This window comes from Dioscorea cayenensis, chromosome 8 (assembly GCF_009730915.1).
Source record: "Dioscorea cayenensis subsp. rotundata cultivar TDr96_F1 chromosome 8, TDr96_F1_v2_PseudoChromosome.rev07_lg8_w22 25.fasta, whole genome shotgun sequence".
NCBI classification, from domain to species: Eukaryota; Viridiplantae; Streptophyta; class Magnoliopsida; order Dioscoreales; family Dioscoreaceae; genus Dioscorea; species Dioscorea cayenensis.
The window spans coordinates 4781164-4921392 of record NC_052478.1 but is presented as its reverse complement, the minus strand read 5'-3'; the positions used below and the strand labels follow the sequence as shown (position 1 = coordinate 4921392).

Sequence of the window (140229 nt, the reverse complement as noted above, 5' to 3'; positions counted from 1 at the left end):
CCCATACTTTTCAAAAATATCGCTAAACATGTTGCTAAAGAAACCCTAAAGATAGAGTATATTTTATATATATATATATACACTCACACAAATAAGATTTAATTATTTCTAAACTTATCAAAAGGAATATACTAAAATCCATTGATATTTGTTTGTGAATGTCCTTGTGGCTCTCCTTTAATTTGTTTCCCACTGTATTTGTAAAGTCTTATATTCTATTCACACAGATATTGATACATAAACATATAAGGACAAAATCTTGCAAAGCCAAAAGATAAGTCTTGAAAACTCAATTAAAGGGTTAAAGCACTGAATAGTGAATACAATGAAATGTCTCATCTTTAGTTATCCAAAGTGATCTAACTTTCAAACATCAATTGCCATTTGATGTTTATGAAACATCAATTACAATCTCATTAAAAAAAGAAAAAGAAATGGTCAGAGTTAGTAGTTATTAAAAGATAACCATAACTTGGACAGGTAACTTTCAATTCCATTATATCTTCAAACAAGAAGAAAATGTGTGTTTTCTTTAAATTTTGGAGGCCAATTTTGTCTTAAACGAAATGAAATGTGTGGACTGAATGGGCAAGTTGCCATGGAATTTATGTTCTAGAATGTTTATCCCTCTTCTAATTAAGGGCCCTTTTTTTTTAATCATTACACCCTGGTTGATTTTTTTTTAGTAAAATAAACAAAGCACATTTTATTCTATATGAGATTAGTTGAGCATAAAAAAAGTGATACCATACATAATTTCTCATAAACAAAAATGATAGAATAAAATTCGCATACAATATATATATATATATATATATATATATATATATATATATATATATATATATATATATATGTGTGTGTGTGTGTGTGTGTGAACAGCAAGATATTTGTGACATGCTTACAAGGACGGAACCAGGACTTATTCATAGGGGGGCTGAGGGTAAAATGTCAAAAAACTATTTCAGTTAACAAAACAATTGTATTCGATACAAAATAGTACGATATTGTGACATTTAATTAAATTAATTACAAAAAAACATAAAACGTTTATCTACGCACGCTTGAGCTAGAACTGTCATCTGTGCGACGCGTGCTACTTATAGAAGGTAACTGAATACGACGAGTTTGCATTTTTCGAAAACATTGTAGAATCGCCTCATTGTCAATAGTTGCAAAAACCTCTTTCTCAATATAGACAATCATGCATTTTGCTATATAGATTTAACATTAAACATTATTTAATTATGCATATATACATTATAAATTTATGATACATATCAATATTTGATATTTGATATTTTCAACATTTTAACTCATTAAGGCATTTAATCGAACACATTGTAGGCATATTTATAAAAATGAAGTTTATCATACATATTCTATTTAATTCACCCATAAATTCAATTAATAAAATTTTTATAATTTTTAAATTTATTTAAATGTTAATTTATATTTTAGTTTATAAAAATTAAGTGTCAAACTATAATTTTTAAAAAATTCTACTAATAATATAATTTTATATAGTGGAAATTGCCAAAAAAACCCTTTAAGTTTGTAAAATTGCCAAAAACACCCCGTTAGTTTTGCAATCCCCAAAAACCCCCTCCTTTTAAAGTCTATGTTTTTCAAACCCCCAAACCCTGTAACGGATGTGAACGGAGTGAGTTTCAAATTTTTTGGACGAAAATGCCCTTGCATGGGGAGTCGTGGGTCGCAGCCATCTCGGCGATTTGAGAGGAAGTGGGGGTTTTCCGTAGGGTAACCCCCAGAGAGCAATTTATTGGAGCCGTTTAATTGCTTTTTCTCAACTCACGTCTTCGACTTTTCCATTTCAGGGTCGTCTCCGAAGTTGTTCTACTGCTGAAGCCTCTCGTAATTGCCATTTCATCGCCTTTTCCCTTTCCACCCAGTATCTCGAAGGAGAAGTCCCCATGCAACTAGTTGGCATTTCATCGCTTTGCAATCTAAGGTATTGAGTATGGTTTTATGTTAACTGCTCATGCTATAAAGAAAGATTTTTTTCGGTTTTTGTTTTGTGCTCCCTGCTTTTTGTTGGAAGATATCAAGTCTGCAGGGGGATTTCTCACTGGGGTTTTTGTTAGTCTCGAGGAGATTTCTCGGCTAGGGTTTTTGTTTTGTTTTTGCATTTTCGTATGTATACACTATCGAAATAGTTTTTTTTCAATTGTTATGATTTGTGTAATATTTATAATGTACATTTCCGCTTTCGCTTTGATATGGTTGCAGCTTTTACAAATGAGGTTGACGTTTAAGAAAATGAGATGTTACAGCTTTTAACATTTGTTGTCTCTGCTTTAAGTATTCTCGCCTCTGCTTTAACAAAATGGGTCTCTGTTTAACATTTTATATCTCTGCTTTAATAACCGAGAGTTTACCGCTTTAAAAACCTTATATTTCCGCTTAAACTTTTGTCAATACTGCAGGCTTGTGATTATGGCGGTCAACCTAGTTAATGGGCGTTGCTATTTGACACCGGTTGTGGAGACCTTAGCTGAATTGAAAGTTAACATGACCCCTCGACACTCGGGAGATTATTCGAAGGACACCGCTTTGCAGCTGCTCATCGAGCTGGAAGCCATATACCAAGAGAGGGCCCTTCTTGATTCTCTTTTGCAAAGGTACGATGGTCGCACCAATAAATTCAGGATCGGGGAAAGCCTCGCTGAGTTTCGAGACCTCAAGATGTGGCCCTCGTTCTTGGTCTGCGTTGCGATGGCGACGCAGTGGTCTTTCGTAAGAAGAAAACCAGTCGCGTCAAGGGCTCGGTATCTCATCAAAGACCCACGAGAGACACAGAGACTCCATCAAGAGCACTCGGTGCAACTTGTTCGACGAGGGGAGAAGAAGATAATTTTGTCAAACTCCTGATGGTGTACCTCATGGGGACAGTCCCTCTTCCCAAATACATCATGCTCGGTTCCGAACTCGGATCGTTGATTACGTCGATGATCTACCAGCCATGGGGCGATACGCATGGGCGCAGGCGACGCACAAGTGGCTTATGGAGGATATTCCACAAGCGGCCGCCCGAGTGCAAGATAGATGCGCCGGGAAGAAGACCAACACAGTGGTACATTAAGGGTTGCTCGGTCGCGCTTAACGTCCCCTGGTTTTACGAGCTGACCGGAACGGGGAAGAAAGTCCGCTTTCGGGAAGATCCCAAGGATGTCGTGCTACGGTGAAAGTACTTACCGGAAGCAAGCGACGGTGAGAAACGAGCTTGTCATCGCTCGATGGAAAAAGAGGTAATAAATCATGGACAATGTTTAACATAAGTCTTTAATGTTTAAACATTTTATTTAGCGCTTTAACTTTAGTATTTACCGCTTTAACTCTTATTCATACTGGTTTAAATATTTTTGTTCTCCGCTTTAATTATATTCTATAACGTTTAAATATATAGTTTTTTTATAGTTTAAAATGAATGATCTCACTGAAATTGTTTGGTTTACATATGTTAGTTTCCGAAATGGTTCCGCTGAATCGTCAAGAAGAAATATTTGTTGGCGCCAACCGACTGGATGGATGCCATCGCTCCCGAACCACTTGCTCAAGGCGGGACGAGAGGGCGACCTCTATCGTGCGCTACTGGACGCCTGCTCTCCTACTTCCGACCCCACCACGCGCACGCATTCCTCGACGCCGAGAAGCCCTCCCCTACCCCGGCAGATCGCAACAACCCCTACCACGACAACGATCAGCCCCCCGACCATGGCAGTCCCCTCCGACCGTGGCAGCCCCACCCGGAATATCAGGGCGAAGATGTCACCGCAACTCTTATGCGCAGTACGCAGATATTGACGACCGAAGTTTCTCGGCTTGTCGCCGTGTGGAGGCGCTGGAAGGACGTTTCACAAATCGGGCCGCGCCATCCCTCGAAAGAACCGGGCACCCGGGACTGAACGAGGCGTCGGAATTTGACGACGACGACATCATCGGGAAGGTCATTCCAAGGCGGCCACATTCAAGAGACTTGCGAAAAAGAGGAGAACATATCGCTTCTGTCTCCACCGCCGATCGACGATGAACAATAAGCAACACCATCGGCGGCGATCGCTGTCATCGAGTCTGCCGCCGCTGATGACATGGCTACGACGGTGGAGGACATCGAGATGATGTGGTCGCTGCATGGTTGAGAAGGTCGCTGACTCTCTTCTCGATGAAATCGCCGACCCGGTGGAACCGGCCGCCGAGATCATGCGATCAAAGATGGACACAATCCCTCAAGGTCAAGAACAAGTTAAGGGTGTGTCTCCCAAACGATGCCGTTGTCTACGGCCACGGTTGAGAAGATCGTCGAATCCGCTGCCGCTGGCCGTGGCCGACAAGATCGCAGCCCAAGCAGACACAATCCCACCACAACAAGAACCATGTAAGGAAGTGCTCATGTTGATGCTGCCGCCGTCGTCCCTCAAGATCGGGAGCTGACACAATCCCACAACAAGAACAACAATGTGAGGATGTGTCTCAGCTGATGCTCGTCGCCATCGTCCCCCGCATCGAAGGGAAGATCGTCGATGAAGACCCCGACCGAGCAACGAGAGAGATGATCAAGGCCAATCAAAAAAATCGACCGCATTTGACTCGGAAAAGCTTTTTATTCAAGAAGAAGAAATGGGTTGGCTCGAGTCGTTCTTAACAAATACGAGCAGGAGTTGATGAGGATCTTCCTCAACCGCTTCTATGGACGGTAAGTGTAACGCTTTTTATGATATTGTTTAAAGAGTTTCTTATAGTGTTTAACTATTACCTAATAGTGTTTTAATACAATTATGTTATCATTTAAGTTTTCGCCTTACCGCTTTAATTATATATAATATCATGTAACAATTGATAATATCATTTAAATATTTACAATATGGTCTTCTAATATCTCATATCGCTTTAATCCCTCAAGACCGTCGTGTGGAAGAACGACGTCGCCGCACTACACGCGACAGAGTTATACACGCTGCTGAGGGGAAGGAGATGGTCATTGATGATGTGATGGACGCTTTCATATGCATAATACAAAAGTCACTGAGCAAAGAGCCATATCCTTACAAGAAGCGCGCTCCATCATCGGATCGCTTGCGCTGCTTTATGCCAAAGCGTGACGACGCATACGACACAATTATGGCTATGATCGGGGATGCTCGTCGCGAACCTCGCATGAAGTTCAAATTGTCATCCACCCGATAATCATGAATGGCCACTTCCATGTCGTCGTCCCGGACAATGATAAACAAGAATACTAGCATTATTCTTCATGTCCGGTACGATAAGGGACGCGTTGGACATGGTAAGTTCTTTTAATTATGTCCGATTAATATCCGCTTTGGTATTTAAATCGGGTATTCTAATCTCGACTTGCATATCTCGACAATGAATCTATTCGACCTTTAGTGTCGAGTATGGAGTTAAGCGAGTCGGCGACTGCAAAAGTACCCGCCAGCATCGCTACGTAAAACCCCACGCCAAAAACAAGGAAGCGCCGATTGCGCTGCCTCACGCCATGCGGTTTATCGAGCAATTACTCGTGGGGTGAGAAGTTACGGCCATCGCAGCATGCAGCGTTCCTTACCCTCGGGATTACGGTATGTTACCCGCGATACTTAAGGAGGGGAGGGCAGTAGGCGTCCATGACAAAGGGGGTCGTCACAAGCGGGTTAAATTTGCTTTTTGAATAACATGTCTTGTATATCCGATCGTCAATTTTGTTTTCAAATGTAAATCGGACAAATTCAATTCATTGTTTTCGTGTTCAAGAACATGACTTAGTATATCTTAATGTAAATTTTTGTTTGTTTTCGAATCAGTAAAAGCGGGTTAAATTCCATTCGGTTTTTATTTCATTGTTTAATTTACGTTGTGATTGTGTACATTTCACTTTCATTGTTTAAATATAGTATATATCGCTTTAAACATCGCTTTTAAATATTTCAAATTACGGTGTACCCGTTTAAAATAACACTTTCTCTGTTTAAACGACTATTAATCAATGTGTCATGGTAGGACTTAAACGACGATCCTGATAGTTAAACACGTAATCGTAATCAGCTTGTACATCGACGCCATTTTCTTAAACGTTAACGTAAAGTCTCAGTGGTAAATGTCAACCCCGTCTTAAAGGATGTTTTCACTGATCTCCCTCCTCTAGAGAATCCTCCGCAATCACGCAATACGTGAAAAACTTTCTTTTCATACCCAAGTCGAAATGCTCTCTTAATTGCTTTCCCGTCATCCACACTGGAGAATCCTCCGCATTCGATGCAATTATGAGAGGACTTCGACTAGGGCGTGAAAAAGATAGTTTAACTAGTTCGGTGATTACGGCTAATCGATTCTCAAGATAAGGAAGAAGGCTCACAAAAACATCCTTTTCGAGATAGAGTGGTTGTCCATGGGAAGAGGAGGAAGAGGAGGAGGAGGAGGAGGAGGATGATGAGGACGACGAGGAGTGGTTGTCCATGGGAGGGTTCTTCCCCGGTTATTTATGGTGTGAAGTCCACAAGCGGTGACTCTTCGTGATCCGAGAAAAAAAGTTAAACGCACAGGGCCGACATCGATCGATGAGAACGAACGGGTGTTCGGAAATTTATGTTACGCGCATAAGAATTAATGCCGCCATTAATTCTACGCACGGATACCATAACCTCGCCACCGCCACGTGCCACATGCCAACAATTCAGATCAAACGAAAAAGATCACCGCTTTTACGCAGAGACTTTTGAGAATTTACACGCTTTATGAATAGTTATACATGTAAAGATAATGTTAAACGGAGATGGGAAGTATTAAACGGATATGACAATTATTAAACATATTAGTAAAATATTTAAACGGATAATAGCAAATAGTTAAACATTATTTAAAAATATACAAATAGATAACCATAAACGAGAAGAACTTTTACAACGAAATGAACTCATCGTAATTACTGTTCTTCTCGTCGTAATACAACTTTACAACCATAAACGAGAAGACGACAATGGCACATGCTCGCCTCGACAATAAAAATCGACTACACTCATTTGAAGATGAAGTGCACTTGACCAATCCGATGGAAATCAATTTCATTTTTCTGCTCGAGAAACCGATTTATATATTTCGGGTATGATAATGAGGAGAATAACAAGATGTAATGTAACTCCTCGCATTGCTCTATCGAAACCAAGCGAAAAGTCCCTTCAAAAGGTCGAACACGATGTGATTTCGCCGCTTTCCTTTCCCACTATTTTTCGGGGCCAAAAATGGGATTTCACAACATGGACCCATTTGAAGTGAACTGTAGGGGTAAAAGGGAAGTTAAACACTAACTGGCATACAGTCCGCGGTGTGTAAAAAGTAGGAGGGTTTTTGGGAAGTTTTGAAAAATTACTGAGAGTGACAAGTAATTTTTCCCTTTTTATATATTATATAAATTAATTGGTTTTTTAAAGTAATTTATAACATATCCATGATTAAATAATAATTTTTGTAAATATTTTTAAAAATATTATTATATTTTAGACTATTGCTATTAATTTGTAAAAAAATGATTTGTTTTTAAATAAAAATAAAAACCTAAAAAAATATTTATAAAAATAAAAATAAAAATTCTATGAAGATATAGTGATAAAGAGAGATATTTAAAAAATAAAAAAAATCTTTGAAGAATTAAAGATAGAGGGGGAGAGAGAGAGAGAGAGAGAGAGAGCCCCCTCCCACACACACATGAGTCTGTTGTAAGCTGATTGAAAATGTGATAGTGGAGAATGGTTAGCAAAGGTCAAGGAGACAAAGGGAAAGTGTTGACTATTCAACCGTGATGCTTTGCACTGGCCAAAGCAAGAAGAGTACTCAATGCTTTGCCAGTGATTTATCTTTAGATGTTATGTTTTGATATGTTTTAATGTACTAGAATATATTTGTTTATGTTTAAGTTTATGGAGTAAAGTTAGTGTGTCTCCGGATTCCGCATGTGGATGGTAAAAATGTTTGAAAAGTTGGTGTCCTAGTATTAATGGTTTAGAATGCTTTTGAGAAAAGTAAGATGAATGAAAAACTAGTTGAGAAGCTGTTCATCTTCTTCCTCTTGTAACGTTTTTCTTTCTGAATTTTACAGATATTCTTGGATCTCAGCAACAGAGTCATCATGACTCATGACTGTCCGTTTGGTTGAGCTATTGGCCGAGGAGCGGAGCTGCGGAGGTCCGGAAGAGGGGCTGCTGACTGGGCCGGGGGGCTGATTTTGTGTTTTCCGGCCAAGCAAAGAAGAACACCGGTGCCGAGGGGGGGCTGAATCCCCTGCTAGCCCCCCCTTGGTTTCGTCCCTGCATGCTTATATGACTCTCACGTGTCTTTCATGAGTAATGTTCCATTAAAAAAAACAAAATTTTGAGTGTTTAAAGGGTGGAAATTTTATGTTTTAATAATTTTTCATCATACGAGTGATAAGTCCCATCAGAAAAGATGTCTTTTTTTTAAAAAAAGAAATGGATAAACCACATGCATTAAAATAAAAAAGTAGCCAGAAATACAAGGAACAAAAACCAATTCACTAGCTGTGGAGTAAAAAAAGTAAGAAAAGGAGGTACAACGGGTTTCCTCCGAAACCCAAAACAACCACAAGAGCTACTTCACACTACCGTCCTATGTCGCCTCATGTGTGGAGGCGTCATCCACTTCCTCGGATCGAGGTCCAAGGAACTCTAAATTGCGCCGAATAGAAGAGATAGAGTCCTCAAGCTTTATTCTCAAACCATCAGGAGCTGCAGAGAACCAAAATAAAATCAAATGATCAGTCTCCACTAAAATAGAACCCGGACTCACACATTCAACAGAGAAGATAAAATCATTCCGCACAAGCCAAATAAACTACACAAAAGCTTTAACCACCACATCCCCAATCACTCTGTCCGAGGGTCGCATAGCAGCCCTCCATACACCCCACAACTAGGACATCGATTGAGGAAGATTTGGTAATTGGAGAACCCTACTCAGATATGCCCACACTTCCAGAGGGAAACGACAATGAAGGAAAAGATGATTAAACAGCCGAATGACACAGCATACATGTGTCAGTCGGGAGCTTGTTTTAACGACGCTTAGCAATATTTTCCACGGTGAGAATCTTGTTCTTCAAGAGAATAAATAGAATCTTAGGAGAAAAAGCAAAACCTTTCTTTTTTTTTTTTCTATATTTCATATGCATAGAAAGCTAGCTATATATAAGTTATTACAAATATAATTATTACACAATTGATAAGGATGAGGAAAAAGTTGTTATGATCTCCTCTTATCCAGCAACAACTAGTCATTAAGAATATCAGTTGTATCGGTCACTTAGTTGGAGTTCCCATATCTATTGAAGTACCAATTATGTAGGAATTTGTTACTCATGGATGTCCTTGTCACCAGCCATATTTCCTTTGATATTTGTGTGAGTATTATCACCCTTATCACTCCAATGATTTATAGAACTCCTTATCACTCCATGAACTCACACATTTGATATCAAGATGAGATTGTTGTGTGTTAATATCCCACACAAACTGAGCCAGGGCTAAAGACACAGATTGGTACGAAAAAAGCAAGGGCAGTCTTGGGAACAAGTTTAGTAAATATATCATCAACCTGAGTACCAGAGGACACATGTTTAGTGACAAGCAAACCAAGAGCAACTCGTTCACGTATATAATGGTAATCCAGTTCGATATGTTTACTCCGTGCATGGAAGACAGGATTGATGGTCTTATACAAAACACAGAAATTATCAAAATATAAGATAGGTGTAGAAGAGAGCGATAGATGGAAATCATTGAGAATGTATGTGAGCCATGTAAGTTCAGCAATATGAGCCTATCAAACCAAGCACGGGGTGCATAAGCATCTTGCAGTGCTTCCCGAACTGCACAAGCTGTGTCTACACCAATGACAAGTCCAAGAGTTTCCTCAGAGAGAGTACCAATAATCCAACACGAAGGAGACGATCAGACTTTTGTCAAGTAATGAATTCTTTTGTCAGTTGTGGTGTGATATTTTCTGCGGTGTTTGGATCTAGAGTAATAAATTTTGGTGGAGGTGTGGTTTCTTAGGTGAGATGATCAATTAAATCTTAGCTTTCGGCTAATCCTAGAATTTGTTCTCTCCATAATGGGTAATTTGACTGGGTGAGCTTTAAGGTGACAAAATTGCCAACATTCAAAGAAAACGAAGTCATGTTGATGAAGACAAGAACGTTCTGCGCTCTGATACTAAGTGAAAAAATAGAATCGTAGAAGAAAAAGCAAAGCCTTTCTTTTTTTATATATATATTTCATATGCATAGAAAGCTAGCTATATCTAAGTTATTACAAATATGATTGTTACACAATTGATAAGGATGAGAAAAAAGTTGTTATGATCTCCTCTTATCCAGCAACAACCAGTGATAAGAATATCAGATGTATCTGTCACTTAGTTGGAGTTCCCATATCTATTGAAGTACCAATTATGTAGAAATTTGTTACTCATGGATATCCTTGTCACCAACCATATTTCCTTTGATATTTGTGTGAGTATTATCACCCTTATCACTCCATGATTTATGGAACTCCTTATCACTCCATGAACTCACACATTGATATCAAGATGAGATTGTTGTGTGTTAATACTTTCAAGATAGCCAGTTAAAAATGTTGACCTTTCTCGGACATGGGCCTTTCTAAAAGTAGTTAGCAACAACACATCGCAAACCCCCTCATTAAGGAAACAATAGAAGGATTTGATAGTGAACACACCATTCATCATCAAGCTCCACAACTTTAAATCCTTATCAATCTCGGCAGACAAACCCAGGCCCAAAAAGAGTTGCACAGTATCAGGAGCATCCATGAACGGCAGTCTTGAAAGTAAAAACGCCAGCTCATGAACCGATTCATTTGGCCTAGTTGACGCTTGAAATTCTTCAGGCCATAGGTGCATCGGTGCACTACTATTGAACCATCTATCTTTCCAAAATAATGATTCAAAGCCTGAGTGAACCTTAACCGTGACGCAACCTCTAAAAGCCGGGAGACATTTAGAGACACCCGACCAAAAGAAGGAGACTCTCCCTTTTGGTCGTCGAAACAAATCCCAGTTAGGCTCATTGTAATTAAATTGCAGCACCTTCGCACCACCCCAGTTCGAGTTAGAAAGGAATTTCCATCTCCATTTCCCCAGCAAGGATAAATTGAAGGATTTTAATTCAAAAATTAGGGAAACCCCTGGTTCATGTGTTGTGCGCATACAAACACATATGTAAATATATACCATATATGATATATCTTATACTTTGAACCTTACTTTAAACACTAAACCTTATAAAATAATCAAAGATTTCCATGTTTTTAAAATCAGACAAATTCAGTATCATCAAAAAGAAGACTACAAGGGAGATTTTTTTTAACTCATTATTATGACATTAATGTGAATGAGCAAAATTTTCTATGCGTCTTAAATATTGCCAATTAAAAAGGTCATGCAACAATATGATCCAAGCTAATTAAAAGGAGGTTCCCTCTGAATGAAGGCAGTCAAAAAAGCAGGAATTTGCTTTGGAAAACATTAAAAAAATATATCAATGCGTGGACTTAAAAAATAATTTATATAGCTTCAGAATGGAAACAAGTTAGATTTAACTCCCTTTTAAATCACAGAAAATTCATAATATTACATTACCAAGTAGAAAATCCTAATCTATATAAATTTTATGCATTAAAATTGTTAGATTTGTTAGAATATTATTGTATATATCTATACTATAATTGATTTGTTTGTTTGTTTTGGGTTCAATCCATGTTTGTTTCACATGGTTTTCTATTCAATGTCTTATTTCCACGTAGTATTAACATATTTCATTCATGATATATTATGAACAAAATTCATTAAAAAAACCTTAAAACATTAGTTTTGTGACACACTAATCATGCTTTCTATTTGGATTGCTTTGTAAAATTTCTCTCAAATATTTTGAGCAAATTCACAATTTCAATCTTTAAATAGATATACAAAATCACTTGTGTATATGTGTATATATATTTTCATTTGAGCATGAACCAAATATGAATATATTGTAATATACTGAAACTATATATTTTTTGGTTGAATTTTTAAATATTAATTTGAGTTGGAATGTGATTTTTAATTTGATTTTTTAGCATGGCTGAGTAAAATATTGGTGAATTTTTGTAAATATATACTCAAGTAGTTTCTCATAAAAATACACTATTCTTAATGGGCTGAAAACATGAGTTTTCCAACTGCCTTGTTACTGGGTTGGGCCAAAAAATTTGAAATTTTATAAATTTCAATAAATTTTGGTTGGGTATTATAACGAAATTGATTGCATAAATGGAATGGAACAAATTTTATCTAAATTAATAATAATCAAAATAAATATTTTTTGGACTTATGGTAGATATCTATTGATATAAATACCCATTTAAAATAATTTGCAAAATATACTAATTTAAATAATTATATTTTGTAAAAAAGATGTTAATGGTTTTACCAGCTTTCTTGTTGGAGTGGCATACTGTTTATATTATTTATTAATATAAGGGGTTGCTCACAAGAATGAACACACCATTTGTATTTGAGGATTATACATACATATTATTTATTATATGAAAATTTATTTTTTATTTATTTATTTTTTTTTTTGAAAAGGTGGATAAACCACATGCATTATATGAAAATTTAGTTTTGTTAATAACATTTTAATTAATTGACGCTGGGTCCTTTTGCGTTTTTGCTGCAATAATATTTATGATTTATCTATTTTCTCAAAAATAACATGGGTCATCTGCGTAAGGTATTTGTATTTTAATCAAAGAATCGGATTTAAGTTTTAACTCATAAAAATGAGTGCATAAATGTGTTAAAATACTAACTCCACATTAATACATATCACTAAGTTACTCATTTTATTAAAAAAAAAAATCAGTTTATCATATGCAAACACTTTCTTCTAATCTTCATTCTTGAATTGTCCTAATTAAACAAATGTCATAAACCACAAAACAATAAAATTTGAGACATTAAACTGAGATCAAATGATGTTCTCTCTCTCTCCACCGTTTAATTTCTCAATCAATTGACTAGTAAAATTTGCGTCTACTCATCTCAAGAAATTGCAGGCAAGTCTGATTTCAATTAATAGCCTCGTCATGTTCACATGTGGAGAATTCAGAGAAAGAAATTAAAAAATCATATTAATATTTATTTAACACACCGTAAAGGATCTAAGGGTGTGTTTGGATGACATCAATGATTACCCTTAGTAGGGTAATCATTGATTACACATTCCTTCCCCCTTGTTTGGATGTTCTTTTGTGCATGTAATCATTGAAGGCTAGGGGTATTCATTACCTTCCCCAAAGGCATAAGTCATTCCCCCCATATTGGGGGAATACCCATTAATGAGATTGGAAATTACACTTTTTGCCCATTTCAAAATAAAATATTATTTGTATATCCCAACTTAAAACCTAACCATCTTTAATTAACTTAAATAATTAACTCAATAAACTTAATTAATTTAGTTAATAAAATAATTGATTAACTTAATTAATAAATAATAAATTTTGTTAACTTCATTAATTAATTAATTAACTTAATTAATTCAATTAATAAAACAATTGATTAATTTAATTATTTAAATAATTAATTAAGTTAATTAACTTAATTAATTCAATTAATAAAATAATTGATTAACTTAATTAATAAAATTAATTAATTAAGTTAATCAATTCAGTTAATAAAATAATTGATTAACTTAATTAATAAAATAATTAATTGTATTAACTTAATTAACTTAATTAATTATGTTAATAAAATAATTAATTGTATTAATTTAATTAACTTAATTAATTCAGTTAATAAAATAATTGATTAACTTAATTAATAAAATCATTAATTAACATAATTAATTGAGTTAAAAAATAATTAATTATCTTAATTAATTATTGTAATTAATTAATAAATAAAACTAATTAAGTTAATAAAATAATTAATTATCTTAAATAAATAAATAAATAAATAACCTAATTAATTAAGTTAATAAAATAATTAATTATCTTAAATAAATAAATAATTAATCAATTAACCTAATTAATTAAGTTAATAATTCTTAATTGTCATTAAACATATATACATAATTGTTTTTTTAAGAAGGGTATAAAGGTAATTGTCTCATATATCCTTTACTTACTTTTTACATTCCCAATGCATAACCCTCCCTAACCAAACATAGTTTTCATTCATATCCCCTCCCCATTACCCCGATTCCCATTCCTCTCTTCATTACCCCCATTCCTATCTCTATTCCTATTCCGTCATCCAAACGCACCCTAAATCCTTATCAGAAAATCCAGAACATCAACAAATCTCTACTACTAAGATCCACAAAAATAAGAGTTCATTTCATTCAACATGATAATAGTCCACTCCAAAATAGCCTATAGAAACAGAAAATCACCGGTGCTAGTTCCACAACTCATAAGCAAATCACACAGAAGTCTCAGGTTCTACATATAAAAACAAGACAAAAAATATTACTATTAAAATAGAATACCAAGAACAATATCGCCGATCACCAAAACGACAAAAAACTAACTCCAAACCAAGCTCTAGCCCACTAAAATCTTCTCAAAAACCATCTCCCCTCTCATGCCATAACAAACTCCTTGATCTCCCCTCTCATGCCATAACTAGGGGTGTAAATGATACACCTCTACTCGTAAGCTACTCGGGCTCGATTCGGTGAAAACTCGAACTCGGCTCGGTCACAATCGAGCCGAGCTCGAGCTCGAGTAGCTCGAGTAGTCGAGCGAGCCGAGTTCGAGTATTGTGATACTTGGCTCGAGTGCTCGCGAGCCTAATTGAGCATGTATGTATATATATAATATTAGATTTATTTGATAAAAATCAAGGGAAAAACTTTCGAGCTCGAGTTCGAGCATAATGTTTATGGTTATTTTCAGCCTTTTCGAGCTTAATCGAGCGAACTCGAGTAGCTCGGTTTGTGTACCGAGTCGAGCTCGAGCTATAAAATAAATACTCGATCGAGCTCGAGCTGAGTATCGAGTACCGAATTTTCAGTCAAGCTCGAGCTCGAGCTCGATACTGCTCAGCTCGAACTCGATCGATTACACCCCTAGCCATAACAAACTCCTTGTATAGACAATTATCTCTCCTCGTTCTGTTACTCATGCGTCTCCCTAGATGCTCTTCTTAGTGCTGTAATTGGTCCTTGATATCCATGGCCGATTTGCCCACCCGCCGCACTATCTCTTGATCATCATGTCTTATCTTTAATTTACACTCCTTCACAATTTTATATGCGTCGTTTTATTTATGACCACAAAATATTTGTATTTTATAATACTGTAAGGTATAAAATATTTTTTTTAACACAAAAATCATTTAATTTTTCTCTGGTTGCACGTGTGACGATAATGACTTATTTTAAAACCGTTTCTAGTGAGTTTACTGATGTTTCATTTATGTGGCGCTAACATATTGCTCAAATCGCTTTAAAACATGTTATTATAGTCACATGTGTAATCAGAAAAAAAATAAAATAAAATAAAATAAAGTAATTTTTGTGTTAAAAAAAAATTCATTTGTGCCAAATGAACCCCAACTTCATGCCCACACATTGAACCTTGAAAGAGTCACCCCATAGTCATTTCTCCACGTCACCATGCATGGAAATGTTACACATACCAATGGCAGTTGTCGTTGGCCATCGTTGTTACCAACCACCTCTTTGATTTATACTACACTTTATACTTATTAAAATTTGGGAAGCAAAACCCAAATTGGCTAAGACTGAATTTTTTGATTGATAAAACTTGTCTCAAGATACCTTTTTGTTGATATGAAAACACAACAACTTTAATGTAGTTAATAAACATTAAATTTGATTGACTCTTTGGGCACCAAAGTCATTGAATATTAGTATTAAGATACATGATGCCATGTTGCCACGTCTTCAAAGGGATTGGCATGCAAAAGCTGACATCAAATGCAACAAGACATTTCAAATCCTTGCTTTATTTTATAGTAGACTAAATTTATTTAATACTTGAAGCCAATTTAAGCAATATGCCAAAGAATTGGGCGCCGTCCACTCCTTCATGATAAACATTAAATAATAATTATTTTTACCTACGTGCAAACTTCAAAGTGCAACTCATTTTTGATGAACACAATTTGTAAAGCATGCATTTCTCCTATGATCGATATATGAAGGGTATGATGAAAATACTAAGCTAAGGATAAAGAAAATTATAATTGATCTTTTTTTAAAAAAAATTATAATTGATAAAATTTATTAACATATATATATATATATATTATAATTAGTTAATTTTAAAATTTTTTATTTATTTAGTATATGCTAATAATTAAAAAAATAAGTCCCATAATTTATATCCAAAACAAATTCAAACTATAAAGCACCATTCATATAACTTAAGTTTTTATATCCAATAAATAGTATATTGGATCTCTGTTTATAAAACAGGAGATGCTGTGGCTTTAATGTTGTATTTTAATTTTTATTTGGATAAATTTAAAATATTAATTATAGAGATATTTAGAAAAGATAAAAATTAATGTATTTTTTCATAAGAAGAATTGATAAATCATATTGTTTGTTTAATTATAAAAAAATATATCATATAAAATTACCATCACATCCCCATTAAAGCTTCAATTCAATAGTCTCAATGGTTTGTCCAAATTTCAATAAAATAAAATAAAAATAAAAACCCATTTTCACAAATAAATAAAGGCAAATTTCACAAGTCATAATTTGACAACCACAATTTATAAATTAGAAAAGGATTTCATTTTGTTCACTATGCCCTTTCATGTTTTGGGTTATTGTTGAAAAAACTAGTTTAAATCTCAATTCATGTAAAATAAAAACACACTCTTGTGATAATATTTTCACCCATATTCACGGCAGTGCCATGTAAAAATCAACACCCATGTGGGTACTTCCAACAAATGAGTGATGATCTATAGTCATTCTGAAAGGAGGAAGACCACAAACAACCAAATTCCCCATCTTTAAGTTTCTCATGAAGTTAAAAGGGATTTATTTTGGATCAACTTGGGATATCATCTCTTAATTAAGACACAACTACATCATTCAAATTATTCAATAACTCCATGAAACAAACATTCCTTAGCATTCAATCCAAGCAATATTTATATATAAATCAAACAGTCAACTCTTTCCCTTCCTTGGCATCATCATCCACGTTCATTTCAGTTCCACCATCACCATCGTCCTTTGGACTCTCCAAAGCCCTCTTCTCCTCTTCCACCACTTCCTCACCACCATCCACCACCTTCCTCTCCTCCACTCTTCCCTTCACTACCTTCACCAACTCTTCCAACGCCACTCTCCTCCCTCGCCGCCGGTTCTTTATCAAAACCTCACTCACATCCGCCGGCGTTATCTCCACCTTCACAATCACCTCCTCCAACTCCATCCACACTCTCTCCTCCTCTTCCTCCTCCTCTTCTCTCTCTCCCAAGTAATTCTTTACCAGAATCTTCAACGCCGGAAACGAACAATAACCCATAAAGATATGCATGTCCATCCTCCCTGATCTCAACAACGCCGGGTCAAGCCTCTCTGCATGGTTCGTCGTGAACACGAAGATCCTCTCACTCCCACAACACGACCAAAGCCCATCAGTAAAGTTTAGCAACCCCGAAAGCGTCACCGACCTCACCTGAGCTTCCTCCCCGCTCTCCGCCGCCCCTGACGGCAACGGTTTCTGCGCCGGCGGCTTCTCCTTCTTCTCCCCAGAACTTCTGTTCGTGAGCTCAAGAGAACAATCAATGTCTTCAATAACAATGATGGATTTGGAGGTGGTCTTCATGAGGAGCTTACGGAGGTTGGAGTTGGTCTGTACTTCGGTGAGCTCAAGGTCGTAGATGTCGTATCCGAGATGGTTGGCCATGGCGGCGATCATGCTCGACTTGCCGGTGCCGGGCGGGCCGTGAAGCAAGTACCCACGCTTCCATGCGCGCCCAGTTCTCTCATAGAAGGCTTTACCCTCTGAGAACTCGCGCAAGTCGGCAATGATTTCATCCTTCAAAGCAGGGTCCATGGCGAGAGTCTCAAACGTGCTGGGGTGTTTGAACGGGACTGACTCCCAACCCCGGCCACCTGAATCAATCGAACCACCGCCGCGCGAGTTGGTGTAGAGAAGACGGTCTTTGTTTTTACGGCGGAGCTCGGCGGCGCTGTCCATGATGTAGTTGAAGTAAGCGGGTATAATAAAGGGCTTGTCTTTCTTGTTGATTTTGAGAGTGAAGCCGCGTTTCTCGTCGGAGACGGGGCGCCAGGAAAAGCTCTGGGACTGGCGTTGGGTGACATGGTGTTCCCAAGAGACAGCGGCGCCATTGAAGGTATCATGAAGGTAGTCGTTGTTGGAGAGGTTGAAAGTGAAGGTGGAGGAGTTGGGAGGACGGGTGAGGGAGACACGGGTGGCGGAGACAGAGGCGGTGTTGCTGAGATAAAGCTGGACGGCGTTGTAGAGCTCGTTGGGGCTGACGCCGTCGAGCTCGGTGATATCGTAGTAGCAGTAGGAGGAGAAGTAGCGGAAGAGGCGACGGGAGAGCTTGTCCGGGGACAAACGGAACTCGGGAGGGAGGAAGGAGTGGAGGATGCTCTGGGCTAAGGCGAAGATGCCCATTAGAAAGCCCATAGAAGTCCACAACTCCTTCATTTGGGAACTCTGAATCTTGTAGTAGTATAACTACTAGTACTAGTACTACTACTACTACTAGTAGCAAAGCAAACTGGTGTGTTATTGAAGATTTATGTTTGTTTGTTTGAGTGGAAGGGGAGAGACATTGGGATGTCCGTTTTATAAGGCTTGTGTTTTGTTTGCATATACTTTTCTGTTTTTTCAAAAAGAAAAGAAAAGGAAATGTATATATATATATATATATATTATATTATATATATAAAGGTTTTTGTCTTTTGGCGGAAGGCTGGAATGGGCTTTGAAACTAGCGTGTGAAATGCAGATGGGCGGTGGCTATGATTTAATTAATTTTGATAAAATAAAATTCCTTGATAAATATCTGTGATAATAATCTCTGGCATTAATTTGAGAAATAATTAATAAATAAAATAATACTCTCCCCACGATTAATCTCGTCAACAACAACAGAAATTGGGCTTTTCAGCGAGCATACCCTTTTAAATATATATATTACAGTATTAACTACTCATTGAGAATAAAACTTCCAGGAATTCAACAACTGCGTGCTGAAAAAATAGTGGTGAAAAAATCACCATAGGTACTACTAAGAAGTGTTAGTCCCTAAACATTCCATTCATTTGTTTGTTTAGAACTTGTATTATATCTTATCAATTAGAAAATCATTTTTAGTGTTATTTTACAATATTATTTTTTTAATTACTCTGATGTCAATTATGGGAGATTTTTTTTTCTTTTTACAAAGTGGATATACCACATAATCAAAGACTTGCACAGAGCCGAGAAGTGAATATCCAATCTTACACCCTCATCTGAGGACGCAGGGCTCAAAAAGCAAGTTCAAGCCCACACCAAAGACCTGTTATCACTACTATGTTACTGGGAGAATTTGAATTTGGGGCAAAAAAAATTCTCTATCTCGATCTTAAACAAAAGGAGGACGTGCCACTGAGGTATGAGTTATTTGGCATCATGGGTGAACTATGAGTTATTTGACATCATGGGAGATACTAAACCTTTTTGTTGCTATAATGTAATTTTTCACAATTAATTTTTTTATATAAATAAATAAAATATAGAATTTCAATAAAACTACAATATTTCAAAGTTAATTAATCAATATATTATAAAATAAAATAAATGAAATAATGTTCAATTTGACTCTACTGTTTTCCCATTCTCTTAGTGCAACCTTTAAATAGTCTCCATATAATACTTTATGCCATCCTTGTAAGTGCTTATCCAAGCAGTGACCACGATATGCCACGTCATTATTTCACATGTCAGCCTTTCCTTCTACTTCACTTCTGTGGTGGAAATTGACATGCAACATCCATAATCAAACTTAATAAGCTCATCGAATATATTTTTAAATTTCAAATATTAATTATTTTAAAAAATATTTAGGTATATATTATATTTGGACAACCATTGTGTATTTGTCTATCATTTCATAAATAAGTGAGAGACACTTGTAACCTATGGGAAAAAAATATATATAATGTTTGTTTGGCCAAAAGAACAGGTATCGAGCGTATATATTATATTGTAATGATATGGCTTAAATAATATTTATTTATTTATTTTAAAATTGTGGTATAGCTAACTCCATCAATTATTTTATTTTATTTTTCTCTCGACTCAACGACAAGCATATACAACTTCTAGATATCATTCCTCTTTAAATTTATCATGATGTTACTTATGAATTAAGAAATAGTTAGTATTTAAATAAAAAAAATATGGTCGTATCATCAATTTTGTAAACTTCTCATCTCTTGAAGGCAAATTAAGAGTTCTTGATTTATTCAGACTTGAGTCTAGGCCAAATTGCATTTTGCTTCCCAATCTATATGAAAGGATAGTTTAATAAATCAAATGTAGTTGCTGACTGTAAACAGATGTTAGCTGATTGGGATTGGAAACCAACTATTGGCTTTGGGGAAATGAAATATTCATAGGAAATTCAGATGGCTATGAGTCTATGACTATATATGGTCATGAATTAATATTATAATAATGAGAATGACAAGACGTGCAATTAATTCAAATCCTTTAAAATAATCCCAACCGTTTTTAGGATTGCTGAACTCAAGTTATTATGAAATCAATTAAATCGGGAAAGTAATACAATCACATGATCTTAAAATTAATTTCTCAATTGCCTTGTTCATAGTTAATAACATTATGTTCAATCAGGATAAAATAAAATAAAAAATGAGCAGTTAATTATATGGTGAATAAATCATAAATTTATTATAAAATAAAAGATCAAAAAACAACAAATAAAAAGATAAGTTATAACAAATGAAGTAGTAAATATAAATATTTTTCATTAAATTTTTTTTTTTGGAGATATTATTCAAAGTTCTATAGAGATGATTGATTTAAATTTTTTTTTATATAAATGAAAATTACCCTTGAATCCAACCCGTTAATGTAACGGCAATATTATTGTCATGAATAATTTAATATTAAATAAAAGAGTTTGAATAGTAAAAGAAGCTTTTGTTTTTCCCCTCTATTGACAACTAATAAGTGAATCCAAATCAATAAACAATATGCCACGCTGGTGTCGTTGTTTCCTTTGTTTTTGTTTGGAATAAATTGGAAACAAAACATTAGTTTGCCTTCCGACTTTTCTCAAAATACACAAACATTTAAAAGTATATAGTGGGACGGAAACAAACAATGAAGTCCTTTGAGAAATTTCCAGCCATTTGCTAATATCGTGGTTCAGAAGCGTTGCTTCGCCAGGAAGCAACTTGTCCAGCGATAAAGAAAAGGAAATGGAATCTTTGAAAATTAAGGCAATGATATTCGTTTAAAGAGAACCAAAATCAAATTTTATAAATCAAATAAAATGAAAGTAAAAATGGTTTGAAGTATTAATTGTACATCTACGCGCGTCACTATTTTTTGTTAAAATAAAAAATACACTAATAACTATTTGTTTAAAATAAAAAAAAAATTATAAAGATACTTTCTATTTTCACTAATTTCTTTCTGTCTCTTTTGCCATATGTTTATACAATCATAACTGAAAATGAAATTAAAGATAAAAAAAGGTGAAAACATAATGCTCCAGATTGTATTTATGAACTTTCATTCAATTTGTTATTATAAAAAGAGTGGAACAAAATAAATTAACTAGGATTATTATAAATCTAGAATCTTAAAAATATAATTAATTTTTGATGTACTTGACTTGGAACATTGACAAATATTCCTTGCGGAAGAGTTCACATGGAAAATAACAAAGTTATTCATCCTGTTTTGACTCCATGACCTGCTTTATATGAACTTGTTGACTTTTTTGTTTTTTTACCAAATTTAAATTAATGGAGTTTGCTATTTCCACGTATTCATGATGGTAATATTTGGAAGTTTGGAACAGGACGAAAAAGCTTTGTTGACTACTGTCTGCCAGCGCATCTAATTAATGCATTCAATATAAATTCCAAAGACGTTTGATGGAGATATAAAATTTAGAAAAATATAGATTTGGTGGGCTCAACATAAAACACCAATATTTATGTATGTTAGTTTTGCTTGTATTATAATAATAATAATAATTATTATTATTAATGTATATTAATCATTTTTATATTATTATTATTATTATTTTGACAAATATGGTTGCACCTGTCACATGATTTGTCATTGTTTAGTTAAATTTTTTGTTTTTGCTTTTATGATGGGTATAATTAATAAATTAATTTTTGTATTGGAATGTAACGGATGGAGATGACACTAGATTAGAGTCAGACATTTTTTTTATTATTCTACAATCAATTTATTTCAAGTCGTTATATTGAAATAATCAAAACTATTAATTCATTTAATGGATGGCTATAAATATCCTCGTATTCTTATAAATAATAAAGGAACAAAAAAAGAAATAAGGGGTCAATTAATTAAGATTCAAAGTACTTCTGTGGTGTTAATCTACAAGAAAAATCTTGGTATAAATATCCTTTATTTTCTGTATTTGGTTGATCTCATTATATATTATCTATGAAAATATATATATACAATCTATATATAGAGAATGAATTATCATTGAATTTTTCAATAAAAACAATATTTTCAATATTATTTTGGCCTTATAATGAGATAACAACATCCCTAAATTCAAACACTATCATCAATCAACGGGCTGAATTGCTTAAAGGTTTATCTAGATGAAATCTCAGCCGTTGGACGACTATCGGATCCCTCTAATGTACCCTGTGTGTATACCAACCAAGCTTGTAGGCTAAGTTGGTGGTAAATTTTTGACAGTGTATTAGATTATGGTATTTTTTATTTTAAGATCCAAAGTTCAATTTGAATCAAAATGATTACTTAACTTTAATTTTATTTCATGAGAATCATGCAATAGGTTCTGGTGTAGAAGATGAGATATATTTATTACTTAAATAGACAGCATATATGACAAAGAATTTTGAGCATATACATTATTAAAAATAAATCAACATATCTTTAGTGATCACTTAGTGAAACAAAAATAGAGTTGAATTATGATTTTGATTGAAATTGTAGTTTCAACCCAAAAAAAAAGCCATAGGTGGCTATACAAAAATTTTACCCGCCGAAAAACTATCAAATTACGACCTAGTTAGATGAAATCTCAGCCGTTTGATAGCAATCCAACACCTCCACGGAACCCTTTATAAATACAATAGAAACAGTTCTCACCGTCATTCATTTCAAAATTCAAACTACGCGCGCTCGCCACAACGAGGGTTTGTCCTCTCTCTCATCGTTCTTCTTGATTATGCCATCATTTTGTGGATCGAATTCCAACGGAATGGAGGAGGCTGAGGCGGCGGTGGGTAGAGAGGGTTTGGAACGATCCCGTTGGAGCTCCAATTCGACATGCTGATCGTCTTCCAGGTTTCCATTCCAAAGCCCTGCCCATTTTTCTTCTCTGATCCACTATTTTTTGTTTTTTTTGTGGTTTTTTTTTGTAGATCAAGATGGTTGAATGGGATTCCAGTGATGATCTACTGGCAGTGGCAATCGGCGACTCCAAAGGGTATCCTCCACTCAACTGGCAATAACTCTGGATGGTTTCTCCAGGTTGAGTCTACCTTCTGTTCTGTTTTTTTTTCTCATGGTTCTTTTCACTGATTGAAGCATTGCGATGTTGAATTTGATTGGGATTGATAATAGTTTTCAGTTGTCCTGCATTGAAATTGTTTACTGGTTTATCTAGTTACCAGTTGATGAATCTGCAATGTGATCGTTTATTTTCTTCATGCTTTTTATGTGTTAATTTTAAGAACATGATTTTTTTTTATAGGAGAGAATAGTTGAAACACTGAGATGTCAGACGGCGTCTTCCGCCTTCTAAGTTTCTTCTTTTTGTATGTCCTTTTTCCTCTATTGTCTTTTTCTGTGTCTCCTCACCTCTGGTGAGAGAAGTTTCTCTCTTTTTTTTTTTGAAAAGGTGGATAAACCATTTCAATTAAAAAGAAACAGAAACGAAGTACAAAAAACAGCACCCCACAGCGTCACACATACAACTGCAGGACAAAAGCGAAACCGAACAAACCACAAGAAGTGGCACAAGAAACCAACATAGGACAGTACCAAACGAGAAAACAGGACAACACAACGAAAAAACAGGCCGACACAACGCTCCTGGAGAGAGCAACCAACTAGCCCGTGGATTGCATCTGTGTCTCCTCAGAAGGAATATCTCCTCCATCCTCGTTAGGGGGAAGAACCCCGCTAGCTACCTCCGCCCGAGGGCCAGCAAAGTCCAGACTGCGACGGATGGCATCACAAGACTCCACCAACTTCGCTCTAGGTCCCTCCGCAACTGTAGAGAACCACGCCAACAGCATACGATCAATTTTAAGCATAAGAGCATGTGCAGACAAGCAAGTAGCATTAAAAATGCAATCATTTCTAGCAATCCAAATATTCCACACAACAGCCTTAACTACAAGATCCCCCATATCCCTGCATGCAGGTCTAACTGAATATCTCCAAGAACCCCAGACCTAACTCATGGAACTGGGGGGTTCCGGGAGTCGCAGAATCTCCACATAATGACTCCACACCTACTTTGTAAAATCACAATGCAGGAAGAGATGATCAACCGTTTCCACGCCAGCATGACATAAAAGGCAAGTAGCCATAGGGAGTTTGTTGCATCTACGCTTTTCTAAATTCTCAAGGATGAGAATTCGATCATTCCACGCTAGCCAATTGAAGACATTAATCTTTTGGGACAGAGATTACGCCAGAAGAATCTCGCGACAGGACACCGGACCCCCCCCCATCAATCAGGAAATAATAAATGGATTTCACAGTAAATGTTTCATTTCCTGTGAGTCTCCACCATTTTCTGTCCCCCACCCGACCAACGGACCCTCGAATACGTGCGCTAATTGCCTGAATATCAAGATCAGCCGAGAAGGGGGCAGTATCAAAGAAGCTCGAGAGCTCACTAATAGTACCATTGGGCGCCCGTGTCCTACTGAATTCATCCGGCCAGATGTACATAGGTGCCTTGCCATTAACCCACCGATCTTGCCAGAACAGGGTCTCCGTCCCAGAGTTAACTCCATGCAAAACACAACCTCTAAGAGCCGGAAGACAGCTCATCACCCCTTTCCAAATGAAGGACACACGACCCGACTGCCTAGGATAAATGTTCCAACATTGCATACCATAGTTGAATTGAATCACTTTCGCACCCCCCAAGACGAATCCGTCATGAATTTCCACCACCATTTACCAAGCAAAGCTTGATTGAAGCAGTGTAAGTCTAAAATACCCCATCCCCCTTGCTCGTGAGGGCGATAAATAATTTTCCACGCAACCAATCTGCATTTGGGATGGTCAATGTCCGGACCCGTCCACAAAAAATCCCTACGAATCATATCAATCCTTTTTATGACCCAACAGGGGATCCTAAACAAGGACAACCAATACGTCGGGATAGCAGAGAGAACCGAATTAACCAAGGTAAGCCGTCCCCCTAGCGACAAGTGTTTCACTTTCCACGAACCAAGCCTTTTTCTGACTTTAGAAATAAGATCTTCCCAATCTTGCTTCCGTGGCCTACTCCCCGAAATCGGGATGCCCAAGTATGTCACCGGAAGAACTCCCCTAGCGCAACACAAAGTTTCCGCCGCCGCCGTATCAAGAAGAACGTCCCGAGACGCAACTAAGATCGAGGCCTTAGACGAAGATAAAATGCTTTTAATCCAACCAATCCACCGAACCCCGAAACCCCTGGCTTCCAACAGCTCAAAAAGCAAATTCCAGTCTACCATATCAAAGGCTTTAGAAAAATCAACTTTCAGTATGTGACCCGGAATCCTGCGTTTATGCAAACTGAAGATCAGTTCATCCGCAGTAGCAATATTATCAAGGATGCAGCGTCCATGCAAGAAAGCTGCCTGTTCCGGTTCCACCAGCTCAAGATGCACCTTCCGAAGCCTAGAGGCCAACAGCTTTGACAAGATTTTCAGTGACGAATTAATCAAACTGATTGGCCTGTAGTCTCCTGGGGAATCAGGCGTCTCAACCATAGGGATTAGGGCAATACTGGACCAATTGATTTTTCAAGATTAGCATTACCAGAGTAGAAGTCGTTACAAAGCCGAAAGAGATCAGAGCTAACTGCGTGTCCCAGTTATGTTTAAAAAAATGAATGGGGAAACTATCCGGGCCCGGGGCCTTATCACCCCCCAGATCGAAAACAGCTCTTTAGATTTTCTCCAAAGTGAAAGGCCTTTCCAACTCCCCCAGATTCACCGACCTCTTATGCGCAAATAGTTTCTGTAGATCAATACAAAGCCTAACAGATTGCCTACAACCAAAATGCGATTTAAAATGATCCGCAATAACTCTACCAATTTCACGGGGAGCCTCGATCGAGATACCATCCTTCCACATTCGCGGTATGAAGTTATGGTTCTTGCGGCCATTTGCAACTGCATGAAAAAATTTTGTATTCTCATCACCTTCCTTAAGCCATTGCAGCCTAGATCTTTGCTTCCAGTAGATCTCTTCCTGCTTGCAAATATCATTCATATTCTCCAACGCCAGATTCACCATATCCTCCTCCTCTGGGGTAAGCCGCCTAGACTCCTTCACTATATCCCAAACCTCGATCTAATGCAACAAAGCTAGCTTTTTTAATTTAATCGAACCGAAGATAAACTTAGCCCAATACTGCAATTTCCCCCTAACTCCGGCAACCTTTTTTGCTAAAATGAACGCACCACAACCCACCGGAGTGATCTCACTCCTCCAAAGATGAATAAGATCCTGAAAACCCTCTACTGTATTCCAAGCCAATTCAAAACGAAATGGCCTTGGATTGGAAGCATGGGCTCCCACCTCCAACCTAATCGGGACATGATCAAACCCGAGTCTTGGGAGACAGTTCTGAATCACGTGCGGGAAGCAAGCTAACCAGTCATTATTAACTAGAAACCTATCCAATTTGACCCAGATCGGCTCAGCTTGACCATTAGTCCAAGTAAACCGTCTCCCCACTGAGGGAGGCTCCTGCAACCCCAAATCGTGCAACAAAGAATTAGCACAGCGAATATCCTCCAAATTGGGATTACCCGACGATTTGTCCCCCACGTCGAAATAGCGTTAAAGTCACCACAAAATCACCCACGGTCCCGAGGGGACACCTCCTCTATATCTTAGCTCTTCCCAAAACTCCTGTTTACGAGACCTCTCATTCGGCCCGTACACCACCGTACACTTCCAGTTAGGACTACCATTACTAGAAGTAAAATCCACAGAAAGACTAAACTTCCCCTGCCAAATCAGTTCCCCGCTAAAAATAGAGCTATTCCAACCAATCGCCAACCCACCCGCCGTCCCTCTGGCAGGCAAAAAAGAGAACTGATCTAGGTGACGCCCACCAATCTCCCTCCAGATAACTTGATTGATCTCTTCCAATTTCGTTTCTTGAAGACAACAAATATCGGCGTGGTGAATAGTCAAAAAGTCCTTAACTAGGTAACGCTTACATGCCCTACCTAGTCCCCTAACATTCCAGTTGATAATATTCATGGACAAACCGGTTACCACCCCCGACCCTCCGAAGAGGACGGCACAATTCCCAAGGGGCCACTAGCATGCAACTTCTCTAGATTACGTACATGATTAATACAGTCATTCACAGAATCAGAAAAAATAATCCCACATGCATCACAGTATTTAACAATCTGAGCATTAGACCAATCAGCAATGAATAAAGGTTTGGTGAGCGTACCTTTATCACTATCACCATCCACACCTTTTTTCTTTGCTGATTTAGGAACCTCCACTACGTAGCCAGCTTCTTCATTGAATCTTGAAGAGGGTTTTTTTTTTTCGTTCACTTTTCCTGGTACCCGCAGACTGCCCGGACTTGGACGGGTTACTTTTAACATGCAGGTCTGGCAAAAGTTTCTTTAAATTTCTCTCAAATTCTGAAACAGAATCGACAGAATCAGTGTCTAGATCTGGCGACACGGAATCTGAGGACAGAGCATCAGAAATGTCCCCAGCAATTTTCAACTCAGCACCACTACTACCCCCACCATCAACAGCTGCCGCCCCTGGCACCACGGCCCACATTCCTGCGAGAAATTGCCACATAAACCCCACTGGTGGTGTCATCAAAGGTACAATAGACTTGTCCCCTAAATTGACCCTTGACCACGTCGGCCCCCCATCAGTACCACTCCCCACCTTCCAAGACACAATATCTACAGCGCCCCCTTGAGCATCCTCCATTACTGCATCAGGCCCCCGAGAGTTATCTGGCCCACCATGGGCATTCTTCTTGACCAGTTCAGGCCCACCAACCTTACCTGGCCCATCACTGAATAAAGCCCCGCTAATCAGGTCCTTTTGTTGATCCACATCACAAAGTAAAACCGGGTCCATGATAACCAAACGACCCAAGTCCTCTTTGGGCCCAGCTACTAGCTCAAGAGGATCAACCACACTCAGCTCACGTGTCTGCTCCACCTTATCCGGATCCAGCGCCGCACCAAGAGAGCCTCCAGCATTGATACCTGGCCCACTAACCTGATCCACCAGCTTCTCCCTATCCTTGAGAACCTTAATGTGAGACACCCTTTCCTTAACCTGCACCAACACATACTCAGACCTATCGGCGAGCTTCTCTCCTTCCTTAATGTGTTCCCCAGCATCCTTAACGTGTTTCGCCAGAACATGCTTACTCCCATGCATCAGACGCCACAATTCGACACGTCTCCCCGTCGTACCCTGTGAGACCCCTCTCTCTGCAACAATGTTCAGACGGCGCTCAGGAGACCGAGCCAATAAGCTAACACCCGATTGACCAACCGTGTGACGAGCCTGCACCCGTTTACGGGAAGGACCCTCGTCAGAACCGCCGTGGGAGCAAGGCTCGACCACCAGCTGCGGCTTCTTCAACATTGGAACATCACTCTTAACCCGGTCCCGGTGGGAGCGAGGCTCCACCACCACCGTATTCACGGAACTCACAGATGCACCAGAGGACAGCTGCACCTCCATGCCCTTCAACTTACTATCCCTCCCCGATGACCCCTCCACCGGAGAAACATACCCATTACCGATGGTAAACCGGCCCAGCTCCCTACGATACACCGGGAACCTCATCTTTTCACCAGTGACAATCACGTTGTATCTCCGCATCCCCATGCTGAAATCCAATTCAAGCGGCAATGAGACACCCGAACGACGCCGCACCAAAACCGACACGAAATATTTGTGAGGATGCTCGGCCTGAGACACTGCGACCAAATCTCCCACCGGCCGGAGGACTTCAGCGATAATGCGCTCGCACCAGGCGTGAAGCGGCAGGTTCCAGATAAGAACCCATTGGCCTTCCCCCGAGACTTTCCCTATCGCTCCAAGCTCGGCCGACCACGGCGAGATCAAAACCTTGCATGGCCCATCCTTTGTCATCACCTGAAATTTCCCAACCTTACATAACTCTTTAACTTCCATCCGATTCTTCAGAGGGAGAAGGAAGTTGCAGTCGTTCACTGGCGTGATGGGACCGGCCAAATCCTTGTTGATGATCGACGACATTACAGCCAGCAAATTAGATTCATTAACGTAGCCATCTACCAGTGATAACACCGCCACCTTTGCCAACTCTTCACACAGCTCCGCCGACTCCGGCGAAAGAGGGATCGAGAGCGACGCACGACTAATCTGAGGGGACCGCTGGACATCACAAGCCGCTCCCGCGCCTCCATTCACTGGCACATCCTGCAGCGCCGCTTGCACCCCAACATGCTTAGACCTCACGTGCACCTTCTTCCTTGGCGGACTCCTCCTCGACATCACCGGGCACCGGGCACCGGGCAGCCATATGGCCCACACAAGCACAACGCAGGCAGACGATCTGATGGCGACACTCCGCCGTTTTATTGGTGGTCATGAAGCAACGTCTGCAAGATTTCTCCGCCGGAGACCTCGGTCTCTTAGCACCGGCGAGCGGTGGTTGATTGTGAGAGTGGGCCACGCCTTCCCTCCTATCGACACGCTTCGAAGAAGGACGCTTGCCAGACGAAGACGAACTGGTCACCCTGGCATACGACATCCCCGCGCTCTTCCATTGTGAATCACCCGACGAGGAAGGAACAGCTAGAGCCTTACTTCCACCTCCGTCACCGCCACCGCCGGCAGCACCCCAGAGGCTCTTGAGGAGACTCATCCTCTTCATCAAATTATTTGTTTTACTGCTGTTCTTTATTTTCAATAGATATGTGGTTTATTTTCCTTTTTTTTGTATAATGGAAGAAGATTAAAAAGAAACAAGAAATTATTCTTGTTCTTTATGCAAGCAAGCTCAAGAAACCTATTTCCCATCATGGTTTAGCTTCTTTCCATATATTTTTGCTCCATGAAAAAAAGATAATACCCTTAATTGAGATTTTTGACTTGTTCATAGCTGATGGCTTGATCTTACTTTATGATGTAGATTTGGGATAAAAGTCAATGATCATATCCTCTATTTTCCCTTGATTGTGACCTAATGGACAGCAATAGCTTCGAGTCTGGAAGGTGATGCCATTACTATATGCTTTTTTAAGTTGGTATATTTGCTGTTCTAGAGGAAATTTTTTTGCCTTCTTTCATGTTAAGTTGAAGTGTTGAACTCGAAAAAACTTAAATCGTATTCACATTCTTGATCTCACATGGACAGACTTACATGTATGTAATTGACAGTTTTCTGGAAAGTATAAATAATTTCAGTTCAGGGCATAACACATGTTTTATTAGTTATTAAAAAAGCATAAAACCTCAAATGAAAAGGAATCGTGTGTTGGATCTATCCACTCACACGGCAAAGGTTCTTTTGGAGAAACACTTTGCTATGCTGGAGCTAAAAATTTCAACTTTCGGTTCGTGTTAGTGATTAAGCATCTTCCACTTGTTATAATCTAAATTAACCCACAGAACATAACTTTTACATTAATTGGTGTTTATGGAAAACTTAGGCCATCTTAAATTTTATGGATGGGACCTGAAATTTCATTGATCATGAGCTATAAGCTTTGTTTAGAATTAATTTGCAAATCAGATGATTGGGGAAACTTTGTGTCAACTTTGATGTTGGGAGATGTCTTAGATTGGCTGTGAGATCTTTCTAGAGGAATAAAAACTTGGAGCAAATCAACTACATTATTAGGAAAAGAATTACTATAATGATATCCAGAGTTTCATGGGAATTTTGCAAGTTTAGTACGAAGCAAAATGTCATGGAAATATAATCTCATTTGCAACGGAAGAATGTGAATGTTATTTGTTTAGCTTTCTTACAGAAATCCATCCTACTCTTCAGTGTTTAACTATAAATCGCTGTTGTTCATGACTTATCGCATCGATTTTAATTTTATTTCATATCTTTATTTTTATTTTTATTATTTATTTATTTTTACTAATTATGTTTTAATAATTTTTTTTTATAAAAATGACAAGCGCTATATACAATGCCACGATCATATTGCTTTACTAAGAAGGTTATGCAACTAATATGGATTTTATTTCTCTTACCGGGAGTGCGATTATACTATTACTTTATAATTGTGTCTTTTTTGTATACAGTAGTTTCTTCCAATGAATTTTAAATGTTCATTCAGGAATTTTACTCAAAATCTCCTGATTATTTATCTGACTATTTTGCATTTAATATTGTTATGGGCAAATTCTATTACTCCAGTCAATCGTTTGACTTGTTTGTCGACGATGGAGTTAGTGAGTCGAATTTGATCATTTGAGCTAATCCAAGATCAACTGTAAATAACACTATTGCTCTGAGCAACACCTAAGGACTGCCTACACATTTCTTAGTGGGGTATGATCCATTCTCATTTAAAATGAACTGTTCCCTTCTTGCATTCACTTGATCCTGTTCTAGATTGAAACGTTGAAAGATTTTGAATGAGAAAATACGGACCAGACTTTTATTATCCTTTATTTTTTATTTTTTTCAATTATTCTTGGTATATGGGATACTTGGAGCTAAAGTGGGTATGGTCCATTCTCATTTAAAATGAACTGTTCCCTTTTATTCAAAAAAAAAAAAAAGTGGGTATGGTTGAAGATTAAGTATTTGAGGATTATGGAGGGTTTACAGTCTCTTGGTTCTTAGTTGTGCACCGTAGTTGGTCTTTTCTTATCAGTTCAGGCTTATGCTTAATGTAGACTTACTTATTAGCGCTGCCAGGCTAGTTCTAAATTGTTAGATGGCCTGGAGGGCTATTTTTTAAATAGATAAAATATATTTTGTTCTTGATTCACTTTGAATGTTGTATTTTTCAGCCTGTTTTTGTATTCAGGCTTCACAAATGTCTGAAGACTATAGTCAAGCAAACGTGTATCAGTGTGTCTATACAAAGGAACCAAGACATTGTGAGTAAAGTATTTTGGACATCGGGTTAGCATTAGCTTAGGGTCTCGTCATATTAAAAGCAACAGTATAGTTGCTAAGCTTTTTAGAATACAAAAGGAAGGGTTGTCCTTCTTTACACTTTACTGTCTTGTATTTCGCGCGAGTCAATTTATGGATTTCTTCATTGATTGGAATTTATAATCAATAAATGGTTTAATGTTAATGCAGGGGATTTGATGCAGCAAGGTTAACAAGTGCTTTGGGAACTTAGGACATCAAACTTTTAAAGAGGAACTTAGCTACGTTGGATCAGCTTCAACAACGGGTACCTTTTCTCGAACTCATGGCCATTAAATTGCTAATCACTTGTTTCATGGACACAAAACAATCTTATATGCCTTAGTGTGCTTACCTGTCTGATTTAACCCTACTTACACATTCATATAGCTCTATCAGAACTCTAATAATTCGGCAAACTTTGCAATCGTATATGCCTTAGTGAGCTCACCTGTCTGTAAAAAGATGCTAATGGCATATTGTTTGTATGCATTTAAGGTTTACATTGTATGTGATAAATGAGAATATGGCGTTAAATAATAGCTGGGAGCGAATGACTGAAAACTTTACCTGTTCACAAGGCAATGAAATGATAAAATTTCCTTTATATTGGCTTAAGTTGGTATTCGTTGACCCAGAATTTGCGCCATTTTGATTGCTAATTACTATATTGTTAATTCTAAGGTTGTTTCTTGCTTGGACATATTGAGTGTTATACTCAAATAAACATTATTCTTTGGCATCAAGCTATTTGTGAAGTTTATGCAGAAAATACTTGTCCATATAGCATGCAAATAACAAATACTATCATTGTAGAGATCAAGGAACATGCGTCAACCACAAACAGATACTGTAAAAATCACTAAAAATTTCAGCAAATATGAAAATTTAGTTATAATTAAAATAAAAGTTCATGCTGTTTTTTTGTTTGATTTAGCCCAAGAGTGGATAAACCTCGCGCAAGTCAAATGAAATTCAGTTGACTGAATGCGAAAGCAAATTTCATAATTCATTGTTTCCTGTTTGACATGAGTTGCTTTCAACGCCAACCTGGTAGAAATAGTCGATATGACTGGTGCTGAATTTTTGGTTATTCTTATTGGCTAAGTAATATGAATGGTGCTGAAAAAACCATCATCCAGATGGAACGAGGAAGCTGGCTTCATTCCACAACCTCCACGGTCAGTTAAAAAGAAGGGGAATACAAGCACGACACCAGAAGGTACCTCGAATACCCCCCTTCTTATTAATGCATGGAATGATTTACAATTGAATAACTATTGTAATGCTTGTGGCATCACTTTTGATTCATTGCATCATAAGCAAGACTGTTTTAGACATATTCGCATGCTTGAATCCACTAGAACTACTCTCTCGAGAGTAGAAGCAGGGACCCCTGGTGTAGGTTCCGCTTCAGGATCACTTTAGTTTGCCCATGAATATAATTACTTGGAATGTCCGGGGGCTGGGATTGCCGTCCAAGCGATTCCTAGTCAAAGATTTTTTTCATTTACACCATGCCGACATTTGTTGTATTCAGGAATCTAAACTAAACTCGGTTGATCCTACCATCTGGCGTTCGATTGGGGGATCCCGACTTGATCACTTTGCCTTCACCCCTGCCTTAGGGTCTGCTGGTGGCATGATCATTGGTTGGAACGCAAGTGTCTTGGAGGGTCACATGATTTTTTTCGAGGGCATTTTTTTGCCTTTCTATTGAATTCATCTCTAGATCTAATAATGCTCGTTGGAGTGCCTGCACTCGTCTATGGACCCTAACGCTAGACATCTAAAAATCGATTTTTTTGGAGCGAACTTAGATCTTGCCATCCGGAGGGAGGGGTGCCTGGACTATTTGTGGAGATTTTAACTCTATCTTCTCCCTCTCGGATAAATTAAGTGGTTCCCCTAACCTGGAAGATATTAGACTTGCCCAACAATTTGTTTCGATCTCCGATTAATTGAGCCTCCCTCTTTTTGGCAAACGTTTTACTTGGACTAATGGACAAGCGAATCCCATTTGGGTTAAGCTTGATCGTTTCCTCGTCAACTCTGAATGGTTATCTCTGTTTTCTAAGACCCTTCAGAATTGTCTTCCACGTTTTGGCTCTGATCATGTGCCCATTCGACTTGAAGCTGGCACTCACCCTATTATTCCTCGCCCTTTTCGCTTTGAACGGGCTTGGTGTGTGGTTGATCATTTCACTGATCTTATCAAGGTCTGGTGGAACCTTAACTCTTTCCAGGGTTGTGGGGCTTTCATTGTAGCTAAAAAGTTAGCTAGAATCCGCAAACAACTCAAGCATTGGGCTAAATTCGATTTTGGTTCCATTAAGCTCAAGGAACTCGCGTTGCTGCATGATATTGAAGCCCTAGATTCTACTAGGGAATCCCGTGCCCTCTCCGAGATTGAATTGACCTCTGAGGTCTCCTTACGAACTGAATTGTCCCATATCTTACATCAAGAGGAGATCTACTGGAAGCAAAGGGCTAGGGCGAATTGGCTCAAAGAAGGGGATGAAAACACTGGCTGCTTCCATTCCATTGCTAATGGACGAAAGAACAGAAATTTTATTCCCTGGATCCTCCAAGCAAACAATAAGGTAGATGACACCACTCAGATTGGAAATGCTTTCTCATCCTTTTACAATAATCTCTGTGGTTCTACCCAAGATTTTCGAATTAGGATTAACTGGCAGACTCTTCTTGAGTCCAAAGCACTTCATGATCTCACCTCCCTTGATGCCCCCTTCTCCCATGAGGAAATTCGCAAGCCGGTTTTTGACATGAAAGCAGACAAAGCCCCGGGACCGGATGGCATCCCAATCTTTTTCTTTCAAAAATATTGGGACATCATCAAATTGGATATCTTTAAACTCTGTGATGACTTTTACTGGGGAAGAGCCAATCTTGAAAGAATCAATTGGGCCAACATCACCCTTTTACCTAAAAGCCATGCACCTGAAGAGCCCTCTCATTATCGGCCAATCAGCTTGATTAACTCTTCACTCAAGATTATCTCCAAGATTTTAGCCAATAGACTTAGACTCAAGATCGATTCGTTGGTAGATTCAACTCAATCAGCTTTTATCAAAGACCGGTGTATCATTGATAACATTGTTTCTGCTCAAGAACTTATCTTCTACATGCAGAAGAATCGCCTTCCGGGGTTGATTCTCAAAGTTGATTTTGCCAAGGCCTTTGATACTGTTGATTGGAATTTCATATTTGAGCTCTTAAAAGCTAGAGGCTTTAGCGATAAGTGGATTGGCTGGTTAAATTCCATTTTCACCACTTCCAAGGCAAAATTTCTGATCAATGGTGTTCAATGTGGTTATGTCCGATATCGCAGAGGACTTCGGCAGGGGGATCCTTTATCCCCTCTTCTTTTTGTTCTTGCAATTGATGTTCTCAGCACCATGTTTAACAATGCACTAAACTCTGGCATACTGCATGGTGTGCCACTCAGGGATACTGGAATTAAAATGTGCCACTTACAGTATGCTGATGATCTTCTCATTCTTACATCTGGTGGGGGTGAGGACCTTCGTATCATCAAACTCATTCTTTACATTTTTGAAGGCTTATCGGGTCTTAAAGTTAACTCGGAGAAAACTTGCTTATTTACCACCCAAAGAAACCTCGAACCCCATACTGCTCTTACTAGAACAATTCACTGCAACTCTAGCTCCCTTCCAATTACTTATCTTGGGATACCTATTTCTGGGAGACGTCCACGTAGACAAGATTGGGACATACTTTTAAGCAAAATCCGTTCAAGACTTGCTTCTTGGAAATCTAGATTACTCTCCTTGGGTGGTCGTCTAACTCTGGTGAACTCTGTTCTAACTGCTATCCCTACTTACTGGATGTCAATTTTTAAACTTCTAGTTTGGGTGACCAAGCGCATCGACAAGATTAGAAGAGATTTTCTGTGGTCGGGACCAGACACCCAACACTGCAAAATCAGACTGGTTAGCTGGGCTAGACTATGCAGGTCGCCTGAGCAAGGTGGTTGGGGGATTTTGAATCTTAAAACGTTTAACAATGCCCTCCTGGGAAAATGGTGGTGGAAAATTAGCTCCGGTAGGCACTGGTGTGGGGAGAATATCATTCGTGAAAATTATTTTAAAAGAGTCCCCTCATGGAACTTATACCACAAGCAATGTAGACAAAATCCTTCTTCTGGAATGGTATCTTGCACTCGCTACCGGCGTTTAAAAAGAATTCTATCTCTATCGTCAAAAACGGGTCCTCCACTCTGTTTTGGCTTGACAACTGGGTGGAGGGATGTGCTCTTGCTGACATTTGTCCTCACCTCTTCCTTTTAGCTCAGTCTAAGGAAGAAACTATTGTAGATTTTTTGAAGAGGGGTCCTGATCCCACTGTTTATTACTTGTCTACGGTGAGTACCGTTCTCAACACTCTCCATTCTCAACCCTCTTCTGGGATTGATGAAAGGCGCTGGAAGCTATCTTCAAATGGAAAGTTCTCAGTCAAAACTTTTTATAACTTCTTGAACGATGGAGGTCTCCGTTGTGATAAGACCAAAGTCATCCTTAAAGGAGATTGCCCCAAAAAAGTTAATCTCTTCAACTGGCTTGCGTTGGACAATAAAATCCTGACACTGGACAACCTTGCCTTGCGTGGTTGCAATGTTTTGCCTACGACTACTTGCGTTATGTGCCATGCGGATGTTGAGACTGCTGAACACCTCTTGCTCCACTGCCCTTTGGCTACTCATATTTGGACCTTCTTCGCTCATTTATTAGGTGCCCGCCACATTCCTAGGTCTCTTGTTGACTTATGGGGAGATTGGCGACGCGCCGTTCCTAAATCCTTGCTCCCTTTCTGGGATTTGCTTGTGAGGGCTATCAATTGGAACATTTGGCTAGAAAGAAATGCACGCATTTTCACTGCTAATTGTCTTTCGACTGTTACTCTGATTCTTAAAATTGAGCGTATGGTTCTTTTGTGGTTTTCTGCAGCTCCAGAAGCTAAGAGGGTAAAGATTGAGGAGCCACTAGCAAAGGTCAAGCGTAGCCTTGAGTTTTTGTCTGCCAGCAATGCGGAGCAGGAGGCACCTTTGGAGCGCCCCCCCAGTTCAGGCGAGATTTAGTCTCTAGATGATGTTCCCCTCTGGGATCCTTTTCCTGTAGGGGTTATTCTCCTGTTTTTCTTCCTTGTTGTTCTCTATTGTTTTAGTCCTTGTTCACCACTCCTTGTGGTTCTTTTGTAGAGCCTCGGCTCCTTCTTTGTCCCCTTTTGTTCTGGTTCCTTTTTATTTTAATGAATGTGGTTTATCCACTTTTTCACAAAAAGTAAGTAATTTGATATTTTAAATTATGTTATTCTTATAAAATGATGCTTATCCTTTTCTAACACCGTTTGCAGCTACCTCCAAGAAAATAAATTGTGCAAGGAATGCCTACAATGTTTCCTATCCCATCTTCACCAACATTTTTCTTACAGGGCAACAATGATTTCAATTTCGCTTTGCGAGGTACATGATTCTCATTCTAGTTTTATTGTCAATAAATGCAAGTAAATTTGAGCCCTATTTCCCCTTAAAAAAGAGATTAAAAAAATATGTTTAAATATATTGAAAACATACAGACGAACAATTAAATACAAACATGTACAAAATATTTTGGTTTGGTTGACGAGAGAGTTGAGACAACCATAGATGGCGACAATACAGGAGATGCTACTAGAAAAACAAAGTATAATTACTAAAACAGTCCCTCTACAACTCTAGATCATATACATTAAGTAATTGTATTTTTAAAATTGAACAAATCAAGTTTAAATCGTTATTATCGTCAATTCTGTCATTTATTTTAGATGATGTGGCTTTTTCTAGAACAAAATATTAGTAAACAAATAAATTAATAATAATAATAATAATAATAATAATAATAATCGTAGTTAAGTTTCACAATGACTGAACTGGCCGCTATCAATTTTGCTCTCCATCTCTGCAAAGACCATGACTGGAAGTCGGATTGTGCCTTCTGTGATTGTCCAAGCATCCCCAATTTGCTGAAGAATCACAATGCTTGTGTTGCCTGGCATATTCACTCTGAATTCACCTCCTTGAAGCATTTGCTGAGCCATTTCCACCATTTGCACTTCAACCTCATTGCTCGAGAGGACAACGTAGTTGTTGATTCGCTCGCAAATTTTGGAAGAAGCAATGTTCAACTTTCTCTCTTTTTCCAAGACCTTGATCGACCTTGTTGGCTGGATGATATTTGCAGAAGCAGAAACCTCTTCTTTTAAAATTAGTTTTTTTTTGTTTTTTTTTCTAGCTTTGCTCTGTTTACAAAACTTTGAGTTCTTGAAGTGATTCCAAACCCTAGTGAGGGTGTTATTGTGTATATTATATAAAAAGCAAATCTGATAACCTAATGATTTGGATTTGATTTACCTATATTAAAAGTGCAAGAGTTAAATGTAATGTAGTGACGAAAAAACCAATATAAACAATATAAACAAATAAGAACTGTCTCAGTGATTAAATTGAAAAACAAATACAAACATATTGTTTGTAGTGTTGTAACTGTAGCAGGTTTGTATCCAACACACAAAAACATTAAGCTACCATCGATGATTAAATTATTAAAATAAATACGGTAACAAATCGTTTTACAAAATATAAATATCTTACGTAGAAAATGGTTTCCAACTTCAAAAGTTGGTTACTAAGTATGATATAATGACCTCTTTCAAAAAGAGTTATATTAATAAAAGAATACCATGATGACTATTTGTTTTAAACGATATTATTAAGGAATATTTTTTTTATAAAGAATCGTTATTAATCTTAAAAGAGAAAAACAGTTACAACAAATTATGTATAATAGTTTTATATATAAAATCATGACTATTTTTGTAGTAAGAAATGCTCTCTTGGATATGTGTGTGTGTGTGTGTGTGTGTGTGTGTGTGAGAGAGAGAGAGAGAGAGAGAGAGAGAGAATTGTGGTTCGATAGGAATAGATTACAAATAAACATATATATATATATATAGAACTCATCATCTAGGGACGTCCCTAGATTTCAAATCTAGGGATGTCCATAGTAGCCATCGGATGAAAATCTGACGGCTCTTATCATTATAAACAGTAAAAACCGCGTTCTATAGTGTTGTACAGTGATCATGAACAGTAAAAATGTGTACAGTGTTTATATAATCAACCAACCATCGGATGATGATCCAACGGCTTAGATTTAAAAACATCCATAGATTTGAAATCTAGGGACGTCCTAGATGATGTTTTCCCATATATATATATATAAGACGCTGATATGATGGACACATGACAACAACAGAATTCCCAGCCCAATACTGATTTAGTATATCTAATAGATTTTGAAAACCAAAAACCTACTGAGGCTCATTAAGTTCTAAATAAAATATATTTGTATCTTTCCAAAACTTAATAACAAATTTACAAGAACTAGATAGTTAAAGGAAAAAAAAATTGAAGGATAAGTTAATGCACTATTTTAATACAAGCTAATAATGAAAGGAAATTTGAAACATCAAACATTCTAATTAGACATACTCATACATGCAAATAATCTAAATTGAACCTACTTGTTTTGGATGAACCATAGATCCATTAATTAATTAAAATGGCTGTCCTAGGTTACGTGCATTTATGATTTGTATGTTCATTTCCGTACTCGTTAGAAATTTATGTAGGCGTCAATGGGCATATGCGCATTATGTTCATGCGTTTTCATGAACATGATCTAATTTGTGCCATAATTTCAGGTGGGTTTGCGTGTCTGTATGAGTGTGTGTGTGTGTGTGGGCGTGCTTCTTTTATACACATGTTCATGTGTTGTAAGGGCACAAAGTAGATGTCATGCTAGTGTACATGTATGTTGTTGAAGTCTTCTGCGCGAAGCGTGGTGTTCTGTGGGAATTTAAAAGTATAAATTGTTTTTGCAACTTCAGGAGATGTTACCTTGTTCTCCACCTTGAGAAAGCATTCCTCGGTTGACCTTCTTGAGGAGGATGACAGCTTCAAGAAGTGTAATGTGCATCGTCACCTCGGGAAAGCATGCCCTGGTCTATTTTCTTGTGGATGAGAGGAGAGTTCTGATATGGAATAATCTCTGTATGCCACTTGTTCTGGTGTTTCACAGCTAACAGGGCTTGTTATTGCTTATGTAAAATCATATACAAAACCAGACAATACCAGCTTTTCCCACTGCCATGTATGCATCTTGCTTTGCCTCTTGAATGTTAGATCAAATGCTTTTCACCACGCCATTTTTGTGTGCTGCATCAAGCTAGAAGTTGATCAAGAAACAAAATTCCACAAACACAAAAGTGATGCAAAATAAGTGTCACATGCTATTCTAACCTATTATGACAATATCTTCACATCTGTTACCCGGAAAAAAAAATCAACAAATATGAGACAAGTGAAGAGATAGGTGTCAATTGCCACGTTATCATTGTTTTGGCAAGTCCTGGTTTCTAAAGCATGTAGTTAGGCTATGAGGTATTCCCTGGAGCAATAACTACCAAGATAACCACACACACACACACACAAGGATATCACATAATCAACCAACCAAACAATGTATGAGGCAAGCGTGGAATGCAGGTGTTGTAAACGAACCTCAAAGTGTTCATTTTTAGTATTTATACAGGCAAAATTAAATTTACATTACAGATAGTACCTGATTTTCCGACAAGTATAACGATCAAGCTCTTCAACAAGAGGAAAAACTGCATCACAATTGCAATGGTCCTTTTATGCTCCTCTCCTGCATATGAGAAGAAAGCATGGTTCGTTCATATTACTGAAACAGTATAGCTAAATGTGCTTTATTTAAAAAAAAAACAAAAAAACCACTCAAGGAAGTTTCCGTTAAACAAGCCTTTCCATGTACTTCCTTGCTTGAGACCTTCATTCTGAAACCAACTGACTTGCATCATCAGCTTCATACCATATGGTTTATGCACCTAGGGTGAATCATTGGCCAAGTAGTAAACCTGCACGGATATATGCATTATAGATAAGCACTTGAAAACAATCAATGTTTCAATAGACATTCCAAAAAAAGGAGGCAAAAAATACATGATTGACTGGCAAAAATATGGGGAAAGGAGGATGGCCTACACCAATTTCCTCATTCATGAACCACAAAGCAATTTGTAACTAACTGACTGGCAAATGAAAATCTCAATATGGGTTTGAGATGGATGGATGGATGGATGATACTATCATCTGGGAACTTGAGTGTGACTTTCTATAACACTTTGTCAATGTGACTCTCTCAGAAATGGTCTGCGGAAAGGATATTGGGGATGTTATTGCAAGTTCTCAAAAAAGGGCAGAGGTGAGTCAGTAGCAGGACACCTCATTTATTATGATCCATGTTTAATGAGTTCTCAATAGTAATGATGGCAAGAACCTAAAATCGCACTAAATTGCCCGGGAGTTTATCTTACATGTGCCTACTACTTATGCATGTTAATGTCAAGTGAAACAAATGCAGGGTTGAACAATTCACATCTCCTTTTGGTGGTTGACAATGATACTGGCTATATATTACCAAAATCACAAAGCTTTCAATTACAAAATGGATTGGTTGGATTTCAAAGATCAGCATGTTTGGCCCAACACATGAATTGCTTAAGTCATCAATCCAAAGGAGATTTGTTATGTACCAAAATGCAAATACAATGTACAAAGCAACTTAAACAAGAACAGAAACGAAGCAAAACCAACCTTAGTGGAGATCTTCATCACTAGATCATTGCATGATCATATCAAAATTAAATATGAACAAAATGAACAAATCTAAGATAAAGTTTTTCTGAAATCTAAATTAGCAACCATACCAACCAAAAAGCAGGTCAAAATGTGAAACTTGGCGCAATTAAAAGAGGCCAAGCTAGTGAGGTTTTTTATATGTTTCAATTTCAAGCACAATTAAAGGAGGTCAAGCCAGTAGCCTTCAATATGTTTCAAGTTCAAGCCCATCCGAAATCATATTTTTAAATAAAAAACATAACCAAAGCCAAGTTCCAAATTATGAATAAAATGAGGCAAATCAAAGAAAAAGCTTTTCCAAAATTCCAAGCATGCTGAAATGTGAAACCTGGCAAAATTTGGTCAGGATAGTGGTTTTTGATATGTTTCAAGTTCAAGCACATCCAAAATCAAATTTCATTGCTAAAGTAGAAGTTAGCCAGAGATGAAATCAGGAACACGGTTTAAAGGTCCAAATTCCAATTAAGCATCAAGTGAAGTGGGGATAGAAGCTTATTATACCAAAGGGTCTTCTATAGATGTTCTTGAGCATATATATATATATATATATATATATATATATATATATATATATTCAATTGGAATGGAAAATGCTAGTTTTCTCCTAAACATAAAAGGCACTAATAAAAAAATCCATCAAATAACACAATGGCAAGCTCCTCTCTCTAAAGATCTTAATGTTCATACAACCATTGAAAAGAAAATAAAAAGTTTTAAGTTATTTTCAATATATGATAACAAATAGGAACCTCCAAATAAAATAAAATAAAATAAAATAATTCCACTGACTTTTTTTTTTGAATTAAAGTTTCTAACTACTCAATAGCTCTGTCCCTTTACTTCTAGTTGTCATTAAACACGGACTAGATTCACCATACAAATATAAGCAACTGGAGAGATCACAATCTGCTGCATACAAACAAAAGAATGAAATCACAAATAGAAATACATAGTTGGAGGGAGCATATGCGCCAACAACTTTTCCACCCCTTTGTTTCTTAAAAGCAATCATCTTGGCAGAAAACCTTGATCATTACTTGACTCATAATTTTCACAGTTAAAGAATGCTGGCGTATCATACAGTAATGGTGTATCAGTGGCACATGTGTTTCATCAAAAAAACAAAAACGCTCATCTAGTCACAAGTGTTTGACTCACATTGCACAGAGCTCAACAACAACAACAACAACATACATGGGTATAATGAATATTATTTGTATCATTTTCTATCAATAATCAAGATCGGATAAGGTCAAAAAACTAATTTTACCAAAATATCATAATAAAGTGAAATATTAGAATAAATATCGCAGATGAGAAGAACACTTATTATATAAAATTCCATTCCATTAACTTCACTAGTAAAAGAAGCCAAAAACCTTAGAAAATACAAAAAACCATTGGGGTACCTATAAAAAAAATTATGTTGGATATGTTGGATATTATTGATCTATTGACTCCAAAACAGTAAGAGTGATTCAGCATTTCATAACTCTATTTCCATGGTCTGAATTTTCCCAAAATGGATTTGAGAAACAGCTAGAATCTAAAATAAAACCCATCAAGAGATCAAAGGTGTTTTGAACAAGTCTTTCCAAAAAGCATCTTCTAAAACAAACCTAAGAGATCAGACAAACTAAAGTCTATGAAACTCAAAATAAAAAAATGAAAATGCAACAAGATCAATCTAGACCAGAGTGATGCCTTGATTAAGGCTGACAGTCAAGTATCGATCAATAAATTAGAGAGAAATAAGAATAAAACACAGCAGAAAAGATCCAATAAATCCAGACAAGGGCAATGCCTTAAAACAAATCTAAAGAGTTAAAAAGAACTATGAAGTTGAAATTGTGAAAAGCTTTCATATGTTTGGTTGAAAAAAAAATCATGTAAAATAATAGTCAAATTATAATTACTTTCTCTTTGACCAATGAAAAGGATTCACAGGGGGAGGGGGTGTGAAATGGATTACATCATGGGTGGGAAAGTAGGAGATATGTAAAATTCCAATTTCACCTTTTCTAACATAAAAATTCTTCTCTTTTGTCCTGTTTTCTTTTTAAAACCGTAGCGCAAGCCAATCTCGGTAAGTGATATAATTTTTTGTAATTTTTTTAAGAATATTTTCTTATTGCCTTTGATATTGTTTTATTGATAATTGATTATTATTGAAAACTCATTAAAAAAAACATACACAATACTTTTTTTTAAGGTGGGATTTATCCACAAAAAGATTGTCAAATTTCACATAGGAAGCATGCCTCTTGGATAAAGTTCGGGTAATCATATTTCTCATAATAGAAAAGCAAGAATTAAATATCTACTTTTGCCGGGTATATAAGCAATTTTCTTAATTTATTTATATATAAACCATTGATTAATGTGAAAATTAAAACATAGTTAAAATTAAAATAATTGATATTCATTGAAGGGTAAAATTGAGAATAAACATAACTTTGCATGGAAAGGTTATTCATAACAAACAAAGGAATTCATTTTGCATGTATTTCAATTATAATTTTCAAGGTTCATACCAAACTTGTTACTTTACAGGAAAAGTAAATGCAGGAAAAATGAATGCAAGGAAATACTTTGCAGGGAAAATGTTTTCATGCAAAATACCAAATGGGCCCTAAGATTCATGAGGAATTCACAAGAAAAACATAAAAGTACAACCACATTAATCCAGACAAAAGTGATCCCCTCGTTAACGCAAAAAATCAAACAAGTATCACGAAATTAGAGAAAAAAAGAATGAAACACAGCAGATCCAATCAATCCAAAAGAGCGTTGACCTACAAGTAAAATTTGTTATAATATATTTATTATGTTACTAAAGAAAAGAGACAACTGGCGCCCGTGGCCTAATGGATAAGGCGTCTGACTTCTAATCAGGCGATTGTGGGTTCGAGTCCCACCGGGCGTGCTATCGAGCCGTCAAATGCGCCTTAGTTTTTGATAGATCTAGTTATTAATTAAGAAAAATCAATAATATTTCTATTTAAGAAATGTGTGACAATTCATTTACTTATATATAAATTTAAAAATTTAGATACAAGATTGTTTTAAGATACCATTAAAAATAATGATTTCACTTTTGTGGAGAGAATCTATGTGGATCTTCTGTGTGGAGAAATTCTGTCGTTTATTAGTAAAATAATATATATAATAGATGTTTTTTAAGTTATTTTAGCAATATTTTTTATAAATCATAAGTGTGCCAAAGTTTTACGCTTGATAACTTTAATCTAATTCGCATTTAATTATTTTTTTTTTTTCAAGTTATCTATCTAGATATTCATGATAATCAATTATGTGACATAGGAAAAACCTTAATTAATAAAGAATGCATAACATCATTTTAAAAAGATTGAGATATTCTAAATTTGGCAGTTAGATATATAAGGCCATAAAAATCACAAGAATCTCTAAGATAAGGAAACCCATAGTTATAGCACCTAGTACCTAGTAATCAAATAGGAAATATTTGATAAAACAGAAATTAAATAAAGTATTTAATAGTTACTTTACCAGCTGGAATCTCTTTATTTGACCTCTTTTCTCTATTCATGGATCAATCTAAGTTATGCAGGGACTAATGGCTTGTTTTAAATCAACATTAATTATAAGTGAGATTATATTTATTTTATATATCACTCTAGTATAACTCCTACTGCACTACATTAGATCTTTACTATCTATAATTGTATTTCAAGAGAGAAAAAAAAAAGCATCTTCTATTCTTAATTAAGTGCTTTGAACAATGGTCTTTAGTTAAATACAAATCATAATTAATAAATTCGGTCTTTGACAGAAAGAGAAAAGTTTTCAGAAAAAAACTTTAATTATTAAATTAAAGAAAATAAAAATTTTAAATCAATTTTATTGTATATATTAGCATATTAGCAGTCTTCTGTCTAGCTAGAATCATTCTTGAAATTTTAAATAATAAATTAACTGAAAAAAAGGGGCTCTTTTAAACCAATTTTATTGCACAGTCTTCTATCTAGAATCATTCTTGAAATTTTAAATAATAAATTAACTGAAAAAAGGTTCTCTTTTAAACCAATTTTATTGTATATAATAGCAGCCTTCTACAAACACTCTTCCATACATACTCAATAAAGAATGAAAACTAAAATGACAACAAAATCTTAAAAACTAACAAGAATTAGAACATGTCATGCATGTTCTTCCAAACCCTAACCCTAAAAACTAACCATATATAGATTTCCCATTCCTTTCAAGCACCAGTAGACTCAATGGCCAACCAAAACTGGCTCATCTTCTCCTCACCATCTTCTCCATCCTCAGCATCAACCTCAACCCTAAAAGACCAAAGATGAACAGAATGCACACAAGACTTCAAGCCCAAACACTCACAGAGTTCCACCCAGCCAGAGAAAAACCGATGAACACCGGAATCATACTTCTTGTATCCCATGGAATGCACTCTTCCATGCATGTCAATAACCATCACTTCCAACTTGTCTTCATTCACAAGCCTCATCTCATTGCCATTCAACTGTGCAGCCATTCTAGCCACAGCCTGATGGTTTAAGAGGAGTCTAGCCTGTCTTTTATCAACGTCACTTTTGGTGAGGACTTTGCTGAAAAGAAAGACTGGTTGAGAGGCTCTCTTGAAGTGGATGAAGTGAAGAAGCCAGTGAGGTGGTGACTGGTGTTGCACCGGTGTGGATTCCTTCATCTTCTTGGTTTCTTGGTAATACATCAAAGATCTCGGAAACTCTTGTTGTCTTTGTCTTTTCAGTTGTAGAACTTCTTCTTGTCTTTGTCTCTCTGATATTTCTTGTTGGAGTTCTTCTTCTTGTCTTTGTTTCTCCCATAGTTTACAGGCAACAGTACTAAGAATTTCCAAGTTGTAAAAGTTTCCATCAGGGTTCATTTCTTCCATGTTTCTAGAGGGAGAGGAGAAAGAGAGAGAGAGGTTTAAGATATATAAGAGAGAAAGAGAAGGGAGAGAAGGAGAAGAAGAAGAAGAGGAGGTTTAATGAGAATGGAGAGTTGTGTGAGAGGTCTATGTATATATAGGGAATGTTGTTCAGAGGAATAGAAGGATTTAGACGTTGGATCAATATTATTTATGGGACTTTAGCTATGTTTGGAATGGTGCTATATGTAATGCTATTTATGGGTTTTTAATATAAATGATTAAGTTAAGTAGTTGGTTAGCAAGGGGATGTGTATCTTTTATGGAATTTTAGCTTTATTTTTGGTAAGATATTATATAGTTATTGGTTTTGTGTTCCCTTTTTTATTTTTTTTTTGTTTGGTGTATGTTTATGTAATGATTATGTAGTGTATATTCAAGATCTTTCGGTGATTGTTTCTTTGTCTTGTTTTTTATTTGTTATAGTCTTTTAAATGATTATGTTTTTTTATTCAAGCTGTTTTTTTAAAATTATTTGTATGGATTCATATAATATTTACATTAAATATTTTTGTGTTTTGCTTGCAAGAAATGGTTGAGGTTGGGGAATTAGACACCTTATGAAAAAGATTATATATGTTCATGTAAAATCTTGGATATACCTTTTTCGAGTTCTTTCTTATATATAGGTGTGTATATATACCTTTTGACTTAATTATTATAAGCTTGTCTATGTGTGTGAAAAAATAATTTTGCAAAAGTAATTTTTAATTTTAATATTTTTAAAAGGATATATGTAAAATTAAGAGATAAAAAAAAATAGAAATAGTTTAGCCCATGTTTGATTCTTTTTTTGTTTGATTAAAATAGAAATTAAAAAAATAAAAAAAAATCTTTGAAAAGTATTTTTAAAACATATTTAAAAGAATAAAAAACTCATTTGGAAAAGTTTTGGAAAACATAATTTAAAACAAGAAATATAAAAACTTGTTTGATTCAATTATTTTATGTAATTGATATTATTATATGTTTTTTACAATAATTTAATAATCATATGTATAATAATATATTTTGTAAAAAATAAACATAAAAATGAATATAAATAGAATTGAAGATTACATTACAATGCATATGTTTAATGTTAAATAAATTTTACATTTTAATATACTATAATAAATAGAACTCAATATATTTTACATTATAATACTTTTTCACCCATCTATATTCTCACTTGATTGTATAAATTGAAATTTGAACTTCTCTCCTCCTTAGTAAGAACACAAACACTCTAAGTAAAAAATCAAATTCCAACAAACTAAGAGGCCATTGGTAGTTAAATTTTTCTATTTCTAAAAGTCTCATGTCGCCAACATCGATCATTTTTTAAATAACTTTTTTTTTATTCTGAAATACAACAAACACATGTATAGTTAGGGTCATATGCATTGGGGCAATACCGCGGCCCAATAAATTTTTTTGATAATACATTTATATATATAAACTAAAAAAAAAAAAAGCTCTTCTAAGAACCATAATAATGGATCCCCATGGTAATATAAGAGCCAGATGGTTGGTACGGATTGTTTTTGAATCAACATTAACTAACTTAGATTATTACTTTACACGTCACTCCCATGTAAAGCTTTAGTTCACTCATTACATCTTTATTTTTTAAAAATATATTTCAATGAAAAAGAATCAATCTCCTACTATAACATTAATAGATGTTAATGAAGTTCATTAAATACTATTAGTTTTTCCTTCAGTTAAAAATCTATTTTAAACAAATTTTATTGTAAATATTAGTACCCTCTGATCACCAATTAATTAACACTCTTGTATGCTCAACCTTAAAAAATAATAAAATAATAATAAAAGTAATTAAAATAATAAAAAAATTATGCGGTAGAAAGATTTGTTTACTTAAACCGTAACCCTAATCCTAAAAATCATGCGGTAGAAAGATTTGTTTACTTATTGCAAGTATAAATGCAGCTTCTCCCAATATATATATATATACTTGCAATAGTTATAAGGAATAACCAACCACTAATTAAACCCTAACCCTAAAAACTTAACTATAGATTTCTCAATCCGTTTTTGTACTAGTAGACTCAATGGCCAACCAAAACTGGCTCCTCCTCCTCCTTCTCATCTCCCCATCTTCCTCTCCATCCTGATCAGCATCAACCTGATCAACCCTAAAAGACCACATATGCACACAATGCTGGCAAGACTTCAAGCCCAATCTCTCACAGAGTTCCACCCAACCGGAGATAAACCGATGAGCACCGGAAGCATACTTCTTGTATGCCATGGAATGCACTCTTCTCTGCCTATCAATAACCATCACTTCCAACTTGTTTTGATTCACAAGACTCATCTCATTCTCATCCAACTGTGCAGCCATGTTATTCACTGCTTGATGGTTTAAGAGCAACCTGGACTGTTCTTTATCAACGTCACTTCTGGTGAGACATTTGCTGAATATGAAGACTGGTTGAGAGCCTCCGTTGCTTTGGATGAAGTGAAGAAGCCACTCAGGGGGTGGCCGGAGTTGTGCCGGAGAGGAGGGTACTTGTTGTCTTTGTCTATTAATTAATTGTTCGATAATTACTTGTGTTCTTTGTCTCTTTGATCGTTGGGGCGCCAATTGTTGCCTTTGTGTCTTCATTTGTTGGTGATATTCTTGTTGCCTTCTTGTCTCCATTTGTTGGATCTTTTCTTGTCTTTCTCTTTCTAATAGTTCACATGCAACTTCACTTAGAATTTCCAAATTGTAAAAATCAGGCTCCATTTCTTTCATGTATACCTCCAGAGAAATATTTAGGAATAAGGTTCAAAACAGAGAAAGAAATATTTAGACTTTAGGGTTTAACGTTCAAAAGAGAGAGAGAGAGAGAGAGAAATATTTAGGGTTTAGGGTTTAGGGTTTAACGAGAGACAGAGAGAGAGAGAGAGAGAGAGAGAGAGAGAAATATTTAGGGTTTAGGGTTTAACGTGAGAGAGAGAGAGAGAGGGGTGGGTTTCTTGATAGTGGAGAGCTATGAGAGATATATAGAAAGAAAGAGAGAATAAAGTTGAGAACCAATGGAAGGCGAGAGATAGGACTACATGGATTGAGGTGACAACCGTACGATGGAGAAGGAGGGAGAGGATCGTAGAGGCGAGATAATCCTGGATGATTATGGAATTTTTAGCTTTATTTGGAAGACTGTTATTTATAGGGTTTTTTTATTTTTTAAATTTATTTTTGCATGATTATCTCATCATGTAGATTTTTTCGAAGATTTCTGTGGGTTTGGGACAAAAAAAATATAAGTCTGATTTTCAATTTTTAGCTAATGATTATCTGTTGTATGAATTTTGGGTTTAAATTTTATGAAGGCGTAATCCTAAATTTTGAAATTTAATTTTTCTTGTAATTATCATGCAAACCATAGTTTGGATTTTAAACTATGGATTTTAAGATTTTATATGGGCATGATATTAATCTCATCCGTTGTTTTTTAAAAGTTTTGTTGTAAATTGTTAGGGTATTTGAACATCTTTTATCTTGTGAGAATACATACACGAGCTAAATAGAATATTAAATTTGTGACTATACATGCTCCGTATTTATCTGATATTACCCAAAGTTGCAAATAGGATAGAGTAGGCAACAAATTGAGCTCTTTACGTTTTATTTTTTATTTTTAATTGAAGTTGGGAAAGCAGCAACTTTGGTGGGAATAAAGAATTGGTGAAATCAAAATATATTAGAGAGAAAAATTGAAGTTAATAGTAACATTAATTCCCTTAAAAAAAACAATTTTTGAAAATAAATGAAAACCATGATATGAAGTCAGACCAATGAAATCATACCAATATATCATGCTAATTCTTTCATATGAAAAGAATATCACAACTTGATAGTAATGCTTTAAAGACAGTGGGCATCCAATGCACATATTTCATAGCACTTGAGACAAGCAGAACAAAATAAGATGAGAAAAAGTAGTGTTTGAAGTTCTAATTTGTTTAGTAAAGATGCAGGGTGCATCATCAGATGCTGTACCGTTCTCATGAAATTTCATTGGTCAAAACATTGAAATCCATAGAATGAAAATATAGTTCAGCAAATGCAAGGCATGAGAGGATGTTTATCTTTTCACATGTATAGTCCTTCGGGTACACCTTCCTTCTTCTTAAACATGACCTTCTCCTTTGCCTTCTTGAAATCAGCATGCGTTACCTGAAACCAACACCAGTTGAATCAGCAAAAATTAAAAATCAAGGAAATGGCAAGACAACAACTTGTGCATTTACTTCTTTCCTCTAGAACAACAAGGAAATGAGGAAGGAAAAGAATTTCAAAAACCAATGGGTATTTCGCCACTGTGATGTTGCAGCCAAGGGTATGCAAGTATAGAAAGCCTGCTTTCATTGTGAACTATTCGGAAAAGGAATTTATACGTGGCAAGTATCAGTGTAGAGAATGAAATGAAGTCATCAAAATGGACCAGATCTAACTACTAACATAAGATAATGAGTTTCTTATTCTAAAGAGGTGGATATAGCCATTTAACCAATTCAAAAATCATTACAAGAAAGTAGGGTATCATAACAGAACCATTTTTCAGTTTTGATGAAGAGGAAATGCACAAGAAATTTTGTTATATCTGATCCACTATATGAATAGTTAGAGCTTCCGCGCTCTTACTTTAATTAAGACCCTAGCTAGTTAGTCATAGGTCTCTTATTCACATATTTAATTTTTGCTATTTTCACCATTTCAAAATTTTAAATCAATTTTGCGACTAGTAGTCAAAGAGAAGTTCACATTATATGTGTTAGAGCCTTACTTTCATCCTTCGCTCTCTCAAAGCAAGCAAGCCAGCTTCAGTGCAGATCGCTTTAATGTCAGCACCAGAAAATTCATCCTTAGTCATAACAAATTCTTCCAAGTTGACATCTTCAGCCAATGTCATTCTTGAAGTATGTATCTGGAATGACAAAATACAGATTTGCAATCATCTACTGGTCTAAAGGGGAAAAAAAAACACAAATATGCACAAATATAAAAATCTGATGCTTAACACATTAATCATTAGTGTGTGGAAGGCATCAGGGAGAACACCCATACCTGGAAAATACGCCTTCTTGTCTTTATATCCGGAAGAGGAAATTCAATCTTCCTATCAATTCGGCCTGGTCGAAGCAATGCAGGGTCAAGGCTTTCAATTTTGTTTGTTGCAAGAATGACCTTGACATCTCCTCTTGAGTCAAAACCATCTAACTGGTTCAATAATTCAAGCATTGTTCTCTGTATTTCACGCTCACCTCCTGAATGAGCATCATACCTACAATGGAGTAGCAGACAAATGAAGGTGGCACTCAACAGGAACAATGAAAATTAGACTAAACATTTTAGGTCAACAGCTTTTATTCTCACCTTTTTGTACCTACAGCATCAATTTCATCAATGAAGACTATCGATGGTGACAGATCATCAGCAACTCTAAAGAGTTCCCTAACAAGTTTGGGCCCATCACCCAGATACTTTTGGATCAATTCACTTCCAACAACTCGCAAGAAAGTAGCTGATGTTGAGTTGGCTACCGCCTGGAGGTATTTGACATTAACAAAAGTAACATACAGGTTAACAGGTAGTCATATGGAAGGGCACATGAGCCAAAAATATATCAATATACATATATATATTTATTTATATATATCTATTATAAACACCTATTGATTCAGAAAAAATAAATTTGCAAGCAGAAGCAGTCATAAAATCTTTGTGATCCTGATTGAACATTTATGGCAGCTTACTATAAATTCTTACCACTCAACCTCTTCTCTTAAGTTGACTTTCAAACAAAAATGCATCCTCCAATCATAATTCAACTCTACAAACCAAATTTCTACATCAATTATATCTACTACTCAAGTATAATATTCAAAGGTAATGCAAAATATATATATATATATATATATATGAATCTTGGACAAGATAGATGAGATGTAAAAAAAATATTTGATTAAAAACAGTAAATTCCCATGGTTCACAAAACAAGTGACAGCTACCACATTGCATAAGTGAGCAACAAGAACTTTTGTGCACATCTATGCTGACAAAGCACAAATACCACATGTTAAGTGGCAATAACTTAAGCTTGTTTTAAAGACCACAAATGTACTTTCAAACTCAAACAACTTATATACACAAACAATGTAGTTCAAAGATAGTTAGAATCTGATACAGTCATACAGATAAGAAATATATATATATATATATATATATATGGTAAAGGGAAAACAAAAAAGAAAACTACAGAAGAACTTACCTTTGCAAGCAAAGTTTTCCCAGTACCAGGCTCCCCATAAAGGATCACTCCCTTAGGAGGCTTAATACCGATATCTTCATACAACTCAGGATGAGTTAAAGGAAGTTCAACTGCTTCTTTGATTTCTTGAATCTGGGCATCCAACCCACCAATGTCAGCATAAGACTCTAAAGGAGCTTTTTCGACCTTCATTACAGAGACCATGGGATCTACTTCATCTTGCAAAAGGCCAACAACAGAAAGGACCTGGAAAAAGTTAATAAACTCTGTAAGTTCACTATCAAGAAAAATTCATACCATTCCCATAATATTTAGAAAGTTACAAACTTCAAAGATGGATTGCAGCATGATAAGTTGTGCCCACTGAAAGCTTTAGCAAGAATCCACCAAAAACTTCATCATTTTTTTTAATTAAGCACTAAATTGAGACCTCGAATAAGAATGCCACATGCTTTTTTTCACATACAGCTAAACCACTACAGATTATCCCTTTTGTTAAAAGCAGAACTTGCAAAGCTTAACAACGTTATAATTTTTGTTGCACATTTAAGGCAGCAGAAGGAGATATAAATGCAAATTATGCTTCATAGACCAACATCTATCCAAACACCAGAAACAATAGCACCAATATCTACACAATTATTCAGCCTCTTTATTTTTCCTGATAACTAAAAAAAGATACTCTGTATGCAAAATTTCTCTATCATGTAAATTTGAGAAATTTAAAATCACCTTCTAGAGCCATCTAAGTCTACCTACAACAAGTCACCACATTCTCCTACTCTGCAAGACACACAGGAAAGCTTTGTTCGTGCCCTTATGTGTCAGACATCATTTCTCCAGTCTACCAGCTAAAATTCAGGGTCCATTGCTTGTGATGTGCATCTAAGAACTCATTAGTTGCCAGCCAGACAGAATCATTTTCAATTTTCACCACAAGTAATTCATAAACAATCAGCAAACCAGAGACATGTAACCAATCTTCTTCCTAGATCTCAAATATGGAACATCTGTAATCCAATTCACAGAGAATAAAACATGAATCTTATTTCAAGCTCCACACTAATTTACAACAAATCCTTCTTTAAATTATCTTCTGAAACCTGGATCCATTTCCCCTAGACCCCAATAATCTAGCTACAAATAACAAGTAACTGTGTGGATTCATCATAAATTAAACACAACAACAAAACTCTATATCAACATAATCAATCAAAACACTAAGATTTGCATCAAATTCAACGAATGCATACATATGGCAACAAAAAACCATAGAATATGCAAAAAAAAAAAAATCACCTTGTTGTGCATCAATATCGCGCATCCGGGCTCAAGCTGGTCTTTATCAACAAACGAAAGAATACTGACGTAGTACTCAGGCCCAACAGAACTAGAGACAATCGCATGATTCTCGTCAATAAGCTCCTCAAGGTTTCCAACACTCATAGGCGATCCCCGGAGATCATCGACCTTAGATCGATCCTCCTCGTTCTTGTCCTCATGGGGCTTGAGCCGCTCCTGGCTGGCCACGAACTCCTCCTCCATGATAAGATAGTCCTTGATCCTCTCAAGCTTCAGCAACCGAAGCTTGCATTTAGTCAGCGGCGTCACCGTCGGGAGCCGCGCAGCCGCCTCAGGGCCCTTCTGCTTACGCTGCCGCCGTCCAACGCGGCTCGGCGGGGCCGCCGGCTCGAACTTCTTCTCCTTCTTGTCTCCATCCTGCTTTCGTTCGCCTGGCAGCCCTTGCCGCCCCATTCCTCCGGGTGTTCCTTGCCCCATGACTTCGGGATCGGAGCTAGGGTTTCCACTGAGAATTCAAGAATGGATTGCGGATGAAGATCAAGGGTTAGGGCTTGGAGCAAATCGGGAACGATTCATCGGAGAAGAGAAGCCTTGAACCCAAAGCAACGTAGTTGGGCTGGGCCAAGACTGGGCCCCAAAGTACAAAGATCGGCCCATTGGGAGTACCTAGCTGGGCTCATAGAACTTGGGAAATGGATCCGACCCGAAACATTGTCGGATTCATGATTCATGCCCGATAAGGATTATCATTTAATAGTTGGAGTCTTGGTGTAAGTTGAACTAGATATAATAATATAGTGTGATCCAATTGGATATGAACTTTTAATTATAAAAATTTAGTGCTAATTGTTTAATCTTTAAATACTAAAGTTCAAGTTTACACGTTTCAATAATCGGCAACTTTCTATAAAGGAATTCATGGACATGTTTTTTATATATACATGTATGAAATTTGATAAACTATAATTTTATTGATTAAAAAGCATATATATATATATATATATACTTAACCTTAATTCTATCCCCAAAAACACTATTTCTGAAGCTTTTTCTGAGAAGGACATTTGGTCAGTTGTGATTGGTTCAGCATTCTTTATAATCAACGGTTTGGATCACACTTTGATGGACAAGCAGTGGCTTGGATCTCTGATCTTCACTCCTTTGTAATTTATTTTCCAACCCTAGCCACCAACAACAATTTCTAACCCTAGCCAGCAACAACGGCGAGCGGCGAGATGGAGAGATGGAAGATCTTCTTCCAAAACCCAACCCAAAGATTCCACCCCTCCCTCCGGGCCCCGTGACAAACACCGTCTATTCTCTGATCTCCACCGCCACCGCCACAGCCCTCATTCCTTCCGGCTCCTTCCCCACCTCTCTCCACCCTCTCCCATACTCCCTCACCCCTCTCCCATCCACATACCTCACCCTCTCCCCCGCCGGCGTGTAGATCCCACCCCCGGGCCCATCTCTTTGGGAGAAGCTTGGTGTTGTTGTGAGGCTGAGCTATGGGATCGGTGAAATCGATCATCCATTCAATCTCTCTATCTCTTTGAGGTGTTGATATCTTGGGATTTTGTTTGAATTCTTAGTTTGGTGTTAATGGGGTTGTTAGGTGTGTATGGCGATGGCGCTCGCCGGGAAGTTCATTTGCGAGATGACGGGGATCGATTCCACCGGAGGGTTTCATCCATCGCTGAAAGCCATCATCGATGGCCTTGGCTACGCTACGCCACCGATCATGACTCTGCTTTTCATCTTAGACGTATGTGCATCTCATCTTCTTAAAATTTCAAGTAATTTGCAAAAAAAAATTTAAAATTCTAGCAACCCATTGATTCTAATTTCTTGAGAAATTCCCATTGTTTTTTAGAAATTTTAATTTAGATCAAAATGCATTCAATGACATGCTTTCATGAGAATGATTGATTTTTTTTTTTTTTGGGTGAAAAATTGTATAAATCAGGATGAGGTGGTTAAGCATTCACCGCATGCTCGTGCCATTAGAGATGTGGAAGATGAGGAGCTTAGAAGCTTCTTCTATGGCATGTCTCCTTGGCAGGTATAGCTGAAAATGATGCTTTTCATGTTATTTTTTTTCCCCTTTTAAATTTCTTTATGATGGGATGCATGGCGGCTCCGATGGTCCACTTCCCCATCGTCCTCGTGATCCGGCTACTCGGCGTCGCCGCCGCTGCCATGGTGCTCACCTGGGCTCTTCATTTCCGCGGGGGCATGTCCCTCTCCTCCGAGAACAAGGATCACATCTTCAATGTAAAACCTCTCTCTCTCTCTCTCTCTCTCTATATATATATATATATATATATATATATATATATATATATATATATATATATATATCATATTTCGTATAGGATGCAATACTGATTTGATCCTGTTCGTATGTTTTTTTTAGTTAAATTTCTGATTTGATCCTTTTGTGCGAAATAATTTACAGCATGAGATTATTAGTGTAGATGAATCCTTTATTGCTAATTGTGAGTGTTTTAGTGATTGCTGGATCTTTTAGTGTCTTAATTTCCAATTTTGGAGCTTCATCAATCTAAATCTAATTTTTGCTTGATAATAGTGCATATGGTGAAGGTCAACATTTGTGGTTTTCACTGTTGGATAATTATCTAAAAGATTAACATGTTACAAGTTTTGTAATTGTTCATTAGATAACATGTTTTAGTGAACTAATCATGCATATGAGCTTTCAATCATTCATAGAGTTCTCTCTAGACTTTTCATATTACTTTACCAATAACCAGTTTCACAATAAACTATAAGCATCCATAGAGTTCTCTGTGTCTGATTTTTAGGTAGTTGAAAGTTTGATTCATCTAACCATCTTTCTATATCTTTTCTGTTGTTCTGTTTGAGTTGGCTAATGTTAATTAGAAATGTGTCTTTTATAATGTTTATCTTTAGTTTCTTGTGTTAAAAGGAAAAAAATCATCCTTAATCCATAGCATTGGCTGATGTCAAGTAGTAATGTCCCGTATGTGATGCTTGCTTATTGCATATTGCATGATAGGGAAAATATATCCTTAATAAATAAAGATAGGACAAGATTTTAGGATAAGTTGGTTTACCAAGTCTGAAATAAATGAATATTTTTTGAAGGAATGGAAATTTTAGGATGTTGCTTTCAGTTTTAACATTTTTTATTCATTTTGTTGGGATATGTTTCCTACCTTTATTATGACTGACTGGCATAGTAGTATGCTGCATGTATGGTATATGCTTCTTCATGTTTGCCTTTGTAATGGGGTGAAATTTATCACCATCGATTGATTGACATAGATACCCTCCTACCAAGGAAGCCATGGATGAGCAAATGTCAGCCTTTCCTCTCTACTTCCAAGGACCGAAGCCGTTCCAATGCACTGATTCACACACTTGAGCATTTTCTCTCTACTAACATGCTTGCACTATTTACTAACATGTTTGACCTAAATTGTTGACATTTTGGTTACAAATGTCAGAGATTTTTTGTGATGCAACCATATTTACTAACATGCTTGAACCTAAATTGTTGACATTTTGGTTACAAATGTCAGTGATTTTTTTCTTTTTTTGACTTTTGCCACACTGCTACAATTTTTTTTTTATAAAAAAATAACCTTTCATCACTTATAAAATGGTGTGAGTGCATTATAACTCATTGCATTCCGAATTGAGTCTATCCTTCATTCAGAAAACCAGGTAAATTTCATATTAGTAAGTTAATAATGTTAAGAAATTCATATGCTATGTTCTTCATTCATGAGCAACTTTAGTAAATATTTAGCACTGAAATGCAATGGGCAATAATTAAGTTTGGTGTTAATTGCATCCCATATTAGAACATGATGTTCTTCATGATTGAAAGTTAACTTGAAAGTTAACTTACCAACTTGAAAGGACTTTTGAAATTATAAATAGTTAATTATTATTTTCGTGTATATATGTATTGCTTATGCTTTTGATGTCCATTGCATTAATTTATTTAATTTTTTTTTAATCTATATGATATTTTTAAAGTTTGATGTAAGATGTGAAGACCGAAGACTTAAGGCAAATGTTTCTTGCTATGACAGAAGAGGTCACTTAACTATTTTATTTGCCTTCCGGATCTGATTTATTTGATGTTGTCAAAGTTACTAACATAATTGAGCCCCAATTGCTGACATTGTAAACTGATATAGTATATAATTGTTACAATTTAGGTATTGCTATCAGAGATATTTTTTTCCTTTTGACTTTTTGCTCTATTTATCATGTTCTCCAAGCATTGCACTTTGACAAGGGAGGAGATATTTTCATTTATATATATATATATATATATTAGTAGTTATTGATGATTATATTTATGATAAATGGAAACGAGGTGTGGGGAAGAAAGTATATCCCAAGGATTAGGCGTGCATAATTATAGATATATAGCTCTCATATGTGTATATGAGAGCCTATGGATTTTATTATATCCATATTTTGTTTCTTTAAAATTTAAAATATATTTTTTATTAATTATATACTGAGATGTCTTTTTTTATTTTTTGGTGTAATATATTTACATACAAAACATTACCAATGCATTATTTGTATTTATTTCCTTCACTTATAAAACTACTGAAAATATATAAAAGACTAATCTTAACAAAATCTTCCATATGTAAAGACAATTAACAAATTAAATCCTCCATTTTAAAAAAAAATAATATAAAAATATACAAAAATTTACAAATACTTATTATATCATGAAAATTTAAAAAATAATATATCATATATAATAATAATAATAATATTATGAATATTATTATTAAGAACGATATGAAAACAAATAACAAAAAAAATGTCTTTAAAAAAAACAAATATTAACATTTGATCAAACTATGTACATTATATTAACATTTGAAAGAAATATGCACCTAAGATTCTGGGTAAAGACATCCGAAAAGCATTAATTCAAGTGCATATCTGCACAAATCCAAGCAATAACAATATGAATAATTTTGTTAATAATTCTAAAACAAAAACATGCCCTTAAAAAAAGAGAGAAGAGATGCAGAAAAGATTACATCATAGCACTTGAACCATAAGTATACCAAATTTATCTTTAAATATATATATGTATGAACTATATACTAAAGTTTAATAGAAATATCTAGAGAATGAAACCTTTTACAAAAAGAAGGAGATAGAGTGTTAGAGAGAAAGAGAGACAGAAGGAAAGATATATGATAATGATGACAGATAGAGTAGAGAGCACAATTAAGACAACATGGAATAATTATTTCACCATTGTTGATTAACAATGCTCTCTCTCTTCTGTCATCTCCATCTTCATCATCTCTTCATCATACCATCACAGTTTATATACATGCATTTTTCAAATCAAAAGCATAACTATTCCTTAAGAGTTTGTCTTTGTTGAACATTTGATCGTCCCTTATTGGTTGAGTGTTTTGCATATGCAATTTGTCCATCTGCCATTTATCTTCATGGTTCCTATAATTATTAAAAAAAAAAACTACATACTGTGGCCCATGTTAAAGCATTTTTTGATTTCTCCTTTCTTAGTCAAAGGACCGATGAGAAACCCATCTTAAAGGCCTCTTTAATATCATCTCAACGACAACATTGCTCTTAAATTAATATTTATGTGATGATGAGTTGTAACAAATTCTCTTGAATGATGAAGTGTCTATATATATATATATATATATATATTAGATGGGTATCTTATTTCAATTTTTACAACAAAGAAGAAAAAAACCAAGTAGAATGCTTAATATTTAAAATTATTTTTCCTTTCAAAACATTGAAATGAAATTATTTTCATTATTCAATAAATAATATAATATATTCCAGAAATATATTTCTCAACATTTCACATCTTGCAAATACACTTCTAATACTGAAAACGATTTACAAAAAAAAATGACATTAACAATTTTTTTCAAAATTTATATTATTTTTGCAATCTTTCTTTTAGATATAGTTAACCTGCAGCGTTAGCGCGGGTACATAAATCTAGTATATTATTATTATAGCACGCATCTTGTAATTTCAAGCTTTAATTTAGAGATAATAATTGTTAGTTCATTGTAGGTGATGGAAAGTGAACCAAAACTCTAGAAAAAGAGAACAATTTATATCCTTAGGCATGCGTTAGCTATGGAATGTGACAATTAATAGCTTCCGAACAAGATTTGGCCTAACTAGACAGTACAACCTATGATCCTCACACCCGGAATTTTAGCTACTTAGTTTGGAAGTTAAAAAAATATATTTTCATTATTAATATTAGTTAAAACTACTATATTACGGGACATAATAAGAAGAAAAGTACCAATTCATTTCTACTAGAAGTTGAGAGTTTAAAATTCATATCTCTAATGATAATAACAGTCAGAAGTTGTGACTCATTCATATTTATATAAAAAATATATATAAAAATATTAATAATATGATTTGTAATTTTTTTAATTAAATATAAATAAATCACAGATTTATTGAAATAAAAAGCAGAAGTACAAAGGTAGAGTCATCTCTCAACAGAGGTGAAGAAGAACAAAGAAACACTAGAAAGAAAAGCAAACAAGGAAAATAAACTAAGTAGACAGAAAATGCAATTTGGTATCTCAAGCCTGCTAAAACAGACATCATGAGCACCTACTCCTATGTAGCATAATTTTTTTCACGCTGCACAATTTTTTTCACAACATTAAAGTTAGATGATATATTTTCATGAGTAGCACATAATTTCAAAAGTAATATTTGATGCGCAAAATAAATGACATTAATTGTATCAAAATACCATTATTTTCTTATTTACATATATTAATAAAAAATTCCAAACAAAAATTGGAGTGTTGGAATATGTGGTTTTGCCCATTAAAAAAATGAAGTTAATATGCATTCTCCGCGGATTCCCTTAATATGATTTCAAAAATAATAAGTGAATAAATAAAATCATTAAATAAAAAAATAAATATCATAAATACCACTTAGTTAAGTAACATGGCTAATGCGTTATTATGTATAGTTAGCTGATAAGGGATATCCCATATTGATTCTCTTATTCTCTGGTTCTTCTCCACATGAAAACTTGGTGCAATCTCAACGCACAACGCACAACGCACAACGACCAACCCTTTTCCGGTGGTTTATATCCAAAATACCAAAAAAGACACTCTTGGGACCAAAATTGGCACCTTGTTCTCCACAAACTTCATGACACCTATCATCTCACTTTATTTAAAGTAAATAAATAAGTTAATCACATATTTATCATTTTTTATTAGCAAAATAATCCTTTAATATACATATATATATATATTAAAGGATTATATATATATATATATTATCATCGATTTATTGGTTTATTAGTTTGAGTTTCTTAAGTGTTTGTAGATTCAAAACGCAACACACACAATATAGGAGTACAAATATGTGTTGAGGGATTAATTTTACAATTATTTTTTTATTAAAATATAAAAATAAAATTTGTTAAAATAACAAATTAAATTTACCACTTTTATAATATAAAAATAATAATTTATTCATGTCTATTGTTTGGTTTGTTCATATTTATCATATATCTATTTATAGACAGATCAAATCTCACCTTTTATATATGAATAAATTTAATTTATTAGTTAAGAAAAAAATTAACAATTTAGTTTCTATACAGATGCAAACAAAATCGTACATCAACGAAAAACGATATATGTTATGATTAATAGAAACTAAATTAATGGTCAACCAATTTTTTTTATCTCTACAACCATGAGATAAGAGGAAATGATGTATTTCGTTTGTGAAAATAATAAATTCCAGTACATATAAAAAAAAAAGCATGACATTAAATGATAAAAAAATCACAAAAAATTAGAATCAATAGCTTTCAATCTACAAAAATCAGGCAGCCATGATGCTCCAAACTTTGGCATCGTATGGAAAACCATAACGGGCCACAGTAATTTCTGTGTGAAAACAAACAGCAAAGTGACTATCAACCAATCTCAACCGTAAATAACATCTCGTGATTACATGTAAAAACCATCTACGGCTATAATCGCTGCAAAAGCGCCACGCTGTTCGTAGCCATACAGCAAAGACAAACTATCTCCGCTCTATCATTGATATGAAAGCTATACTAATAATTTACGTATATACAGAAGAGCTACACTAAGAGACAACGGGGATGATCAGCTGTGCCAACCAAGACAGCAATCAACCATAAACCAATGTCAACCTTAGATATTTGCCTCGTGATTCACAAAAATCAGAATAATCAACCCATGCTGTGAGGAGCCAAACAGCAATCATAGATTCCACTTGTTATAATATAAAACTATATTTTACATCATCGTACATCAGCTTGAACAGCGAAAAAACCATAAATTTATATCGACCGTTAAAAATAGGCTCGAGATCGAGAACGATGGGTATCCAACGGAGGAGATTGAAAATAGAGGCGTGATGCTGTTTGGAGCGAGACACCGAAGGAGGTCACAGCGGGGCCTGAATGAGAGAGAGAGAGAGATAAAATAGGGAGAAGTGGTATAATGGCGCCACGTATCGCGTGAGCTGGCGCCCGGGCAGCCTGCGCCGGGTGCAACAGCGCGCTCGCTCTCTCGGGGAGCGATGGTTGATGCCCAGCATAATTCCCAAATCCCCTCCTTTTTCTCTCCCAAATCCTCTGAGGAAATCGAACCCTAGAGAGTCATCAGTTTGGCTTCAGAATCATTTTGAGGTGGTGTGATTCTTCTCTCTTTGTTTTGGGTTTTTTGAAGGTTTTTTGAATGTTTTGTTTGGTTGGGATTTGCGGTTTTTTTTTTTTTGGTGACTTCGTCTTTTGTTGAGTTTATGGATGTTTATCAGTTGTAAAGTTGTCTTTTTTGATGGGGTTTCTCTTTGATTTTTTTGATCTGGATTTGATGGAGTTCTTTGATTTTTTGTTCGTTCTGGTTCGGGTTGTGTTGGGATAGGTTAAATTAGTCGGGAAAATTTTCAAATTTTGAATTTTTTTCGTTGATTTCTGATTGTTCTGTGATTAGGTCTTGGTATTGGTCCTAATTGTTTATGATTTCGTGATTTTGTAGTGTAAGGTAGAGATCCGAATTCATTCTATTGTTGGAGCTGTGATTTTTGTAGAAATTCTTGGTGATTTTTATTGAATTTTGGCAGTGGATTCGTAGCGTGATTCCCATCGGAAATGCGCCAGCGATCCGTTCTCTGATCAGCCGCCGATGTGCAATCAGGGTTTCTCTGGCGAGATGGAATCATCCGTGGCCTCCGCTCCGGCCTCCTCTTCCGACGAGCCTCCGCGCGTCAAGTTCCTTTGCAGCTTCGGCGGGGGAGTCCTACCCCGCCCGCTCGACGGCCGGCTCAGATACGTCGGCGGCGAGACACGCATTGTTAGCGTCCCTCGTGATGTCTCCTACGACGAGCTTATGGCCCGGATGCGCGAGCTATTTGAGGGCGTCTCGGTGATCAAGTACCAGCAGCCGGATGAGGACCTCGACGCACTCGTCTCCGTTGTCAACGATGACGATGTGATGAATATGATGGAGGAGTACGACAAGCTCGGCGCCGCCGGAGATGGCTTCACCCGGCTGAGGATCTTCTTGTTCTCTCACCAGCACTCGGATCTCGATGTAGCTGGAGTGGTCGGCTCCCCATTTGATTCCAACGAGCGAGAGTCTGAGAGGAGGTATGTTGACGCTCTCAATAGCCTGAATGACACTATGCCACAGCCTGGGAACGATGTCTCGGAGCAGCTCTTCATTGATTCTGGTCTCCATGATCACTTGCACCATCTGAAAATCCCTCATCCATCGCATGGGCAGAGGTATGGTGATATTGAAGGCTCTTGGAGCCCTGCATACTACTCTCCTGGGCCGCATACTCCGTCATCGCCCTCATCAGCACGATACCACATCACTCCTGGTGAGCTAAGTGACAGAATTGCAGAAGAGTATGCTAGGCATTCACCTGGTTTTCAACAACCACCTTTGGATCACCAATCTCCTCATTTTCTTGAGAATGTTGTCTGGCTTCCGCCTGGTGCTATAGTCCAGGAGAAGGCTGGATTTCCTTCTAATTTGGGTAATTCTCACAATGCCATGGAAGGAAACAGTATCTGTAATAATTGCAGGATGGTGTTCCAGAGGGGGCAGTCTCCTGTATCGGATCCCCGATATCTTGACCCTCGTTGGAAGCATGGGCAGCCGCAAGTGGAGCAGCCGGGCAATGCCAATGAGTATGTGTCTCAGTTTCCTAATTCGTGTGGAGAGTGTTACCCAAACAAGGAGGCCTATATGTTGGGCCAAGATTTGATTTTGGACCATGGTGTTTATGTGAAAGAGCAGGGTGAGCAGCGAGCATTCTATAACGAATCTCACAATCATGATAGAAGCCGGGTTGTACACCACCATCAAATGAATCAAAGGCTTGAGGATCCAAGGTCACATCTTTCTGGAACTGGTAGGGTGAATGAGTTTGTGGTTGATGGTAATGGTTTGAATCCTCATCCTATTCTTCATGGTGGTTTTTATGATGGCCATCCATTACCACCCTCTAACTGCATCAACCATGATGATACTCGTCTCCCTCGACCTGGCATTGACTTGTCAAATGAAGTTTTCCTTGATCAGCATTCTGTGGGCAGTGCCCCTCATGCACATATTCTCAGCCCTGAAGATCCCGGAGCCCGATTTGGAAATCATCCTGCATATGGCACAGAAAATCTTTACCAAGGGCAGCAAAATTTGGCTCCTATCCAGCCTTTACGGAGACAAATGCAGGTCCCAGTTCGTCCAGGTTATGAATCACCTATTTTCGTGATGCCAAATGGTGTGAGTCCTAGATTCTCTCATGTAGGGGTGGATGATTCATTTCAGAACCCGTGGACCATTCAAAATGGTGGCACATCACAGAGGATATTTGGCTTTGATGGACCCCCACCACCAGAATATATGTATGATCAAGTTCCTAAGATGAATGCAAACATCAGTACTGTTCATGACAGCCGGCTTTCATTCAGTCCTGATTCCGCACATTGTCTGCCTGGTATTATGCCTGTTGAAGTCCCAACCGAGACACTGCCTTTGACACCCCCACAATCATGTTTGGCTGATGAAAAACTAGTTGATGCTAGTTCTCAGCTCAATCATCTCAAAATTGAAGATGATGCAAAACCATCTATTAGAGCTGCGGAGGATAAGATTTTGCCTTGTGTAGCATCTGGACAAAAACATTTGGATGTTGGAAAGGAAGCAGATGTATGCTTGAATGCTGGTCCCAAGAAAGTGGATGATACAGATTCTGGTTCACATGAACAGAAGCCAATTGGTGAGGAAGGCTATATTGCCAAACATTCTGAATCTGATGGTACTGTTGCTCATGGGCAGGCTGAGGTATCAGAGGAATGCTTGAGTTTCTTACCTGATTTAATGGCTTCTGTAAAGAAGGCAATGCTGGAAGAAGCAGAGGAGGTAAAGGCAAGAGCTCAAGAAGATTCAGATCACAATGTCTCATCTCTTCCTGACCAGAAGGAGTCATCTTTGCTTGAGTTGGAGCCTGGGGTGTGTTAGGCTTCAAACCATCTGTACAATGATTTTAGCTATTCCATGACTTAGGCTCATTGTTGTATTTTTTGGTTTGCAGAAGGGCAATGAAGACTTGGACATTGATTCAGAGGATGATGATCCCAAAGTTTCCAAGATTGAGCCTACAACTGCAGAGGCTGAAGCTTTGGCTAAAGGATTGCAGGTCTCCTTCTGGTCACTATATGTTTCTTTATCCTTAGTTGTACTTTGAATTCTGAATTACAACAAATACTTTGAATGCAGACAATAAAAAATGACGACCTTGAAGAAATTCGGGAGCTTGGTTCAGGTACATATGGTTCTGTTTATCATGGTAAGTGGAAAGGTTCCGATGTCGCAATAAAGCGTATTAAAGCTAGCTGCTTTGCTGGGAAGCCATCTGAGAGAGAACGCCTGGTAATGTCTCAATTTTTCTCCCCTGGAAATGCTTCACTTTTTTCGTCTTTTAGTCTTTTGTTGAGTATTAGACTTCTTTTTTTAAAAAAATTAATGGCATGGATATTCCACTTGTACTATATTTTCTGTTATATGTTTGAGATTTTTCAATCATAGTTTATCTATAATACACAATGTTAAAACATTTTATTTCTATATGGAAAATCAGAGCGGGTCTCATCCTAAATATCAGCCTTATAGTTATTTGTTTGTATATATGTTTCTACATGGTCTTGTGATAGCCTCCAGTACTTCAATAGTGTCCTAGCCTGCCCCAATCTCACTCATTATTTGAATTTGCAGGTATGTGCATAGGTGTTTCTTTTAGGTACCCTTTAACTGCACCTGTTAGTTGTTTCCATACCCAATCCACCTTATGATAAAATCTTTTCCACTGAAACAATATGGTCAATGACTGAGGTGATTGGCATAAGGCTGATTATTTTTTGTTGATATTTCTTTTTTACTATCTTACAGCATTCAGGCTTATCTAGTTTTTGAGATTTTTTTTTTATTATTTATTTATTTATTTATTTATTTTAATTTCCCTTCTCTAAATATGCTTCCTACCACTTGTCTGCAATACCTTATGCCTAGCTTTGGATTCCATCTGCAGATTGCTGATTTTTGGAGAGAAGCTTTAATCTTGAGCTCATTGCATCATCCCAACGTTGTTTCTTTCTATGGTGTGGTTCGCGATGGCCCTGATGGAAGTGTAGCAACTGTCACAGAGTTCATGGTCAATGGGTCACTCAAACAGTTTCTGAAGAAAAAAGACAGGTATCCTTTTGCTGTAATCCCTCATCTGATTATTCAAATGAAATGTTATTTTTTTTAAAAATTTGTGCGATATTAAGATTGCAGATGAAAGGAACATTCTAATTTTTATGCATTTTCTTTTCTGAATAGAACAATTGATCGCCGCAAAAGACTCATTATAGCTATGGATTCGGCATTTGGGATGGAATACTTGCATGGAAAGAATATAGTTCATTTTGACCTGAAGTGTGAGAATTTATTAGTTAACATGCGAGATCCTCAGCGACCTATCTGCAAGGTATGATATGCTTGTATTCTTTACTGTAGAAGCTAAAAAGGCCTATTGATATTATTGACCAAAGTTGTGACTTGTGAAGAAAATTTAGTTTGATTAGTTCATCAATCCTTTGTTGATGTTATTGACCAAAGTTCTGATTTGTGAAGGAAATTTGCTTTGAGGATTATGATTTCGTCGATCCTTTGTCTATGATTAACTATACAATATTTTTTCTGCCACAAATAGATTGATTACTTGCTGTTCTTTCAGATTGGTGACCTGGGTCTATCAAAGGTAAAGCAGCATACCCTAGTATCAGGAGGTGTTCGTGGAACTTTACCTTGGATGGCACCTGAACTTTTAAGCGGGAAAAGTAATATGGTATCTGAAAAGGTAAGACTGTTTTCACTTCATTAATCTGTAATTTATCTTCAGTTTCTAGACCTTCTTGAAGCTCTCATTTATGGAAAGTCTTCTATCAGAAAGAGCATGGTTTGACTTTTCTTATATTTTTATGTAGATTGACGTATATTCATTTGGCATAGTCATGTGGGAGCTGCTTACTGGGGAGGAGCCCTATGCTGATATGCATTGTGCTTCCATAATCGGTAAGAGTTAGATACCTGAATGTTTTGTCAAAGCAATAAGTTTATGGGTTGCATGATGAAATTAACTTCAAATTCTGAAAGCATGAAGAGACCTGATATAAGATAATTTTCTTTTGTTCCCAATTACAGTATTGAATGGCATCAAATTCCTTTATTGGGTAAGAGCAGAATATGTTCTGCTTTCACAAATAAAATGTCAATGATGTTCAGAGTGTTGATTTTATGCATAATTTGTCTTTATTCTTAGATGACCAGCTTTGGTATATGCTCGCATGTGGTCGATGTCTCTGTCATTTGTGGTTGGATTAATCACTTGATTCATACATGTCTATAAACTTCACTTCTTAAATCTACAAGTATTCTTGCTTAATAGCATAACTTATGTGTTAAGCATTTCCTTGTCACTTGATAATGTGTAGAGAATTGGCCTCTGCTAGCCCCAATTGGATTGGAACCAGAGGATTCAATGATTCTATGCCTCACATGTTATATGAAGATAGCATTTAGTATTTTGGCTTTAAAGTTAAACTACAAAAATCATTTGGTAGTTTTGTATTTGAATGGATGTATCTTCTTCGGGGGAATTATTGCAATTGTTATAACCTATGAGTGAACTTATTGGAACAATTTTGTATTTTCATGTTCAATTTCAGGAACCATTATGCATGTTTTAAACATGGTTTCTTACCCAAAAAAAAACCAAAACAAAAGGTCATGTCTATTAAATTTTTTTCTTTGCTTTTAACTGAAGCAAAATTTCATTGTCATCTTCGCCTAGGAGGTATTGTTAACAACACATTACGCCCTCAAATTCCAACTTGGTGTGATCCTGAATGGAGATCATTAATGGAAAGTTGTTGGTCAGCTGATCCTGCGGAAAGGCCTTCATTCACTGAAATTTCTCAGAGGTTGAGGAAAATGTCTGCAGCAATAAATCTCAAGTAGAGTGGTTGTTCTACACCCGCATACTACTACCTTCTCAAGGAAACTTACTTGAGATAATGCAATATAGAAGCGTAGATGGTGCAGATTTGGTGGTGCTGTTTCATTTTAAAAAACAACAGTTTTCTGCTCAAGCTTGCCATCTTTATTCCTATCTATAGACCTTTTAAATGCTGCTATACATGATATATTAATCATGTGCTACAAGTATTCATCATGTTAGATTGTACAGTGGTACATTTTGCTGCATCATCGACGGGCATCAAATGTAAGCCTCTCCGTCGAACTCCCTCTAATTTCACACAATAATTATACAATGTGTTCTTTTCATCTGACATAGTGAAATTAAATTTATTTACTTGCAGGAGCACACCCTAGATGGAGATCCTGGATTGATGTTAATCCTCAAAAGAGACCAGGGATTTGTTATGGCCTGTATTTACAGGGTGTATGCCATGATGTAAATAAGTGTCAGTGGTACTCTTATAAATTTTCCTTATTATAATGAGGATGAAACCTTTGGACACAATTTTGTTATAATTTTGCCATGAAAATTGTATTCTTGAAGACACGAATTTTTTTTTTTTTTTTCCTTTTATAGATGTTTAACAGCTGAAATGAAATAAACCCTATGCTTTTATTGTTCGTGTTTGAAAAATCATTTCATCTTTTAAAGAGATTTGCACTTTTACCCCTTAAAAACTTCATAATTATATATATATATATATATATATATATATATATATATATATATTTGTTTTGCACTTTTAAAGAGATTTGCCTACATTGAAGGAAATTTGGTGTTTGAATTAAAGAGAGTTGGATTGGTTGCAAAGGAGACTATGGGAACCTGAGCTTTGTTGCAAAAATTGGTGATAAACACTGCTTGTGAACTTGTTCTTTCTCTACTAGATGATCAATAACTGCATGCATTTATAATTTTATATATATATTTTTTAACAGTAGCTTGAACTGGGATTGAAATTTGTATAGCTAGTTGAATTAATTTCTAAATTGCAGATTGATTTGTTCAATGTTTTACTGTCTAAGAATCAATATGAGTTCCTGAACTTGACTTCCACCAAATCACACAACTAGTGACTTTTCAAATGGCCAAACAAACTGCATGAAAAACTGAGATTAGATGCATACCATGTTCTTTCTAAAATTTGAATAAACCATGTTCATTAAAAATAAGCTTTGGAAAAGTGAATAAACCACATTTATTAAAAATAAACTTTGAAAAAGTGGATAAACTATATTCATTACAAATAAACAGTCTAAAAAAAAAAACAAAAACAAAATAGGCCTCAATGGGAAACAGAAGGCTATCTCCTATAGTGGCGTACTTTTTTCTACGATCATTGGATAATCAAAATTCAGAAAAAAAACATAAACTGAACATCAATTACAAAATTTGAGCTGCTGGGAGAATTCAAAGATTAACTTCTAATGCAGCTTGCACAAAATCATTATTAGGATCTCTAGTAAGAAGAACTAGTTGTGTAATATTGATGAAATGCATAGACTTCATCTGACACAGACATGAAAAAGAGTTGCGCACTTTTACTTGCCTCATCATTTGAACTGCTGTCGGTAACAAACAGTGAAGAGAATGAGCTGAAACATACATGGATTCCTTCAAACTTGTTTTTCTAAATCAAAGCAGCAGAAACTGGGCTTTTATAGTGTCACTGTTTTTCTGAATCAAGTTTGAATATGTCTGCTCTAGTTCTGTATCTGTCTTTATACTGCATGACTCTCTTAACAAAAAAAAAACACTAGCAAAATTGAAGATTCTCACAATTTCAGCTTCTTTCTTATTCACTAAATTAAGGTGGAGTCTTAATTTTAATTTACAAAGAATCTGAATTTGATTTCCAATCAACACTTGGTGATTTCTTTATGAGGAAGGTACATGTGAACTTCTCAATTGACAGAACCATGAGATTGAACGTTAACAGATGACAGTACATAGATGTGACCAAGTCAAGTGAAATGTCACATTACAAAATCAATCCTGGATTAAGAAATTGTAGCAATCTTTCAGAGATAGTTAATGAAAAGCAAGGTGCAAGATATAAAATAATTAATGATAAAAAATAAAACTCTTGGTTGCAAGATAATAGCATGGGATCTCAGCTCAATCATCCTTATCAGTTTCAATGATGTATTCTTCAATAGAAGATGGTGAACCGGGACTCTGTGAAAAAGAAGTAATTATAACTGAAGAATTGGCATCCATGCTTGTGGGACTTCCTGGACAAACTGGGGCTGTTCTTCTCTTGAAAATAAGAGCTTTGGTCTCTATCTTCTTGAAGTATTTGGAAACCATGGCTTTAACCAGAACTGGAATATTAAATTTCTCAAGACCAAGCCAAAGTAAGTATATAAGAGCAGAAATAATGGAAGTGAGACCAGTGATAAGAAACAATCCTTCAAAGCTTCTGAAATTCAGACGGTGAGAACTCAAAAGACTGTCTTGTTCTTGGCATTTGTCCTCATATCCAATCCATTTCTTCTCAATTCCCACCATTTTACTACCTTGTGTTATGTTTAGGATTGCTCGCGATACGTCAGGAACCAATGGCGATCCCTTCGGGAAAACCTGTTGATCAAGAAGAACAGTCATTGCAAGATGAATTTCTTATTGTTTGAAAGTTGTGATTAATTGGTTTACTTACAAATCCAAATCCTGCAGTCTTGTATGTTGGTCCAACCATCATGAAATTCTTGCAATGTTTAGCAAGGAAGAGTTTCAAATATGGGATTTCATGAAACACAGCAGAGACACCATTGTTACTGCTTCCTTTAGATAGAGCTTCAGCATAATCATCAGGCCTTCCTAAAGGCACAAGCTTGGATTTATCAAAGTGAAGTTCATTTATTAGCTTCTCCTTCACAAATGATCCTTTGTGATACCCTACGAAATCACCCTTTCTAATGAGTTGTTCGACTTCAGTGACCGTCGGTTCTAGCTGCTGCACTGTCAGCATTGATGTCAAGCTCGCCGTGTAGCTTTGTGTCAATATCAACACTACAAACAACCATATGATCATCAGAAACCTTGTCAAGTTGCTCTGCACCTTCTCCCCTGAAGCAATCAAACAAAATTGAGTAATTGAGTTCTTGTTAGTATGTATACAAACTATAAACAGAGGAGTTATTAGTGTTTCAGTAACTTTGAGAAAAGACAAGAGTGGAGAAAGTGTTGAGTGGAGAGAGAATATATGAAACTTAATTTTATTAATTAACTTTTACAAGACACTCTCTTTCTTTCACTCTAATTTTTCTCACTCTCACTTTAAGCACTTTGCTTTTGCTTACTTGCTTCTTCATTGTATCATTAGCAATGGAGAACATGTATTTATAGGGTGTTAAGTCGGTTAAAGGAAAGTTTCATGATGCTTCTAATATGGCGGTGCAATTGATTGAGTTGGTGTGAGAAGCTTCAAGAAAGGCTGAAGTCGGTGATGGAGGTCTCAAGCTTCTTCTAGAAGCTTCACACTTTATCAGAAAGCGAAGTATAAGACAATGCCGACTTGTTCGCAAGGAGAACCCTTGAACTTCTCATTGTCTCGATGCTCGATAAGCCAAACGACTAAGGCCGTAAGGAAGAAGAAGCCCAAACTTCCTAACCAGAGATCTAAACTCAATGGTTTCAAGAAGATCCACGCATTCATTCTCTCATCTTCTTCAATAGGAACAATCATCACAACTCCTGATTCAGTATAAGGTAACGTAAAGTCCACAAACTGTGATCGGTTAGCAATGATCGTCACATCTCCGGCAATGGCATCGAATTTCTGAAGATAAACTTGGTAAGTTAGCTCATTGTACGTGCCTGCACTGTCACCTTTGCTATCTTCAAAGGGAATGTACTCATAAGAGACGGCATAAGGCAAGCTCTGCATCACAGTATCAAAAACATCAATGCAAAAACCAGTGACAATGCTTCCATTGGTGACAGGATTGTGCTCAACCTTCACAAACTCAAAGAATCCATCCTTCACTGGAACTCCAATTCTCAACTTCTTGCCACTCACCGGAATCTCCCAACCTTTTGGAACTTCAGTAGATTCACCAGGCCATATCACAGGATTCAGGCCACCATTATTATTGGAGCTTGAGCTAGTACTTGTAATGAGCCCATTCTCTGGTTTCCAAAACCCAACACCTCTCCCTCCTCTTCCAACTATGTTCACCACTTGGAGAGTGGATAACTTCAACTGGCGGTCAACAAAATGGAACTCTCCACTCATTCCATTGAACTTCTCCTCTTGAATATATTTTAGGACATCTCCATTTGATCCACTTGCTTTCTCTACTGCCATTGCTAGTGCAAACACTGTATCATATGCCCATAAACCAAAGACACTAAGCTCAGCTTGCTCTTCATTTGGGTACTCCTTCTGATACCTTCTCTTCCATCTAAAACTGAACTCGTTGAGCTCCTTTGTTCTTGGAACATGGAGCTTCACTCCAAGAGCACCTTGCATTGAATCTATGACTTGAGGATCAAACGAGTCCACAATGTTTGTTATTCCATCAGTCATAATCCATGCATAGCCTTTGCTCATCATTCCCACTTGTTTTACATTCATGAACAAACGTGCAGCCATTGGAGCTGACATGTGAACCAAGAACACTCTGGTTTGCATTGTCATTAGTTTGTAGAGCTCCTTCTTGATCTGATCATCAGTTGCCGATAAGGCAATAACACTCCGGTAAGGGATTTTCGCGTCGATCTTTTCCAATTCGTCGACTAGATATGGCACAATATCTCTTCCATAATCAGAGTCTTCATATACAGGGACAACTTGTCTCCAACCGAAGAGTTTGGTGATGGACGAGACTGCGGCAAGCTGAGCCGAGTCATTGATCGTTGATCGGAGGAAGTAAGGAGTGGTGATGGAGGAGAGTACTGGACTTGATGCAGAGAATGAGATGATGGGAACCTTAGCTTTGTCTCCAAGGTTGGAGATGAACACTGCTTGTGATGATTTCTGTGGTCCTATGATCGCTTTTACTTGTTTTTTGTTCAACAGATCAATAACTGCATGCATTGATACGTACATATTCAGAAATTAAAACTGACAGTTACTGTAATTTATCAGGGAGGAAAAAAAATTAATATATTTTGCTGATATAATATAATTTGTTATATAAATATGTCGAAGTATATTCTTTTAATTAAATTAATGCAATAGCCAATTGAGTGCCACCCAAGATTATCTAGCCGTATTCCACGAGTACTTTGAAAGGACACAATATTAAAGTGATACAATCAAACGAAAAAGCCTTATCATTGTGTGAAAGACATAAATAGCCAATTTTTGAAGTTGACTTTGGAACCAGTTTGGAATAAGTAACATTAATTAGCCAGCTACTACTCCATATTGTTCAACTTCAAAAGTCAACATAAAAATTTTTGAGTTTCATTCTGAAGTGGAAAGGCTTCTCTTAATCAGAATCATCAGGCATCTCATGCAAAAGAGAAAAGCCTAGTAAAAGTTGATTCAAAAGAATAATTATTAGTTATTCTATCAAAATAATTCAATGAAAATAAATAAATAATGAAAACATACCTTGAGATGCAGCTTCTACAACATCATTCTTGGAGTCTCTGGTATAAATGACAAGCTTTGTGCTGTAGTTCTGATGAGTTTTATAGAACTCATCCACTGCCATTGAAATGCTGGTTTTGCCCATTTTTCCAACGAGTGTTGCTGTGTCAAGAACAACACCGACAGGGAACGGCGTTGTCTCCGCTTCGCCATTTCCAAATAATTTCCATAAGAAGATAGTAATGAAGAAGATGAATTGAAACATTTGGTTCATTTTTCAGAGTGTTCGAGTTTATTCTGATAAGTAAGGTTGGTCTTTTATAGTGACGCAAAATGTTTGTTTCTCCTTTTTTTTAATAAAACATAAAATTAAAAAAAATTAAAGAAAATATATTTCTTAAATTTTTCTTTTTTTGGGAAAAGTCTAATTTTCTCTCAAACTGAAGAGACCAAGACATGGGATGCATGTTTTTGAGCAAGTATGACATTCAATTGCAACTTGGAGGATTAAAATTCCACTCATGCTCCATTACATTGTCATTTACAAGTTGACTTGAGTTGTTTAATGACTTTTTTTTTTTGGCAAACGTATATTATATTTTTCAAATTATCTATATTCTCTAAATTATTGTTTGGAAAATCGTGCATTTAAAGCATACACTGACAGATATAATATATATATATATATACACACACGTATGTATGTACATATACACACACCTTCACCAAAAACGCAAATAATTCTCTATACATTCTTATGATCAATAATCTGAAATAATGCACATAAACTGATATTAGTATTTAGTGTCGAAAATAAAGATAAATACAATTATTAAAATAAAGGCGGCCCCCATACAATTTTACAGAAACGAATATGCAAATCTCTATGGTCATGAACTTTTGATCCACTCCCTCTGACGATAAACTATAATACTTGGACATCAACTGTTTTTTTTTTTAATCTCATAACGCACAGCACTACTCATCTCAACGAATTTTCATAACCATCAATGATTTGAAAATAGATTTATACTAAAATCGTTCTATTTACATATATTTCACAAGCAAACACAAACTTATAAAATTGCATACACACAAGGCATATATACCTGCAAAATGAGTAAAAAGTCAATGAAATACAGGTTCTTGGCTTGTAAAAAGTTGTGATAAGGCCACAAGATGGGTTGTCTGAGCGTTGACATTATGTAATCTAATTTCTAATGCATCCAACGCAGCAGTCTTTGCAGCTTTCACATATCTGAAATCTTGGATTGTGGGAAATTATAAGGAAAAAAGAAAAGCCCCAAAAAGTGATAAGTTTCTGGAGAATCAAACATTGACCTTTCAGAATATGGTTTCAGGAACATCTAGCTGACAAAGAGTTCAGAAAATATATAGATAAAATGCTTCAATTTCTCAAGAAATCTAGGCACAGATATTGATTGAAATTCGTAATCTTTTAGCCCAAGATCACCCTTAGATTTTATTTCAATGCAGAAGAATAGAATTTTTCAATGTATAAAAGACTACCAAAAAAAAAAAAAATAGCAGTCTTTAACCTTTCAACAAGAATATAGTTAGCTTGGTGGACACCAACATGTTAACCTTTTCATAGGCAATGGCCACACAACATCAAAGTTATTAATCACCGAGAATGTTACACTTGAAGACAGTCAAGGCAAAATATGGTGAGGCCAACGAATTTGGGGAGGAGAAATAAACTCAGTTCACAGTTATAAATCACACAGTAAACTTTATGTCCTCAAGTCTGTTATAAATAAATAAATAACCACAACCCAAAATTCTAACGAGAGGCAAGCAAGTGGTCAGACAATCCAATGGGTTATGAAATTCAAGAAACAGGGGCTGTACAAGTTCACTGCCTTCTAGTGATAATTTATGCCTTGATGCCTCAAATTTTGAATAAAAAACAAAAGATCTCGTTCATAGAGTATTCAAGGCTGATCTTACCTGTTAAATAAACAATGGCCCCAACAAACAGATACCCTTGAGTATTTATTGTATGGTAAGACATGGTAAAGTTGATTATATTTGATTCTAACACCAGTCAAGCAAGCACACAACAAATAGAAAAATCAAAGCCATATACATACATACCCTTTGGCATCATAGAAGGGTGCCCCACATGAAACAGCACAACTTTCCCAGAGAATCAAACAAACAGCAGCAAAACTCTTTTTACCACATATACTACCTCTGAGCAGCACCTCTCATCTGTGATATAGAACCTGCAAAGAAACAACAGCAGCCAATTTTCCAATTTTGGACCTATGCTTCTCCTGGAGTTAAAACATAGGGATCAGTTTCGTGCTACATTTATATATGTATGGATGGATGTATGGATGGATGGATGGATGAGTTGGTGAATTTGAAACGAAGGCAATGCTCAATGTCTCCAGCTATTATATGCAGCATGAAAAAAACTTTTGCAGACACGTTTCACAATGTAATGCGTTAATGGGCCAAAATACATGTCTCAAAAATACTAGATCTTAAGGTCAATGCAAGCATGGGCAACTTTCAGTATACGGTTCATATAATTATCCCACCCCCTCCCTCAACTAGAAATACATGTCACTAATTAACCAAATTAATGGTGCCAATGCACATATAATAACAGATATATAAAATGGCCCAAGTAACTCTCATGATGGAAGATGGTGATGGCACTCATTATCAGGTGCATTCACACATGCAAGGATGCTGGTGATGACTTATGATGTGGAATGCAACAGCATGATTTCCATCATTGGATCCATTGCTACTCAAAAAGCTTCATGAGGGAGATGCGTAAAGGGCAAAATACATCCCTTGAAACTATTGCTGATAGGTTGTTGGAGTTCCATTGCCGTCGGGTGCAGCACCATTCACTGAGTCCTTCCTTCGCCCAAAGGGATTCTTTGAAAATGTTCAACTAAGTTAAAGAAACAAGCAGTGAAAACCAAAAATCAAAATTAACTAGCCACTGTTTTCCAAAAATTCAGTAATCAGGGAAAAATAGCAGATCTGGAAGATTTTTAGTTAGATAATTTTTGAAGAAAATATTCTGGAACAAACATTTTAGTGCACAAGATTTGGGAAAATCTCCATTAATTGGATGATAGCTTTGTGAATATTCATATATTATAGAAGGATATTGTATTCGCATGCCACCACGCCCAGAACTAGTGAGAACAGCACCCTGCAAATTCTGGTGGACAACGGTAGCACTACTCACATCCTGCATGAAAAACAAGCATAAAGAAAACTCCAAATGAAGGAAGGATTGGCGAAGAAAATTGATAAAGGGAAATGTGCAGTAGTTCACTTACTTCAAATTCAATGAAGCACACAGTGTTTCTTTCTTGACGTAAAACCTTCATTTGTTTGTAGCCAGGTTGCCTGTCAGAGATTCAGAGTAGGCAATTAATTCAAAAATAAGATGCTCGGTAATAGACAGTGTTATGCACAGCAAAGTCATCAACCAAGGTATGTACTCCTGGACATTTAGCAACATATGCAGTGTAATGCATTAGTCTCACAACTATTGAGATCCATAACCTACCTGCCACAATATATATTACTAACCTTCCTTTCCTGTTGTTTATTTCTAACTGACATTGATATTATTTATTAATCTTTTAGAACGTAAAAATTGGAAATCAAGCATGAACAAAAACCCAGCTATATAAATTTCTTAAGCATTTCAAATATGAACAGATTTTTTTCTCTCATTATCTCATCCCTCTCTCCTGAAAAAAAATAACTAGACAGGAACCATTGATCTTTATAGGTAAGGGGCTTGGTTATAATAACTTGAGACAGGTTCGATAATTTTTTAATTTTCTGGTCTATTTAGAAGCTTGGGTTTTCAAAGAAAAATTCATAAAAGATGAGAATGAGCAGCGACAAGATTCATACACAATGAAAAGACCCCTGAGTTCTTCCTCATTAACATTCTCTCCAAGATTGCCAATGAACAGAGTATTGCAAGGGGCATTGTCTTTGTTATTCTGCATAAAGAAAACAAGGCTACAGCTTATGAAGACAAGCAATTTGGATACCTATAGTGCAGTAATTAATGATATATATTATAATAGTACCTCGAAAAGGCAGGCAGAATATAAGGTGGAACAAGCACAACAAGAAAATAAGATAAATGGGGCATAACTCTGAAATGCTCAAAACACTTGCACCAATGCTTATAATCACTATGATCATCAACTGGAAAATTCACTTATATGCTAGCCATGCAAGATATTTATGATAAGCAAAAGGTACAGCAGTTTCACATCATTGCTTTACATGAATTTTGAGGCATACCTTTTTTAAGAAATTTAATAGTTTTTATAGTAGTGCAGATACGTACCCAAGGTTAACAAATCAGAAACAGGAGCATGAGTGATTTTTAGGCACAGAAAAAACAAAAATATATCAGTCAAATTGAACTGCTCTAAGAAGAAGCGTTAGGAAGAATTTCACAGGGAATGACATGCTTCAAGTTTATACTACATGAAAATATTAAAATGCCATTCTTCCATAATGGTAAGAGGACCAAGAGACAGATCACATAAGTAATATGCTTCATATAATTTCTAAAATGTGTATGCCCAAAGCAGTTTACATAGAAAGGGGAGTTGAACACCTAAATCTTAGTGAAGACACAAGAGTTTCAACATTTAACAACATAAATAATGAAAAATGAGGAGATAGTAAGTTGAACATGATAACAACCTGGATAGGAGCATAACCACTAGGTGCTGGCACAGGTGTAGGAGGCGGCATCGGTACTTGTGCCACTGGGTAGCCTGCATATGGGTCATATGGAGCAGGTGGGGCAATATACCTAATCCAAACACACATCAAAACTTACTCGCATTAATATGTATATATACATACATACACACATATGTATATATAACCAGCATTACCAATAAGCAACAAGTTTACAAAACTGAACTTCTGCAGTTCTATGTCTAAAAGGCAAAGGAAAATTGTGGAGAGAACAACAAAGATCAAATTATTCCCACTGAAAAATTCACATATCTAATAGTAAAGAGAACTCCTACCCATGGCCACCCCATACAGGTGCTGGTGGTGGGTGAAATGGAGAAGGGCTTGGGTAGCCTGCATGAGTATAGTCCCCACCAGTTCTCATGCGCTTGCTTTGGTCAAAGGAGCTTGAATCATTAACAACACCTACAGATTGAGAAGTTAGAAACTCCACACATCAGCATCAGCCTTATATATGTATATACATACATATAAGTAACAACACTTGGGCACCAGATCTTCCCAAAATACATCAGAGAGGGTAATCTGATATAAAAGCATATATTAGCCTTGAATATTGTGCAACAACATAGACAAAAGCATAATGGTAATTGTTTCCAGCCCAAGTAATGAATTCACCTGTTAACTTGGTACACAAGGCTCCTTGTACTATGGGAACATAGAGAGTATTCAATATACATAGCATGGTAGTGTCTGTAGGCCAAGCATGTTAAACCTTTCCTTTTGGCCTATAACTATAAACTATAACATTAGATTCAACAACCTTCTGCGAAACCAACATCACTAAAACTTTGAACTGGTGCAACCCATGGACAAGAACAATACTTTCAAACTTCTATAGGTGATTAAGCATAGTTATGTGTCCCTGCCACCACCAACATCACACTGCTCGAGAAGACTCTTTAAATATACTTCCAAAGAAATATGGATGAAATCAAAAGGCGCAGAGTTAGATAATATATCCAGAGATACATATGCATATCAATGGGACCTCTAGGTCAAGTCTCAGTACTACAATTTTGATCACATTAACATAGCAATGCAAACATCATAGTTCTCAAGAATTGCTGGCAAAAGAAAATTCATTACATAACATGACCCAAGAATCAGAATTCTCATATCAAAGTGAAAGGAGGGAGACAACAAGTATGCAAAGAAGATCTCACCTCTCTTGACAAACAGATTCTTCTTTGCCATTTCAGTGTGCAGTACCGACTTTGTTTCCGCATCAAAAACCAAGTCCTGCGCACCAGCAATTTCTCCATATTCACCCCAAGCAAAACCAAGCAGAATCACAAACAAACAAACGCACCTGAAGAGCGTTCTTCGCCGCCATAGCGTGCTGTGCCATGGTAAACAGCGCGAACCCCATCGGTTGCTCACCCTTGTAGTTGATCTGCGACGCCTCGAAGCCCGGGAGCCACCGAAGCAGATTGTGCAGTTCCCTCTCCTTCACATCTTCCGGCAATCCAGAGATAAAGATCGTCCGGACCTACAAATCAATCAAGAACCACCAAATCAGTGAGAAATTAGGACGCATCGCGCAAAATCAAGGGAGAAGTTTGTCACCTCGTCGGAGGACGGGCGGTTAGGATTCTCGACGGCGATGGCAGCCGCCGGCGGAGGAGGGGGCGGCGCCGCCCATGGCTGATGGTATGGATGTAGGCCAGCTCCGGCCATGGTGATAGAGAAAACCCTAACCCTAGCTCTCTTTCGCGGTATACCCGAGAAAGCTCTCGCTTTGGATACCTCTTGTTAAATTTCTATTTTATTTCCTTATTTAATTTTTTTTAAAAAAAATATTATTAATAACTCCATTTTCATTTGTAAAACTATTTCCCAACAATATCCAACATCTCCAATTTATTTAATAAAAAATCTCCAAAATTTTTTTAAAAATAAATGAAAAGAGGATCTTTTATTGTGAATTTTTTTTTATAAAAGACGATAAACATCTGGCTCTATGAGCGTATCAGTGTAGGTTGCCATTCTCCAATAAAATTTTGAATTATCACCACTATGCAGTATACGTGTGGCTTTTTTTTTAATATTATAAAAAAAAAAATTACTAAATTACGCATGTTTGGGATTATTTACCAAAATACGCAAGTTGGTGGAAAAGCAGTAAAGCCTTTCCCGTTTTCGCTTTTATTTTTTTAATTTAAAATATAAAAAAAGCGGGAGAGGTTCTCCGTTTTTTTATTTTTTTAATTAAAGAAATTATGAAAAACGGGAGAAACTCTCCCGTTTTCAAATTGTTTTTAAATTTTTAATAAAAATAAAAAGCGGAGAGTAACTCCTGCGTTTTTGTTTTAAAAGCCTTGGATTACATCCCGGTAATGTTGTTAGCTTTTAAATTTTTTTGTTTTAAAGCCTTGGATTACATCCTGGTAATGTTGTTAGCTTTTTAAATTTTTTTTGTTTTTAAGCCTTGGATTCCTTGTCCTGGTAATGTTGGTTAGGTTTTAAATTTGTTAAAGATTCTCATTAAATGTTGGTTAGCTTTTAAATTTGTTAAAGATTCTCATTACTTAGCTTTTTGACAAATGAACACAACTCATATTAACCTTTACTTAGCGGATATAAATATGTCCAGTTGAATTATTAATATTATTTTTTTATATAATACTCCACTTACACTTCCTTGACCCCCTACACTTCCACGCTTTCCACTTCCCACTTCCCACTTCCGTATTGTCCGCTCGATGGTGGGACAAAGCGGAGACGAGTCGAGACTGCGCGGTCGGCCACGCAATGCGGCCGGTCGAGCACGCACGTTCGGTGATTAGAGACCAGCGGGGACGGTCGAGCACTGCCGAGTCGGCCGACAATGCGTCGGTCGAACCTGCGCCCTTTCGGTGATTGGAGACCAGCGGGAGACGAGTCGAACCTACGCCCGTCGGCCTGAAATCTGCTGAGTCGAACTGCGCCACTCGGTGATTGGGACAAGACTATGACGATCGAACTGCGCCCGGTCGGTGATTGGGACAAGCGGAGACGGTCAGCTGCGCGGTCGGCCACGAAATCTGGCCGGTCGAACTGCGCAGCTCGGTGATTGGAGACAAAGCGGGGCGATCGAGCACTGCGCGATCGGCCTGAAAGTCTGGCTGAGTCGAACCCTGCGCCCTTTCGAGTGATTGGGACAAACTATGACGATCGAACTGCGCGCTCGAGTGATTGGGACAAAGCGGGGCGATCGAACTGCTGGCCGGTCGGACCTGAAAATGCTGCCCGGTCGAACTGCGCCCAGCTCGGTGTTTGGCCTCGCGGGGGACGGTCGAACTGCGCGGTCGGCACTAGAAATGCGTCGGTCGAACCTACGCCCGCTCGGTGTTTGGGACAAAGCGGGAGACGATCAGCGCACGGTCGGCAGCAATCTGCCGGTCGAGCTGCGCCGGTCGGTGATTGGAACGAAAGCGGGGACGGTCAGCTGCACCGGTCGGGGACGAAATGCGCGGTCGAAAACTGCGCGCTCGATTGATTGGGACAAAGCGGGAGACGGTCGAACACTGCGCGGTCGGCCGCAATCGTCGGTCGAAACTGCGCCCTTAGTGATTGGAGACGAGCGGGGACGATCGAACTGCGATGTTCGTAAATGAAATTTTTCAAAATTCGAGCTCTTTATATAAACCAACATTAGTAGCCCATTTTCACTCTTGCGCACTGTTTACTTACTCACTCACTCGCCCATACTTCTTTTTCTTATCTTGATGATGGCGGAGACTTGGCCTTGTATTGGTTTACTCTGATGGTTCGATCATTGCTAGTGAAGATACTGATTATATTTTAGATCGGGAGGATCGATCGTATTTGTATGTCGAAGGCGACATCTCTACAATTTAAAGAGATCCATTGAAAGAAAAGCATTGATCTGCGACAACCTAAGAGTTTCATATATCAAATCTGAGGCTCCCATTTCTTGAGGATCCGGTAAGATTTTGCTATCGGTCGTTCAAATTAGCGTAATGGCCGAGATGTTCGGATGATTCAGTGCGCCACAAAAGAAATCCGGATATTGGCATTATTGAATTGTATGTGGAGTTGGTGACTGCGACTTTCGAGGGTGCTCCTTCGACAACGACAAACCGCCCCGAAATGGCGAGTTCGACTCAATTTGAGGACGGGAGAGGATTTCATCACCATGCCAAGTTAATGAACACGAGCGGCTGCATGCGGGAGTGGAGGGCGCATGATGATCCACCATCCAATAATTATTTTTACTAATTCACAACATCTACAAAGGCGGAACAAGTTCTTTTTCATGATACTCATGAAAGCCGAATTTGGTCGATGCGGCCGATCCGATGGAGCGATGAGGGGCGGCGATGGTGGCGACCGGGGAAGACAGCGAAGCAAGTGTTGATGACATTCGATTAGAAGAATGCAATCTTGAAGGCGTTCGATGACCGCCATAATTTCATGATGGCACCCGATGGAGCCTCCGGCACATATCACGAACCCTTGATTTGGAAGCAATGTCGGCTGAGAATTTCCGAGTACCCTTTATTGTACTGAGACACATTAAGCGGAGCAGCGACAAATGGAGATCTTCATGTAGGCATGAGGGTTTTCGAAGCAAAGATGATCTTGTGGCAGTAATTAAGCATTCTCGCTTACTTAAATCAGTCGAATACAAAGTTATTGAGTGCGATCCGGGCTCGATACTACGGTAAATGTAAGTCGTATGGCGATGGGTGCAATTGGAGGGTTCGCGCGTCCTATAGCAAGCGAAGGCGGCTTTGGGAAATTACAAAAGTCTGCTGGGCCTCACTGCGTGTTCATTAGCAATGATCTCGCGAGGATCATTCAAAAGTCTGGATTCAAACATGATTTGTCGTCAAATACAAGCACTAGTCAGCAGCTGACCAAGCATCGATGTATCGGTTTTAATAGCGGAGATCAAAAAAATCGATCACGGATACACACCGACATATAGGAAAGTATGGACGACTAAGCAGCGGTTGAGCGGCATTTGGCGATTGGGAGGAGTCCTACAATGAATTACCAAGATGGCTATCGGCGTTACAGCGAGTTTGTTCTCGGGGACGATAGTTGATCTTGAGACCCGACCGACGCTCTGATGGACCTTACAGTGCGTGATGCTCGAATCTTTCATAGAGTTTTCGGAGCTTCCCACGCTGCGTGGAGGCTTTCAAATATTACAAACCGGTCGTCCGGATAGATGGCACCCATATTTATGGCAAATACAAAGGCACTTTGTTGTTGGCAATCGCACAAGACGGTAATAAAAATATCTTGCCGATTGGTTTTGCCATCGTGGAAGGAGAAAGCGTTGGGTGGATGGACTTTCTTCTTCGCATGACTTCGTTCTAGTGTAACACCACAACAAGGAATATGCTTTTATATCGATCGCCATGAATCTATCAAATCGACTTTTTAGATCGCTTGGCGGGTGAGATGAGTGCTCCTCATGCGTACCATGTTTATTGCATTAGACATATCTCGGCCAATTTCATGCGTCGTTTGAAACAAAGAAATGCAGACGAATAGTTGTCGATATTGGCAAGTTATAAGATTAACTTTTTAAATCTAACTCTTACATTGTTGTTAATTATTGAAGTTATCTTAACTTTTTAAGTTCATCTGTTAGGGTTATTCGATAACCATTCAAGATTTTAACTATCTGGGTATGGTTTACTACGAGACAACGATGAAGAGGCGGCGAGATGGTTGGATAACATACCGCGGGAGAAGTGGGCTCAAGCGTTCGATAAAGAAGGGAGGCGATATGGTCACATGACAACCAACCTCGCGAGAATGTGTTAATTCGATGCTTAAGGGAACAAGAAACCTTCCTATATGACTATGGTTAAGTCGACGTACTTCGAGCTTGCGGAGTTATTTGTGAGGAAAGGTGTGCAGGCAGAAGCTCGAGATCGCATCGGGCCTTATCTTCTCAGAATCACTAATGAAGGCAATCCAAGAAAATCAACAAGCAGCGTCCAGCATTTACGTTCGTCAATTTGACCGTGAAGAGAAGTCATTCATGGTAGATGAGATGTCACCCCCGCAATGTGGGAGACAAGCTAGCACTTTTCGTATCAACCTAAGATCACATTGGTGCGACTGTGGTGCTTTTCAGACGCTGCATTTTCCATGTCGACATGTCCTTGCAGCATGCTCGCATATTCGTCTACATTGGGAGGAGTATGTTGACAACGTGTATAGGCTTCAAACAGTTTTTAATGTATATCGTAAAGAGTTTGAGCCAGTATCAAATGAGGGATATTGGAACCCTTATAATGGTCCACGTCTACGTCCTAATATTACGATGAGAAGACCGACGAAAGGAAGACCAAAATCTACAAGGATTCGTAACGAGATGGATATTAGGGAAGGTGTTCAGCGAAAACGTTGTGGTTTATGTCGCAACGAAGGACATAGTCGCCGAAATTGTCCCAACATCGCCGGTCCAAGTACTCGGTCGTAATATAGTCTAAATGTCTTTTTCGTTGTAATGTTTTAATGATGTAAGCCTTTCATATAATTATAACATGCAATGAGTTATCATTAAAGCCTTTTCTTAAAGCATATGAAGACAAGACAAATGCAAAGAAAAAGTAAATTTAAAAATACACAACATAGAACACCAAGCAAAATCAACCTAAGATAGTTTGCGTGAGACAATAAAGAAAAAAACAACAACTAATACAAGAGTCTACTCTATCGTCTACTGCCGCCACCTCTCGAGTAAAACATTGAGGTGGGTGAATATCTCTGTCCGGGCGGGTCCCGTGGCCCTAGGTCTTCGTGCACGCTTTCATTTGGCGGGTCATCATCAGATGATTCATCCGAATCGCGTATTGCTGAGGCTGGAGTGTTCAGGTTCGCAGCAAAGTACGAAGGGTTTGGAGGTGATTCGCAGTCTTGTTGCCGAAATGAAGTTGAATGACTAGATTGTCCGCGTTCCATAGGTGGATGATGAGGTTGATATTCAAATAAATTCCGCACAAAGTCCATCCCGAAATCAACCGAGTATCTGCTGGGCTCAACTGGAGGAAATCCATGGAGATGAGATGATCGAGTAACGTTGATATCATCCGATGAGTGAAATGATCTGGTACCCTCGTGATGTGAGTGTCGAGGAATATGTGCCTCGTCGTGTTCGACCCGAGAACTATCTTGAAACCCGGCGTACGTCGTCTGCAGAGAGGACTCGGGTGGTGGCACATCTACAACCATCGTTGGAAAGCGCTCTAAGGGGGCTTTGGAAGAGTGTTCCCTCTCGTACGAGGATCCAACAGGTCCTGATCTGTCGATAAAAATAGTATGGTATTAGTAGTATACCAGTCATAATATTCCACCGACATTGCGTTATTCCGGCGAGAACATGGAGGTCGAGGGCAGCGTGCGCTCTATCTCTCCGATGATCCAATCCATCTTCGTGCATCAATGCCCTGATGCGTGTCGATTCTACCACGAAGATCATGATCATGAGTTGGTCAATGCAAATCGGATCGAGAGGAACACCTTGGGCGAGCCAAAGTGTCTTGTCACTCGATCCGTTTGGTGCCCACTCAACAACTTCGAAAGCAAATCAATGATGTAGCGCAGTCCAGTAAAAGGTCTGCATGCTGAAAATGTCATGTGGCACTTGTGCGATTATCTCGTTCGAATCATAAGGCCGCCATATAAAAGCTGTTCAAAAATTATTTACGAAATAATCAATGATTATTAATACCTAAAAATATGTGTATGAATTATCGGTTTTTAACAACATTACCTTGCGATCTCCAACCGATCTAGTAGGCTGCCTATATATCTTCACATTGTGCTTGTTGCTACTGGCTATCATCATCCACTTCAATGTGCGCCCACCGAAAAATGAGAATGAATTATAATTTCAATGTATTATAATTAAGTGTAAAATGAATTATCAATTTAATTTGCTCTCACCTACGAGCCAGAGGAAAGGATCACGATACCACGGGTTTGAGGGGATATACTTGAAATCCTATACCATGCCCATGATTGAAGTAATATCATAGATCCACTAATATTTTCATATCCTTGTTGGATGCACGGCATAAAGACACTGCATGGGGTTGCTAGACATCTTTCGAACCCCAACCCGTATCTTCCCCTGTACATGAAAATCCCTCGAAGTGGTAACCACTTCAAATGAACCCTAATCCCGAGACATATCGGCATGAGGACATGCAACCGATAAGCCTTAGGATATAGCACGCGTCATAACATTCTATCTGCCGTTGACCCTGCATCGTATGAATGACATGCCAAATGTTTCCTCGAGCCACGTTAGAGTTATACTCGACCTTTCCTTTGCTTCGCGGTGGGACCACTCCGAAAGCAACTCGCAGACGAGCGAGCACTTCCCTAAGCCGAAGTCGGACCGATGACTTCAGTGTCCGTTAATCGGTAAGCCAAGTAATAGTGCCGCATCTTCCAGCGTGATTGTTGTCTCACCGCATGTAAGGTGGAATGTGTGTGTTTCGATCCGCCATCTCTCCACTAATGCGCTCACAAGGCGGCATCAGTCGAAATTAAGAATTTGAGCCGCATGATGGGAACCCGACTTCTCTTAAAAAGGCCTATGATTTGTGGAGGAGGCTGCAGATAGACACATGTCTACACCCTAAGAACCCGATCAGTCGTAGAAAGTTATATATTAATCAATTTCATATTAAATGGAAAAAAATAAAAATAGGTTGACTTGAAAAAAATATAAGACACGAAAAAAATCATAAATCCGAACATATGCCATCGAAAAAAATTAAATATGATTGAAGAGTAAACCATAAACATTGGTGTGCTAATAATATACTAGTTTATCTAAATAAACATGCTTTCGACCATAATATAACAATTATTAATATAATAAAAAAATTAACCTAATAATATACTAAGTTATCTAAAAATAATGACTTAATACAATTATTGATAAAAAAAAGCCTAATAATATATTAGGTTATCTAAATAAACATGCTTCAAGGTTAATATAACAATTATTAATACAATAATTAATTATCACATAATAAAATTATTCATAAAACCTAATGACATAATACAATTATTAATAATAAACAAAATTACCTAAAAATATAGTGGGTTATCTAATTAAACATGATTGGGGTGCTAATAAGATAATTATTAATACGATTAATAATTATGATATAATACAATTATTAATATAAAATAATGACTTAATACAATTATTAATAAAAAAATAACCAAATAATATACTCGGTGGTGGCAAATAAACATTCTTCGAGGTTAATATAAAAATCATTAATACAATAATTAATTATGGCATAATAAAATTATTCATAAAACCTAATGACATAATACGATTATTAATAATAAAAAAATTACCCTATAAATATAGTGGGTTATCTAATTAAACATAATTGAGGTGCTAATAAGATAATTATTAATACGATTAATAATTATGACATAAAAAATTATTATGTGAAACTAATGTCTTAATATAATTATTAATAAATAATTAATTTCAAAGTTATCTAATAATACAAAATATTACCTTTTCCGACAAAATGGATGAAATGTGATCACTCTGTAATCTTAAGAATGCCATCGAAAAATTATCAGCGAAATCCCAGTATCAGTGTAAGTAAAAAACACGCATGATTAGAACTTGAAGAGAAAATGAGAATAGAGGGGGAGACAATATGAAGTGGGAAGTGGGAAGTGGGAAGTGGGAAGTGGGTATTATATAAAAAAAATAATATTAAAATAATTCAACGGATATATTTATATCCGTTAGTAAAGGTTAATATAGTTGTGTTCATTTTGTCAAAAGTTAAGTAATGAGAATCTTTAACAAATTTAAAAAGCTAACCAACATTTAATGAGAATCTTTAACAAATTTAAAAGCTAACCAACATTACTAGGGACAAGGAATCCAAGGCTTTAAACAAAAAAATTTAAAAAGCTAACCAACATTACCGGGACAAGGAATCCAAGGCTTAAAAATTTAAAAAGCTAACAACATTACTAGGACGAGAATCCAAGGCTTTAAAAACAAAAAAACAAAAACGGGAGTTACTCTCCCGCTTTTTTTATTTTTATCAAAAAAATTTAAAAACAATTTGAAAACGGGAGAGTTTCTCCCGTTTTCATAATTTCTTTAATTAAAAATAAAACGGGAGAACCTCTCCGTTTTCTATATTTTAAATTAAAAATAAAAAAACGCGAAAAGCGGGAAAAGGTTCTACGCTTTTCCACCAACTGCATGTATTTTTGGTAAATAATCCCAAATATGCGTAATTTAGTAATTTTTTTTTTTTGTAATATTTAAAAAAAAAGCCGTATACGTGTATTTAACCTATCCCAAAATTATTAATAAATAAATAATACATATATATATAAACTAATTATTAATGTACTTATTTGGGCTGGGCTTTGTTTTTAAATTGTTTAATGGGCCGTGAATATCACTACTGTTATTAATAAATGAATATGCTTCTCTTGTGTCTATAATTATCCTAATTGTCAATTGATAATCTATTCTTAGTACAAATATTATTCGGCAATAATAAATACTAATATAAATAATATCATGAGAATTCTCCATTCTCTGTACTTTATTGTTTTTTTTTAATATTCTTTGTTACTTGATGTGATTCTTTCTCACAATTTAAATTATCCGAGAATCATTAGATTCTCGCATCATGCATGTACAATGTACATTTATGCAAAAACAAGCAAGCATGATTCTATTTGTGATTCTTAATCTTTCACGAGTTTACTTTATCTCAAAAAAAATATTTATTATTTATTAATTAATAAGAAAAACAGTTTACATGTCTCATAGACTACCTCAATAAGAACAAGACATTAATTATATATATATATATATATATATATATATATATAATAAATCATAATTTTCTTAAAATAAAATAAGAGTATAAGGTGCACATCGGAGGAGAGAATATGAGTACAATGAGCGAGAGAGAAGACAATAAATTGAGATAATCATAGGAAAAGTTCACTAGAAACGGAATAGACTAAAAAAAAGAATATAATTAGTGAATCCCATAACAGACCAAAACAATTCAAATTAAATCAAAACAAAAATAAGATTAGATTAAACTCTGTGTTGAATCACTATAGTTAGCAAGATAACAAATTATGAAAGTCAACTTTCATTGTAATTATATGGAAAGAGAGTATTAATTTATTTGAATAAGTTTTGTGATATGATCCAAGTAATTGCAATTTTTTTTTTCTCTTTCCCTTCTTAATAACTTTGATTCTTTGTGTTTCTTTTGGAGAGCCCTTGAGAGGAAAAAGGGTGGACTTTAAGACAAGCATGGCCGACAAAGGTTTGCATTAAAGGGTTTACTCTCCCAATCAATTGATTCTTTAATTCAGTAGTTCATGTTACTATAAACCAAATGCAATTAGATGCTTTACACCACTTGGAAAACAAAGCATCAAGTGTGAGGTATAAAGATCTACTTGAGCTTTCAAAATGATTTCGATGCCGAAGATTCTGTTTTTGTTTGAAGTATTTGTCAAAAATGTTATTAGACATAAATCACCAAAAAGAATATCGAAAACTTACAACTCAAGTTAGATTTAATAAACTTTCCACATATTCGGGAATCAAATTGTTGTACATATGGATGAAGTTAATCGAGGGAGAATCAAAGTTGGTGGCTTATGTATTATTCACAAATAAATAACTAAAATTTATAAGTCAAATGTTTAAACATATTTTTATTTTTAAATATGTTGGTTGAGTTTTTGCAAGTTTTGAAACATATGAACGAAGCTCACTTGATTGTCATTATCTATAAGTAAATTATATTATTTTTTGGTTTTTTTATTATCTCTCTAAAAAAAAATTAAATTAGTTATTATTCATAAGGCAATGTTATGTTGATTCATTGGATAAAGTAAAATATATATATATATATATATATATATTTAAATTTAAAAAGTAAAAAATAAAAATAAAAATGGCCACATAGTAAGTGAGTTTTAGGTTGTAATACATAGGTATATATAGCATTGATTAACTATGGATGAAAACCTATAAACATAACTTTTTTCGTCTCCTTCCATTTTTCCTTATTAATTTCTATCTTTATAAAGTATTTTTAATTGACAAAAGAATTACAAAATATTCTAATTATATATCTTTTGTTGTTTCTTCATCGCTTTAAGTTAATAAATTTTAATTCACTTTACCTTCATTGCATGCGTTAATTCATGTGTATTTATTGAGATTAAACCAATTATTTTTGTTAATACTTTGTTTCACGTTGTCATCCATGTGTTAGGAGTTTTTTTTTTTACAATTATATTTTAATGAGCCAAACTTCTATTATCATAACAAACCAAAAGTTCACAATGATTAACTTGATAATACTGAAATAAATTTAACTCATCAAATTATCATAAAAATTTAATTACTCCAACTCTGTCTTTGCTTAGGTGAGCATGTAATTTCATACAATTACTATATTAAATTTCACATTAATTTCGTCCCCTATCACATGAACTACATCTATTTTTTAAAAACACTTATAATTAAAATAAAAATCTAATTAATATATACATTTGCCTCCAACTAAAAAATCAACACAAAATATCATATTGACATAAGATAATTTTTACATGATAGTTCAAAATTGGTGTAAGTTTTCTTTTAAAAATAAATGATATAAATATAAATTACCATGTTACTAATATTATATGCTTAGTTACAGAAAATTTATTCTATTTACATTAGATCTTTTGTATAAAATATTCATCATGTTGAGAAGATGGATTCGAAATCCATTTCACACACGGAGAATATAAGTATTATACAACTTAGTTCCTGACTTCTGTATGTCCAACCTAAAATGTATGTTATTTATATTTACCACTAGATATATATGCCTGCTCATTTTTCCACCAAATTCGGAACAAGCCCCCCCAAGTTGTGCTCCCCACCACCATTGCTTGAGAAGCTAGATTCCGACAAGAATGTTTTAATAATAATAATAATTTTTTTTTCCATTTATCATATGTATTTTTTAAAAGAAGAAGAAGTGGAATGGAGGCTGAATGGATTCCCACTTGCCATTGATGAATCTCAAAAGAAGTCCTAATTGTGAAAAATTATTCTCTCCGATCCATTAGCGATTAAATTAAAGATTATGGTTGTCACTAATCAGTGATTAACTCAAGCATGATTTTTTGCTTTTGAGGTGATGGCCACCACAACGGAGTTTGGTATGGTTTTAATTAGTTTAATCTATAATTTTATTTTATATAATGTTTATAAAAAAGGTTTTCTCAACACTTGAAGAGTTATTATAACTTTTTTTTAGTTTGTAGTACAGTTTAGATCATTTAAATGAAATAATGAACATGAATTAAAATGCTTTAACTAAGCTTGAGCTAAGTGTTTTAATCACTAAATTATTATATGTGATCATGAAAATTTCTTGAAATTAACCTTAAAATCAAATTGTGCTAATGGAAAGGATAAAGAGAAGCTGCAATTAGTGTGATGTGATATGCAAATCTAGTTATATTTTATTCCATGCGTAATAAGAATAAAAACAAAAGATGAAATTCCTTCTTTTGTGATCAGTTCTTTACTTTATATCATTAATTTTATAGCTAGCAATTATTGCTTATGTCATAAAACTCAAACCATAAACTTATTAAAGCAAATAAGATACAAAATTAAATGGTATGACATCAAAGTGCAAAAGGGAGGTCATGGGTTCAAATCTCTCTCCCAATAGTATTGTTTCACATACTGTTCATACACTGTTCACTCGGGATTCTTATACTATTTTCATACTGTACATCCGGGTTTCAGTACTGTTTAGTACTGTTTATATTCATAAAAAAGGGGCTTGTCGTCTATTATTCAAAAATTAAATTTTAATACAACAAATATGTGATTAAATAAGTACAAATGAATGACCACTAACATTTTAATCTTAATGCAGAATGACATATATATAGTGGCTAGCATCATTTATTCATTTTTTCATTAAAAAAATAATAATTTGTTCTTTTTTATAATGTGGACATCCGGCCATAACCACAATAGCAGTTAATAATAATCCACAAAAAAAAAAAAAGAAGGGAATTTACACATATATCTTAATCTTAATTATGTCAATTTGAGAGCAGCAATAAGAGGCATTGAGGCAATTCATGTCCCACATTCCATTCCAAAGATGACACCAAATACAAAACACCTCTAGGCTATATATACACACAACATCAAGCATCTTCACCTCATCCTCCAAACACAACCAGTACCACTCCTCTCCTTTGCTTCTTCAATCTTCTCCTCCTTCTCCAACTCAGCCAAAAAAAAAAAAAAGGTTTAGAATTCACTCAATAACAAACATCACATATATCTCTAGTGCTAGCTAGCACAATTAATTAAATATGAGATCAGAATCAAGCTTTGATGCATGGACAAAGCCAACAACATCACCATCATCACAACCAGAGGTGCACCACCACCAGAAGGCACACTCGACCGGGTGGCACTCTCCGGTGCCGTATCTCTTCGGAGGCCTGGCAGCCATGCTTGGCCTCATCGCCTTTGCGCTTCTCATTCTTGCTTGCTCCTACTGGAAGCTCTCTGGCTACCTTGATGGCACTGAAAACACAACTCATGATGACGACCGCGAGATGACCAACATGAAGCAAGAGATGATCAAAACTGTCACACAACAATGCTCAGAGGTGAGGTTGGTGGTGATCATGGCCGGAGAAGAGAAGCCTACCTTCTTGGCCACTCCCATTAATTCAAGCCGTGCTGCATCATCATCATCTTCTTCTTCTTCTTCTGGTGGAGGAAAGCTGTCTAAGAATGAGATGGAGGTCAAAGAGGAGAAGATGGAGAGTAGTGATCATAGTGGTCCGAGAGTGGAGCCATAGCTGATGCATCATCAAGTTAATTTTATGATCTTTCTCACTGAGGTTCTTTTCTAATTATAAGTCTTTGTGAGTTGTTTTCAAGCTTTGTTTTGCACCAGAGTTTTGCTTTGATTTCTGGTGTTGAGCACTTTCTCTTTTTTCTTTTCCTTTTTCTCTCTGTCTTTCTTTTTTGTACATGTATATTTGTGCATTGATTCCAATGAATAAATGGAAGAGTAGATTGTGTGTTATATGTCCACCTGATGCATTGCATGGCAACTATTGGATGATCAATGTTTGAGATTTAGCTTTATTGTTGCTTCTATGCAAGCAAAAGATGTATATATATTTAATTTTATCCTCATGTGCATGTGTTCTCCTATTTCGGTGATATAACATTATAACATATAAGAAATTATGTATTTTATTAGATTAATCAAATATGTAATTCTTTTCAAGTGATCATTAAGCATTAAGATTAGTATGATATTCTTGCTTCATTTTTGGATTTGTTTTTATGATTTTGTGATAAATACGGATTAACAATGTACACTAGACAATATAGAGTTGGGAGGGATTCAATGGGTAGAGCTAGATCTTGAACTTGGAGAGAGAATGACGTACCATTTTTTGTTGGTGGTTTTGGATTGGTTTGTCAACACGGATGTGTTAGTGAATTTTTTTTTTTTTTTAAATGGATAAACCACTTCATATTAAAACTAAAGAGGATATAAAAAATATCAACCACTAGATGTAGTACAGTACAACAACAAAAACAACAAAACGGGCGGCAACCCCCAAGCGCACGAACACTCAGAACCTAGCCATCATCAGGTATAATCTCCTTCACAGAGGTCCTCGCCTGGAGATGAAAAGCAGTACTTGGGTGTTAGTGGAAACGGTTGCTATGACTTTTTAATTTTGCTTTTTCTTTTTAATTTTTAATTTTTCTTTCCTTTTTTGCTTTTGTTAAAGAGAAGACGTAATATTCTTGTCTAACTCGTGTTTTATCACATTCTATTCTCTAGCATCCTATTAATATATGTACAGTGTAGGGATATATATATATACATATAAAGAACTTGAAATAAATTTTACCAATTTCATTCGATCAATGTCTAAAGCGTCAAAATGAGCCTTGATTTTTTTATTATGTTAAATTATACGATCATTTATTAACACTAAAATACGTGATCTCTTAATATAATGGGCAAAAGAGATTGTTTTTAATTAAAATAGATAAACTGTACTTTTATTAAATAAAATTTGGGGGGAGCACCCTTGCCCATGAAAATGAATATATATATAGTTTTAAATTCTACCTACAGTATTTAAAATAAATTAAATGATAACAATAAAATTAATGAGTGATAATAACAACTAAATTTTGTGGTTTATCCATTTTTTCAATATATATATATATATATAATAACAACTAATATGGCTAACCAATCTTGGGTTTTCAAATATTTTTGCTTTTAAATTTTATATTTAAATATGTTTTTATTGAACGTATCAATATATAATTATTAATTTTTAGAATATTAAAGTAAAAAATAGAAATAATAAATAAAAATAAAAATAAAACCTTACAAAAATATAATTGCTTCCTCAAAATCTTTATAAAAAATCATTACAGGTTGTGTTGATTAGTAAGTTTTTTCTCTTTGTGCAATCTTTTTTGAGTTTATGTTTTATTTTTCATCAAGATTTATCATATTTGCTTTATATCAAACTTAATTTGTTTATTTTTTGTGTGATTATTTGTCAAATATTTATTTAATTATTTGTTATAAAAATCGTTGTGAAAAACTATTAGATATTTATTATGATTAATTGTTAAATTTTTTTTTTATTCATTAAATTATTTATTAAACAATTATTGTATTTAATAATTGAATTAGATTGCGAATTTATGTTAAATTATTTTTAATTTTATTATTTGTTAATTTAGTGCTTAACTATTAGTTGAGTTAATTATTAATTATGTAGATATGATAGGTTTTTATATGTAAATAAAATTTTTTGGATCGATGTATATTTTATATGATTGAAATATTGATTTCAAGTTTGAATTAATAAAATTGTTTAATATTTATAAATTTTTTAAATTTAAATTCAGCACCCTCACAATTTTGATTTTATAGTTCTACTATTGCTAAGGTCCCAGATCGGATAGCAAATATGTAGCATGGAACTGATGACTTCACCCGCCTATGATAGTTGTACTATGGACCCTGTCATACTTTTTTTACTCGTGGTTTAATTTTTTATTCTTGTGCTTTACTTTGTTGTATTCTTGTCCTAGTTTTTTTCCCTTAATAAATTTACGATTTACTCGTTTTATAAAAGAAAAAAATTAACTTCTTAAACATTAATTTATTTTCACGTGGCAAATTACATTCCATTAAAAAAACAAATTAACATAAGTTGAATGATTTAAATATGAATTATCTCATATATATAGTTAATTAAAATAATTAAAAGGAATGATAAAAGTGAGATCTTTAATTTAAAATTTAATTATAATAATTAATAATATTAATCATATTAATATATTAGAAAAATAAAATAAATATTTATTGAATATTACTCACTATATTTTATATGTAAATAACATTTATTTGCATCAATTTTACAATATTGTATTAGGATAATTTTGTGGCATCCCCTCCTATCTTTTCATTTCTTCCTATTTTTTCAATTATACTTAAATATTCTTTCAACCAAAACAATTCTTATTTTCATCTTTATTCTCACTCCCTTTTCATTCCCATTATGTGAACAACAAATATGCTTGCACAATTTGTGTTTTTCTTTCCATTCTCATTTCTTTTTGTTCTCATTTCATCATCCAAACGCATCCATATACACTCATAAATCGTTTTTGAGTTGCACATTAAAATTTTGATTTACTTTTTATTTGCACCACATACATTAAATTAAACAATTAAATAAATATTAATAACAAAATAATGGTCGTAATTATTGTAGTCTAATAATACACTCGGTGTAAAACTTTAGATAATTATTTCCACATATAAGTTTTTTCTGTATTATTATAAGTAATTAACGATGATGCCATAATTTTTTATTGTTTTATACAAGGCAATCATTTTAGAATGACTAGGCATATTAACTAAAAGTAAATATAGTTATCTCAAAAGATAATTTCAATAAAATAATTTTATTTATATCTCTCCAGAAAAAGCTATGTACCACTATTTGTTCAATTATGCTTAATTTTTTATTTATTTTATTAAAAAAAAATAATTTTGGAATTATATAAATATATTCACTTTATAAAATGCATCAGTCCAGTAGCCACAATGACATTATCTAAAATGCTTTTACCAGGTAGAAAGGCACTTTAGTTATCAGATATAATTTTATGAATGATAGGCTTTAGTCAGCTAACCAACAACTTCATGGTCGATAATATCTTAGTAATGATGGTAGAAAGTTGACTTAAGAACATTGATGCCGGAGCCTTAATTATCTGGATGGATGTTAAAAAAAAAGCAACTTTAACATCATGTGGAGTGAAATCCTTCAAAATATATTGCCGATCATCATCAGAAAGACATTTGTCCATCATGTGATCAGTCCCAGAGAGACTAGTTTTGGTTAATAGATAGAGTAGAAATAAACACCAAAGTCAACAAAAAAAAAATCTGAGTTTTTGTCAACCACATCCTCTAACAACACCTGAATGTTTAAAAAAAAATTGAAAAGCCTTATTTCGGATACAAATTACTTAATGAAAATTTTGATTTGCCTATAAAGAGCTTGCAGAAAGTAAATACCTAGCAGTATACATTGGGAGGCATCAATAAAGTGTGAGAGTCCAAGTATAGGCATCATTCTTGCTATATATTTTATAACTTTTGTTTCCTCAATGAAAATTTTACCCCAATTATTATGTGCTAATAGATGGATGAATCCTACTATCAAACCCTAAAAATTGCTAATGTTATGGCAATATATATTGCTAAGCGAGCATTTTGTTGATTTCTAGCACCCAATGCATTAGAAACACATGTGCTGTCATTAAATATAAAATTTTGTTAAAGCACTAAAAAAATTCAATAAGTTTAAGAAAATCTGTAAAAGACTGACCTTAGAGAAGCACTAATACCAACAGGGATCATGTAAGTGAGAATAGAAGTGTTTTGGCTGTGGAAATGAAATAGTATCTTTATATAATATTCATAATAAAAGAAAAATATTAACATGAATTTTTAGTAGTCAAACTGCTTATAAAACCACTTGTAATTTTAGAGTTAAAAAAATTTATTTTGATGTATGAAGTAGATGCTAAGTTTGCAGCTAGCTAGCATTGAAAACACCTGATCCATTCTAATTATATGTATAATATCTTGTTTGATACTCAACTCCATATGAGCCTTATGTCCCCCTACCGTGTCAACTAACATAAAAATGCCTATTAATGAACTTTTTTCCTTTTGCTTTACTTGTGGGGATTTTATTATTTTTTATTGATTTTTATAATTTATATCTATAGGGATATACAAACACATAATTTTTATAAAGGTATATAAGTAATAATACATTGTTAAAAAAGTACATGCATAAATATGGTTTTCTTATATGGAAGAATATATACATATTTCTTTTTTTTTTTTATGGAAGTGAACATCTAAATCTTTTGTGATGTTACGAAGCAAAACTAGCTACTGATTTCACAATGACTTTAATAAAAACATCATTGGAAGAAAATTCTCTTGGTAACAAGTTGATATCTGACATCATTCATGTTTAGTTCAGAAATTAGGAGAGAACAAGTGGTTGGGCAATGACATCATGAGAGATATTGAATTAAATAAATTGATAGATTTTAATGAACAAAGTGATTTGTTTTAAAATTATATATAGATATGATTCATGAATTAAAATTATAATTTAAAGAACAAATGCAATATTGACATTATTAGCACTTACCAAATTGCCAGGACATACGTTTGCAGTTTTGGATTAGGAAAATAACCAGACATAAGAACAATAATTTCAAATGACCAAAAGTCTAAACTGTATTAGAAACAACATGGTACTAAATTTAAAATATAAATATAAAAAAATTAAAATAAAAATAAAAATTAAATACTCCAAAGGATGCAAATACATATCTATATACACCATTTATGGTGGTAAGTATGAAGAGAAATTCACACCACTTCAATAAAGCAGAAGTTTTAATAATGCTGGAGAAATCTTGCAAAGGTTGCTTTGAGAAGCCTGTCCAATTGTGCTTGACTTTTGAAGATAACCACACATAACTTAATTGGCGATTAATATCAAAGATAAACAGTATGATTTTGAATTGGCAATGGCAGCTCCAGTGTAGCCAATCTTCCATTTAATGACCAAAAGCTAGCATGTAAATATATGGGCTAAAATTGTAAAGCCCGAGGTCAACATCATAGGAAAGGCAATGTTCAGTGCCTGTAAGAGCTTATAGCAACATTGAATGAGGTCATAGGCGAACAAAACAGGTATCATACATCGAATGCACAATTGAGCGGCCATTGATATATCCTCATTTTGACCAATTACATGGAGGATTTTACCAGCCCAAACGACAACAAGAGGGATGCAGGCAACAACATTGAGAAGCATGGCTCTTTGCAAATATATATACCAAGCAAATGGTATTTTTTTTTGCCCCATATGCTTGTCCACATAAGGTATCTAATGCATTTAACAATCTTATCTTAAAAAATTTATTGAAAAAACTATGATAAGTTTTAAAAAATAAAAATAAATTTTTTTTTGTTGAAATGGGATACGCTTATAATTTATTTATTTATTTATTTGTTTGTTTATTTCAAAAATAAGCCATGCTATCATTGAAACAAGATAGGGACACAATAATTTATATATATATATATATATATATATATATATTAAAGGTAGGACGGGAAATTGCCACAACATCCTCACACTCTTGAAATTGGGGAGTGTGATCAGGAGAAAACAATAATAAAAAATTAGGAAAGAAAACATACTAATATACTCATACCACTGATCCCATATATAGAAGCAGCCATAGAAGCAGCAAAGAGGGGGAGATCTCCAAAATGACCAACAAATGAGAGGGAGATGATCTGTATTAGTTTCTCGAGTACTGCAGAAACAATGATAGGCACTTTACTTATGTGATAATATGCCCTATTCTCAAGGTATGCTCCTCATGCGCCATATTTTGTTTTTTTTTTTTTAAAAGCTTTGTTTGGATTGAAGCAATGGCCGAATTAGAAACCGATTTAAAGGGGCGCTAAATACAACTGTAGAATATCTATAAATATTAATATATATATACATATATATATATTAATTTAATTGAAATTATTATAATCAATATTGAAAAATATAAAATAGATATTACTCTAAAGTTTATCTTGAGGTGGGAATTGAACCATCCTACTTGATATATTTTAAGTCTCACCAAAATACCTCCATTATCAATTATTTCAAATAACCAAAATTTGCATGATAATTTTCACAATAATTTTTTTTTAATAATTAATCAAATAAATATCTAGTAATTATTTAATAAATATATAATATTTTTTCATAATAAATAATCAAATAAACAATTAAAAAATAAAAGCAAGATAAATAATGATTTTTATATTATTTGAACCTATTATGGAAAATATCATGTACGGCAAAGATGATAACAAAGGAGAAAATTCAAACAAAAAAACAAAGAAATTAAAATAAAAGAATTACCGTGAAGGAGAGCTACTTCAACTACCGAGTGTGGGGAACCTACAAAGGGCATTTGTTTATAAATAAGTTATGTATATATTTAAATCAAATATAAAAGTTAAATAAGATTCATTAAATATTTAAATATGAAAGTATATAAAATAAATCAAATATCAAACCAAATAAACCTCATAAAACAGTTATCCCACATTGAAATTAAATCCACACAAGACATTAAATAAAAATATTTATTATTTAAAAAGCTTTCCTTTAAATCTACAAATCTTAGTTTGTTTTGAGTTTGGTTTTAATTTGCGTCTTTGATATTCATCACTTCTGGTGATGACTCTAGACTATTTGAACATAGTTTGTTTCTTCATTGTTAAGTTTCTATTCCCTATTTTATTCTTACTTTTGTTTTGTACTTGTTTTCGTTGATTTGAATAAATTATGATTTATCTACTTTAATAAAAATAAATAAATCTTAGTTAATTTTGTCATCAATAACCTCACTATCATCTTCTTGTCCCAAAGTTTCCTTGATGACATTAATATGAGATTAAAACAATAAAACTTCCAATAAATTACCTCAGGATAGTGGGCCAGGAGTGTAATGATCCAATTCAAAACTTCAATGCTAATAGCTTCCCATTAGTAGTCAACTCTCTATTAGAAAGTTGCAGGGAAAAATCATCATACAATTAGATGAGAAATAAACCAAAATAACATAGACTTACAAGAGGGGGAAGAGAGACCAAAAGATGCCAAGGTGGTTGATGCCAAAGACTGGGATTGTGAAGCTTTAAGCTAGGGCAAGTGAGGGAGACCAAAAGATGTTATTGATCATTGTCAAAGAGATGTTTTTCCATCCAGTCTATGATCAGTCCCGAAGAAACTAGTTTTGGTTGATAGACAGACTGACTGAAAATAAGAGATAATAACATCATTAAACAAACAAACTTTCAAATTAAAACAAAAAAACACAACCACAACAAGCCAAGTATAAAAACTCACAAGTACAACAGATCTAGTGTCTATTAGGTGTGGAGCTTTTAAGAAGAGCAAAAGAATGAGAACAAGACTACAAGTAAAAGAGCAATTCAAGGGCAATAGCGGGAAAGAAAGACGCGAAGACACTAGATGTTGATGGCCATAAGATTACAAAGGTGGAGTGAGCAAGAACGTAAAGGAGATGAAGCCAACAGGCGAAAGTAGTTTTTTTTTTTTTTTTCAAATTTGAAACTTAATTAAAAGTAATAATAATAAAAGCGGTGCCAAAGACACCCCTCTCCCACAAGGGAATTTTCCCTTGAAACCTTATTTTCAACTTCACTGTAAAATAAATTCAATCGTCTTAAGCACATGGGATGAACTCAGCTTCCTAGTTACTGAGATAACGTTTACCTTTGAAACCTCATTAATAACTTTACCATAAATAAATTCAATCGTCCTATTATATAAAAAAGCAAATGAACAACCAACTGAATTAAGCAATTTTTTGTTTGATTCTCTGTTTTGAGAATATGAGTCTATAAATTTTGAATTGGGGACTAGTGTTATAAAACCAATACAGTTCTTATTTTATCTTTATTCTCACTCCCTTTTCATTCTCATTATGTGAACAACAAACATAAGTGCACAATTTATGTTTTTCTTTCCATTCTCATTTCTTTATTCTTATTTCATTATCCAAACGCAACCATACACTCATAAATAGTGTTTGAGTTGCACATTAAAATTTTGATTTACCTTTTATTGGCACCATATACATTAAATTAAGCGATTAAATAAATATCAATAACAAAATAATGATTATAACACTGAGGGTAAAACTTTAGATAAATATTTCCACAGAAAAGTTTTTGATAATTTTTATTGATTTATACAAGACCAAATCATTTTAGAATGACTAGGCATACTAACTAAAATTAAATATAGTTATATGAAAAGATAATTTCAAAATTTAATTTAATAAAATAATTTTATTTATATCTCTCCAAGAAAAGCTATGTACCACATTTTGTTCAATTATGCTTAATATTTGATTTATTTTATTAAAATAAATTTTAATTTTGGAATTGCATAAATATATTCACTTTATGAAATGCATCAATTCGGTAGCCACAATGACATTATCTGAAATGCTTCTGTCATGTAGGAAGGTACTTTGGTTATTAGATATAATTTTGTGAATGATATGCTTTAGTCTGCTAGCCAACAACCTCATGGCCGATAATATCCTAGTAATGTTGGTAGAAAGCTGATTTAAGATCATCGATGCCTGAAGCCTTATTTGGATGGATGTTAAAAAGAGCAACTTTAACATCATGTGGAGTGAAATCCACCAAAATATATTGCCGATTATCGTCAAAAAGATGTTTGTCCATCCAGTCTGTGATCAGTCCTAGACTCCTAGAGAGACTAGTCTTGGTTGATAAGTCCTGCAGAGACTAGTCTTGGTCGATAAATAGAGTGGAAATAAACACCAAAGTTGACCAAAAAAAAAAAATCTGAATTTCTGCCAACCACATCCCATTTGAATTTTAAAAAAAATTAAAAAACCTTATTTTGGATACAAATTACTTATGAAAATTTTGATTTGGTTATAAAGAGCTTGCCGAAAGTAAATACCTAGTAGTATACATTGGGAGGCATCAATAAAATGTGAGAGTCCAAGTATAGGCATCATTTTTTCTATATATTTTATAACTTTTGTTTCCTTGCTAAAAATTTTGCCCTGGATGGATGAATCCTACTACCAAACTCTCCAAAATTGCTAATATTCCGGCAATATATATTGCTAAGCGAGCATTTTGTTAATTTCTGGCACCTAGTTCATTAGAAACACGTGTGTTGCCATTAAATATAAAATATTGTTAAAGCACAAAAAAAAAATCAATAAGTTTAAAAAAATCTAGAAAAGACTGACCTTAAAGAAGTATCAATACTAACAGGGATCATGTAAGTGAGAATAGAAGTGTTTTAGCTGTGGAAATGAAATAGTATCTCTATATAATATTCATACCAAATGAAAATTATTAACATAAATTTTTAGCAGTCAAACTGCTTATAAAACCACTTGTAATTTTAGAGTTTATTTTGATGCATGAAGTAGATGCTAAGTTTGCAGCTAGCTAGCATTGAAAACACCTGATCCATTCTAATTATATGTACATATTTTTGTTTGATACTCAAGTCCATATGACCTTTATGTCTCCCCACCGTGTCAACTAACATATAAGATGCCTATTAATGAACTTTTTTTCCCTTTTGCTTTACTTGTGAGGATTTTATTATTTTTTTATATCAATAGGGGTATATACACACACATAATTCTTATAAAGGTATATAAGCAATAATAGGTTAGTTACCAAACGTACATGCATAAATATGGTTTTCTTATATGGAAGAATATATACAAATTTCCTTTTTATAGAAGTGAGCATCTAAATCTTTTGTGATGTTACAAAGCAAAACTAGCTACTGATTTCACAATGACTTTAATATAAACATCATTGGAAGAAAATTCCCTTAGTAACAAGTTGATATCTAGCATCTTTCATGTCCAATTCAGAAATTAGGAGAAAACAAGTGGTTGGGCAATGACACCATGAGAGATATTGATTTAAATAAATTGATAGATTTCAATAAACAAAGTGATTTGTTTTAAAATTATATATAGATATAACTCATGAATTAAAATTATAATTTAAAGAACAAATGCAATACTGACATTATTAGCACTGACCAAATTGTCAGGACAGACATTTCCAGTTATGGATGAGGAAGATAACCAGAGATAAGAACAATAATTTCAAGACCAAAAGTCTAAGCTGCAACACCAGAAACAACATGTTAGTAAATTTAAAATATAAATATAAAAAAATAAAAATTAAATACTCCAAAGGATGCAAATACATATCTATATACACCATTTATGGTGCTAAGTTTGAAGAGAAATTCACACCACTTCATTAAAGCAGAAGTAAATGCGAGTTTAATAATGCTGGAGAAATCTTGCAAAGATTGCTTTGAGAAGCCAGTCCAAGTGTGCTTGACTTTTGAAGATAACCACACATAACTTAATTGGCGATTAATATCAAAGATAAACAATATAATATTGAATTGGCAATGGCAGCTCGAGTGTAGTCAATCTTCCATTTGATGATGAAAAGCTAGCATGTAAATATATGGGCTATTTGATGATCAAAAGTTAGCATATAAATATATGGGCTAAAATTGCAAAGCCCGAGGTCAACATCATAGAAAAGGCAATGTTTTGCTCCTGTAAGAACTCATGGCAACATTGAAAGAGGCCATAGGCGAACAAAACAAGTATCATGTACGGAATGTATAATTGAGCAGCCATTGATTCTCCTCATTTTGACCAATTGCATAGAGAATTTTACCAGCGAAAACCCAAACGACAGCAAGAGGGATGCAGGCAACAACATTGAGAAGCATGGCTCTCTGCAAATATATATACCGAGCAAATGGTGTTCTTTTGCACCATATATATGCTTGTCCACAAAAATTATGCCAAAGAGTGGGATTGTGAAGCTTTAAACTGGAGCATGTGAGAAACACCAAAAGATATTACCAATCATCGTCAGAGAGAGTTTGTCCATCTAGTTTGTGATTAGTCCCAGAGAGACTAGTCTTGGTTGATAAACAGACTGACAGACTAAAATAAGAGATAATAAGTTCACAGAAGACTGACAGACTGGAAATAAGAGATAATAAGTTCCCAGAGGCCATTATCTTGAGATCCCCATACGTCGCTATTATCTCAAAGGCCATTATCGAGAATTTTGATCGCCATTCTTAAGCCAAAATAATTTGGACTTTTGCTTCCAATAAATCTTCCTTTGATTTAAAATTTGATAATATATTCACTTTAGTGTTTATATAAAACTTAACAAGTCAACCAAATCTTAAATAATTTATTAAACATACAAACTTTCAAACTAAAACAAAAAACACAACCACAACAAGCCAAGTACAAAAACTCACAAGTACAACAGATCCCGTGTCTATTAGGTGTGGAGCTATAAAGAAGAGCACAAAAATGGGAACAAGACTACAAGTAAAAGAGCAAGGCAAGGGCAAGTGAGGGAAAGAAAGAGGCGAAGACACTAGTAGATGTTGATGGCCACGAGATCACAAAGATGGGGAGAGCGAGAATGCGAAGGAGATGAAGCCAATAGGTGAAAGTATTTTGTTTTTTCCCCATTTTGAAACTTAATTTAAAGTAATAATAATAAGAGCGGTGCTAAAGACACCCCCTTCCCCACAAGGGAATTTTCCCTTGAAACCTCATTTTCAACTTTATTATAAAATTTCAACTTTATTATAAAATTAATCCAATCGTCTTGAGCACATGGGATGGACTCAGCTTCCCAGTTACTGGGACCACGTTTACCTTTGAAACCTCATTTATAACTTTACCATAAATAAATTCAATCATCCCACTATATAAAAAAGCAAACGAACAACCAACTGAATTAAGTAATTTTTTGTTTGATTCTTTGTTTTAAAAGTATGGGTCTATAAATTTTGAATTGGTGACCAGTGCTATAGAAAATGATAAAAAAAATAGTTAGTGCAACTGCACTATAATTGGCATGATTTGACACCAAGTCAAGATGACATGGCAACCTTTGTGACGTTGCATAATTGATGGCATGGCAAAGCATGGTGACATGACAAGGAGTCTTGGCTTGGAGGCAAATATCTTGGGAGATCTTGGAGAAGCTATTTTTGGTAATATGTTACAACTTGAAGACAAGATTATATCAAAACCATATTTAAGTGATTTGATTGAAAACTAAATATAGATGAAGCTTAATTGAAGAAATACCTATCAATAGTATGATTGAAGGCTATTGAAGGTATGATTCAAGACATGCTTATTGTTGGTATGATTGATTGAAGATCTATTCTTGGGAAGATTTGAAGACCAAATTAACTTGGATGAATTGAAGATCAAGTTTGGAAAGTTTTCTGAAGACGAACAAGGACGTGAGCCCCTTGCGAGGGGACTGCGTGGCAAGGAACTGAGGAGATAGGCTAGTTACCGGTAGTCGGGATCAGGAGATCGGGTTGCACCGACTCAGACTAAGCATGACCAGGAGGTTGATATTTGAGACGTTGAGGTGTCTATATAAGGTACCTTGCTCTGAGATTAAGTGTGACACCGGAGTGTGAGAGTGTGTGAGCACTAGACAATCTAGAGAGAGTAATGATCTTTATTGTTGGGAGAGTGAGTGACAAGTGTTTATACTCATTTATTTTCACTTCTTTTAGTGGATTGTTTATCTCCGGGCTTTGGCCCCTCAGATGTAGGTGAGTAGACGCCGAACTGGGTTTTCAATCTTGTGTGACTCCTTCTTGTTTGGTTTATGTGAGCTTTTTATGAGTAATTGAGTGTTCTTTAAACCACAAACCACATCGACAGAACTAACAACAATGATTACAGAAAGTTAGTATACATGTGACATTAAGAAAATCCTGACGAAAATAGGCATAGTTCCTTAACAATACATATTTCTTAGGGTGAATGCAGCCCTGTTTTCTGCTAAAACAGTGAGAAGAAGTTTACAATTTTGAGGAACTTTCATATATTACCTTGACCCTGAGTGAGGTCCCACTCCCAGACCAGATAGCAAATATGTAGCCTAGAACTGATGGCTTCATCAGCGTAGAATAGCTCTACTATGAACCCTGCCTTACTCTTTTTACTCATGCCGTTTGCTTTTTATTCTTGTGCTTTCGTTGTTGTGTTCTGTCCCATATTTTTTTCCCTTAATAAATTCACCTTTTATTCGTTTTATAAAAGAAAGTTTTAGTCAACCACTGGATAGCCCAATGGTATGACACCAAAGTATAAGGGGGAGGTCATGGGTTCAAATCCCTCCCCCTAGCGATACTCATCTTGTCATCATACATCTGACATCCGGTTCCCAAGATCTTTGTTCAGATCTGCTTTATATTCATATAAAAAAGGCAACTTGTCAGCCTATTATTCATTTAACCTCTTAAACATTAATTTATTTTTCACCTGCCAAATTACATTCCATTAAAAAAAACAAATTAACATAAGTTGAATGATTTAAATATTTAATTATAATAATTGAAATAAACAATAATCAATATGAATTAATTATTGTTTAATTTAAAACACCTCAAGGCTATATATACACACAACATCAAGCATCTTCACCTCATCCTCCAAACACAACCAGTACCACTCCTCTCCTTTGCTTCTTCAATTAATCTTCTCCTCCTTCTCCAACTCAGGTTTAAAATTCACACAATAACAAACATGACATATATATATCTCTAGACTCTAGTGCTAGCACAATTAAAGATGAGATCAGAATCAAGCTTTGATGCATGGACAAAGCCAACAACATCACCACTATCACAATCAGAGGTGCACCACCACCAGAAGGCACACTCGGCAGGGTGGCACTCTCCGGTGCTGTATCTCTTCGGAGGCCTGGCAGCCATGGTTGGTCTCATAGCCTTTGCGCTTCTCATTCTTGCTTGCTCCTATTGGAAGCTCTCAGGCTACCTTGATAGCACTGAGAACACAACTCATGATGAAGTCCAAGAGATGACCAACATGAAGCAAGAGATGATCAAAACTGCCACACAACAATGCTCAGAGATGAGGTTGGTGGTGATCATGGCCGGAGAAGAGAAGCCTACCTTCTTGGCCACTCCCATTAATTCAAGCCATGCTGCATCATCATCATCATCATCATCATCTTCTGGTGGAGGAAAGATGTCTAAGAATGAGATGGAGGTCAAAGAGGAGAAGATGGAGAGTAGTGATCATAGTGGTCAGAGAGTGGAGCAATTAGCTGATGCATCATCAAGTTAATTTTATGATCTATCTCACTGAGGTTCTTTTCTAATTATAAATCTTTGTTAGTTGTTTTCAAGCTTTGTTTTGCACCAAAGTTTTGCTTTGATTTCTGGTGTTGAGCTAGCACTTTCTCTTTTTTCTTTTTCTGTCTGTCTTTCTTTTTTGTGCATGTATATTTGTGACATTGATTTCAATGAATCAATGGAAGAGTAGATTGTGTGTTATGTCCACCTGATCATGCATTGCATTGCAACTATTGGATGATCAATGTTTGAGATTTAGCTTTGTTAATTGTTGCTGCTATGCAACAAGCAAAAGATTTTTATATATTTAATTTTATCTTCATCATGTCTTCATGTGCATGTGTTCTCCTATTTCGGTGATATAACATGTGTTATGTATTTGATTAGATTAACCAAATATGTGATTCTTTTCAAGTGATAGTTAATTAAGCATTATGATTTGTATGATATTCTCGCTTCATTTTTGGATTTGTTTTTATGTTTTTGTGATAAATACGGATTAATTAACAATGTACCCTTGATCATTGAGTTGGGAGGGATTCAATAGTTAGACCTTGAACCTGGAGAGAGAATGACGTAACCATTTTTTGCTGGTGGTTTTGGATTAGTTTGTTAACACAGATGTGTTAGTGACTTATTTATTTATTTTTTCACTTTCCAATAATGGAGATGAAAAGCAGTTGGGTGCTAGTGAAAGCAGTTGCTATGGCTTTTTAATTTGCTTTCTTTTTGTTTTTTTCGTCTCCTTTTTTGCTTTTGTTAAAGAGAAAACGTGATATTCTTGTCTAACTTGTGTTTTATCTCATTCTATTCTCTAGCATCCTATTAATTTATATACAGTACTAGTGTATGGATATATATATATAGAACTTGAAATAAATTTTACCAATTTCATTCAATCAATGACTAAAGCGTCAAAATGAGCATTGGTTTTTGATCCTGTTAAATTTTACAAGCATTTATTAACACTGAAAACTGATCTTTTAATAAGATGATTAAAAAAAAAATTATTTTTAATTAAAATGAATAAACCTCAGCTTTGTTAAATAAAATATGGAATAATTACAACATACAAAATAAAAGAATAATTAAACCATATTAAACAAAATTTATGACCCTTGTACAAAATACCAAATTAGCAACTAGCCGACAAAAATACTAGTATCACTAGGAAATGATTACAAGGTAGTGGATTATCCATTGAGGGTGACAATAGAGATAGATGTGAATAGCAGTGGCTTAACCAGTAAAAATGTTGGGGAACCAAAGAGATTAAAACTTTCATAAATTTTTGTAAATTTTTTGAAAATTTTAAAAGCAAAACATTGGTAGATTGAGCTTCGTCGGGTCCAGGTCAATCCGATTATATATAATGCTGTTAAATAATTATTAAATTAAGAGTTAGAATTGATAAATGACAAGCACCATGTCTAAGGACCACAAGGCCAATAAATTGCATGCTAGATATCCACTAGAACATGGTGCATCAAGATCATGGCATGATGCATCACATCACCAATTGACATTGTTCTCCCTATTTGAGAGGCTCGTTTAAGGCCAAAATTACAAGGTTATGGAAAAAAAACAATTGAGATTGACCTTTTTTAAAAAAAAAATAGCGAGAAATTATATTAAAAAATATAAAGAAAATATCTATGATTTTTTTTTTCTTTAATTCATATAATTTGACTAACTAAAAAAACTCATAACCTAGTAGTATAATCATTTTATGTGGATAGAGAATATAGAGATGGTTGATAATCATTTTATGTGGATAGAGAATATAGAGATGGTTGTGATCATGCTTTATAACGTCATGCAATGTATGGTTTAAATGCCATTTGAAGAATTTTTATTATGAAAGTTGCTTGTCCTTATATTTAATTAATAAAATGAGTTCAATTCAAATATTAACTATGACATAGAAGAATCAAGTAGGAGATAACAACTGCAATAAAGAGGAAGAACAAAGCCTAATTAATGAATATATTTGTAATAAACTTATCTCGTGAAATCTGCTTTAATTTTGATCCAATAATAATGTATTCAGTATATTTAAAATAAGAAGGCTCTTTGTCAGTTTTTCGGTAAATATTAATTAATATCACAGTTTATATAACCAAGCTTATTCATTTGCTTTTTTCAATATGAAATATAATGAATTTAATATATATTTTAGCTAACAATAACTGTAGTCTTAGATATATATATATATATATATATATATATATATATATATATATATATATATATAATTAAATTTTAAAAATTAAAAGTCTAAAAATAGTGTGATAAATAAACTACAGGCTTATTTTAAAAATTATAAATTTGTTTATAAATAAGAGAGAAATTGGCCAAAGTGACTTTGGCCTAATAGCACAAAACTCACTAAACCTAAATGGGTGTCAAAAACCCTCGACTATGGGTATAATAAGTTTAGCATTCAGCTCATATCGGGGATTGAAAAAGAAAAAAACACAAGAATGTACAAGTGGCACAACATAGAGCCACAATTTTTTTTTTTTTAACACAACCTTTTGCAGTTTTTATTTTTTTTAAAGGGTTTTTTGTTTCCTTGTTGCATACTTTAAAAAGATAATTATTAATTATATAAAAAAAATACTTTTTAATATAAAATTAAATAAAGCCGCCGTCTGTGGGAATCGAACCCACGACCACATGGTTAAAAGCCATGCGCTCTACCAGCTGAGCTAAGACGGCTTATACATTTGTAAGCTCTTTTGTAGAATATTTATTATATTAAATATGTTTTTGGATTCAAACTTCTTCATATAGTCTGGAGGCGGACAAGCATTGGCGGATTTAAGGGGGGCAAGGAGGTGCTCAAGCACCCCTTACCCCATTATATATATATTCATAATTATATTATTTTTAAAAATTCTACCTCATATTATTTAAAATAAATTAAATAAAAATAATAAAATTACTATATTAAATAAATTTGATGTTGAGTGATAATAAATAATATAGCTAGCTAAACATAAATCATCAAATATTTTTACTTTTAAATTTTATATATATAGATTTTTTTATTGAACTTATCAATACATAATTATAAATATTTAGGATATTAATATAAAAATAAAAATAAAATTCTAAAAAATGCAATTACTATAGCAAAATCTCTAAAACAAAAAAACATTGCAAATCTCATGGATTGGTGAGTTTTTTTCTCTTTGATCAATTATCTCCAAGATTATGTTTTATTTTCATTATAGGGATTTATCATTTTTTTTCATGTTTGTTTGATATCTAATTTAATTTTTTTAATTTATGTGTGATTATTTGTTGTGTAAAAAGATTTATATTTGTTGAATGATTGTTAGATATTTGTTAAAAATTTGTTTCATTATGAAAATTATTGTGAAAAAATGTTATATATTTGTGATTAATTGTTATGAAAATTTTAATTATTCATTAGATTATTTGTTGAATAATTGTTGTATTTAATAATTGACTTATAGGTGAATTTGTTTAAAGTTGTTTTTTTAATTACATTATTTGTTAATTTAGTGCTTAACTAGTTGAGTTAATCTCTAATTATATAGATATGATAGCAATTTTACACATAAACCAAATTTTTTAGATGGATATATATTTTATATTTTTAAAATATTAATTATTATAATCTCAAGTTTGAATTAATAGAATTATTTAAAATAAAAATAAATAAATTTGAATTAGTACCCCCTTAATTTTAGTTTTGGTTCCGCCCCTGCGTACAAGTATTAAGATATTAACTCTATACTTCTGCCCACCTCTTACATAATTTGTTTATTTATTTTCAAAAAAAAGTTTAGGTTTATTTGGATCTAACGTTTGGATTAATTTTAAAGAATATTAAAATATCAAATTTATCATGGGATTAATTTTAAAGAATATTAAATATTAAATTTATCATATTTCCCAAATTAAATACAAATATTATTTTTTATACATATCTGCATCTAGATGATGCCCAATCTTTTTATCTTATTTGTTTTTCTATGGATGAATCATCGTGTGACATCTGTCCTAACCTCCATGACAAAAACAATAAGCAAGTGGACAAAATTGACAACTGACATGATACAAAAGATAACTAGTATTCTTTATCAACCTTGACCCTGCCAAGTTAAATGGTGCATGATATTGAGTTTAATGGCATCCATGTTACTGCTGTTAGCCTCATTTCAATTCACTGAAACGTAAAATGTCATTATTGCACCATTTTTGCAGTATTTAAATAGTTACAGTGTTTACATGTGAACTCCACTGCCAACATATATCAATTAATGCTAGCCACCAAATCTCTGTGACATGTCTTAATATGGACATCCATGAACTTGTTATCCATCCCATCTCCATCAATTAGTTCAATTCAATGCTCTCAATGCAACAGATTGAGAGACAGATGGAAAAGAGGAAGAAGGATGAACGTATTATTATAGAAATAAAATTAAGACATATTTATATAAAATGCCAGTCCTCACTCTTTAAATAACAAGTAATAATACAATAAAATAAATATAAAAAGATAGAAAGGAAAATTAATTAATTAATTAAATAAAGTCATTTTATCAAATTAACAAAAAAAAAAGCAAGTTAATAACTCCGAAATAAATAAATGAATAAAAAGACATAAAAGCAATTAAATAAGTTATATAAAAATCTCCAGCCAGCCCCTCCATCGTTCAGCACAATAATAAATTATTTTTTTTTAAAAATAACCAATAACAATACAAAAATCAAATAAACATTAATAATACACATCATTATCCAAATTAAAATTTAAAAAAACCCAAATCGATCAAATATGTTAAGCTTTATTTTTAGATTCAATAAGGCCTCTCTCCAATATAATTTCCAGGAGGATCATAGTTGCAAGTGATGAACACTCCTCTCCCAGCAGCGCACGCCACCATCGCGCACCCCAACCTCCGCGTGCTCCTCCATATGATCTGCGTGTAATGCCCGCACTCCTGCCCCCACGCGCAGCTATTGTCCGAGTGCCGGTACCATCTCCGCTCCCCAACCCACGCCGCCACCGCCTGCGCCGCTCTCCACCCTCCACCTCCTCCCCAGAATATGTTCTCCCCGTACGGCCCATTCGAATGCACCAGCGCGCAGTCCTTCCTCCGCCGCGCCGCGTATCTCGCCGCGTAACTCGCCAGCGTCGGGTCCCAAACCAGCGGCCGGAGCCCGAGCGCCGCGCGCGCAGCATTGTGCGGGACTAGGAATTCCGCTGCTAAGCTTGCCTCTGCCTGGGCAAAGACCATCATAGCGGCGACCAGCGCCAGCGCGGCGCCGGCGGTGGCCATTGCTCGCGTGTCCTCAATGTGTTTGTTGTTTTGCCTGAATGAGTTGTAAAGATTGCCCTCAAGGTGTTTGTGGTTTGGCCTCAATGAGATGGATGTCAAGCTTGTGACCTGGATTTTATATTATCTTTTTTTTTTTTTTAAAGATTTCATTATTTATTTTAGAAAATTTAAATTAAATAATAAATATGGTCGGTTCTTTAGTAAATATGTGTATGTTATTCTTTTCTTTCTTTCTCTTCTTTATTCGATCCATCAATTTTTAGTGTTATTGTTAGTGCTGGTTATTTTTTCCTCATATTATTTGTAGTTGTTTTTTTTTTAATATTTTATTCGTTCACTCTTTGTATTATTATAATTACTATTTTTGTTTTTAATAAATTATGATTTATTTATTTTATATAAAAAATTAACTTATTATCACAGTTTAATTCGGTTTAAAATTTAACCTAATAAGAAAAAATCAAACTATTTATCTATTTTAACTGTCACAAACTCACTCAAACAGTAAACAAGTTAATGTTGCTGGTTATATCAACATGGGGTTACCATCTCAAGTAAATCAAAACTTTCACTATAATTTTTTTATTTTTTTAAAATAAATTAATAAATATGGAAGAGACTTTTTCTCAACTTCACTTGGTAGTGTATATAATAATAAATAGATAACGAGTGGTTAAAGTAGTTAGATTCCGGGGGAAAAATAATAAGAGGTTTGTTGGCACCCATGTTCGATAATGATGAGCACTTTAGATTGGAAGAAGACTTATGATGTTTGAAGATCGTGGTGTTCTTGTTGGATTTTGTTTCTTGTGAATTAAAACCTTTAATTATTTTATTTTATTTTTAATATGTATTTTTTTTAATTATTATTTTCTATTTTTATGAGGAGCATAAAAATAATGGCACACACTGTGGCAGAAATTGTCTTCCAATAATTGAAGGAGAGAATGATTTAATGGACTGTTTGATTGGGGACCAACAAAGATCAGTTGGAAGCTTGCGTGTGTTGTATCATGATGAAACACAGATCTCAAAGCAAGTCCCTGATCACGCGGTGTTCTAGTCCTCATCTTTTCTTACTCCCAAACCTAGGATGAAACTGTTTATTATTATTATTATTTATTGGTTTTTCAGAAGTTACTACAAGTCCAAGGAGACATGAAAGTTCTATTATTGAGCTAACTAAGCAACACTATAAATTACGGATGATCAAATGGTCTTTGATAGGCAGGTCTTTATTAGTATTTTTTTTATAAATTGTAAGAGTTCAAATTATTAGTGAAAATATATTTATAAGAGTGCCAGTAGTGATTATATATAAATGATCCTAGCACTTATATGTACAGGTACCTTGCCACTTTTATTTGCTTTGGCAAATTTTATGAACATTCATGTTTTTTTTTTCTTACAATCTCCCCCATCACACCAAAAAACCTGTAAGGTGGTTCCAGAAAAATAATTTTGATTGGACACGTATCTGTTTTTATTCAAGAGCGTACATAGTTATATGTGATAATCTTGTTTATCCACACAGGAAACATCTACCTATTCTTAGGAGTTACGAGAGTCTATCAGGTGAAATGTATCTTCTTTTATAACAGTATTCAATGCACATGGATACTTTATGTTTATTAATTGCATTAAACTTTTTATTAAATACTATCATATATATATATATACACACACATCAAAGATCGAATCATATAATTATATCACTTAAATTCATGATTTAAATTATTTAAAATTCTTGTTTAATTTATAACAGAATAAAAAACAAATAAAATAAAATAAAAGTTTGTTTTGCATCTATTCATTGGCACATAACTGAAAAAAAATCTTTAAAGAACTAAATAATAGTAAATATAAAATATTTCAGGGACTAAAATGCAAAAAGACGAGAGAGAGAGAGAGGAGTACACGATCTCATTCAGTGCGAGAAGAGAGCTGCGAGCTCGCTCCCATGGCGTTCGAGATCCCAACCGCCGTGATACGAGACCTCCAGATCCGGCTTCGGGAGCACGCTTGCATCCAATCCTACGACTCCCCCACGCCACCCCTCCCTTCGATCGCCGACGCCGTCGCCTGCTTCGATTCCTCCCTCCCTACCCACCTCCGGTGCACCAGATGCCGTGCGGGGCTCCTCCGAGGCCATATGTCTACAATCTGCGTCTTTTGTGGCGCAGAACAGCGGCGGGATGGTACCCCTCTCACCATCTCCTTCAATTCCACTGTCGGTTGCCGGAATCTCCTCGATTCCCTCGGCCTTGATGGTTCCGTGAGTTTCTCCTCTTCAAATTCTCTTCCAATTTGATGCCGTTTTGGTAATTTGAAATATTAAAGTATAATTTCTTGCATCCGTGAAGACTTATTGCTGGATTTAGTTCTTGTTTACTGTAAATTTTGGAATCGTAGTACATTATATTGCATCGCGCTAGCACTGAACAATTTCCAATATTTATTCCATTACTTCTTATGCTTTACTCTTCTGTATGTCCATTTTGCTTGGAGAATGCTAAGTTAATGTACTTGTCCAGGAATAGTTGTGTTGGTGCACTGTATTAAGTACTACCCCAATTCGCAGGAAAAATGTAGAGATGTGCTCTTTAGTCGGGAAAATATGTACATTATTGAGTTAGGGTTTTAGAGTGACTAAATTGAGTTTGCTGTGATCCGAAGGGTGTAGGTTGTTGTACTGTTGTCTATATCTAATAGAGCTTCAACATGCCATTTTTGCCATGTATAACCTTGTGTTTGTGGTATTCTTTTCTTTTATCTCTATTTTTTATTGTCATTGATTCGAAGAAACCGTCGATACCACATTTTACCTTAACATGCATTTGTCATGTTTCTGTAGAGTTTTGGAAATTGTCATGTCCATTGTTGTAGTAGTTCTACTTAAACTATGGATGAACAAGAGTGTGTTCAATTAGTTGTTTCTGGGGTAAATACTTCTTCATCAAATTCAAGACTACTTTCTATTGTGTTTAAATGCTTTTCATTTGCTATGGTGGGTTTTTTCCTTATTCGTAAGTAGGGTCTTGTGATCTTCCGGTCATGATGAAGGTGTTTCTCAGATGCTCAGAAAAAGAACTAATTTGCAGGAAACTGTCACTTTGGAGCCTGAAATGAATGAGTCTAGTAAGAAAAGGGATGCGCCAAAGGATGAGTTGGTTTTGTCTGATCTGTTAAATCTGGAACTGAAGTGGCCTTTGGATCCAAAGGTTGTTGATGATGACAGTAGCACTAAGCTGGCACCATCCCAAAGTATGCCTATAATGAACTTGTCTGGTGTTGATCTGGATAATTTTTTTACTGAAAATCAGACAGCCAGTAATGCCCCTGGTTCATCATATGAGCCATTTTTACCTGAAAAACAGACTGGGAATCCAGAGAGTGATCGATTTTCTGATTCAGAAAATATGGCTTTCTCTGCAAACCTTCATTCCTCAGGTGTGATTAAGAGCTCTGTGGATAGTAAAGGTAACCAGTTTGAAGGATCTTTTGCTGATTGGGATGCTGATTTTCAGTCTGCTGGTTCTGAAAGTTTTGCTACAGATACCAAGACAGTAGACCATTTCAAGGTTTCTCATACTGTCAAGGATTTTGATGCTGAAAGTAAGTCAGAGTACCCCAATCTAAATGAACATATAGAACTTGAAAGAAACAGCAAAGCTAGCAGTAGAGAATCTACAAAGGGTGGGGGTGAGTTTTCCTTAAATGATAGCGGGGCAGATGATTTCTGGAGTAATATGAAGACAGAGGTATCGAATGCTTCTGGTCAATCAAAAAGCACATCACTGGATGATAATGATGTCTTGAAGAACCAAACAAACCACAAAATCTCAATAAGTGATAATGGGACTGTAGATAATTTGTGGCCTGCTAGCAGCAACAATGATTCCAACAATACAAGAGGTATAGAGGATAGCAATGACTTATTTGATGATTGGCAGGATTTTACTAGCTCAGGAGTGCAACTAGATGTGTCAAGTTCGCCAGTACAGACTGATAGCAAAATGTCCACAAAAGAGCAATCTTTACAAGCCGATTCAGCAAATCTGCAAGATATTGATTTTGGGGACTTCTTTGTTTCTAATGGCTCCTCAGAAACTCAAGTTGTCCATAATTCTGCTAAAAAGGAATTGAGTAGTACAAAAGGCATGCAGGAAAATAGTGACATTTTTGATGATTGGCAGGGCTTACCTCACTTTGGAAAAGCTTTGACAGATATTCCAAATGCTCAAACAAAAACTGGTTCAGGAACCACTTCACATGATCTTTCTTTGGAAACAAAGCCCACGGGTGTCCAAGATATATCCTTTAGCGACTTCGTGTTTTCAGATTCCACTTCCAGATTGCAAGATAGCCAGGGTCCAAGTAGCAGCAGAAAGGAATTGGATGTTAACAGCCTAAACAGCAATGATCTTTTTGACAGCTGGCAGGATTTTACCAGCTTTGGTGCTACACCAGCAGGTTCACTGAACTCTCGGTCCCTTGCTGGGGTTGGGACTTCTTTGATAGAGGATTCCCCAGAAACGAGCTCAACAAATCTACAAAATACAGAATTTGGTGGCCATTTACATCCGAAAGTCTTGTCTGCAACAGAAACCAGTCAAAAAGTATCAGACGAGACCAACAGCATGCAGCCAATTGCTTCAGCTGTTCACAGGTATCTGAGTAATGGCTTTGTTTAAAATTTAGTCTTTCCCATACATTATTGGTGATCATTCTGCATGTAGACGGTTTACTTCCATAGGTGCAAATCAATCCCGATGGGTTTCACTCTGTTCAGGCTACATAGATGATAGATCAGATAATTTTCTTTAAAAAAGAATTAGATACTTATTTTCTTATTTCTGACCAATCACCATCAACTAGCATTCAGTGTAAAATTATAAATCAGGGGCAAAGGCCAGGCACATGAAAGCAAGTCCTTTTTTTTTTATTGTTAGCAGGTTTTAGTAGTTGCTGACAATTACATGGAAACAATATATTTTACGGAATATATCTGTTTCAGGATGCGGAGTATGAAAGGATTTAGCATATGAGTTACCTTTTCTGATTGATAATTTTGATTATTAATCCGTTCCTCTTCATTCTTGACTTTCTATCGATTATTCTACCCTCATATGCGTGAATTTCTACGAATATCTTCATTTGCCAAGTTTGACAAGGATAGATATGATTAGGCCAAGTTCAAAAATAAGTTCTAATCCGTGTTCACTTCTAGACAAAAAAAGCCTTGAGGTGGTTTTCAGTTTTACGATCATGCTTTAACCATGTGATTTATAATATATATGCAAATTTATGCAGGATGAATGTGAGACAGGAGAAGATCGACGGAGATTCTACGACCACTGGTGCCCTAAATATCTATGACTCTTTATCATCAGCTTCGCAACAAGAATCAGCTGAGGCTACTGTAGAGATGCTATTGTCCCAGATGCCTGACCTCTCATTCATGCTCTCCAGCGACCTATCTATTCCTAAAACTACCAATAGTTCTAACTTTAATTCATCATCTTAACTCCTATGAAATTGATTTTGGGTTCCATGCTGTAATGTTTATGTTTTGTTATTTTACATACATTATAGACTTTCTTTTAATCAGTTCAACCAGAAAGTTTTGGAATCAAAAAACAGGTGACAAAAAAGATTCAGACATGAGAAGAGTTTCTGAGAGGAATTAAGATGATTATTGTGTGAACGTTAGAGTTTCTGAGAAGAATTAAGATGATTATGTGTGAATGTTTTATTGTAAATTTGGTTTTGGGAGATTGGTTGATTTTCTTCATTTTGCCTATGTATATGTCCTTTTTTTTTTTAATGTTAGTTTGATGTTTGATTCAAAATCTCTTTTGAAAAGAGGAAACTAAAAATTCTTATAAAATTGTAACTTGATTTTGTCGTTTTCTTCTTAAGAATTATCAAAACCCATTTATGTCTCCGTTTCTTTCCTCTTTGTTGAATTGTCACTTCAGTATATCCCTTTCGCACTCCTTTTACAAAATACTATTTTAATATTTTTTACTATTTTGATGAAAATAGAAAATAGAAAATAGAGAAAAGTATTTCACAGTTTGCTGATTTAATAAAAATGCCATAAAATTTGAAAATGTATTCGTGATATAATATTTTAAAAAACAAAAATATTCTTTTTCTTTTTTATTTATTTATTTGAAATTTAAGTTTTTCTTTCTAATGAAGTCAGATTGCTGAATTTCGGTACCCAGAATGTGAATTGTAATCTGAGAGTTTTAATATTAAGACCTCTCAATCACAATTCACAAGCGCTGGTAAGTACCGTTGAATAGGTCATGATTCCTGAAATTTAAATTTTCATAATTCCTGAAATTTAAATTTTCACTGAAAACTTTTAGAGCTATACAAGTACTATATATATGTGTATACTTTTATCAAAAAAAAATATATATGTATGTATACACACAAACATAATTACAAGGGAACCCCAGAATTTTAAACACACCAACCAGCAAATTGGACTAAGTCATGTTCATCGTTCATGTACTTCTTAGAAAGTTCATAAATCATAATTTGGATTTAGACTTGCGAAGACTCTTTCTTTCTCATCGGTGTGGCTTGGTCTCCTAAGAATATAATCCCTTGGTTTACTCTCAATCAGTAGTTAGTTCCACCTAATTATATGAAGAGGATGTTTCCTTTGACCTTCTCCTAAAACTAAATAATGTTAATTATATCATCCATAATCCAATTAATTTGTATAAAATTTTAACTTTAAGATGGTTGGCCTAATAAATAAATATATAAATAAATACAATTTGAGTCATTGTTCAAGCTTAGCCTGTGGTGATGGCTTTCATCCAAAGCATCTTTATTTCTCTCTTTCTCCTCCATTCATTCACATGGATGAAGCTCAAAAGAATTTTAATATAAGTACCACTTTGGAGAATCTTGCACATGGATCTCGTGGCACGGTGGATTCGGGTCCCTTTTTTTTTGGTTAGAACTTGATTAAATCTAATCAATTTAAAACATTAAAAAAAATCTCAAATTTATATAATTTCAGGGGAAAACAATAACACATATTATTAAATAAACTAAAAATAGAATACATTGGATCATTGAAACAAAGTTCAAAAGGCATGGTTTCTGTTTCCAAGAATTTGCTAAAAACTATCATCCAGAGGGATGTCAGAGTTTGCATCAGATAATGATATCCATCAACCCAAAGTTTTGTGATTGTTTTGTTTAAATCTTTTTTTTTCCCCACTTGGTTGATTGAATCTTAAATCAGAAACTCTGCAGCAGCAGCAGATACAGAGCCAAAAACATCCTCCAATTTAGCTAGAAATAAACATATTAAAAAGAAAGAACAACTTAATCAGAGTTTGCAGGACCTGCAAAAGAAATGAGAGCTCTCAGCTCTTTGATCTTTTGGTACAAATCTGTCTTTTTTTTTTTCCTCTCTCTCTCTCTCTACATTAAAAGCAGCATCCCTTCCTTCAATGTACGAGACCATTTAATAATGTTTTCTCTGAGAAAAAGGCAAAGAATGGCCCACATCCAAATGAGAGATCTAATAAGGAATTCAAGATGAAAAGAAAGAGTGATCCTGATTCATTTCATTTCTCACTTGATGAGAAGTCAAGCATTTTAAAGAAGAAGAAGAAGAAGGATCCCAACTTTAACACCAAACTCATTAGTATACCATTCAACATTTGTGAAAACAAAGGAAGCTTCAAGATCAAAACTTTATTCTAAAGAAAGTGTAATGAGATTTTTAATCTTATTTTTCAACCAGAAGCGATTCAAGCGAAGTCATTCTCCTGAAATCCATGGGTTAGAATTAAAAAGCCAGTGTTTTTCAACCCACAGGAGCATGACATTCAATATAGTGAAAGCACGAAGAAGGCTGAAAGAACTCGGAAATTTCAATTAAAAGACGTGTTCGTTCTATCTCTGGATCAATCTCAATTGTGAGTTGCCAGAGTTGAGCTCAAAATGAGATGAAAAATCTCATCTTTTCCATCAGAAAACCAGTTCAGTCTCATCAAATTCATGCTCAAAATGGCACCTTTTTCATCCCACAAGTATAACATTCCATATTGTGACAACAAAAAGAAGCTTAAAGATCCTAACTTTCAACTTAAAAACAAAGAACCACCACCGCCACCACCACCTTCTCCTCTTCCATCTCTGGATCAATTCCTCCCAATTGTGAATTTGAGCACAAAAAAGACATGAAAAATCTCACCTTTTCCACTTTCCACCATAAACCAGATTTCATTCTCATCAAATCCATGGAAAAACTCAGAAGAAGAAAAAAAACCCCCAATCTAAGGGAAGGATGAAGCAGCAGCAGGAACAGAGGATGAAGGAGGAGGAGGAGGAGGAGGAAGAGAAGAAGGGACCTGAGCCATGGTAATGAAAGGGTGCTGCAAGAGCTGAGCAGCAGTCAACCTCCTCGCCGGATCCTTGCACAAACAACAAGCAATGAAGCTCCGGAACTCCCTAGACGCCGTCGGCGGCGCCTCCGGCGGATCAGCATAGCAAATGGCACACATCAAGCTCGCCCAATCCCCTTGCTTCCCAACATTATCCCCAAACGGGAACCGACCAAGATAAAACTCCAGCATGCTAAGTCCGAAGCTCCAGATATCGCCGGCGTAGCCATCGTAGATGCCGTGGTTGAGGTCGGTGTTAATGCGCTCGGGGCTCATGTAAGCGATGGTGCCGACCGAGGAGTTGCAGGGATCCATTGTCTGAGCGAGGATGCGGCTGACGCCGAAATCAGCGATCTTGACACGGCGGCGAGCATCGATGAGAAGATTCGAGGGTTTGATGTCGCGGTGGACGATACGTTGGCGGTGGAGATAGGCGAGGCCGGCGAGGACCTGGCGGGCTACGTCGGCGAGGAAAGGTTCGGAGGTGATGCGGCGGCCGTCGAGGGAGCCGCCGTCCATGTACTCGAGAAGGACTTGGATCTCGCCGGCGTGGTCGTAGAGGCCGTGGCAGCGTACGACGAAGGGGTTGTCAGCTGTGCGGAGGATCTCGATCTCGCGGTAGATCTGGCGCCGGATCGAGTCTTCGTGGTTGCCGTAAATGACTTTTAGAGCGTAGATCCGGTTGGTGGAGCGGTGGCGGACCATCCAGACGGTGCCGCCCGTGCCGGAGCCGACGCGGCGGAGGCGCTCCAGGTCGGAGAGGCGAGGGGTTTCGGAGGTGATCGAGGTGGTGGTGTTGATGGCGGCGTTGATTGCGGAGTTGATTGCGGAGTTGGACGGATGGGAAGGGGCGGAGAGGGGAGGAAGAGGGAGGGGAACGGCGAGGGAGGGGTCGCGTTGTGGGAGAGGGAGGGTTAGGTCCGGCCGCCGGCGAGACCGAGATGGTGTGGCGGCGCCACCGCCGGGAGCTATGGGTTTCATCGGAGAAGAAGAAGAAGTAGAAGAAGAAGATAAAGATGGGCTTTTTATTGGTTCTCTATTGAGATATAGATAAGAAAAAGAAGAAGAAGAGAAGAAAAAAGCTTGTTTTTTTATTACTGGTTTTCTCAAGAGAGAGAGAGAGAAAGGATTGAGAGCTTCTCTTCTTATTGTTTTCTAAGGAGAAGGTCCGAAGGAGAAGGAGAAGAGAAAGCCATTGATGAAGAGGAGAGAGAGAGAGAGAGAGAGAGAGAGAGAGAGAGATAGAGAAAGGTTGGGTTTTTCCTTTTTCTTTTTAAAGATAGAAAAAGATTGGATTTTTATTGATATTATATTGCCATGGAGAAGGAGAAGGAGAAGGAGAAGGAGATGAGATGAGATGAGATGAGATGAGATGAGAGATATATTGATAGATGACAAGAGAGAGTGAGAGAGATTGTTTGGTTCTATGGAGATGGAGAAGAAGGGAGTTACAGAGGACAAAAAAGGAGGAAATCAAGGGGGTTAATTGAAAAAGCAGAAGGAGAAGAGCCTTCTTGGATGGTGCTTGAGTTGTTGTAGGGTTTTCTAATTTTTATTTTTATTCATTTTGTATAATAAATAATAATTGAAATTGAAATGAAAAGAGGAGAGAAATAGAGGGGTTTTTTTTTTTTAATCACACACACATATATATATATATATAGTATTGAGTGATGCAGCTGAAAGGGTAGTTATCAAGTGATAATTATCAAATTGTAATATTGATTTTTAATTTAATTTATTTACTTTTTTTTTAATTTATAATTTATTGTTTGTCACTTGCATGCCAACGTGTGTCTGAGTGGCTAGCTTTTGTTTGGTTGCCATAGTTCTAGAAGTACAAGAAATATGTCATCTTATTTTAATATTAATCATTGATTTATATATTAAAGGAGATGAGAGGAAAATGTTTTCTATTAAGTATTAATTTATCAAAAGCTAAAAAGCATACATAGATGGGAGATTAGTGTGGTGTTATGATTAGTTGTTATATGTTTTTTTATTAGTCCCAATAAACTATGAAATTTAAGTTTTTCTCATACTTATATTTTTATCAAATGGATTTTTCATGATTATTTAGATCAGTTTCTCAATACCTAGTAATTAGATTAAAAAGGATAATAATAATAATAATAATAATAATAATAATAATTTATTATTGTTATTATAATTTTTTTTTAAAAAAAAGAGAAAATCAGTGACTGTCTTAAAGAAAGGAAGCAAAGTCACTGAAAACAAGCAAAGAGGAATGTGAAAGCATGCCATGTATTTTGTCAATGAGTTGAAGCCAGAGAAGCATGCATGGCTTTTTGGAGTCTGCTTATTTTTTTTAAATTCTTCTCTCTCCTACAAGTATTTACTTATTTTTAATTTTTTAATTACAATTAGTTATATGTTATATATATATATATATATTTATACAGGAAAAATGAATTATAATTTTTTAAAAATTTTAAAACATTGGATACGGAGCCTTTGAAATTTGAACCCCTCTTTTTTAACAGGTTATTTTTTAATTATAATAATTCACTTCTCAATTAATGCAAATTACTCAGTCAGTTTATTTTATTCTATAATATATATTTTAACTTAAAATATATATTTTCTGTTTAACAATGTGTATTTTTGTTTAACCACATAAATTTTCACTTAATATATAATACATTTGAGTTTAAAATTTAACATTTATGCTTAAAATTACAGGCTTCTGCTTAAAATTAAGTGTTTCCGCTTAAAAAATTGAGAGCCAATAATGTTAACATCAATTACTTTTATATCAACATCCACTTTTATGTCTACATCAACCACTTTTATGACAGAAAAATCTGAAAAGTAACCTATTAGAAAAAATAAGAGTAATGCTATATAGAACGAAAACCTCACACGAAACCAACCACACGAATGATGTGGCTGGTGACGTGTATTTTTTTTTTAATTTAAAAAAAAATTAAAAAAGAGAAGAGAGGTCACGGTTTCTCTCTTCTCTCTCGTTTGGCTCTCTCTCTCTCTCTCTCTCTCTCTCTCTCTCGTTTTGTATGCTCCCGGCCGATATTGGTCTCCCCGACTCCCCTGGCCGTGCGTCTCCCCGCCTCCCTGGTCAGTCTCTCCCACTCCCGACCGCCATCCATCTCCCCGCTCCCGGTGGCACCCCTGCCTCCCTCAACTCCCGTGCACTGCTCTGCCTCGCTCTCGGGCCGCTGTCCCATCTCCCGGCTCCCGGGTTGCCGTCCCGTCTCCCCAGCTCCGGGACGAGGGGCCGGGAGCGGGGGACCGACGGGGCCGGGAGCGGGGAGACGGACGCGGGCCGGGAGCACACACTCAAAGCGAGAGAGAGAGAGCCAAACGAGAGAGAGAGAGAGATCACGGGAGGAAGCGAGGCCGGGAGCGCGCCCTGGGTTCGAGGGAGGGAAGAGGCGACCCGATCATGATGGAAGGAAGAGGCGGCCGGTCGCGGGGGAGGGAAGAGGCGGCCGGTCAAGGGAGAGAGAGAGAGCCAAACGAGAGAGAAGAGAGAACCCGTGACCTCTCTTCTCTTTTTTAATTTTTTTTAAATTAAAAAAAAAATACACGTCACCAACCACATCATTCGTGTGGTTGGTTTCGTGTGAGGTTTTCGTTCTATATAACATTACTCAAAAAATAATGACTATATGAGGAAACTCAAAATCAAGGATTTTTTTTTTGTGAATAACTTAACTTCTAAGGGACTATTTATTCATTACTTGTTATTTTTTTTGTTTTAAATTAGTGGTTGATCAAACATTTTTTTCTTGATTTTTTTAATAAATTTATTTTTCAACCATCAGACAATTTATCATGAAAAAAATGTGTAATTTTGGGCTTAGTTTTCATATCAAAATACCCTCAAAATATTCACAACGATACTTATCTCTTCTGTTGATGAATTTATGATAAATCTCGTACTAGTTTTTATTTTGTGTAAATTTATATTAAAAATGCTTTCTTATTTTGTTTTCTGTTTTTCTAATTTTTTTAATAATTAAAAATTTCTTTTAGAGAAACATGAACAAACCATGAATTTGAACTTCGGACCGAACTTTTTTTTTTTATATAATTTAAAACATCATTTATTAAGATTTAAAGTCCAAATTGAAGAGCAAAAAAGTACTTGTTATGCTTTCCGAGAAAAAAAATACATATGAAAAATAATTCAAAAGTTATAAATTTGTCTAAGTTTAAATACAAGAAAAAGGCGATGTGATTTAAGTAAATAAACGTGATAATTTTAGAAAAAGAGACATTTATATCTGCATATAATACGAGCAATTACTGACTTATGACTTATGACTTGGGTTGGATTGAACTTATTGAAACCCAATCTCAAGTAATTAGATCCAATCAATTAAACTCAACTAAAACTAAATTACTAAACTTAAACATACATCAAACTTAAAAAATTATTAAGTCGAAAAAGTAAACACATCTTCTTCAAATTACAAGACCATATGATAAGAGCCCAATTATAATGGCCCAGCATTGGCCCCATTTCCGTGGCCCATTATGAATCAAACTTAGTCCAAAGTTCCAAACTAAAATTCATGGTGACCAACTTTGGCTTTACTTGACTTGGCTCAACCAACTAGTTATGATTTTGAAAGTCAAATAAATGTAGTGGGTAATCAATCTAATCACTAATCAGATATGAAATGTCATCTCAATCATTTGAAACGTAAGATTGTACATAGTTTGATGAAATTAAGTTTGCTTAAACCTTAATAAAACTAATTCAACTCTTTTCTGTAAAATCAAATCACCAGCTACCATATTAAATTGTCTCCAAATTAAGATGACATGAAGATATAGAAATTTCATGAGGAACACTAAAATATAAATCAAATAAATAAAATACAAGTCAAGTTCCACAAGTGCATCTAAGGGTGTGCCAAATGAATTATCTTTCCATTGACCACATGGTGCATGTTTATTTCAAAATATAATGTTTTGATAATATAATATAATGCTTTGGAGTAGTTTACTTCAATAGGGTGGTAGTCTTTGTCAACCCAACTGCTTTTTGAGGACTCACCATTGGTGAGAGTCTATTTACTCAAATAGACTGTTTGTGTGGTGGTGTTGTTATTTCTATTGTTCTTTATTTCTCGTAATTATATTTTTTTTAATAAAATTATAATTTATCTATTTTATTATATATATATATAATGCTTTGAGCTAATATAAATTCAGTTATAGTTCTCATATATTGTCATTTGCCACAATATTTATATTTATTTTTTATTTTAAAATTTTCAATATATATATATATATTGTTAATTTCTAATGAAGACTAATACCTTATATTTTTTTTTTAAAGATAAATATTTTTTTTTTCTCATGGGAGATGTTGGCATGGCAGAATCAAGACCTTTGGGCCAGGCGAATTCACCAACTTTGTCAACCCTAATATTTTTTTTAAGTAAAAAAATTAATAAAAAAGCATAGATATTTCAAATTGTATATTAATGACAATTATATAAAACATATAAAAAAACACATTAATAGTTTTGAATATTTTAGAATCATCCATGTCACATAATAGTTGGTACTTAATTTTCCTCCCTATCAAAAGGTTGATGGTTCAAATCGCCATTGACTTGTGTATAATTTTTAAAAAATAAAAATTTATACATAAAATAAGGCTTTGTATTTCCCTCACATTAAAAATACACTATTCTTACAATACATGAGTGGTTTCCATTCCCCTTGTAAATCTAGGTCAATGATTTTTGATTTGAAAGAAAAAAATGAAAATCATTCCTTACATTAAGAAAGCCTTTGTTTGGATGTGGAATAATGGGAGTGGGAGAGGCATAGGCATGGAGTGGGAGAGGCATGATACCTCTCATTTTTTAGGGGAGTGGGAGAGTAGTGAAAAGCTATGATGGGTAAATTATCCATTTATCCATTTATTTTTTATAATTATAAATCTATTAATTTAAATAATTTATTATAATAATTAGTCCAAAAATACTTAAATACAATATTAATTATAATATATAAAATGAATAGTATTAAAGTGAAACTATTTTAATTTTAATACTTAATTATCTTAATTAAAGTTAAATGATTATTTATTATATTTAATTAATTGTTAACTAATAATATTAATAAAGATTTGGATATTAACAAAGATTTGGATATTAATAAATAGTGTCACATGTGAGTTATTAAAATTAAATATCTATTTATAATAATAAATTTATTTTAATACTTAAATAATTTAAAAAATAATTTTTACAACCCGTTACTATATATATAACAATGATATTCATTTGTATAAAGGGCATAACAATCATTTTATTATATTTTTTTTTCACTTTTTTTTATTCCCAATAAACTATTTTTCCAATCCTTCCAATCGATAGTTTTCATTCTCATGTTTTTTTCAATCCCCTCAATTTTTATTACTCATTCACTTTTTTTTATTCCTTGCAACCAAACGGCCTACCAAATTACTTTTATTTCAATGGTTGAAGTAACCAAAGGTCGAGGGTCCAAATCCTCCTCTTAATTCAATAATTGAGAATTTGTGGCATGTCCACTTTAAAGGAATAAATAAAAATAAAAAACTAATGCCATATCTCATAACTAAAACAAAGATATTCCAATTCAAAAATCGAAGATAAAAAAATATTTGAGGAACTTTTGAAATTTGACCCGATAGTACTACCATGGTTGTAAGTGAGAGGTCTCGAGTTTGAACCTTTCAACTTACAATTCATATTTAGGGTCCCTTGTGGGAGTTCTGTGTGAGGATTACCTCTCGTTCTCCCCTCCAGGGTTGCATGGCGGGGGGATTATTCTCAGGAGGTCATTCAAGCCACTGGTGCACCTCTGTACCCGCTTGTCTTTTGCTTTGTCGCTTGTCGACTTTGTCAAAAAAAATATATATATATATTTGGTAAATATTAATACAAATATTTCTAATATGTGCTGGAAAAAAAAAAAAACTATAACTTCAATCATTATCTTGATAAAATCAAACTAGTCTCTTACCAACGGGATTTGGTTAAAATAGTAGAGGTTTATCCTTACAATAGTGTAGTTAAAATTTATTCCCCTCTCATCTTATAAGCTGAAGGTTCAAACTTCAAATCTATTCAATGATCATGATTTGTCCATAATTTTTAAAATAAAATATAATAAAAGATTTGTTGAACATTGGTGAAAAGAAAACCCGAAAGCAATTATAAGCGGAGCGGCTATCTTATTAAAAAATTAAAGATTACATATTATATGAATATGTATATGAACTATATATAACAAAATTAAATAAAAAATAGAGACTTATGATACTTAAACAAGTGATTTTAGAGTTTGAATCTCATATGCTAAAAAAACAAAAAGATATATTTTTTTACAGGGGTCATAATATTTCATCCCACTATGTGCATCAACCAAAATCATAATCTCCTCAATTGATGGAATGAAAATATTTTTAATTATAAATAATTTGGTTTACACTAAGAATTAAAATAAAAGAAAATTCTATCTTATAAAATAATTAAAATAGTAAGATAACCTAGATTATATATATATATATATATATATGAAGAAAGATTTTGATTTGAGATTTGGTATTGCTGTGTTACGGCAGGTGGATGATCTTCATAAAAACGTTTGGTTTTTGTGTTTAAAGATTGCTGTTTGTGTTTTACATTTAATACTTTTTATTATTTTAAATAAATTATCACGATTTATTTTTTTATAAATATAAAACTATTAATTAAAAGTGAAATATCTCTATCAGATAATTAAATATATTTAATTATGTGGGGTTGTGGAATAAGGTTCGACTTCTCAATCATTTATCCTAACATTCATTCCATGAATGATTCACTAGACAAAATTACAAAATTAGCCATTTACTTTAAGAAAATGACAAAATGAACCATTTAGTAGACAAAATTACATAATTAGCCATGTAATTTAAGGAAATGACAAAATGAAATCTATAAACTCAGAGTGATTAGTGTCCTAATGCTAAAAAAATTTGCTTGCCTCATTTTCATGTGGTGGGATAATCATGGATTAAGAGCATAATGTATGATTGTTTTTTTTTTTATTAAAATAAATTAATCCGGTTGGTTGATGTATAACTGTATAAGTTAGCCAAATGGGCCCCAAAAATCAATTCCCTTAAAAGATGCTACCAAACAGAGACACCCACCACATGTCAAGTCTACAATTGTACTTTTTAATTAAATTTTAAAAAAATTAAAAAAATATTTACTGTTTGGTTTTAATTTCAATTTCCTATTCCATGTATTTGTAAATTAGTTCATGATTGGTTGGTTTATGGAAAAATAACTCACCCAACATTCACAGATTCGTAATCTGTGAACGTTGATATGGGCCGTTGGATTTCAATCCAATGGCTGCACACCATTCTATAAACAGTAATACTGTGCACTATTTATAAGCACAGTAAAAAGTGAGATGCACAGTGTTTTAATTTTAACCATCCAATCAATCTCAGTACAGTAACTGAATCAATCACAGTCGTCCAATCTTATTAAAGTCATTGTACATCATCTGCTGCGGACGTTCTACGAACGTCCACAGATGATGTTTAGCCATATATATATATATATATATATAAGAAATGAGTTAAATGAGAGTTAGAAATCATGCGTAACAAAAGTCACTTGTTCATTCGTATTTTTTATAATATAAACTAAAAATTTGAGCTACAATATTTTTGGCTCAATCAGTTTGAGCCTAAATTTAAATTATGATCTTGTTTGTTTAATTATATATATAATTAAATTAGTTTTTTTTTAATTATTTTTTACAAACTGCTCAGTCTAATTAGTTAGTGAGTTATTTTTAATTAAACACTCAAAATTTATCTCACTTATTTAATTTAATAAAAATTAATAATTTAAATAAATTATTTACCATGTGATAACCGAATAGTAATGTTATTTTAAAAAAAAAACAAATTTTTGATAAGCGATCAAAACCTTTACCACTTGCCGCACCACACCAACTCCTCTATCCATTGTGCCAACTAATAATTGACACTATAAATTAAATAAAGTTTATAATGCAACCAGCAAATGAGTGTGCTTTGTCCCTCACATGCAAACAAATATAGTTCAATACTATACAAATAATTTGAGCTTTTTTTATACATTCACAACCCTTAAAAACCATTATAATTATACATTCACCTATGTAACTTTAAAATTAATTATTTTCACACAAAAAAAAACAATAAAATACAATTTAATCAATGTAAGAAGAAAATGACACTGGAAACAACCTCAACTTTTATTATTATTTTTCACTATTTCAACTTTATGTATTTTGTAAATTAACATAACTATTATTACTTTTTAAAATTTAACAAATTCATCTCTCATTAAAAATTAAATAAAAAATTTTAAAGCCAATAATTGAAAAAAAAAACCTAAAATTGGATGTAAGGGGAAAAATAATCTTGATTTATAGAGGAGTAGAAGTGATTTGAAAATTTATAAGAATAGCTTCTTAATTATGATAATTCAAAGGTTGATATTGCAAAATAAATGCACATTTTCACCGACCAACACTACCCGTGTCCACGTCAAGTCCTTTTCTCAAAAATATTTCCCATGGTACTTCTCTGGCCGGCCCACACCTGTCTGCACATGTTGTTGCCAAAATTATAAAAAAATACAGGGGGTTTTCTGTATATATTTTATAAAGTTTTATTAAATACAATGAGAATATTTATTTTTTAATAATCTTCTCTCCAAGTTGGGAGTTATTTATTCTTATTTATGACAAAAAAAATTTCAAACAAAATAAATATCGTGTGTAACATTGTTTTAATTTTTTAAAGAAAATTATTGATCTCTATGTTTAATAATAAAATATAAGGTTTTTTTTTTAAAGAAAATTATTGATCCCCATGTGATCAATACAATATGATTATTTTTTATTTTTTTTTTTTTTGAATTAAATGTGGATAAACCACAGATTTATTAAGCTAAAATGAAAGTACAAAGATAAAGTCATCGCTCACCAGAGGTGAGGAGGAGTAGGGAAAAAAGAAAAAAAGCAGTGCAAGTAGAGAAATAAGCTAAGTAAACGGAAGGAGCCGTCTGGCAACTCAGGTCTACTTAGACAAATGTGGAGAAGCAAATACTCCTAAACAGAACCAAGGTCAAGAGTGCCAGCGGAGGAGGAATCTCTGGCGCTGAGGAAGTTGAGAGAACGCTTAATTTTCTGAGAGGCTTCGTTAAGGGCTTGCTGATGTTTGTCTGCAGCAGAAGAAATCCAAGATAAAAGCATGTTAACAGATTTAAAAATAATGACTTGCTGCGATAAAGCATTCATATGAAAAATACGATTGTTTCTTTCGATCCAGATATTCCACAAAACAGCACGGGAAATGAGATCCCAAAGGATTTGATACTGGGGGTTGATGGAAGATAACCAGTTCGTCCAGAGTGAGGGAATAGATTGTGGAAGATGGATGAAGGCTAAAGCTTGGGAGAAAAAAACCCAGATGCGTTTGGAAAATTCACAGTTAAGAAAAAGGTGATTCAGGTTTTCAGAAGCATTGTGACAGAGGACACAGGTGTCAGATAAATTGTAGGATATACACCTTTTCGAGAATAGGTTAGTAAGAGTAAGAATTTTGTCTTCCCCAGCGAGCCAGCAAAAAAGAGTGATTTTGCTAGGGCATCGAATTTTCCAGAAAGAGGAATAAAGCTTGCTTCGTAAACCACCATCAATAAGAAATTTGTAGAATGATTTTACGGAGAAATTTTCACTTTTTTCAAGGATCCAAGAGGGAGTGTCATCCAGAGAAGTGGAGCAGTCAGGAATAATTTCTAAAAGAGAGGTTAACGAGCGAGGAGGGTCTGGGGAGAAAAGGATCTCCGGGTTTCTTAGATGTAGGAAGAATTGTCTGACGGATATCCGAGGAGTTAAGCACTGGGAGAAAAGGTCCGGCCAGAGATCTTTGAGGAGAATCCCAGAATACCAGCGGTCAAACCAGAGGGAGGTGTAAGCACCACTTCTGATAGATTTTTTCAAGCAAGAGCGGAAGGCGGGCAGGATGGAGGTGACGCCTGCCCAGAAATACGATTTATTTCTGGGAGGAGGGTGAGACAGGAGCCCATTTGGATCGCTAGGGGAATAGTTGGAATGAATGATTTTGGCCAAGCGATTGTTAGGATGACAGGAGAATTTCCACCACCATTTCCCAAGCAAGGCAAGATTGAAATCATAAATATTGAGGATTCCCCAGCCTCCCATGTTGCGAGGTCTAGTTATCCTGTTCCAAGCAATTAATCTGATTCCTCTCGGGCCCAGGTCAGGGCCTTTCCAAAGGAAGTCTCTACGAATCTTGTCAATTTCTTTGATCACCCAGATAGGTAGTTTGAAGACCGACATCCAATAGACAGGGACAGTAGAGAGAATAGAATTGATGAGAGTAAGACGGCCCCCAAGGGATAAGTATTTGGCTTTCCAAGGAGTTAGTCTAGAACGAACCATACTAATCAGGTTAACCCAGTCTAGACGTCTTGGACGCCGGCCAGAGAGAGGGATCCCAAGGTAAGTTATAGGAAGACAATTTCTGGAGCAGTTTAGGATTGACGCTGAGGATTCATGTGGTTGGTAGCCAAAGTTTGTTGAATACAAGCAACTTTTCGAGAAGTTAATGGATAACCCAGATGACCCCTCAAATAGATAAAGGATAAGTTTGATGATTCGAAGGTCCTCTTGACCTCCAGCAGAGAATATAAGAAGGTCATCAGCATATTGGAAATGACAAATATTAACCGACTGATTTAAGGGGACACCCACAAGGACTTTGGAATTAAGCGCATGATGAAACATAGCGCTCAGAATGTCAGTAGCAATAGCAAAAAGGAGAGGGGACAGAGGATCGCCTTGTCTTAGTCCCCGTTTGCATCTGATATAACCCTGAATGCTACCATTAATGATGAATTGGGATTTGGCAGTGCTCAGAATAATATGAATCCAAGATAGCCATTTCGCTCCAAAACCTCTTGCCGCAAGAATTTCGAGGAGGAAATTCCAATCTAGAGAATCAAAGGCTTTAGCAAAGTCAACTTTGAAGGCGTACCCAAGAGATTTCTTTTTCTGCAAGTTGAAAATGATTTCTTGGGCCCCAACAATATTGTCCGCGATGCATCTACCTTTGATAAAGCCAGATTGCGATTCATCCACAAGGTCGTTAATAACATTACTAAGTCTGTTGGCAAGGAGCTTGGAAATGATTTTACAAGTAGAATTGATTAGACTGATGGGTCTAAAGTCCGCAACAGTTCCAGGAGAATTATTCTTAGCAATGAGGGCAATGTTGATCCAGTTAATACGCTCAAGGTTTAATGAGCCATCGAAAAAATCACTACAGAGAGTGACAATGGAATCCTGAAGAAGGTCCCAGTGATTTTGAAAGAAAAGGATAGGAAATCCATCTGGACCTGGGGATTTGTCAGGATTAAGGTCAAAGACAGCATTTTTAATCTCATCGAGGGAGAAAGGGATTTCTAGAAGGGAGAGATCGATGCTATCTTTATATTCAAAGAGGAAATGCCAGTCGATAAGGAATCGATTGGTGATGGGGGTTCCAATGAGGGAGCGAAAATGGTCCGTGAAAATTCTGCCAATTTGATCAATTTCATCGGTCCACTGATCGTTATGAAAGATGCGAGAGATGTGATTAAGGTTTTTTCTACCATTAGCAACCTGGTGGAAAAATTTAGTATTTGAGTCCCCTTCTTTGAGCCAGGTGATTCTGGATCGTTGTTTCCAGTAAACTTCTTCCTGTTTTAGGATTGAAAAGAGTTCCGAACGAACTTGGGATAGTCGAGTGTTTTCATCCTCAGAAAGGGTTCTACTTTCGCTAATGGTATCAATAGAATTAAGTTCAGAAAGCAGACAATTTTTAAGGAGTTTAGAAGCGCCAAAGGTATTCTTGGACCAAATTCGAAGTTTAGTTTTAAGATATGCTAATTTCTTGGAGATAATGAAGGCACCACAGCCAACAGGATTTGATTCTACCCACCAATCAGTAATAAGAGAATTAATTTGAGAATCAGAGTACCAGAATTTCTCAAATTTGAAGAGGCGAGGACGTTTGAGGTGATCTCCAAAGTCAAGACAAATAGGGGAGTGATCCGAGCCAAATCTAGGGAGAACAAGCTGGGTAGTTCTGGGGAATAAAGTGGTCCAGTTATGGGAGTAAATGAATCAGTCAAGTCTGACCCAAGTGGGATTAGATTGGCCATTTGACCAGGTAAATCTTCTTCCGCTTATGGGCGGATCAATAAGATCAAGATCATTAAGAAAACGATGAGAGGCGGATAAATCGCTATGGGCGATAATCCCATTGTTTTTGTCATCAGGGGTGAACACAGTATTGAAGTCTCCACAGATAACCCAAGGAGTTGAAATGAGGTTACTAAGAGAGCGGAGTTCATTCCAAAATTCGGGTCTGATGGAACGGGAGTTTGGTCCATAAACACTAGTACAAGCCCAAGACAGGTTATTAAGGCGACTAGTGAATCTAATGGAAATGGAGAATGAGCCCTTATGAATCAAGTAACCAATAAGAATAGAACTATTCCAAGCGATAATAATACCTCCCGCCGAGCCTATGGCCGGCAGGAAGTCATAGGAGTCGATGTGCTTGCCCCCGATAGAGCGCCAGTAGGAGCAATGAATGTCCTGAAGTTTTGATTCTTGAAAACAAATAATGTCCGCATGAGAGTTAAGAACAACTTCCTTAACTAGATGGCTTCGAAGGTTTGCCTAGACCTCTAACATTCCAACATAAAATTTTCATGAAGAAACATTTAAGGTCTAGATGGGGGCCTCGAGGGGGATCCCTTGGGAAAAGCCCTAACAGATTCAAGAGAACGTATTTTATCTAGGCATTTGTTTTTATGAGTAGGAGAACCTAGAAATTTAATGCCACAAGAATTATTGTAATTAAATAACTGAGCATCGGTCCAAGAAGAAAATACAGAGTGGATAGGAGTGGGCGTACCTTCTCTTGGATCTTCTGGTATTTTTTTCTTAGAAGATCGCGGAGGAAGAGGGACAAATCCCGCTTCTTCATTCCAGCGCCCAGACGGTTTCTTGGGTCTGTCGCTCCTTCTGATTTGCTTAGGATCAGGAGGGGGAATGAAAGGTAAATTTTCTTCAGGGGCTACAACAGCGGGAGAGGTTTCTGAAGTGACATCAGCCATTTGAATATCAACAAGTTCAGTCGGAGTTGGAACTTGTTCAGTTAGGATGAGGTTATCTTCCTCCAAGAAAATATCATCTTCCACAAGATCATCTCCTAGGGTATCTTCTTCTTCACCCCAGTCAAGGAGTTCCTCATCAGAATGGTCATCAAGTGAAGAGATCTGGGGAGCAGGATCAAGTGCATAGAATTTATCTGAGTTAATGCTAGGGACCAGAATCCAGCCTCCATGGACGAAAATCCATTTGTAACCAGAGGGTACAGGTATAGAAGGGGGAAGAGGTTTAAGATGTACAGGTAGAATCTCCTGATCAACAAAGGTAGTAAGGGGTTCCTTGGTTGAAAAATCAGGGATAGAAATGGGATCTGCTGAGGCATCATCACGAGGCAGATGGTTCTTAGGAATAATAGGAATAATATGAATGGAATGTTGATTATCTTGAGGAGTTAAATTGATATCTGAAGGTGGATCAGGAATGAGCGGATCTCGAGGCATGACTGTCTTTAGAGATGGAGAGTAAGATGGTTGCTCATCTCTAGACACTTGATCAAGATCTAAGGGATTGGATTTATTAGTGATCTGATCAAGATGAGAGGCTATAACGTGAGAAAACTCATCACGAGGCGAATGATGGGGGACAAGGGGGTTGCAGGAATCCTGGGGATCACGATCCCGAGGCAGAAGAGACGGAGGAATGGTTCCAAATATAATAGGAGTATTCTCATCCCGAGGCAAATCAACGGCCATTGGAAGAGCATCAATCACGTTACTGCATGGTAACAGTGATGTTTCTCTCTCGGGAAGCTCACGAGGAATCACCGGAATCTCAGAGCGTCCGGCCGGCTGTCGGGCAGCAGTGATGGATAGTGCTTTTCTCTGAGATTCAAGAGCAGCTACTCTCGTCGGTTGGGCGAGACCGGAGCTAGGCTCTACAGTCTCGCCAACTGGAGGATCAACGAGGGGAGAAGAGAGTGGTTCTTTTCCCTTGGAGAGCTTAGGGATATAAGATTGGATGCTCTGGGCTGGGTTAGATTGGTTCTGAGATGAAGTAACTGCCGCGGGTCCCTGAGTCACGTTAGAACGAAGGGTGTGGGTTCCGTCGTCCACCAGGTTGACGATGAAGCTTCGAACGCCGACATCGACAGTGATCTCCAATGGGAAGATGATGGAGGATTTAAGTCTGACAAGGGTTCGGAGATGTTCAAGGGAAATGTGTTCCTTCTTTTGAACATAAATCAAATCTCCGATCGGGCGGAGAACTTCTACAATGGAATCCCAGTTCCAACAATGGAGTGGGAGGTTGGAGATCCGAATCCAGTTGTAGTTGCCTGCGGCGATTGAGTGCGAGCCGAATTCCGCTGTCCAGTGAGAGAGGCTGATGCTGCAGGGACCAAGATGCGAGTTCAGGGACATAGGACTTCTTTTCACCACCGAGGCAGCGTCTCTCGCTGTAGTCATCGTGAGGATGTAATCGTTGCAGTATGGAGTTATGTGATCACAAGCATCAGGGTTCAAGCTGTGAGAAAGGGAGGAGCGCAGTGAACGGACACTCGCGTTACCGGAGAGAACCCTAATGATCACCATATTTTTTAGGTCTTCTTTCGATTTCAAAATAGCTTCAGTGATGGGTAAAGAGACGCGAAGAGAAGCAGGTGAAGCACGAACAGGGATTCGAAGAAGAGGTTTGGTTTCTGATGGGTTATCCGGCGAGAAATGCTTCGATCTAACTCTGGATTTCTTGGGATCGGATCTCGGTGGAGAGTTGCGAAGCGGACAGCGGATGGCAAAGTGACCCACGCCGGAACATCGCTTGCAGGTGAGTTGATGTCTACAATCCTCCATCTTATGTCCAGTTCTCAAACATTTTCTGCAGAAATCACTGGATTCCGGCGATCTACGACGTTTGAGAGAGGGGGCAAGGGGCTTAGAAGAAGGTGGAGATCTGGCGGCATCGGCGTATGAGGTCCCCTCTCTCACCGGGGATGCCTTAGAGACTGGAACAACCGGAGGATTCGGGAGAGGAGGCGGCGCGGAACTGGTAGCGGGAGCGGAGTTGCGGGGGTTTCTGCTAGTCCTGCCGCGATACCCGCCCCGGAAGCCGCCACGAGGATGCCGGAAGCCCCCAGATCCATCTCTGGCATTGAACGTTGAGTCGCGAGAGCTACTAAGGAATCTCATCGAGCTCAGTGTTACTGTTTAACGGCGAGAGCTTCATTCTTCATTTTCCACACAATTAATAACCTTACAATATGATTATTGTTTTGATATATATATATATATATATATATATATATATATATATATATATATATTTCCCGGTTTTAATACAAGAGACTGCACATAATCATGTTTTCACATGTAACCCTGTCTTAATCTACGACTCAGTTATTTAAAATTTTTAACTTATTAATTAGTGCTATTATTTCACTGACTACATTGGGCCAATTAATCCACATTAGAATCATTGGAATATTCCAATGACATCATTGGATAGGTTTTTTATTATAAAAATGGATACAAATAGAAAATGACTACATAACGTGGGTACGAGGGCAAAAATAAAAATTGAATACAAGATCCATGGGTAGTTGAAATAAACCATTTGGATAAAGAAAAGTCAGCATGACATTCTACAAATAAACAATAGATGATGAGGAGATCATTGCTTAAATTTTATTTTATTTTATTATTTTTTTTA

General features: G+C 35.4%; 11 protein-coding genes and 2 non-coding genes across 18 annotated transcripts; 6 read left to right on the top strand and 7 right to left on the bottom strand.

Moving 5' to 3' along the window:
• Positions 1-17140: 17140 nt before the first annotated feature.
• On the bottom strand, positions 17141-18920 carry LOC120267593 (AAA-ATPase At5g57480-like). The gene has a single exon (XM_039275270.1). The coding sequence runs from the start codon at positions 18765-18767 to the stop codon at positions 17244-17246; it is 1524 nt and encodes a 507-aa protein (XP_039131204.1). The 5' UTR covers positions 18768-18920; the 3' UTR covers positions 17141-17243.
• A 26450-nt stretch (positions 18921-45370) lies between these two features.
• Positions 45371-45443, top strand: TRNAR-UCU. Its single transcript has one exon. It is a non-coding gene; the product is annotated as a tRNA-Arg (tRNA).
• A 5947-nt stretch (positions 45444-51390) lies between these two features.
• LOC120267456 (26S proteasome regulatory subunit 4 homolog A-like) lies at positions 51391-55621 on the bottom strand. Its single transcript, XM_039275121.1, has 6 exons — positions 55037-55621; positions 53738-53983; positions 52843-53012; positions 52534-52750; positions 52253-52393; positions 51391-51642 (listed from the first exon to the last, which is right to left on the bottom strand). The coding sequence occupies exons 1-6, from the start codon at positions 55514-55516 to the stop codon at positions 51559-51561; spliced, it is 1338 nt and encodes a 445-aa protein (XP_039131055.1). The 5' UTR covers positions 55517-55621; the 3' UTR covers positions 51391-51558.
• A 1529-nt stretch (positions 55622-57150) lies between these two features.
• LOC120266479 lies at positions 57151-70233 on the top strand. Of its 4 annotated transcripts, XM_039274113.1 has the most exons (11): positions 57151-57344; positions 63665-63791; positions 64297-66621; positions 66704-66808; positions 66889-67041; positions 67697-67860; positions 67990-68137; positions 68387-68509; positions 68637-68724; positions 69503-69934; positions 70032-70233. In XM_039274113.1, exons 1-10 carry the CDS (start codon positions 57166-57168, stop codon positions 69667-69669), a joined length of 3579 nt encoding a protein of 1192 aa, XP_039130047.1. In that variant the 5' UTR covers positions 57151-57165; the 3' UTR covers positions 69670-69934; positions 70032-70233. The 4 variants fall into 4 exon arrangements, with proteins under 4 accessions (XP_039130047.1, XP_039130048.1, XP_039130049.1 ...); XM_039274114.1 differs by lacking the exons at positions 57151-57344; positions 69503-69934; positions 70032-70233 and adding an exon at positions 69144-69434 and having other exon boundaries at positions 63623-63791; XM_039274115.1 differs by lacking the exons at positions 57151-57344; positions 69503-69934; positions 70032-70233 and adding an exon at positions 69144-69434 and having other exon boundaries at positions 63654-63788; positions 64223-66621.
• Positions 70234-71725: 1492 nt separating this feature from the next.
• Positions 71726-74288, bottom strand: LOC120267178 (glutamate receptor 2.8-like). The gene is made up of 3 exons (XM_039274876.1): positions 73226-74288; positions 72351-72760; positions 71726-72274 (listed from the first exon to the last, which is right to left on the bottom strand). Exons 1-3 carry the CDS (start codon positions 74286-74288, stop codon positions 71810-71812), a joined length of 1938 nt encoding a protein of 645 aa, XP_039130810.1. The 3' UTR covers positions 71726-71809.
• Positions 74289-76339: 2051 nt separating this feature from the next.
• On the bottom strand, positions 76340-81772 carry LOC120267079 (RNA-binding protein with multiple splicing). 3 transcript variants are annotated; one of them, XM_039274773.1, is made up of 10 exons: positions 81597-81772; positions 81340-81519; positions 81194-81269; positions 80303-80432; positions 79968-80079; positions 79155-79246; positions 78566-78635; positions 78392-78474; positions 77352-78162; positions 76340-76554 (listed from the first exon to the last, which is right to left on the bottom strand). In XM_039274773.1, the coding sequence occupies exons 1-9, from the start codon at positions 81705-81707 to the stop codon at positions 78072-78074; spliced, it is 945 nt and encodes a 314-aa protein (XP_039130707.1). In that variant the 5' UTR covers positions 81708-81772; the 3' UTR covers positions 76340-76554; positions 77352-78071. The 3 variants fall into 3 exon arrangements, with proteins under 3 accessions (XP_039130707.1, XP_039130709.1, XP_039130708.1); XM_039274775.1 differs by having other exon boundaries at positions 76340-76498; XM_039274774.1 differs by having other exon boundaries at positions 76340-76491.
• Positions 81773-85956: 4184 nt separating this feature from the next.
• Positions 85957-86478, top strand: LOC120267176. Its single transcript, XM_039274875.1, has one exon. The coding sequence runs from the start codon at positions 85957-85959 to the stop codon at positions 86476-86478; it is 522 nt and encodes a 173-aa protein (XP_039130809.1).
• Positions 86479-94207: 7729 nt separating this feature from the next.
• LOC120267577 (protein GLUTAMINE DUMPER 3-like) lies at positions 94208-95170 on the top strand. The gene has a single exon (XM_039275256.1). The coding sequence runs from the start codon at positions 94443-94445 to the stop codon at positions 94938-94940; it is 498 nt and encodes a 165-aa protein (XP_039131190.1). The 5' UTR covers positions 94208-94442; the 3' UTR covers positions 94941-95170.
• A 13696-nt stretch (positions 95171-108866) lies between these two features.
• On the top strand, positions 108867-109792 carry LOC120267665 (protein GLUTAMINE DUMPER 5-like). Its single transcript, XM_039275336.1, has one exon. The coding sequence runs from the start codon at positions 109021-109023 to the stop codon at positions 109537-109539; it is 519 nt and encodes a 172-aa protein (XP_039131270.1). The 5' UTR covers positions 108867-109020; the 3' UTR covers positions 109540-109792.
• Positions 109793-112195: 2403 nt separating this feature from the next.
• On the bottom strand, positions 112196-112268 carry TRNAK-UUU. Its single transcript has one exon. It is a non-coding gene; the product is annotated as a tRNA-Lys (tRNA).
• A 2117-nt stretch (positions 112269-114385) lies between these two features.
• LOC120267718 (pathogenesis-related protein PR-1-like) lies at positions 114386-115040 on the bottom strand. Its single transcript, XM_039275395.1, has one exon. It carries the CDS (start codon positions 114866-114868, stop codon positions 114386-114388), a length of 483 nt encoding a protein of 160 aa, XP_039131329.1. The 5' UTR covers positions 114869-115040.
• Positions 115041-116759: 1719 nt separating this feature from the next.
• LOC120267118 lies at positions 116760-120666 on the top strand. Its single transcript, XM_039274821.1, has 3 exons — positions 116760-117143; positions 117970-119537; positions 120182-120666. Exons 1-3 carry the CDS (start codon positions 116829-116831, stop codon positions 120393-120395), a joined length of 2097 nt encoding a protein of 698 aa, XP_039130755.1. The 5' UTR covers positions 116760-116828; the 3' UTR covers positions 120396-120666.
• Positions 120667-122779: 2113 nt separating this feature from the next.
• Positions 122780-124538, bottom strand: LOC120267651 (mitogen-activated protein kinase kinase 5-like). The gene has a single exon (XM_039275322.1). It carries the CDS (start codon positions 124273-124275, stop codon positions 123187-123189), a length of 1089 nt encoding a protein of 362 aa, XP_039131256.1. The 5' UTR covers positions 124276-124538; the 3' UTR covers positions 122780-123186.
• Between the last annotated feature and the right edge of the window lie 15691 nt (positions 124539-140229).

Coding starts and splice junctions, on each gene's coding strand:
- LOC120267176 (XM_039274875.1), top strand. CDS start 85,957: ATGAAGGCAATCCAAGAAAATCAACAAGCAGCGTCCAGCATTTACGTT.
- LOC120266479 (XM_039274113.1), top strand. CDS start 57,166: ATGCATGGCGGCTCCGATGGTCCACTTCCCCATCGTCCTCGTGATCCG. Junction 57,345..63,664: donor CTCTCTCTCTCTCTCTCTCT/ATATATATATAT, acceptor ACAGCGCGCTCG/CTCTCTCGGGGAGCGATGGT. Junction 68,510..68,636: donor GTAATATGGTATCTGAAAAG/GTAAGACTGTTT, acceptor ATTTTTATGTAG/ATTGACGTATATTCATTTGG.
- LOC120267665 (XM_039275336.1), top strand. CDS start 109,021: ATGAGATCAGAATCAAGCTTTGATGCATGGACAAAGCCAACAACATCA.
- LOC120267079 (XM_039274773.1), bottom strand. CDS start 81,707: ATGGCCGGAGCTGGCCTACATCCATACCATCAGCCATGGGCGGCGCCG. Junction 80,080..80,302: donor CCTGTATGGGGTGGCCATGG/GTAGGAGTTCTC, acceptor TGTTTGGATTAG/GTATATTGCCCCACCTGCTC. Junction 78,636..79,154: donor CTCAGGGGTCTTTTCATTGT/GTATGAATCTTG, acceptor AATCTCTGACAG/GCAACCTGGCTACAAACAAA.
- LOC120267456 (XM_039275121.1), bottom strand. CDS start 55,516: ATGGGGCAAGGAACACCCGGAGGAATGGGGCGGCAAGGGCTGCCAGGC. Junction 53,013..53,737: donor GGAAAACTTTGCTTGCAAAG/GTAAGTTCTTCT, acceptor AAATACCTCCAG/GCGGTAGCCAACTCAACATC. Junction 52,394..52,533: donor CAAGAAGGCGTATTTTCCAG/GTATGGGTGTTC, acceptor TTGTCATTCCAG/ATACATACTTCAAGAATGAC.
- LOC120267118 (XM_039274821.1), top strand. CDS start 116,829: ATGGCGTTCGAGATCCCAACCGCCGTGATACGAGACCTCCAGATCCGG. Junction 117,144..117,969: donor CCCTCGGCCTTGATGGTTCC/GTGAGTTTCTCC, acceptor ACTAATTTGCAG/GAAACTGTCACTTTGGAGCC. Junction 119,538..120,181: donor ATTGCTTCAGCTGTTCACAG/GTATCTGAGTAA, acceptor AAATTTATGCAG/GATGAATGTGAGACAGGAGA.
- LOC120267651 (XM_039275322.1), bottom strand. CDS start 124,275: ATGAAACCCATAGCTCCCGGCGGTGGCGCCGCCACACCATCTCGGTCT.
- LOC120267577 (XM_039275256.1), top strand. CDS start 94,443: ATGAGATCAGAATCAAGCTTTGATGCATGGACAAAGCCAACAACATCA.
- LOC120267593 (XM_039275270.1), bottom strand. CDS start 18,767: ATGAAGGAGTTGTGGACTTCTATGGGCTTTCTAATGGGCATCTTCGCC.
- LOC120267718 (XM_039275395.1), bottom strand. CDS start 114,868: ATGGCCACCGCCGGCGCCGCGCTGGCGCTGGTCGCCGCTATGATGGTC.
- LOC120267178 (XM_039274876.1), bottom strand. CDS start 74,288: ATGGCTGCACGTTTGTTCATGAATGTAAAACAAGTGGGAATGATGAGC. Junction 72,761..73,225: donor AGACAATGAGAAGTTCAAGG/GTTCTCCTTGCG, acceptor TGATTGCTTCAG/GGGAGAAGGTGCAGAGCAAC. Junction 72,275..72,350: donor AGACTGCAGGATTTGGATTT/GTAAGTAAACCA, acceptor CTTGATCAACAG/GTTTTCCCGAAGGGATCGCC.